We start from the raw sequence: 125,379 nt of genomic DNA, 5'->3' as shown, positions 1-125,379 counted from the left end.
CTTTCTTCAGGCATGTTCCAAGAACCTGCTCATCTCCTGCAGTAGGAGATCAGCTACAAAAATGTGTCCAAAGTCTCTTTTGATGCTGTACTTAGGGTTTATCTCCCCCCTCTCTCTTACAGCTGTCAGATATTTACCCTCTTTTCCACAATGTTCCCTTTGGTCCAGTTGTTTGTTTCAGCAGAGGGGGACACTAAACTGACTTCACCTGTACTGCCGTGTAAGTATAAGCACTGGAATGCTGTTACAAGGCTGGAGTTATTTTCAGTTTATCCGCTACCTAAATCCTAAACAGGTGCTCTGAATTTCTCAGGTTGTTCAGAAACCAGCGGCAGCTTCTTGTGTTGAGGCCAGAACTCGAAGCAGCAGCCTGAGTTCACGTGCTGAAACAAAGTGATCAGCAATTTCTGAGTTCTCACCTCTTTTTGTGATACAGTGTGGGCAGCCCATCACAGCTAAATTACATACAGGCAAAACTTTTGGAAGGAGTGAGTTTCTTCTGAATTTTTCTACCAACACAATGATGTTATTTCTGCTGCAAGGACGGAGTATTATATTCGAGTCTGAGTCACCCAATTTCACCACAGGCCACATGAGGCTTCAGCTTAATAAGTACAGCAGGTTCTGAGTCTTATTCTTAAATTGCTCTGATCATCTGGTTGGAAACAGCTGAATGTTGTGTCGTTCTGTGGCACAGTCTGCAGGTTTAGTTTTATACCAGTAGGTAACATTGGGATTCAATTTAGCCGTCACTGTTAGAAGTCTTTATAAAGCTGCTTCTCCATTTTCCTCTGGCTTCAGCTTTCATGGTACATGGCAGGAAGAAAGTGTGGTAACAAAGAACCTGAGAGGTCACAAAAAAATATCAAAAGCGTATTCTCTCTTCCAAATTTTGCTCGCTTGCTTGGCACCAAGGGAAATCCACTACCACAGCTGTTTCACGTGTCTGCCTGCCAAAAAGGTGGCTGAAAATAGAGTAAAATAGAACCTTCTGATTTCCTTGCTCTGATTTTTACAGTGGCAGTTCTCAAAACAGGGGTCACCAGCCCAAAAAGGCAGAACTGGGTGGACTGACAAATCCAGGGTGCAGGCAGAGAAGCCTGAGAATGGTTGGTTTAGGAGTGATACCTGTATTAGATTAGACAAAATAAATTGGCATACAATTCCCTGTCAGGCAAATGATGAGACTCTAAACTTATCCCAGACGTCAGCAAATAATCTTTTGAGGAGGATGAAATCCCTCTCCGGCAAAGCACCTAGAAATTGTGCTGGAATGGATGAAATTACCTGAGCATCTGAGGCAGAACTAACACATGCAGTTCTCAGAACAATTTTCCCTGTCATTTGAAATGAGACCTCTCAGTAGAAATGTTTCAGATGATGTAAGCCTTACAGTAACAGGGAAAACAAAGCTCCTGTGTTTGTCCTGCTTGAAATCATCTAATAAAATAATGCATCTGTCAAAGCAGCGTTTAAATGTCATTCCTGTGTGTCATCAGAAAGGAAATGTTGTTCTGAAATGCAGACTGGTTCCTATGCACAATTTTTTCAGACTTCCCAGACCCATAAAAGCAGTCAAAATGGATGATTAGCAGCTGTAGTAGAGTTACCTTATGCATCCCTGGAAACATCAGGAGCTGCCTTCTGTAAGTTGTTTTTACCGTCTCTGTTGTTCAAGCACAGTTGAAATTGCCCTCATAAATGGGTTCTGCTGGGAAAAACAACAACAAACAACACCATGATAAACTGCCTCGGTAGTCTGATTTTTTTTTTTAAGCCAAAAAAAAAAAAGATCTAATGCTGCGTGACTTCCCAGCAAGTTTAGTATTCTGTGGCGTGAATCTGTTTTCAAGCAAGTTTGTCCAATTAATTGCCTTGTGAATTACAATTTGATTCACCCAGAGTCAAATCCTGGATCGTTTTGGAGCAGGCAGCCTTTGCTGGGCTCTGCCTGGCATCCAGGCTGCCTGCTCAGCTGATGCTCCCGGGGAGAATGTGCTGGGCTGGGATGCCAAGGGCAGGATGCTTTCACAAAGTGATCCTTGATGATGGATTTTGTGTCTTGGGAGGACTCTACTGAGTTTAAACCTTTAGAATGAGAAGCAAAGCTGGTTGCTGAAGGCTCTCTAGGGATCCTGGCAAAAGAAACACAGGGCAGATGCACCTGGGGAGCAGCAGTGGCAGCACTGGGGAGAAACTGGACTCCAAAAGCATGAGGAGCAGTACTGTAGTGTTGGGATGTGCTAATCTTGTAGGATTTTTGAGCATCCTCATGGAGGACTCAGCGGAAATTCATAAAATTAATGTTCAGCAATGCAGAGACAGCAAGTAATGGTGGTGTTTGTTGCAATATGATGCTGTAGCACACCAGCAATATTTAATTCATGGAGCCACCACATGTCTCAGAGGGGGGTGTGTGTGTGTTTGGAGAGAGGGAGGGAAACATGTTCATAGTGCATGTCATGCCTTAAAGCTTTATAGAGCCTCTCACAGACACGGAATGTGCACACAGACGTGGACACACAAACCAGGCACCTGCTGAAGAGCAGCTCCTCTTCCTCAAACACAGCTCCAGTCTCAGTGGCTCGCTCTGGGAACGTGGAGTGTTTGGGTGGGAGGAGGGGAGAGGGGCATGCAGAAGGAAATCAGGCCAAAAGCACTGTTTTATTAAGTGAAACAAAGTGGTCTGTTGCCTTTGGCCCTCTCCCCCTGGCGCGAGGGTCAGGCTCCAAAGCAAGCAGGGCTCGGTGTGTCTGCAGGGATCCTGCTTTGTTGGTGAGTGATTCCAGCTCCGTGGCTCTGCTGCCGTGCCTTGGGCAGGAGGATGTACTGCTGGCTGGGGGGCTGGATGGCAAATTGCAGGGAGGTGTCACCCTGTGGATGAAGTGGGGCTGGGGGAAGAACGTGGAGCCCCTTCAGCCGTGGCAGGTGAAGGCACTGAGGCAGAGAGTGGGGAACAGAGGAGGTGGTGGTGATGTAAGAGCAGCAGGAGGGAAACAAAGAGTCACAGTGCAGGGAAAAGGTGTGGGGTTGGAGAGACAAGCTGCACACAACGCTGTGCCCTTTTTAGTGGAGGGCTCCTGGTTTTTTACTTTATTTCTCTGTGTTTATTTCTGTATGTTCTTGATCACAGTTTCTTGTCTGAAAACTTGTTTGCTGCAGACAGGAAGCTTTTAGGCAGGGGCTGGGAGCCAACAGTTCATTTTCTTCAAACACTTGGACAGAGGGAGAGATCCAAGGAGGGGGGGAAACCTTCACATCCAGTGTCCAGGTTGTGTGGAAGCAGCTGAAGGTGGCAGGATAGGATTTAAAAAAATCCGGGTGAATCCATTCAAAGAAGAAGGAAAAAGAAAGAAGAAAGGAAGAAAGAAGGAAGGGAGGAAGAAGGACTAGGAAGGAGACATGGCTTCAGCTGTGTTGGAGTGTGACCAGAGAGGATCCAACCACTAACAAAGCCCCTGTGGGAGAAGCTTCTCACTAAAAGGTTTGCCTGGGGGCACCTCTAAGAAAAGGAGGGTGCAGGAGAGGAGGGGAGATAAGGGTTGAGACCCAGCACTGTGGTGAAAACTTGGGCCATGTTCAATCAAATGGAGGCTGGAGAAATCATAGTGAAAAGTGTTTAAAAAGAAAAAAAGTTAAATTCAGGTTTTGTACAAGGCTCTCCCTCCCCCCATAAGCTGTTTCCATTTTATTTGCTATGTTACTTCAGCGCTGCCCTCTCTCCTGACCATACCATTAATTCATGATGTTCTCTGTTTCCTCAGGAAATTGGATTGTCTTATTGCACGAAAATCTCGGTTCAATTTTCCTCAGTGAGAGTTTCTGGCTTTCAGAGTTCCAGAGGAAAGCTTATGTACCTGACATGGATGAACAGTCAGGCTCAGGAAATAGGAGACAAGCAAAAAGAAGAGCCACAAATGTGTTACCTGAAAGAAGGCACTAATGATTTCTCATCCAATCTGTTGAGTTTCTTTGGTTGTGACTTGTGATTTTTGGAGATGATGAGAATGCTCTGGAGAGGCCTGTGATGGGTGATTGTCTGGGTAGTGCTCCCAGGGAAAGAAATACTCAACGTAGTTTTGGGAATGGCAAGAATAGTTAAAAATTTGCCCATTTCATGCTGCCTTCAGTGTTCTGGTGGAGCAGATCAGACACTTTCAGTGCTACAGGAGGCTTTTGACATTTTTTTCACACAGAGTCTGTGGGGGTTTTTTTGGCCTCCCCCCCCAAAAGCGACTTTTATTGAGAAAATGTGCTTCTGCCTGTAAATGGAAACACCACTGTGCAAACAGAACAAATACAAGAAAATACATACATTATGTAAAAATGTTACGTATTTGAGATATTATCAAGCTATTCATGAAGACTGGTATTTTAAAAATAATGTTAACATAGAAGGTCCAATTTTTAATGTACTGCAGAGAACCGTTCAAAGTTCCTCTCTGCTGACCCCCCCCCCCCAGGAATTCACATGGCTCTGCTCTGATGTTTATGGGATGTGGGTGTGATGCAGTTGAGGTGCAATTTCCCAACCCCGAGTAGTGAAACATTTCACAGACGTTCCTGCTGATGTGATGGTGGTTCCTGTTGTGGGAGGGGGTGATCGTCAGCGTGCAGACAAGGAGGCACCCGGGGATGAGTCAGGGATGCAGCAATGATTCCCTCCTGCTCTGCCCGTGTCAGAAGGCACGAGAGGGACACCCCTGTCCCCCAGGCCCCACATCTGTGGACTGTGAGACAGATTACATCAGGCTGGAACCGGTATTAGCAACCCTTAATCTTCAGCTTGCCAAGACTTCAGGGTGTCTGAGGTCTGCTTGTCAGAGAGATGGAATAGCTGATTTACAGTGAGTCACTGCACAGCCCTGAGCTGCTCAGATGGCAGTCTCCCAAAACAGGCATCTGAAGGAACTTCACTTTCCTGCACCACATAAAATGCCAGGCAGTTTTCTTCAAGTCGAGCCACATATCCCTTCCCTCCCGTTTGGGATCATGGGCTGCAGCCCCCGCTCAGGCTTTCCTGCCAAGAGCAAGAGCCAACCTTGCCCCGTAGGGGGAATTGATTTTTCCACTTCTTGGCTGTCATCCCTCTGCATGATCTAGTGGGTGACTCCAGGCACACTTAATTTCGTTTATTTTTTTTCCCCCATCAGGTCTTGAAAATTCCAGTTGGGTCTCCTAATTTCTTCCATAACCTTATGAAAACACAGCTTTCCCAGCTGGGCTTTCCCAGAAGCTCCACTCCAGGGATGCAGCGGGGTCGTTAGCAGTTAGTTAGGGCCCGTGTGTGTGTCTGTGTGTCTGTGTCTGTGTGTTTGTGTGTGTGTGTGTTTTGCCTTGGGAGCTCCACATCCTGCAGCAGTGCCTGGGGCGAGACTGAGAGGCACAAGGTACACTTGGCTCTCTTCAAACTTTAAATGAAGGCCTGGGAACAGAGGCTTGAGGAGATGGGAGTGGAGTGAGAAACAAAGGGAAGAGGTAGAAAATGGAAAGCAGAGAGGGAAGGGAGGCTGAAAATCAAGAAGAGAGGTGGCAATGGGACAGAGGGCAGCCAAAGCTCTCCATAGGCAGCTGGCAGCACACCACACCATGGCATGGGGCATGGAGATTCCTGAGGTCCTGTGTGCTCCTGGAAGGGGGAAAGGGGTCACCTGGGAGGTGATGCAAAGTGCTCTTAGTGAAATCAGGCTGTGCCAAGGACCTGGTGCTGCAGTGAAAGGGAACACTTGTGGAGGCTGAGCTGCTTCTGCAACCCAGCAGGGAAAGGCAGTGGCCTTGCACCACTGGGAGACCCTCAGGAAATCAACCTGGGACCTGCCAGGTATTGTAAGTGCTTCAGAAAACAGGTTTATTAATAAAGTTTCTAACATGCAGCAGGAGAAAGAAGGTTTTTTTCCTCAACAGAGAAAAGTCAAGAAATGTCTTGACATGTCAGATGCTGTATTGGACACGTGCTTTCCCAAAGTGAAATAAAGGATTGTCCGTGGCTTGAGTCTGCTCTTCTTCTCCAAGCCAGCACTGCACACGTGGACAGGTTTTTGTGAGTCAGCAGGGTTTGCTGCACTTTTCCAAGATCTGAGCCTATTAACTGGTACGTCTGAGCGTTGAGACATGAGAGAACTACTGGTACCCGAATTTTAACAACAATTGTAAAGAGAATAAAGGCAGCATTGTCACCGAGGTGGCCAACACTGCTGGATTAGAGAGCAAAGCTGCCTCCTGGGTGAGTAACACGACGTCTCCCGCCCACAGAGCTCCGGACCTGCACCCTGGTGCCCGGACCTGCCGCGTCAGGAGATGTCACAGCTCTCTTCTGACCCACGTTCCCGGGGCGTTGCCATGGAAACCAGGTGATTGCAGCTGTACTGTGTGGACTGGGAATGGGGCTGGGGCGAGCAACAAGTCCCAGAAATGGGGCTGGAGCCAAGAGTGATGTGGAGAGCTGAGGTGCTGCGTGGTGAAGGGCCAAACACGGGCTTCCAGGGGCAGATGATATAAAGGCCCACATGGACAAATCATACAAAGGTCTCGAGGTTAATAATCACTCGTTCTCTAATTAACATTCAATATGATCGTTTCCAGGGCTGGTCCTGTGGAAACCTGGCAGTGTACGAAAAAAATTGTGCAAAGAAGTGAGCTAAAATTTCCGTATGCAGCAAGGAATATTCTTTCCATAGGCTTATGGAAAGGAGTGAGAGCTGGGCTGGAAGGGTCAGCTGTGCTCTGCGTGGAGGAGCTCACACTGCCACAGCAAACCTTTAGCTGTTAACAGAGAAAACTCCAAGGGCAGTTAATTCCTGCAGAAAGTCTGCAGGACTTCAGGTGTGTGGGGGAGAAACATCCAGAAATAAAAATGGCAAAACACCAAAGATGGTAAAAGGAGGGAGATAAGACTGAGCAAAATAGGGAGAGGAAGAGGAGCTGTGGGAGTGAAGGGGAAACCTTCCCAGGTACAGGGGCAATCCAGTGTTTTGGCAGGTTTGAGGGAGGTAAAGCAGTAGGACAAGGCCCTGTGGGAACGTAGAGAGGGACAAACCTGCAGCTGAAGGAGGGGATGTGCAAGAGAAGGGATTAGTGGGCAGAGGAAGCACCTGGAAGGCTGAGATATGGAGCAGGTAAGGAAAAAAGTTAATTTTAAAAATTCTCTGTTTTTAATTCTAGGCAGTCTTCGTTGAAAATATATCACTGTCCTTAAAATACCTGGCCTGAGTCACACTCCAGCTGCCCATCACCTCCTGGGACCAGGCTGCATCTTGCCGGTCACAGTGGCCCAGGAGGCATTTCCAAACACAACCTTAGACCCTAATCAACCCCCTCCAAGGGCACCTAGGTACTTTCATTGCTTTGCACAAACCCCAGGGTTTTCTCTCCCTGCCCTTCTAGGTGGGGTGAGCTGTTGGGTGCTGTGTCCAGCCCTGCAGCCTCCCAGGGCACAGGGCAGGGGCAGGAAGGGCACCCAGATGCCTCACTTCATCCCGGAGGGCGAGTCACAGCTCAGCAGGGACTGAGAGAAGAGGGTTCAGCAATGACATGTGGGAATGCATTTCTCTGAGAAAAACTGAACAGGAGATCTTTCACTGAAAGGTTTAAATTATCTTGCTGTTTTTCCCCTATCTCAATCCCTTTGAAGATCACTGCCCTGCACTTCCCAGGTTTGGATGTGCTCACAGCAGGCTGCAAGGGGAAACTAATTTCTTGAGTGCTGCAGGAAAAACAGGTTTTAGAGAGGCTGGGGGAGCCACCATGTGAGCACAGCGGCTTCAGGACTGGAGAAGCAAGTCTGGGAAACCCCATGCCATGGCTGTAAATAGGTGAGTGGGATTGATAGGAATGCTTTGGGGAAAGGAAAGATTTGGGGAGACTATTGCATAAGGATGTTGCTACCTTGAGACATGTCTGATGAGGGCAGATCCTTGGAGGGACTATGAAGGCTGGCAGTCTGTGGTGCTGCCCCACCTCGTCCTCCATGGCTCATTGCCTCTGTCTCTTCTGCATCGTTGCAGCTGCAGGCAGGGATGGGAGGGGACAGGAATGGTGCTGTCCCATCCCAGACCCACATGGAGAGTGGCTTGGCCAGCCCTTTTGATCCCTGAAGCTTTTCCCTCTCCCTTTGAGCAGGGTTTGCAGCACGGGGAGATCTCAACCCACACAAAGCCAGCGTGGGTGCTTTGTGCCTCGACAGCAGCGAGTCTGAGGGCAAACCATGTGTAGTCTGAATATCCTCTGGTTACACCTTGGAAACCCTAATAAAGCTGCCTCTGAACCACAGACATGGAGCAGGCGCCAGGACCGGGAGACAGAGGCGCCTTTTTCAGTCTTTGGGAGTGACATCTGGCTGGGGCACTGCCAGGTCGCTGGGCCAAAGGCTCAAGCCCCACAGCTCTCCAAAAGGCACACCTACTTTCAAGGTTTGAGTGTACAGAGAGGTGTGTGTTGGCCTCAGTAAACAGCTTAGCAGGGAAGGCAAAGCAGAGCTGTGCAACCCTTGATGTGCCGCCCGTGGTCGGGGGGAAAACAACCTGGTGCTGCCCTGAGCTGGGCAAAACACTCCTGTAAAAGGCAAATGCTGGATAATCGTTGTCTGGCGCTGTGTTGCCTGGATTTGGCCCAGCTGATGAACTGTTCAAGGATTTGATGAGATAGGACAGTGCTTCCCAGTCGTTTCTGCCCCACATTGCACAGTGTATAAAGGAAATAAGGAGATTTGGGAAGGTTAAACCAACTACAGGCAGGCAGTTATCTCAGGGAACTGCACATCCTCTTTGATGAATACTGTCTTTCAGGCATGGACTTGAACTGTGCCTTCAATTGCATCAGGCTTTTGTTGTAATTTCTGGGAGCTCAGCTTTGGTAGATTCCCTTCTACGTGAAAAGTTCTTGAAAAGCACAATAGTCAGCAATTTTACAGCAAAGCAATTTTTTCAACAAATATTAATGTAATTAAGGGGAGGGGTGTGTGTGTGCTGGAGATTAAGGAACACTATTTTAAATACACAGGGAGAGTAGATAGGACAAGAAGGATGGAGAGGCAGGACCGGGGTCATCACTTGGATTTTAGAGCCTGTCTTTTTTGCTGGCTGGAGAAGCTGGTTGCTTTTTAAAATAGAAATCAAAAGGTAGATGCTCAGCAGTGTGGGACTGATCATTAGATGTCCCAGTGGTGTGTGGTCAAATCCTTCAGTGCACCAGTGACCTTGTCTGACCACTCCAGGAGTGGATCATCGCAGGGGGAGATCTCAGCCCCCTCCTCTGCAAGACCAAAAGCCCCATGTGCATCTCCCAGTGTGAGTGCTCTGGATGCCTCTTTCTAAATGGCTGCATTTTTGTCCTCCTGGCCATCTCCCCCGGGTATCTGCTGCTTAGCAAGGTCAACCAAGTCACTCAGGTAAAACAGGATTAAGGCAGAGCAGGGTATGAAGGGATGGGTCACCAAAGTCGTGACTGATGTACAGAAGCAGTGGGGTTGACGTGGAAGGGCTGTTGCAGTGGGAGAAGCTGTGCCCATGTCAGAATAGCCATGGGGACAGCCTATGGAATAATCCAAGGGATTAACCTCTGGGATTATCCAGTTTGCAGGACAGTTTGTGGGATAGGCTGCAAAATAGCCTAGAGGGTAACTTCCAGGACAGCTTATGGCGTGATTCTGTCATGTGCAGGGTCAGGAGTGGGATTTCGATGATCCATGTATGTCCCTTCCAACTCAGAATATTCTATGATTCTATGGAATAGAATGTAACACCACCCAGGGGACAGCCCAGCAGGGGCAAAGGCTCTCCTGGAAGACTTCCAGTGCCACCTCCAAGCTGGCAGAGGAAGGATGTGAAGCAGAGGCTTGCACTTCCCAAAGGTGTCACCTTGCCGCTGGCTCCGAGGGCTTTAGGAGTTCTGCTGGCTTCAGTCTGAAAGGCCAACCTGGCTCTGACTCCCAAACGGGCTCTGAGACCCACTCAGCCCCCCAGCCCTTGGGAATCCCTTTCACACAGAGCCAGAGCAAGTTCCAGGGCAGCTGAGGCTGCTCCTGGTGCCTGAGCCTGTGGGTCGGGAGTGTCTCACTCCTGCTACAACAAGGCCTAGGGGTGGGCAGGGTGGACAGCACCGACCCCACTGTCCCAAGCCCGGCTCTCCCAACCTGCAGCACAGAGGGAGGTGGTCGGGAAATATTCTTGCAGCCCCTCCATCAGAAAACACAGCGAGCTGGCGCTGTTTCCAGGCTTGCAGCCCATCGGGCGCCTCTCGCCCTGCGAGGGCGGAGGAGCCGCTGCCTCCAAACCTCTCTCCCGTCCGTGACCGAGCATCACCCGCCGCTCAGGCTCCCCCGGGCTCTGCAGCACAGCACAGCAGATGGCATTCGGCATCCGCTCCGAGAACACACCGTCGGATGCTCTGCTCCCTCCTGCTTCTCGGCTGCGCTTTCTCCCAGGAGATGCCTTTGCCAGGATATTTCACATTCCCTTAAAATAACAGATTCCTTCTCTCCGGGGGTGGTTCGGATGGCGGTGGGCGAGAGCATGGGCTTTACACTTTCTTCATGCTTCTGCAGCTTACAGGGGAAAAGAAAAAAAAAAAAGCTGCTCCTTTTTCTTTTTGTCCTTGTAATGATGACAGGAGGGATGTGGGAATGGAGCTGCTGGGTTTGGGCTGAGATGGTCCGAGCCCCAGCTGCTGTGCGTGTCTGAAAGCACTTCCAGCACAGGGCACTTCCAGGTGGGAGCCTGTCACACTGCTTGCAGGGTGCGAGCAGCTCACCAGGAGAGGCACTAATTAATAATTATGGTCCTATTTCATCACAAAATCAAATTACGTCTCTCACCACCCTGATGCAGGAGGGTTTTCCCCCCTCCCAGCCCCCCCCCCCCCCCCCCCGAGGGATAAGTGCCACATGGTCTTGTGCATAACAGGTGCTGGTCAGTCCCAGGGGCAGAGCCACAATGCCGATGCCCAGCAGCTCTCAGCCCTAAAGCCAGGAGGGGTTGTTGCTATGGGAATGGAGCGGGGACTCGCAGAGAGCATCTGGAGCCTGTGTCTTTCCCTGTCCGAAGCAGCTGGATGTGGAGGGAAGCAAAACTAAAAGGAGGTGGCAGAGAGAGACAGAGGCACAGCAAAATGCATGCATGTTAGAGGAGGGACCTTCCCAGAATGAGACTACAGTGGGATACAGAAGAGCGGGGACACCAAACTGCCAGGCAGCGGTGGCTCGGCTTGGTAGGATAAACCTGATTTTCTGCTCCGTTTGACACTGGAAACAAGTCCGGTGAAAGCCCAACAGTAGCAAGATGGGATCTGCCTCCTCAACTTACCGGCCCAAGTGTATTTATTTGGATATTGATGGAAGAATTCAAAAGGTACTTTTGCTGTTTTTCACGAAGTAGCGTCTCCGGACGGCGGCTGCGGGGCTGTGTTCGCTGCACGACTCATTTCTGTGCCGCGACTCAGACGCGCGTTTGCATTGAGCGCCGGTGCGGGCTCCAAATCCCTTTCTAAGGGGAAAAGGGGGGGGGGGGAGAATCTTGAGTGCCTTCTGCTTTGTACACGGATGTTTATTTAAAGGGGAAGGGGAGGCTGGCAGCAGGGGAGGGCTGGGCGCTGCCAGCACTAACTCCCTGCCAGCTCTCCCTGCCGGCGTTGGGGATCCCGGGTTTCGCATCCCCGCTTCCTCTCCCGGAGCCGCGTCGCGACGTGTTTACAAAGTTTCGCCTGCGGCGAGGCTTTCCCCGCAGGCAGCGGGAGCCGGGAAAGCTCCGATTCCTTTGGAGACTGCCTTCCCGGAGGGTTTTGGCGGTGGGCATTTTCCCAGGGCCACGCCGAAGGGCAGGCGGTGCCCGGCGGTGGTGCCGCCGCGTCGCCGGGGGCTGCGGGGTCCCCGCCGCCTCTGCCGAGTTGTTCGTGAAATGCCGATAAAGCGCTAATTAAAACTTTCCCCTGCCATTCGCCTGCCTTGTTTGGTTAACCACGCTTCACAGCGCAGGGGGAACTGCGGGAGAAAATGTGTTCTGGCTAAAAAGGGAGAGCTCGCACGCTGCCGGGCTGACGGCCCACTGCTTTTAAAGAGAAACAATCCGCCGCGTTTGTGCCAGTCTTTTTTTCCTTTTTTTTCCTTTTTTTTTGTCAGCAATTCTTTGGCCACAAACCAAGTGCCTTTTCTGTAGCAGAGAGCTTCTGCGAGGCTCCCAGAGCAAGTAAACTCTGACTTGCAAAATGCGAATCTCTCGTCTTCCTGCTCTAAATTTTCATTTCATCCATCCTCGCCCTTAGTTTCTCCTTTAAAAAGAAACAGCAAAGATACCCTCTCTCTTCCCTCCCCTTTGCTGTGCGAGTGACCACAGAAGTGACTAAATAGCTGATACTCACAATCCCATCCCACCACGCACGTCTCCGTTGCCTACAGTCACTGCCCTGGAGACCCACCGCGACCGCCTAAGTCGTGTCCTCAGGAACAAGACCTTGGAGAATCCAAATCTGTGCCAGATTTCCCAGAGAACGCAGCTCCTCTTCGTCTGTTTTAGACGTGCCCCTCTTCCTCTGTCTTCTTGTGCCACCGGGGGCTCATCGGTGCCGGCTCTGCTGAGCTGAGGGCACTGATTCTCTTTTGCCGGGGCTTAATGTATTGGTTGCCTGACAGCCCCCCGAAGCAAGGGTTGTATGGAGTTCCCTGGTACCTGTGCAGTTCAGTACAAAAATGTTTCCGCATTTTGAAAGAGTGGTGAGTGTTTCCATAGATATCAGTAAAGCACATTGTCATCTATACTGGTTTTAAAAAGAACCCAACAGTGCAGCATTTCTCAAAGCAGCCTCTGGAGAGTACTTTTGACACTAAAAACACAGAAGAGGCACAGTCACATGAGCAAGCAAATGCAAACTCAGGCGGTATTAAGGGGGTTTAAGCTCGATAAATGTTATCTGTTTCTTTTGTCAGATGTAAAATTCCATCTGTGCAGTGTTTGGAAGGAATCCTGAAGTAAAAGTGCTGTGTAAATGGGGTTCACCCAGCGGTAAGCAGGGCATATCTCAGATTCTCCTGCCTCCTCAGTAGCAACATCATTAGAAAGAAGCAGAAGGGGAAAAAAAAAAAAACAACAGCCCTTAATCTTCCAAGGAATGCAGCATTGGAGGCTTCTAAAGGGAACTCATTAAATCAATGCTAAGCTACTTGTCAACCAGTAACGGAGGTATGAGCTTCATTATAACAGCACTTGTTGAGTTTGAAAGGGCTCAGCTCCAACTTGCAACCGGCCTGCTGGGCTCACAGTCGTGCAATAGAGGTGGGCATCCTACCACGGCACTCGTTGTGGTGGCAATTACTCACAGGCAGTGTTGTGTTTATATGGCCTCATTCTGAATTTCTACCTGTGCTGCTGACTTTGGGAGGAGCTGTTTCACCTCGGCACGGGGGTAAATGAAGGGACAAACCCGTCTCAGAGAGCCACACGCTGCCTCCCCCCGGGGACCTGAGCGTTGCAGAGGAGCCCTTTGAAAGTGCTCTGCAGCGGGAGTGTGGAATTGAGCTAAGTGGGTTTGTGTGTTGGCAGGTCCACAGGGGTACAGCAGGGAGGGCAGAGGGACGCAGGGATTACGAAAGAAGAGCTTGCTGGCTTTGAAATCCTTCCCAGGAGTTAGGAGTGCCAGGAGGCACCATCAGCAGGGGTTGAAGGCAGGACCACACCAAGGCCAGCATGTCCCAGAGGAAGAGCTGAGGTCCATATCTGCAAGGCCTGTGCCATGAACACCCGGGAGTCCAGTAGCCTCCTGCGGGAGGATGGTGGGAGGCTGGGAGGAGAAGGAATTCCAGCCCAGTGGTGCTGTTGCATCACTCCTACATCATGCTGGGGAATCCTAGCCCTTACCTCCACAATTTCCTCAGCCAGCTTCCCTTGTCCCCATCCTTCCTGTGCCTGCAAGGGCTCCCGGTTGTTTTTCACAGTTTGGTAAACTAACCTTTCAGAGGCATGACCAAAAATGGCCTTCACCAAAGCTGACCACAGGGGTGGGCTCTCCAGGGGGCAGAGCTGGCTGAACATCTCCCCATGCTGGGACAGCAAGGGCTCTGCACTGGGAGGGACCTGAGGTGACCCATCCCAGCCCAGCTGACACCACCCATGGTACCCCCACAGGCACCTGAGCTCGAGATCCCCAAAAGGGTGTCTTTGAGCTCTGTCCTGGTCAAGGGGCAGGGCATGAGGGTCTCCTATGGGAGAAGTAGAGCCAAATCTAATAGGAAGTGGAGGGGATGGCCATGCCAGGGCTGTGGGAGAGGGAAGATCAAAGACTTGGTGGTATTATAACCGCACACCAAACCAGGGCTCTGCACAGTCAGGCTTCAAAGAGGTCACTCGTTCTCAGAGCTGATTGAAAAATGAAATTACAGCGTAATTCATTTCCCATCCAGCACCTATATAAGGGGGTGCACACCTGGGGGAAACAAGTGCCGCTCAGGTTATTTATTTTTAAAGGATCCTCTCTCCCAGAGACAGGTAGCAGTTCATTACCCACCTGCCTGGACACACACGTGCCCCCGGGGTTGAGCACACAGGGAAACACATCCATGTCCCAGCCCTGCCACATCCTGGCCTGCTGCCAGGTGAAGGAGAAGACAACAGGACAAGGGGAAGCCATGGCTGTATTTCATATAGGATGAGGTGATCTCAACACACCACCATGGGCTGGGATTTCTTGTGGTTCCTGGAGTGCCACCAGATGGGGTCAAGCATCCAAACCCCCAACCTCAGCTGAGAGGTGAGGTTTGCTCTGCCAAACTTAAGCTGGATCTGGAGTTTTATTTTCCTTCATAGTGTTATTATTAACCCTTTGGCTGCGTTTTTTAAGAAAAATTCCTACTGATTCTGTTTTGAATTAAAAATCCACCATCAAGGAAACGTTCCCCAGCTCATGCCCAATCTTTTTTTCATGAAGAAACTACTGGGAGCATTTTCTCTTGACCTTTGAGATTTAAATGGTAGCAGAGCTGAACCAGCCAGTGGCCTTATTCTCAGCTGGGTGGCTTCCTGGATCTCCTTTTCAAATGTCACAGGGTAGTGGCTTTGGTTACAGAGTTGCAAGGAGTTCCTCTGAGAAAAATGCTTAATTCAAGAGGATTTCTGTTCCCAGTGACTTAATCAACATCATATTTGTAACAAGCATGGAAAATCAGAGGGGTACAGAGCCTGAACTAACCGGAAAAAAAGAAAAGGACCGCCGCCTTTGTCAAGGATTCCATGAAATCACTCAGTGTGGTATTTTCCGCTTCTTCAGAAAGCAAGTGAAGAATTCTGGAGTCATTTTTCTGGTTTACTGAGTCATTCTGGATGTTTAACAGAGAAATTACCTTCTTTTTCTTTCTCAAAGGAATTTATTGAGTTCAGGCTTTTTGGGTGTCTACTGAACTGAGCCACCCACATCCACTGTTCCTCTCGGAACACAAGGAACAGAACAAGGCTCAGGCAGCATTTTGGTGCCGTGGCCGTCGTATCGAAACGTCAGCGCGTCCCTGTCGTGTGAGCTTCTCTTTTGAGTTAGAGCAGCAGCATCTGTGGTATAAAAGCCCAGACTCCAGCAAACCCAACAGATTTTTCCAAAGCTCACCATGCTATTTTTAACATGCCAAACTGGATTCAGATTGAAAAACAAAACGCAGAAGAAAAATAATAATGTGACGGCCCCTTCAAGGCAATGAAATAGTTTTGCATCCTGATGACTCTCTCAGCACATGGACCCCACCCCTGGTCTTTTTGGAGTGATGATTTGGGGGAACACCCTTTCATCTGCCAGCCATCCAAGGGGTGCACAGGGGGATGTTCATGGGCAGTCAGGACTTGGACACACTTCTGGGTTCTGCTCTGTCCAGCTGGTTTTCACAAGTTTGTCCCATGCAGTGACAAGTTGGTCCCAAATCCTACTTTAGCACAGTGAGACATAAGTATGTTTTTGTGTGATCAAAGCCACTTTCTTGCTGCTGGAAGGTCTCTGTGGGTGCATGAGGGTACCAGGCAGTACAGACTGAGTCTGGCCACTGGTCTTGGCTAACCTTGGCTTTCTGATTTTAGCAGGCCCTGGTGAATTCAAGGGGCCTGCTGGATGTTCTTGTTGTAAAAGAGCAGGAAATGAACAGCGGGTTCCTAAAACTCCAGCACATTACAGCACACAAAGATTTTAAGGAGTAAAAATGGCTTAAAACTTTTTAAAAAGTGAAAGATAACGTCATACTTGGGGCCTGTCTCTCCCTTACTCCCCCTTCTTCTTCCTCCCCAGTGAGGGCTTCTCAAAGCATTTGGGGGAACAAAATATAATCCTAATACAGCTGCATAATTGAAGGGTAGGTCCATAATTCTTCCATATCCATCACCCAGAAAGGCTTGTTTGCTGCTGTTTATCTCTCTGAAGTCACACTCAGTCTAACATAATTATTGCAGTTTATGTTCACACTGGTCAAGACAAAGGGTAAGTTTAACACTTGACTTGTAGGTGGCTCTACCCACGAGCTTGTACAAGCCAAGCATAGCAACTTATGCTCCTCATATACAACTCTTCTGGCTCAGTACAAACAAGACAAAACCATTCTGTTTCTCTCACCTTTCTCATGAACTTAATTCTACAGCTGAAAGTTGGCCTTTCATTGGTCTCTCTCCATACCTGCTTTTCCTTACTCTGTAAACTAACATTACCATTCTAACAGTCCTACGTTATCAAGCACATTGCAATGTCAGACTTTAATTATGAGAGTAGTTTTGAGACAAACAGCCTAGCCTCACTCACATTTAGCGAGAACATTTGGTGCTAAAGCGCCTTTATTATCCAGTTTACACAACATTTCAAGCCTAATGCATTCATGTGCTGCAGGGTTAATTGCACTTAGTATTCCATTAGCAGCAAATGTGTGCCCTTTTTATGTTGAGAAAAAAAACAGAGTATAGACATTTGTGTTATTTGTCAAAGTTTGAAATACTTTTATTAAATATTTTTGTTTCTGCTTTAGAAAATATGAAACTTTCAGCTCGGCCCCTCACAACCAGCGTTGCTGGTTCCTGTTTATATTCTGCCGTTAGTTATTAGTACTGAATATTAGCAATATGTCCCTTAGTATAGTCAGCAGGTTGCACAAATCTCTGTTAAATGTAACCTTAATGAGCCATGAGCCCCAATGACTCTAAAAAGTAATGAGATGCTTCATTGCCCATAGCGAAAAAGCCAACCTCTGCCATGCTGTCCCTTTCAATGGACGTCCAAAATTGTCCTGGGGTCACACATATATGAGTGTATCGTAGACAATTTTCCTTTCCTAGAAAGAGAAAAGCCTCTTTTCCCATATCTCTCTGTTCAGGGATGCTACAGGGAAGGAAATTGTGACTTACCACCTGCCACATGCCTCGGGATCCTGGTACGTCAGCTCTGTCTGGCAGCTCCTGTTTCTTATTTTAGGGTGATGTGTATAATTAGGAAACTAGTGGGATTCACCCCAGTTATCCATGAGCCACAGCCATCTCAAAGTTAGTGCTGACTGCTCCAAACAAGTCACGCAGGGTGCCCTGCAGTCACAGGGGAGGTGGGCGGTGTCCCCAGGGGATGATACATCCTGTCTTAAAAGTGGGATTTGGAGACATGTGGGCTAATGTATCGTTTGGAAGTCATCCTCTTTCTCTGCTGGCAAGAGAGGGAGTCTAGCAGAGAGACACACACACGAGATGCTGCACTTGTAGACGGGTAAAGTTACGTCACACGAATCCTCCCCGAACATTCCACTTGGGTGTCGTGCTGAAATGAACGTTGTCGAGCCGTGTCCCTGCCCAAAGGTAAGTGTGAATCAGCAGGATCACAGAGCTCCATCTGCTGAGAGCAGAACATCCACCACGTTTCTCATCCTCTGGCAGAAGCGGCGTCTGAGGCACCCGCGGGACTTCTCATTTTTGCTCACACTCCCAGCTGAGGGCTCTCATGTTTTCTCCCCCACACATGGACATGCACACATGCACCGATTTCTCTGTTCTTCTCTTGCAGAAGCTACCACTGCATCAAACAGATGGTGATCCTGGCAGACTATTTTAATACCGCCCAACATTCGAAGCTCGGATAAATGAGTGGTTTTCTGAGTGTCAGCTGTTAATTAGTGCAAGAAATAGAAGAGAGACTGATAATTTGGGTATAGTTGGGCTCATGTTATGTTTGTATCTGAATTCAAAGAATGAGAAACCTGGAAGATGTGTAAATATGGGATTTTAGGTAAGGGTTCTGTTGGATATTGGGGACTATAACTGATAAGTCATTTATCGATATTTTTTGAGGAAGACCTATTTGCTTACACGTCTAGAAGTATGAATTCCTTCCAGTGATTCTTACAGAGTGGTATCTAAAACTTCTGGATCTTGCTTCGTTTTGATGTGGGCAACAAAGACCACTGGAGAGACAGGGAAAAATCACAATGAAAAATTTCACATCAGCCTTTTGCCTTTGCAGTTCATAAATCCTGCATGAAAGCTGCTCTTAACAGAACCAGCAGCAATTTTCACAGTCCATCCAAGATACATAACTGAGTTTTGCCAGAATCTTTTCTGACACGCTATCCCCCAACCTCATTAGTGAAAGATTAAAATTTAGATTGTTTCAACTCTGCAGTTTCAGCCCTGACTCTGAACATTGCTCATTGAGCTGAATGAAAGACATCACCAAGTGCTCAAGTCTTGAACACAACAGGCTGAGACCAGAAAAAATAAGTAGAACTAGAAACTGAGGGCACTCTGACTTCAAAAATATTTCTGCATTATTTTTACTAGGGTAAAAAAAAATCAAACAGGAGTTAAATTTTTGGAACAAAACACAATTACTGACAAGAGATCAGAACAGGATAACATTGTGCACAGGGTTTACTGTTTACAGAGAGGATTAGCTGTTCTGAGGATCAAATATAGAACAGAAATTGGATTTGTAAGCTGTGTTTTTACCCATCCTATCTGAAAGCAAAATACGGTGTGATTAGTTGTAAACTGCAGAGTATGTGCACAGTGGTCCCTTAGTAATATCTCCATCACAGTCCTTAATCTGAACTGCCTCTTTGAGTGGGAAAGCCAGCCAGAGTACCAAGGCTCTTAATCCCTATTCTTCCCAAGAGGGGTTTCCAAATCCTCCTAGAGCAGAGGTGGATACTATGGATTAAGAGACAATGGCTCTTTATTTCAGAAGAAAAATGTTTCGAAAAATGTTTCAAAAAATGCAGAACTTTCTCCAGGGAGGAAACCAGTCCCACAGAAGTGAGCTCCAGGCCAGGGACCAGGCATCCCCATCGAGCCACGCTGTCCTACTTTGCAGTCACTGCATGCTTCATCAAAATATTATTTCCACTCCAAAAAGCCTCAGTTATTATTCATTCTACTTTTCCCCTATTTGCGTCATCTTACGTTCCAAGGCAGACAGGCAGCATTCCCCACTTAAATCAAAGGGCTGATCCTCGGTCTTGATGGAGACCTACTGAAAAAAAAACAAGTTAAACATTCAGAGAGGATTAGTTTTCCTGTTTTATTTTTCTACACGTGGTAGAATAATAGCACAGTTTGGGTTGGAAGGGACCTTTAAAAGTCATCTAGTTCAACCCCCTGCAACGAGCTGCATCAGGTTCCCCAGAGTCCCACCCAACCCGGCCTTGAATGTTTTCAGTGATGGGGCATCCACCATCTCAGGAGTTTTGCTAATGGTAACAAGGACTGAATTATGGTATCGTGGCAACTCTCAAACAGGGGAAACAAATTGTTTGCAGATGCTGCATCACTTTTGAGGAATACGTTCTTTTCCTCCTGGCACAAATCCAAGGGAAATGCAATTAACAGGGTTTATATGTGGCTGATTTTCTTCGTGGCATTTAGTCATCAGTCTGCAGGCTGAAGCAGAGGCCTCTGTTTCCCTTTCCCAGGCAGTGTATCACTGCTGTGACTCTGCTTAGACGTGATTTTGGCTCTGCCTCTGCTTTCAGAAATGACAGTGGCAGCTGAGTGTCTTGTGTTGACTGGTCTTGCAGCAGACTCTCATACCACCAGGCAATGTGGTCTGTGTCCACTCTTTTTCCTAGGAGGTGAGTCAGGAGGTTCATCCTGACTTCATCCTGACATCCTGGCTTTTTTAGGCTGTGCTGACCTGCACTTTTTTGATGTGTATTATGAGGAAACCTGGAATTTCCTTATAGGAAACCCTCTACATGCATGATCTTAGCTCACAGCCACAGCTGTAGAAACTGCTGTGGTCTCCTGCCTTTGGCCTCTGTTATGTTCCAGAGCAAGGTCTCAGTCCTGTCCTAAGCAGGGATACCTTCCAGCACCAGGCACTAATGCAGGGAATGAGGTGCTGTGAGACACATTTCAGCAGTGGCTTCTCATCCAGCATAGGAGCAGGGTCCTAAGCAAGACCATGACTATGGGTCAGAGACAGCTGACACAGATCTGAAGGTGGATGAAGTTCCTCAGTGCTGACTGTGGGTCTGGATCAGACCCACAAAGAGAAATGTGTCATCACAGAGACCCAGGCTGAACAGGAACGGATTTAGGACACCTGCCAGAGCAAGGACATCTTCACAGGACTGGGTGAGATGCCCTCCTCAGCAGCTTGTGCCAACAGGGCTGCCTGTCCTCAAAGCTGCAGGTCAACCATCTGCAGGTCACGGGAGAAACCACGTGTCCCAGATGGCTGAAATGTGGCCAAGTGTCCCCGTGTTGCCTTCGTGTTGCTGATGTCCCCACAATGATAATGGACTCCAGGCAAATAGGATTCCTATACTGTGCTGGAGCCATCAATAGTACACGGTCCTGCCCTCCCATCTCTCTAAAACACATCCCAATTGTATTCCATCAGCACAACTGGCATTGACTTTGTTGGGAACGCGAACCTGCGGACAATAACAGGGACAATTGCATATTGCTGGGAAACATCTGAGGCTGGCTGCTGTGTTTTAGAACAGAAGGGAGATGACCAGAAACGCTCAGCAGGCTGAAATAGAAGAAAACTTTAAATAGCATGTGCTTTTTGATTAAAAAACCAGCCAGCTGAGGACAACCATCCTGAGATGGGTATCAAAGTGCGGTGGGTGATTCACAAACCCACTTGTAGCAAACCTCAGTAAAAGTGCCAAGTATGGAAAGCTAAAAATCATGTATGGAGATAGCTCGTGATCTAGTATCACAGTCTTTGTTTTGCTTCCCACTCTTTCACTACCACATGGAGTAAAAGGAAACATCAAAATTCATCCTCAGTGCACTGAAAGCTCCTACTGCTTTCTATGCATCAGGTCAGGCCAGTTTTCTTACCTTTAATGTTTCATCTTCTCTTGTCTGTCCTGGTCAATAATAATTGATTTCCAGAATAAGGAACCTCAGTACCTGAAATAGCACTCCTGCCACATCACAAGCCTTTACCTTCTGTTCAGCTGCAATTACCATCATCTGCTCAGTTACTGCATGTACCAGTTGTTGTTCTCTCCAATATTCTGTCAGCCAGTTTTAGCAGCTATCAGTCTGGCAAGATGCTGTGTTCTGCTAGAGCTGGATTTCAGCCCTATTTGAGCTCGATTGGCAATGTTTTATTGCTTTGATTGCTGCTGTAGTTTAATAACCAAGGGTCAATCACTGGGTAACATAGACTTTTAAAACACACCCATTTCCCCAGCAGCAGTTACTACCTACCTCAGCAATCAAGTGCCTTCATGTTTTATAGAGATTCTGCCTGGAGAAACCTCATCTGGGTCAGAAAACAGGGAAGGTGGGTGTGAGCGTATGGATGGGTCACAGCAGCCTCTGGAAGTGACCTCTATCATCCTCTTCTCTACTACAAAACCCCTGATGCTTCACTCAAGAGTAGGAGGGCTCCTCACACCAGTGAAAACTGAGGGCTGAAGCTTTGCTGAAGTATCAGTGCATTTCCAGAACTAACCAGCCTGGCCAAATCCTGCCATGTTGTCCCAGCTCTCCTGGTACTTCAGGCTTGTGATGCCCCAAGCTCTGAGCAGGCATTAGCAGCCCCTCACTGGCAGAGCATCCTGTGGACTCTCCCATGGCTTTCCCATTGCCAGTGGCAGAGGTCTGGCCCTCACCGTGTGACCCCTCCAGGTGAGGGATTTCCCCTGGTGTCCGAAAGGCACCTCAGAGAAGGCACATTCCTACAATTTAGGAATTAAAGCGCTCGAAGGCCAAGGCTGCTGGAGTGAGGCTGCAGGCTTAATTACCTCCTGGCACCTACACCTTTTGGGAGAGTCTTTAATTAGATGGTGACATGTTATTTTTCCAGCATGATCCTGAATTTACAGGGCCTGCCCAATCCAGGGAGAGCAGCCACAGCCCCCCACTGCAGGCAGCCCCCCTTCCCACAGACCCTGCCTCCTCCTCCCAGCAGTCATCCCAGGTGACACATCCCTCCTTTTCTGGGTCACCAGCCTCGAGGCTGATCTGTGGGCATGCATGTCCCTCGTATCTGTGTTGGTTGGCAATAGAAGCTGTGAGAATATGGGATACTATGGGTGGTTCTGAGGGGTGGAAAATCGCATTTCCAGCAAGGCACTTGCAAGGAGAGGAGATTTTTGATCTTGATCTACCTGTGCCTCAGATCTCATCTGCAAAATACCACTTTTTTGCTCCTTCTAAGTTCTGCCATTAGGCCTCCACAGGTCCCTTTGAGCTGCTGCATCCTGAACCCTGAACAGTTCCTGACCCATGAACTGTGTCACTCTTTCTTCCTGTGGGATGTGAGAGGGAAGCTGCCCCTCCCCACACAATTGCTGCCCCACTGCAAGCCCCTGCAGCCATCCCATTACCTCCAGCAGCCCCCAGGCAAACCATCCCCCTTGCTCTCTGCTGTTCCTGGCTCTAGGAAGGTGGGCTGGACCCAGCTGCAATGAGGCACTTCATTTCCACCGCAGGTTCAAAGCCTCCACTTTAGTCACCCACACAGTGAGTTTTCTCTGAGAGAAGAGACCCAACACTGGCAGAAGCATTCAAACTCAGTCCTATTTTCTTATGTCTGCAGTTTCTTTTTATTCCACCCACACTTGTTTTTTCCACTGCTGGTACTTTCTGATGGCTACTTTCCCCCCAGTATTTCCACTAAGAACAAGGCTTTTGATTTAGAGCACTGAAAGATTTGATAGTGCAATGTGTACCCACAGAGGGCACATGAGTTTGGAGTGAAAGCAACCTCAGGGACCTCGGTCAGTGGAGCTCAGACATCCTATAGCCATGTATTTATTGGAACAGGAGACTCCTCATGCAGAGTGCTGCTGTTGAGTTCTTGAGAGTTTTCTTTCAGAGGCAGCATGCTGTCTCTGAATCCAAAGAGAAATCAAATCAGGACTCCTAGGTTCCATTTCTGGCCTACCACTTAGCCATGGTAAGGTACTGGGCAAGTCATTTAACATAAATAAGCTTCAGATTACAGAGCTGAAACATTGCACGTGGGTGTAGTGAGGCCGATGAAAAGTACTACAATGGTATTATTAAGGTGCTTTCTGCACCCCAGGTGCAGAAGAATTTCTCAAACAGGGAGGACCATCACCCAGATGTCCTGATGGACACAGGAATCCTGGGAAAAATGGTAGCATTGGAATGGGTCGCTGAAGGCCGTGTCGCAGTGGGGTCAGGGGGGTGTCATACTCCTTAGATGCACTGCTCAAACAGTCTTCTCTGCATAGGGGCTGCCTGATGTGTGTGGAAGGGTGGGGCTACGAAAAGGTGTTTGGGGAGGTGGGAAGGTAAGAGTGGCAAATTTTGTAATTTCAGATCTGAGCTCTGACCTAGGAACAACAAAACCTGACAGTCAGCAAGAAATTTGGCACAGGCTGAGGGGAAAAACCCCTCTGCTCAGTTTACAGCTAGCATATGCTGGTACAGTCCAAAGCAGTGCCCTTTTCTAACATCCAAGGCCCTCCCCAAATCTGGGCTCTTTTATTCCCAAATCTGGGCTCTTCCATCCTAAAATTTACAGTTATTATCACCCTGCAGCAGTACTGTGCTATCAGAAACCTTTTGCTCTCAGTTCACTACTCATTATTCATTCAATAGTTCATTATTGCTCTACTTTTGAACAGCAATTAGGTCTCCAGGGCTTTGCTTGCTTTATCAAAATAGACACAGGTATTAAACAGGAGTAGAGAAATATTCCAGCTCACAGGCCAAATCAGATAATTGAAATTACAGAATGTGCCTTAAAATTAGCCAAGTTCACGCCTGAATAGAGTTCATATCTCACTGGGAACTAATCGTCCTTTCTCTTCATCTTCCTTTTTCCCCCTGCTGCTGTCCCGTTTGGAAGGTGATCTTTAGTAAATACTGCAACTCCAAAGATATCATGGACCTCTTCTGCATCGCAACAGGGTTACCAAGGTAGGTCTGACTTTTCGTTTGTGACATTTGTTTCACTTCTGTTCCTTTACTTCTGGGAACAATTTAAAGATAGGCTCCAAATGATTTATTTAGCTGCTATTCAGGCTTCTCTCTCCTTCCAATCTACTGCAAGAAGAAATTGGGACAATCCAGAGCTGGAAGAGTGTGGAAGCTCTGGCGGGGCATTGAGCCACTTCAGTGCTGGCTGTGCCTGAGGAACAGAATGGAACAGAGTAGAACAGAGGAGATGTAATCTAAAATAATAAAACCAAGTGCAGAAGCCCAGCCCTGAGTACACACAGGCTGTGTTCACCTCTGCCAGTTATACCTCAGCATTACATTTTTGCCCATATTGAGTGAAATGCAGCCGTATGTTTAGAACCTGTTTTTTAGGGCAAAATTTGGGGCCAATGAGAATCATTGCCACCAGGTGACAAGCTTTATATTTAGATGTAGTACTATCTAATCACAGGTATGGGGTAGTCAAAGGCAAAGTACCCCAGCAGAACCATTTTATTGAACATAAATATCCCCATAACCATTGCCCAGGCCAAGTATTTCCTAATTTATGTTGTCCTGCAAAGTCCATGTATCCCTCCCTCCTGCTGTAATTTCCTGTAGGGTTTGTTTCTCTTACCTTCAACCTAGAGACCAGCATCCAGCTGAGACCTCTGTGTTGAGAGGGATCCAGGATCATGTGTGGTTGTGTGGCAGTGGGAGAGGTTGGTTTGTGGTGGAGGGTGGCACAGTGTAATATTCATCCCTTTCTGCACCACCTGTCCAGGGCAGTCACCTCTAGAATCATGGGTTTATTGCATGACTCCATCTCTGAGGATTTAAAGATAAAATTGTCTGTATTGACTCACAATTTGCATAAGTTGCTGAACAGAATTAATGCCCTTTGCTGATTATTCTGACTGTTTCCTCCCATTTGACATTAAAGAGGTTAATAACTCTCATTTACCTATCATGTCAAATATTTCCACTCCATCACCCAGGAATCTTTGTTTAGCAGTTTTAGTTATTCATGATCAGGGTGTTCACTGCATATTTGGCATTTTATTTTCACTAGAAGGTTTCCAAAGGGCTGTGCATTTTCAATCAGGCTCCTGGAGCCAAAGTAAACCTGCAAGGTTCACATCTGAGCCTATGAGATCACACTTAGCACAGTACTGAAAAAAAAAACAAACAAGACCCCATATTCAACAAAACATTTGTTTTGTTTGTTTTGGTAAAAGAGTAACTAAATAATTTGAAGACATTCGTAGCACCAATAGTCATTTGTACAATGTGAGTCAATACAGAGCTGCTGAGTCAATGTATCAGAAAGCTCAGCTTTTTCACAGAAATTATTAGTCAGTGAGTCAACAGAATAAATGAGTTAGCAGGGAGAGAAGTCTGCTCTGAGATAAAGATGATCACGCTTTACATTTTACCAGAAGCATCAAGCCTGCCCTGTCCTGTGCTTTGACCCTTTCTGCTCTGAGGTAACACAGGTCCCAGATAATTCCAGGCCAGGGAGAGGATTTCATCAGGCATTTCTAGGTCAAATAATCCTCTTTGGAACATGCTTTTCAGGAACACGACCATCTCCCTTTTGACGGCGGACAACTGCATGGTGTCCATCGATCCGACCATGCCTGCAAACACAGAGAGGTAAATCCTGCTGCCACCTGCTCTACAAAACCAGGGTCAAGCCCAAGGGAAAGGGGATGGTTGCCTGCCTTTTGTGTGCAGTGGGAAGTGAGCAACTCTGTGGAGAGAGGGGGATGACAGAAAGAAATGCGTGCTGGCCTGTAACCCCAATGCCTGCTGGTTTTGAAGGGTTTTACTTGTTTTTAAAGCAGGAGTATTTGAGGACAAAATACCGCTTTCAAGTAATTAATGTTGAACATCTGTTGCCATCCCTCCCTGTTTGCTGTCAAGGCTCTGAGCTCCTTTGTTCCCCCCACTCCTTATTGCTCTGCTAGGACACAACCAGGAGGTTACTTGAAAAGCGAAGTCCAAGTCTTTGATGAGTTTAGGTCTCTCCCATGCTGGTTTTGGCCCTTCCCGTCTCCAAATCCCCTTCTCTTTTTTCTCTTCGGTTTCCTGTTGCTTGTCCAGCCTGGCACTTTCAGTTTCACACTGACTGCTGGCAGTTACTCCTTCATTACTTATTTCATTATTGTTTATCACTGCCACTACTCTCACTGATACCCTGTGGTGGAGCCCCAGCAGTTGGGAGGGAGCTGCATCACAGGACAATGTGAGAACACAGAGCAAAAAGATGATCCCCACCACTGGGGCTCCCTTCTGACCTACCAAATTTCCTCGCCATCTCAGTCCACAAGCTGTCAAGGCTTGCCAAAGAGGAGGGATTTTTGCCATGTTCATTGTGTGGCTGTACAGCACAATAAAGTTCTCTCTGTCTCTAGTAAATCAGAGGGTCGTGTGTCCAGAAAAAGTGCCTGAAACACAAACTACATTTTGAGTGTTGCTAACATCAACCCTCTCTGACTCTTCCAGGTCTCCATACAAAGTGATACCTGTTGGCACTGAGCAGCTCTCAGGTAAAACAACCCTTTTGTACTTAATTCACTACCACCGAATTTGTGAACATTTGTATGTGGAAATTACGTGGCTATGATGGAAGAAAGAAAGGTAATGTTGTCGTGGTTGTGCCTACAGCAGAATAAAGGCTGTTTGATCACAGTGTTCTGGAGGGAAGCTTTAAAAATGTCCCAAGATTTCAAAGAATTTGAGGGTGAGGTGAACAGCTGAGGTCCAGAGGACTTTCCCCATGCCTAGCCCCGGTCTGACTCAGCACTCCTGATGCCCTTGGAAAAGTCTTGCATGGAGCAGTGGGGTTTTTTTAGGCAACACAGGCAATATGTGAAAGCCTGTCCTGCAGTGTTTTGTGAAACTTATTCATCTCTCAGCAAAGCTCTGCTGGAAAGCTGAGCACAACATTAGAGCCCCATGTTATTTCCAAATGGCTGAGGAGAGAACATAATTTCTGCTGTGGGCATGGTAGCTCTAACTGTGATAAATATTTAAACACACCTGACAAGATTAAAGAAGGCCTGGGTGAAAGAACACATCTGGAACACATTCTTCAGCCACAGCACTGTTGTACTCCACAGGCAGGACTGAAATGGTGCTTTTACCATTCCTCTTTGCCTGCCAGTGTCATGCTCAGCCCTGTAGCTCTCAGACACTGGAGCAGAACATTTGCTTGGGGCAATTCCTGTCGAGCATCTGGCTCGTGGTTCTGCTCATCTGTGCAGATGCAGTGTCTTCTGACACTCACATCAGTGCAGCCTGAGCAGGAGCCTGAGCCTGTGCACTGTGGAGCTACAGGGAATAGCTGCTGAGGCAGGGACTGCAGGAGGGTAGGAGATGTCAGCTGGGGACACTGTTTGGAGCACTAAAATGGGAAGATAGGAGAGACAAAGGGCAAGAGGTTAAGATTATCTTGGAAACACAGAGTGCACAGAAAGACCAAGAGTGAGACAGAAAGCCTGGGGCTGGAAAAAGTAGCTTGCAGGAACGGGTGAGTCTGTTGGGACAGGAGTGATGTAGTTTTGCTGGTCCCAACTCATCATCCTCCTTGCTCTCTTTGCAAGTCCCATCTCTTCTTCTTGCTTAGGCTCCTGTATCATGTAAGAAAACGTCTCACAGTGCTATCTCCTTTTAGATGGGGAGGCACAGGGAACCAAAGCCACTCCATGAGGCATCCACTGTGGCAGAAACATCTGTAGGGAAAAGGGCAGAGCAAGGCGGTGCGGGAGGATGTGGGGGAGACAGGGAGGCAACAGCAGGGAGCCTGTGCATGCAGAGAACAAAGGCAAATGGAGAGCAAAAAGAACAAAAGGGCTATGAAACAGGGAAGAACTTAACCACTGAAAAATTTGTAACAAGCTATAAGCAGGTCCCCTGTCAGTGATTGCTGCTCTTGCCAGAAGGAGGTAGTCAAAGCCAAGGGACACATGTGGCTGCCCAGGGAAAAGAAGCTGTTTCCTGAGCTATTTCCTTATTGTGACAAACTCTGCTGGAACAGCATCACTCTTCTGGTCCAGGAGTGCAGTGTTTGCATTATCAGGTCAGAAAAGGTGGGGTGGAGCATGTGCACACCCTGTGTGCCAGCTGGTGTGGGTAACCAGTAGCCATTTGCCCCAAGACAGAGACCAGCAAATGGGGCCAGCATGGCTCTACCAGGGAATGCTACTGTGTCATACCAGCTGGGAAGCTGATTGAAGGGCTTTCTAGAAAATCTACTTCTTTTTTTTATTCCCCAAACACGAAGCTAACCATATATTTTTATAAGACCGTGTATAACTTTGCGCACTCTCCCAAGGCCCTCATTCTTCATCCCCAGCTGACAGCACATGGCTCTGCTTTGTGCAGAACATAGCTCACTGTGTCAGCGAGATCTCTCTTCCCTTCCTGCCTTTTATAAAACAAGGATTTCCGAAGATCTAAGCTGAAAAGGGCAAGAAAAATTTTGGCCACGGATTGCCAAAGCATAAGACAGAATCTGCTGTGGAAAGGGGACGAAAGTTGAACCGAGTGTGATGGAACTAATGTTCCTTGGTATCTGCTTCTCTTTCACATGGGTTGTCATTAATCTTAAGCATTCCTGACATTTTGCTGAGAGTAGGAAGAATAAAAAAACCCAGCTCTGTTCTAGTCTTCACTTCTTAAACAACTCTGCCTGTGTGATTCTGCTTCCCAAAGCAACTCATCCAAACACATGCCAAAAAGGGGGTCACCCCAATTTTCACAGCGGTGGGAGGCAATGCACCTCTTTTCATCAGTCTCCCAGGCAGCTGGAGAAGAACGGCACACACTTCAACAGAACAAAGGCTGTAAAAGGTGGGACTGGAAAATATGATCCTTCGGGAAGAAAATATAAGCAGTGGCTTTTATCCAGCAGAGGAGATATCCATCAGAGTCCTGCTAAGAAACCATTCTTCATTTCCTGGCCACAGTCATGGGAGACCTTTGGAAATAAAGAAATTATTATTCCAGTGAGGGTTGGATGCAGTGGTTGTATCAGGGGTCAGCTGTCTGCAAGGCAAAGGCAAAGGCTGAGCTGCTCTAAGCCTGTGGGACTGTTGCATCACGTGTTGTCTCTCCTTTTGTGGCCCTGGACTAAGCAGAACATCAAACCCCTGGTGCCAAACCTTTCCTTCCCTCTGGGGTGTTAAAACTCCCAAGCCCATTGAGCTGGCATCCTCTCCCTCTCGACAGCAGAAGGGCTCTGATCTGTGTCCTCGTGGTGGAACTGGCTCAAAACTCACAAACAAATGGCTGTGTTGTCACTCTAATTAGCAGGGTTCAGGCACTCTGCAATATTGAGGGAGATGACAATTAAATGAACAAATCCTACTAGCAGTACGCTCTTGAGAAACAAAATTGGACTCTGCCATGTTTCTGATAGTGCAGAGAAAGGAGCTATTGTGGAAGATCAAGTGAGTCTGATCCACTGCAGGAAAACCTGCACCGGGACTTTCCTACTGCTCCAAAGTTAGGGCAGCAAAGCACTCGGGCAGCTGAATAAATCATTAAAGATCTCACCCAGGGATGTGACCTGAAAGAGCGCAAGATGTGCTGAGTTATCCCAAGTTCTCTCTGCACCTCTGCCTCCAGCTTGTTCTGGTGGATCCTTCAAAACAAGCATCCCCCCATCCCTGGGGAAATGAGTGAGCAAACCCAAGAGGGTCTCTTCCCAGGAATACTGGCTTGCAGTGGGAGAAATAGCACAACACAATAGCAGGTGTGTAGCTGCCTGCTAGAGAGCCCAGGTCTGAACTGGTGCCAACCCTTCCTTGCCCACCACTACTGAGCCCACCAGTGACTGCACCAGAGATCTGCAGGGGCTGCTTTTCCCCCCTGAATGATTAAATACACAAGATCTTGTGCAGATTGCTGCTGGTGAAGAGACAGAAGCTTGTCACTGTGTCTAAACCTTCTTATTCTGGAACATCTCTGTTCTCCTTTTGGAGGCTTGTTCACGCTTGCAGCTCAGGCAAAACCAAAGAGGCAGAGTATGTGAGAGCAAAATCCTCCTCCTGTCTGCTGCTCCTTGCATGCATCCCCCACATGGATGCTTGCATTGGGACAGAGCCAGCTGCTTCAGGATTACTCACCTGATTGGGAACTTTTGTGCAAGAACCCAAATTAACCTGGGCTGCCAAGTGAATTTGGGGCTCCATATGATGTGATTCATGGACGTGGGCTTGAAGCCCACACCCCTTCCTGAGGCTTCTGTCCACCTGTGTTTTTTTTAATTACCCTGACTGTCTAGATCCAAACAAACCAAGGAAAGCAAAATTCAGATAGAAGCCCAAACCAGAGGCAGAATCGTTTCTGAGAAATGTGGCAGGTCCAGAGAAGAGCAACAAGGCTGGGGAAGGGACTTGAGCACGAGTCCTATGAGGAGAGGCTGAGGGAGCTGGGGCTGTTCAGCCTGGAGAAGAGGAGGCTCAGGGGAGACCTCCTCACTCTCTACAACTCCCTGACAGGAGTGGGGAGCCAGGTGGGGGTCGATCTCGTCTCTCAGGCAGCTATCAGTTAGAAAAGAGAGCTTGGTCTTAAGCTGTGCCAGGGGAGGTTTAGGTTAGATATTAGAAAGAAATTCTTTACAGAGAGGGTAATCAGGTGTTGGAATGGGCTGCCCTGGGAAGTGGTGGATTCTCCGTCCCTGGAGGTTTTTAAGATGAGACTGGATGTGGCATCAGTGCCATGGTCTAGTAACCATGGTGGTAGTGGATCAGGGGTTGGACTTGATGATCTCAGAGATCCCTTCCAACCCAGCTGATTCTATGAATTCACCAGCCTGGTGCTGGCAGGGAGAGGGAGATGCCCATGCCCTCCCACCCTTTCTTGGCCACAGCAGAAAAGATGGAGGGAAACCAAGCCACCTCAACAAAACCCATGCAGTCCCTGCCTGCAGCCTGTTGGGGCTGGCAGGATGGCAAGGGGAGACAGGGAGAGTGGGAGGATGGAGGTGGCTCCCTGGCCTTGATCCCAGCTGGTAAGAGAGTAGAGGAAGAGTCACTGCTGAGCAGGGCGGTGCAAAGCAGAGGGCACTTGGCAGTGGGTAATAAACCATCTGTGTCAGTGCAGGGTAACCTGAGCTGCCTCAGCATGTCCCTGGTCCCCGCCCGGCAGGGAAGGTGTGCGCTCCCTGCCAGCCCTCCGATCCGGCCACGGTGGGAGTCACAGGAAAAAATGCTCCTGCCATATTCCCCCGCACCTGCTTTCTTCCCAGACCTGCTGGAGACAAGGCAAAATGGCTCCTTCCTCTGTGGTGTCCCAGCCAAGCTCCCTGCTGAGATTGGCAGAGGACAACGGGCAAGGAGCCGAAGTCCCTGTGCCCTCAGCGAGCACAGGAATGAGCCACGGGAAGCCCGGGGAAGCCTGAGCTGGCCATCCCCTGCCCCGAATTACACAATTGCAGCATCTTCTGGAGGGGTGGATTCCGGTTTTCTTTTGTCAGCTGTAAAACACCCTGTGAGTCGTGCAGAAATCTGACTTGATGAGCACCTGAATTTGAAAACGTTGCACGTTCACGGTGCTGCTGTGGGGGGGGGGTGAGGTGAGAAGAGAGTTGCTGTTGGGTTTTGGGGTGCTGCAGCAGGAAACCCTGGGCAAGGTGCCCAAGCTACGTGCAGTAGGATTTCCTTTTCACAGAGGGAATCACAGCAAAAGAAATGAAGAAGCTGAGGGAAAAGGTATCTGCGTGCACCTGGGCTATCAGCCCTGCCCAGAGGTATAAAAAAAAGAAGACAGACAGTACTAAAGAGCATAAAAGCACACCTAACCCTCCTGTTCTGCAAAGGAGGGGACAAGTGAGACTACACGATCTTAGAACAGTGTCTCATTTTCTTCAGAAACAAGGGTTACCAGAGGTCTTCCCCTCAGAAGGGAACAGGGCAGAGAAATGGATCTTTGTCTCTTTAAGATGAGACGAACTGCCACTCTTAGTCATATATCTTTACTGCACCCTAGGGTTATAAAAACATACATCTTCGTTTTGAAAGTCTTTTATTACATCCATAAACATCAGATTGCAGCTGACTGTTCCCTGGATGAGAATTTCCTAGTACTCCAAGTGAGTTTTGACAGGGGGAGGGAGTGAAAGTAAGATTGTTGGGTGTTTTTTTTTTACTGGAACGGTGTTTATAGGGAACTTGTCAGTCTCTGGCACGCTACAGCCACTGTCAGAGGGCTGAGCAGCATCGGAGTGAGAGGACACGGGTTTCTCCGCTTATTTTCACTGTCTGACTCGGGTGCCATCCCAGGTGCAGCACACGGTAAGTTTTCCTCCTGCCTTAAATAGGACATGGCATTTGCTTTGTTTTAGCGCTTGGGTTTTGTGGGAAAACTGAAAAATGGGTCTCTGTGAAGAGAACTAATCTCTTCCTTTGCTGTGCTAGCCACTCCACTGGGAGCTGGATCATAGCAAAAGGGAAAAAAAAAAGAGGGAATTAGATCTGAGACTTGCAGAGCGCAGATTGCTTGCTCCAGTTTAGAGGCACAGGGGTAACAGCCAAATTGTTTTGACCAGCAGTATGAATGCTCTTGACAAGTGTTTCTGACATCTCTAATACCTGCAGAATTGCAAATGCTTTCAACAGGTACAAGAGCTATTATTTAGAAATACATTGTAAATGCTGGGCTGTATTTCTGTCTGATGTGTTTTGCCTGGGTGATTGCACTTGTGAGGCATCGTGTTCCCTCGGGGAAGGGCATGAAGTAGCTGCAGAAATGCCATCAGGGTATTTCTAAGTGGGGTATAAATGGGTGTTCTGTAATCTGCGAGCTGATTATGAGTGCACTGAACATTTCCTCTCCTTGGCCACGAGAAACTAAGAGTACAGCCCCAGTGCAGGAACAGGAACGACTGCAGCACAGTGCAGTTTGCATTAGCTGGTGGGGGAAAGAGGGAGCAATCCCAAAACAGCAGCTCACAGTTCAGCAAAGGTGATTTATGCTTCCCCCCTGTCCCTGTGAACACAGTGTGGACACACTGAAAGGTGGGAAAACATCTCTATCTTGCTTCTTCCTTCCTAAAGTGTACTGTCCCTCGAAATCTAGAGTCCTGTTTTAAGGGCTTGTTTGATTTTCCCTGTGTTAGTGATTGCAGTCCTGTGATTGTCTTGGGAAGAGGTTGGGGCTTCCCCTGAGCCAGCTGAAGAGCCTGAGAGCTGGATTTGGCAGTGGGAGGTGGGGAGCTGCTGGCACGAGTGTTCCAGTGTGGCCACTGCTGCAGTAGCTCAGGAAGCAATGAGATCCTGACAGGATCCCTGTGGCAGCTCTGTTCCAGTTATGTTCTCAAGAGAAAGGGGTTGAGAAGCTTGTACCCTGCTGTGTCCATCCCACAAGCCAGGAAGGGTGGACCTCCTTCTTAAAGGACAGTCACTTTGTCATCTCGCATTTGTCTGAAGTTAACGCATAGCAGCTTGATCCTTATGAATTTGCACCAAAATAATGTCCCAGCGTGAAACTAAAAGGCAATTTGGAATTTTTTTTGTGTGTTCATGAACTGTAGCGTTGTTGGTGGGCACTCTGTCACAGTGTGCTGATGGTGCAGGGGCAGCAATTGTGAGCCAGACCTTCCAAACCTGGACAGCGATTCTGGGTGTCCCCCCCAAGAAGTGTGAAAGGTGTCTCCTATCCAAAGAGTGCTGCCCTAAAGAAAGCCAGCTCTCAGGGACCCAGCATCCCAAAAATTAAACTTCTGAGAAACCTTGACTGTAATCTGCAGGCAGAGGAAGGCAGGTGAGACCAGGAGTCACTCCCAAACTCCGTCACTGTTCAAAGGACCAGAGCAATTTTTTGGCGAAATGCCTCACCAACAGAGCTGGAAGTCTGGGGACATCACACTGCAGGGGAGCTGAGGGCATCCTTTCTCCTCTGTTTTTCTGTTATGCCTCCCTCTGATTTTTTTTTCAGAGAAAGAAGAATTGTTCCAGAATTTATTGGGACAGATTGCAGAGCAGTTCTCGAGGTAAGAAGTTCAACATCATTATTAATTTAAAATGCTATTTCTTTTATCAGCCTGAAGTGAAATTTTCACAGGAGGCAGAGGGGCATTTAAGACCTCTTTCAAATCCCACTCTGCCTGCCAAATTTAGGTCTGGGACACGTGTTATTTCCTGCTGACAGCAATACAGTAGCTTAAACCAAAAGCGATTTTGGTGATTATCTTTGATCTGAAAAGGAGATGAAGTAGGAAACATAAATACTCCTCTTGCTCCTTCCCTCTTAGGAAGCAAAAGAAATGCTTCTTCATTGAACGGTCGAATTATCTGATTTGTTTCATTTTCCCCTTTATCACCCCAAAATGCCTCTCCTCCGAGAGGATTTCTCAACATCTGTACAGCTGCTTATTTCATTCCAGCTGGTTTCAATAAGACAGATCAATCCCACCACAGCTCAGCAAATCACCAGTGTAACTCAAAAGGAGGAGAGGAGGAGGGCTTCAGAGCGTGCAGACACCAAGACGCTGCTGTTAGACGAAGCATTATCAATTTAACTTTGCTTCCCTGGGGGGTTACAATGGCAACTCACTGCTGAGAGAGGGGGTGATGAAGTGTTGCAGAGCCACAGTACATTCCCAGGGCCATAAAAAGATCATTGGCTGTTAATTTTTCTGCAAATTAAACCCGGGTGTATTTTCTGCCCAAATGTTAGCATTTCCGTGGAAAATTTGCTGTTCCTTGTGGCAGCCGCGGTTGGGAAGACCCATCCTCTGAAAAAATATAGGCATTTCTAGCAGAAGTCCTTTAGTACTTAGGGTAGGTGCAGCACTAAATGTATAACATTAATACATGAGGGTTTTCTTTTCAGGGTTTTTAAAATCAATGAGCTGAAAACGGAAGTAGCTAATCACTTGGCAATGCTGGAGAAAAAGGTTGAATGTGAGTGTCCCTTTATTCCTATTGCAGTGGGAACCGGTGCCTCAGAATCCCCCCTGCTGTAATCACAGCCCCCTCTGTTTTCCTAATCCCTCATAATTTGGCCCAATTGAGCCCAGAAGTCTGCAGGCCAGCGTGGGATGAGGCGTGGGGATGGTGGGAGCCTGCGGTGGCACAGTGAGGCCAGGGTGGGATGGCTGGTGTCCAGCGTCCAGATCACCTCCCAGCCTCCCCTTTGAGGGGCTCCCGAGCCCTCTGCTGATGTCTGGGCCCAGGGCCATGTGTTCCCATGTCCCTGTGGCAGAAGGTCTCCATTGTCTCTCCCCGTCTTCCACATCCCAGCCCCCTGGTCTGTCCTCCCACGTCCCTCCTGACCCAGCTTCCTGTCACCTCCCTGCACCCAGCAGTGACCCCCCCCATCCCTCTACACACACACTTCTTGGTCCCTAAAAGCACTCACTGGGGCAATTGGTCTGCAATTCCAGGGGGTAACACCACTGCCCTCCTTCCCTGTCAGTCGGATACTTGCACCGTAACACGACCATGTTGTTACTGTGCAACAACCAAGTTAAATTCACCCGGTCAAAGAGCTCCTATTCTGGTTTTTCATTTGTTTCCCCCCACCCCTGTGCATCATCTGAGCTCTTTTCAGTATATTATGCAGAACACAGGCCCCAGAGAGGCGGGGAAGGGGTGTGAATAAGGCGCTGTCACCCAGCACCGTTTCGATTCCAAAGGCCACATCCTTGCGGATGCACAGCATTGGAGTCAGGAGTGGGCAGAGCCTTTCCCAGCACTGCAGCTGCAGATAGAACTTTCCCACTAGAGCTGACTGGGGAAAAAAAAAAAGAAAAAGAAAGAAAAAGTTTCTGGTTCATGGAAGAAGTTGTTTTCCTGAAACTTCCCCTGACCAGAAGGTACCTTGACCCTGCAGCTGCTCAGTGAGACTGATGCCTTTGTCAGCAGGGAGAGGAAAAAATGTCCTTCTTCCAAGAGCAGCTGCAGGGGAACCTCTCCCTGTAGCCAGCCCAGCCTCAGGCTCCTGGTGCTGTGGGATGTCCATGGAGGGGGTAGCCTGCAGTGTGCCTACACCCAGCAGAAAGCCTGATTAGGAATTCCTCCTGTCTGTTTGGCTGCTGTTTTTCCCAGGGCTCCACTGATTTATTCTTTTATCCAAAAGAGAGTGGGGAGGGGGGGAGGGAAATTAGCTCAGTCACTCTGCATTTTCAGTGAAACTTCTGACCAGCTCCAGTCCTCAGAGCTAAATGCCTTGGATTGTAGCAAATGAGGCAAACTTTCCTGTGGGTATTTCTATCCCCTTGGCAGTGCAGGGAAGCAACTATCCCAGCCAGATAAGGGCTGCTTTTGACCCCTGGTGATCCCCTGGGATCCCTGGTACACATGCTGCCCTTCAGCATTGGCAGCCCAAGGCCTTGGAGGGAGATAAGGAAGGACTTCGTGACGCTGCCAGCAGGGAAAAGTTGTGCACGTGCACACTCCAGCAATTTATTGCTGGTTTAGGGAAGGCAGCCTACCTGGAGCTGCTGTGCCATGCAGGGGAACTGAATTCTCTGGTCCCCAAATGAGGGCTCTCTCTGCTGATGGAATTACCATCTGATGTACCAGTCTGCTGCCAGTCTCCCTGAGCACTCCCAGTCCCAGCTCCAGCAGCCTCAGCCTGTGGGAAGGAAGGAGCTCCCCAGGTTGCAAGTCTACAAGTGCACCCATCTGCTCGAAATTGGACTTCTGGAGTTTGCAACAGGGCTAAATCTGCAGCATTCTGAAAGAATCCCTGGCTGTCACGTCTAAAAAGCAAAACTGTGGGAGAAAGGGAGTGTCCAACCTCCCTGCTCGAGCTGGGCTCCCAGAGGTTGCTTTAAGAGCCATGTTTCATTGCTGGATTCAGCCCAAGGATTTATTTAGACAGCACAGGGTCTTTTCAGAAGGTATTTCTCGCTGCAGAATAATATAATGGCCCCTTAATCAGTGCACATGACAAGGCCATTTATCATTTGCAAGCCAAATGCGAAAAGAATCGTGCTTTTATTTTGCCTTTACTCCTGTCTCCTTCAGAGATCCCTTTTCCACCACTTTCACATGTGATCTCCAGGATTTCTTCCCCAGAGGGGACGTGTGTGTGGGGATAAGTGCTCATGACAGCGCTACATCTGCACCTCACATGGAATGTTCTCAGCTTCCTTCCCATTCCTGCCTAGAGACCACGTCAGAGATGTGTTTTCAAGGAGCCAAATTCTTTAACTGATTTTTAAATCCCAGCTAAAGCTTGTCACTTCCCCTTGGAAAGTGAGTCCACGCCGAGCAAGCACTGGGAATGCTTTGTCCCGTGGCTTCACTTGCTCTGCTCCAGTGTTTGCACAGCAGCCCACACATGAATAAGGAAGCTGGCAAAAGCCCTTTGCAATTTGTAAGCATCTCACATCTACCTTAAGAAAATAATTATGTAAATTCTCTGCTCCCCTGGAGAGGCTCGGGATGAAAACCAAGGAGATGCAATACGAAAAAATGCTCAGGGCTGCCATTTTGCACCAGGACTCCTCCCTGCAGTTGCCTGCCCCAATTTCCTGTCACTCTGACAACTCTGCTTTGCTCCCACTGCTTCAAACAGGCACCAGACACCATTTAGACAGTTTGGCAAATGGGATACCCATGAATTTCTCCTGGATCAATGAACCAAGGTGGCACACAGCAGCAAGGGCCCTGTGGCTCAGCTGCAGCTGATCATCAGCAGTTGAACAAAGTACCCCAAAAAAGTGCAGCCAGATATCCAGAATGAAGATCTTGAATAAGCAGGACAGCAACTTACCTTCTCATCACATTGTGATCACCCAAAGAAATAGCTTGTAACAATGATAGACAAAAAAATATAAATTTTTACATGGGATTTTTAAACAGAGTGTATTCCTGTAAACAAGCATAAATCAAACCCCTTTCCCTTTCCTCTCCTAATATTTTGGGCTTGGTTCATACACATCTCTTTCCCCTTTCCCAGTTCCAACAGCAACCTTTGTTGTTATTGGCAAAACATAAACAAAACTGAGGTCTCTGCTTATCTACAGAGTTGTGCCCTTCAAGGCAGGTTTTTATCACTTACATGCTGCTCTCCAGATAAGTGTGATTCATACTGTGATTTTCCAAGAAGGTTACTGAATACTGATTGTCCGATTGCACATTCCCTGGAGTTCCCTGAACCACAGCTTGTCCATGCAAACAGTGAGTCCAGTAAACAAATGAGCTGTGAAATGAGTGCATATGAATGACATATACGTAATAAATGGTGCAGTGTTATGTCCTTGAGCACAGTGATACTCCAACTGAGGGGGAAAGAAAAGGGAGAATATTCTCATACTCACACTGAGTTGGGTTCTCATGGCTACGTGGAATAAAGTGTGTGCTGCATAAACAGGAAATCAAACTTTTTGCCTTGTGGCTCTCACAGTTACATACAGAAGGGAAATATAGGATTTTTGAGCCGCATGCAGAAACAACTTTTGATTACAAAATTGATTGGCAAAACAAAGTGACAGGTTTTCAATACCTAAAAAAAAAAAAAAAGGAGAGAGAAATCAACCATTAGAGCAAAACTTTTCGACGTTTTTCTCTCCCTCCTGCATTCTGGCTTTGTTTTTTTCTGTATCTAGCAATGCAACCCAGAGCTCCTTAATGCTCTGCATGAACTTTCAAATTAAAACCTTTTATCTTAATGGGAATTCTAATCCTACCGGGACGTGTTTGCCTGCGCTTATCATCCCATCGCGGGAGGGGTTTTTTTGCTCAGGATTTCCTTTGATTCGTGTTCTACAGCAGAGAAGTGAAGGCACCAGAACAGCCGACTGCTGCTAACAAACCTGGAAAAGCCGAGACGTTGTAGCCATTCTGTGAATTAAAATACTGTGGCTATTAACTAAATTGGCAGCAGAGAATTCCTGTGGGTTTCCAAGATATATCGCTTTGGCAGCACCTGCATGTGTGAGAACCGAGGCAGTCTGTAAGGGGTTGCTGGCTCACTGGATAACCCCACTGTTTAAAGCTCTTTGAAACGGGATCCCGCGACTTTTGCCATGGTAACACCCCTGTTGTTTTCCTTTGTTGACAGTGGAAGGCCTGAAAGTGGTGGAGATTGAGAAATGCAAGCGCGACATTAAAAAGATGAGGGAGGAAATGGCAGCAAGAAGCAGCAGGTAAGTTCTGCTTCGGACCTGACCACAGAAATAAGGATCTGGTTTCAAACCCTAATGCAACATTTCCGCAGAATTGAGTTACCTTCTGGGCTTAGAAGTAAAAGAGCAAGGAAACTGATAACCATTAAGGACAGTGGCTTTAATTTAACATTTGAAGATCTATAGCCATTCATCAGTTAAATTAGCTTGGGCCATGGGAATAGAGAGAAAGGTTTTGCAACAGTTATTTTTCACCATACAGAGTGGGAATTCTTCATCCAGATTTACTGGGAGGGAATGGGAAAAGAACTTCTGTGCAGTGCAGCGTTTGGTTGGAAACTAGCTAACACTCGAATCAGCTCCAATATGTTCTGGGAAAATAACAAATAAATATGTAGCAGCTCTTCTAATTATGACCTCATGCTATTATAAATCATCCATTTCAAATTCAACAAGAAATTGGGAATTTGCTTTCTAATTCAAGGGCTCACTGTGACTGTGAAGCTTGGTTTTGCTGTAATTAAAACACAAGCAGAAAAAAATTGCATTTGGTACAGTACGTGTTCTCGGCTGGAAAGTGTCCCCCTGTGTCACTGAAATATCCCATTAGGACAAACAAATCGTCACTGTGAGATTAGGAATACTTCTGGGAAGGTTGCTGAGGAGGGATACACCATGTTCCTCAAAATGTGGCTGAGGAGGATTTTTCTCAGCAAATGTAAATATGCTGTCTTGACAGCCTCTCTCGTTTTCTTCATCTGGGATCAAACTCTCTGACCTTTAATCAAAACTGTTTCCTATTGAGGGCAGTGGGAGATTCGCTAAAAGATTCAGACTTTATAATCACTCGCTTTTATAAATGTTGTTATCCAGACATGTCAGGAGGCACAACAATAATACATTCCCATTAAGTCTGAGGCCAAATTCAGCTGTCATATCAGCATGAACACAGAGTAACATTATTAACCTCAGGTCTGCCCCAGATTTATACCAGTAGGGCGGATTGCAGCTTGCCCTGTGACTTGCACCATCTCTTGTTGAGGTGTGTGAGGAAATCTCATCAGAAAACTCAGAGCTCGGGTTGGCAGGAGACACAAAACACATGCACTGATTTGTGCTGGCAGTGATGGGAATAATGCTTGTGTCCATTTGTCTTTCCCTCAGCTGTTGTAGGGAGCTGGGAGAGCTGCACTTAGGAGCACAGTGATGCACAGGTGGATAGAAAATTAAGACCAAAACCAGAAGTGATGGCAACTTTGTGTTCGCTGAGTTGCCACCACCCACTGCGGGAAGTACGAGACTGTCTCAGCAGCCATGACTCATTCTTATTTCAGGTCTTGTCACCTTGCAGTCTATGTTTTGTAGTATAAACAGTAATCTGTTAACAAGAAAAGGCAGAATGGGCAGTGCTACGTGTGCCCAGTGCAGCTGGCTCCAGCTGGGGTGTGGTCTTCACCGAGGGCTTGTAATGAGATATGACAAAAGCCAGAGACCAGCATGGGGTGTGAGGCTGGAAAACTGTGATAAAAATGGGTGTGGAGCTCATCAGCAGGTATTTCTGGGCACAGACACCCACACTGGCTTGCTCTGAGCTCACACTGCACAGCTGGTTTCGCTGAAGCAGGAGCCCAACTCGCTCTGCTCTGCATCACTTTGTGTCACAGCAGCTGCCTGTCACAGCTCCTCTTGGTTTCCTGGAGCTGGGTCTTCCTCCTCCCAGCTGCACAGAAGCTTCTCCTCCTTGCCCAGAGTTCTGTCCATGATTATCTGTACCCTAAGTTTTTGGGTCTCCAAGCAGCAGCAGGATGGGAATGAGCCGTGGATCCCTATTCCCAAGCTCCCTTAACTCCACAGGAGCCATGCCACCAGCCTAAAGTGATGCCAGCCTAGGGATGCTTCACATCAGAGAAAGCTGAGCAAGCTCTCTCCCCTTGGCATGAGATAAGTGGGGGAACAGAGGCATCCCAGGGCAAGTGGAAATGTATTTGCTCCTATTTAGACTTGTCATCCCCTGTGCAGTGTCATTTGCTAGATAACGCACTGCAGCTGCAATCAGGGATCACGTCTGAATTTAATTAATGTTCATGAGTATGTGTGAGTGCATCTATTCCTTCAGTAACATCAGAGTGGACACAGCTGTACTCCTGTATGTTTACCTATTCTTATATTTGCTGTTACCAAATGACAGAGTAAGGTTGAACAGCCAGGTTTATAAAAGTCATCGTGCACATCTGCTCTTCGGAAGAGCAGAGCAGCCCCGTTTGCATCCCCTCAAATTGCTTTCTTTCTGCTTGTCTGCCTTTTGCACTCTCCACTGGCAGATGCTGATAGCATTATAGTGTCATTTAAAATCATGATCATTTGCAGATACAGTTTTACATTTGTAAAGGTCTGATGCATCCTGGCTCTGGTGCGTTCCCCAGCGTGCTGGGATGAAGGCTTCAATATCTCACTACAGCTGGGAATTAGAGATATTTGGCTGACCCTCAGCTAACCCTGGTAGTCAGCTCCAATTAGGGCAAGGAATGCCCCAATTTCACTATTTTTATCCAACTAATACCCCACACAGTGGAGTTTTGAGGAAACAGCTTTAGAAACGATTAAGACAGCTTTTCACCAACTGAGAATCTCCTTAAACAGGGCAGGAAAAGGCAGCTGGTTGAGGTCAGCTGACCACCATGAACTGTAAGATGACATAACTTTCACAGAATTCAGACACTGCCACCAGAAATTACAGCAGACATCAATGTTAAGAGGAGAAAAGACACATGGACCAATTCCCAACAGAGGAGAGAAGCACTAAAAAGAGGTGCAATACAGAATATATGAAATAGTCATAAAAGGGACAATTAAAGTTAGAGGAATGCTTTGCTTGGCTTCTTTTGGGGGGTTTCTTTTTGCTTCCTTTGGCAGGAGGCTTGAAAAATGAGAAAGGATAATCCAAATGTTAGAACTACAGGGACAGAACTCTGGAACTGCCTGAGGCCAGGTTGGATGTGGCCCTGAGCAACCTGATCTAGTAAATGGCATCCCTGCCCATGGCAGGGGATTTGGAAGTAGATGATCTTCAAGGTCCCTTCCAACCCAAACCATTCCATGATCCTATAAATGCAAAAGGCAAGCAGATTGGCCTCACAGGAGAGTTAATAAAGCCCATGTGAATAAATACCTGGGAAACACATGTTGTGTTAAAGTATTGTGGCTGTAAGGAGAGAAACTGCTCTCCTACTGCAGTGCAGCACCTCGATGTTCTCAAAGGCTCTAAGGCTGTTGGCCATCTCCCACCACCAGTTAGAGAATCACAGAATCATTTAGGTTGGAAAAGACCCCCAAGATCATCAAGTCCAACCTTTGACCAATCACCACCCTGTCAACTAGACCAGAGCACTGAGTGCCACACCCAGTCATTCCTTGAACACCTCCAGGGATGGGGACTCCACCACCTCCCTGGGCAGCCCCTTCCAATGCTTGACAACCCTTTCAGTGAAAAAATTCTTCCTGATGCCCAACCTGAACCACCCCTGGTGCAGCTTGAGGCCATTTCCACCTGTCAGTTGTTACCTGTGAGAAGAGCCCGACTCCCACCTGGCTACAACTTCCTTTAAGGGAGTTGTAGAGAGTGATGAGGTCTCCCCTGGTCCTCTGCTCAGCTTGGCTTTTCAATATGCAGAGGAAGGAAGAATAGCTAACTGACAGTGGGTGCTGGTGTTAATAACCAGGCAAGTGTTAATTACCTGTAATTTCTGGCAGTGACTCCTTTCCTCCAGGACTGGGGAGCCAGCAGACGTGTCTGCCAAGTCTGTGCCTCGTTGCTGTTGTTCCACATGAAGGGCAGCAGGCAAGACAGTCATTCCATCAAAATGGATGGTGTTACCCAAGCTACAAGTCCTGGAGCTGGGTTGCAAAATAAGGCTCAGTGGGTGCCTGCACTAGTAAATAAGCACAAGTGAGCCAGTGTCCATACCCAGTGTGGTCCCTGGCAGGGCTCTGCCAGCCTTGGAGAAGGATGCCTGCCATGGACAGCACTGAAAGGAAAGTTACTTGGTTTAAATTGAAGTGATTGAGTATCCATGGATACACAGATCCTCCTCCCTTGAATGCAAATAGATGGAGAGGGGACAACAGAGGTGTTGCACAAGGGGAGAAAATCCTAAAGAGGATCACACTTTTAAAGCATTTGAGCAGCACCACATTAGAAAGGGAGAGGTTGGGGAGTGGGGTAATTCTCCAAGATGCCCACTGAGAGACTAGAGTACTTCCAGCATTTTTCAAGGCACTGTGTTTCTGTTCCCAAAATGTGAAGAGATGAATATTTTGTTTCAGGACTAACTGTCCCTGCAAGTACAGCTTTTTGGATGAAAACAAGAGACCGGCTCCCCGGCGGGATGTACCATCCTACCCAAAGGTACCACTCACTGCTTCCTCTTCCCAAAATCCTACTACATGGTTGCCATCCTGACAAGCTCTGCTTTACAATGCATGACTCCCTAGCCATTATCTCCTAGTTACTCTAAATCCAAAGCCTGATCCAAAACCCCTGCAAGCCAATGGAAAGAGCTGTCGTTGCCTGCAGTGACTTAAAGTTCAATCCTCAGTAGTCTTTAATAGTTGAAGGCTCATTAGTGTTTGAAATGTTAATGAACATTTTGCATTCGTCAACATTTAACGCTCCTTTGTCTGGTTATATTTGTTTATTCTCCACGCTCATAGCGACAATCAAAAATACTCTATGATGTTGTACTCTAATTGAAAGTAGTGCTCCTTCCTGTTCTCTCCTAATGGATTATTTTTTAATTTAAAAAGTAATTTATGGGGATGCTTCACCCAGGGAAACAAAGAGAAAATGCGACATTGGATTCTCTCCGGAATGATTCATTGTCCCTGTGAAAATGAGTTAGTGTATTTGCTAGAGAAAACAGTAACACTGGAAGAAAAACGTCTCCTGGGCAAGTACAAGTACAAATCCACAGTGATGAATGAGGCTGAAACCATGAAGAGCACAGGATTTTTGGTCCTAGCACTGGCAGCCTTTGGCCCCAGGAGTTATCAAAAGCTGCCAGGTTGTGTCTGCTCAGTGCCCAGGTCACAGCTTGACAAAACACCAGCTCACACATGTGCAAATCATAGTTGAACCACGGGCTTGCACACATCAAAGCTGGCTCAGCCACTCTGAAATCCTCGTGTGATGCAGCTGTGTGACATGGACATGAATCCTTGCATATTTGCCTTCAGAGCCTTATAGAGCAACGAGCTGTAAATTCTGCTGTTTATTCTGCTCTGCCTGGCAAAAGTGACCTCCAGGTCTCTGGAGCAAAGACCATGGGACTTATATTTCTTTTAATTAACTTTTGCCCGAGAAGCTTGTGCTCCTGACACTAACACACGATTTCACAAAACATATAAGTTCTAAACCAGATTTTTTTTCCCCTGGATAAGTATATATATCAGATCAAACCTTGATGTACTGCTCTGATATTAGGATCTTGAACTAACAACAGGTGCTACGAAGAGTTGCACTATTGGCTGCAGAGAAAGCTGTTAGTTTGTATTTCTGTATTACCCCCAGACCAAAGCTCACGGGAAATTTGGGTTTAGAAGTTTGGGTTCTGTTTGGAGAGATTTGCAAAATTTGTCATCAGTTGTCAGGTGCTGGATTTGTCCCCGTGCCAGTGAGGCTGGGGAGCAGTGAGTACACTAAAAGATGTCACTATGACACTGTTACATCTTGTACACAGCAACAAATCTGTGCTGCTAATTTGCAGTTTTCTTGCAGAACATCCCACTGAATGTACATTATATAGGCAAATGCAAGACTTGCCTTCTCAAGGAGGAAAACTGATCTTCAGAGTTGTTCCTCCTGGAATTAAGCATCAAAATGTTTATTGGCTCAGAAAATGTCGTTCACCCACTCAGGACAGTAATCCCAAACTAGGGACAGCCATGGTAAATGGCACAATCAAAGCCACAAGGTTTTTGAGTCCCAGAACGACTCTGATAAATGGAGTCTTGGAAAGATGGATTGTAGAACCCTGATCTCCCCATGTCTTTTAACCCTCCATGCTCCTTGTTTTCATTTTGTATGCAATTGTAACTGGTGAATGAGCTTGATTTTGTTTTAAGCTTCTGAGCATAATGATAAAAAATCACTCGAATCTTTCAGGCTGACAACCAATTTGAAACTGTGGGCGTTCTCGAAAAAACACTCAAAATGAGAGCATAAATCATCTGAAAATAAATATATCATACCCACCAGCTAATTTAACACTGTAAGCAGAGACACTTCACACCATCCAGCCATAACTGGATGCAGGCAGCAGAACCAGACATGCTCTGCAGGCAGCAGAACCAGCACAGACAGGGATGGATCTGTGTCTCTTATATTACCATGCTGGATTTACTCACTTCCCTGTCCGTAACACCTTTGCTCTCCTCCCTTTTTTCCCAAACCCTGCACCTCTCTGCTCCAGAAGGATCTCCATCCGTCAGGCATGGACATCCTGGTGTGACCATGAGCAGCTGGTGGGAAGGGTGGGGAGGGTTGGGTGGGAAGGCAGAGAGATCAGTTGGGAGAGATCTTTGGGAAATATGGGCTAAACCCCTCATAAATGGAACCCCATGAGTCCCAGAGACATTCCAAGAGCAGGTCCCATGCCAGGGACACCCCTACTTATGCCAAGTGCCTTTTTGTCCACAGTACATGCTGTCCCAGGAGACCATCGAAGCACTTCGGAAACCAACCTTTGATGTCTGGCTGTGGGAGCCCAATGAGGTAGGGATGCCATGTTAGCTGGCTTAGCACTTTCTGAGAATCAACAAGGCCAGAAGAGAGACAGTCTGCAGTGCTTTCCCCCTTTTCTGCTTCCTACTCTCTACACTTCTTTTATTTTCATGTCTACATGAAAACTACATACAATAGTTTTTCCTAACAGATGCCAGGTAGATTATACTGATTATCATATCCTGATTCTTCTTTATTTTCAATTTAGTCCCTTCCTAGTGATGTCCCACAACTGGTGCACTATTATTACTGCCACATGAGTTCTCTCATACCATTTTATCTGAACAAATCAATCCCTAGCGAAGTGTGTGCTTAAGCACATCATCAATAACTCCACTCAAATCAATAAGGCAGCAGGCAGAGGTTCACGCATTGATTCACACCCCTTCAGCCAAGGGGTGTGAATCACACTGAAGTGTGTTCTGGAGAGGTTGCAAAGCTGTCTGCAGAGCCAATTAGTGTTTTCTTTTTGCTTCATTTTCTTCTTTTTGTTACTGCTACTGGTGTTTTTCATGGTCCATCACTTGTGTTGCAGAAGGTTCTGTGCAAACCTCTGTAGACACATGAAGGAGAAGGATACTAAGAAGGGACAGCTTATGTAAATTCAGGTTCAGCAAATACAACCAAATCTCCCTCAGGAAAAACTCAGTGCTGGGTTTTTCCCAAGGAAAGGCTTGGGTAGTTCCAGCAGCACTCCCAGCAGCAATCTCCTTAATTACCTTCTCAATCAGATGTTCTGCATACAAGAGTCACTCTGGCTCAGCACCTGTAGTCCAACATGACAAGGAAAAAACACCCCATACTGCATCCACAGGAATATCCTATTCCCTTCAGGATATTTCCTCTGTCTGGTAGAACTAGAGAAGGACTCTCTGGTGGCTTGAGGTCCATCTCCCATTTGCAGAGGCTGACAGAGCTTCCCTCATGTGGTCAGAGGTGCTCTGCAGCCACTGCTCCCTCTCCAGCCCCTTTTCTCTCTACCATGGCCATACATCTGCCTTGCCCCCAGCTTTTAAACTCCTGTCAGGTTTTGCAGCAAGAAGGAATTACACTCTGACAGGTGGACCATTACACTGTTGGCTCATTGTCCTTGCTGTTAAGAAAGAATAAGGAGAAACAAAAACCATTATCCACGGATTCTTGTGTGCTGAGGGATAATATTTTAGCACAGTAACTCGTTCAGAGTACTAGGAAACACTATATGGAGGCATGAAGGAGGCTAACAAGAGGGCATGGGGATTAGGCATGCCCTGCAAGGAGGAGTGCTGCTCAAAAATAACACTCCACACAAGCTCTGCTGAGCTGAGCACCATATGGGTTTATCTCACCCTTTTAGCTCTGGTTTGTGTTTACAGAGAATATTTCAATTCTTGTTCAATGCTTGTTTAGCAATGAGCATTTGCCCACGTGTGGGACAGGCAGGTCATAAACCATAATCATCTGTAAGGAAATGAATAATGTGCTCTGCAGCATCTCAGTAAACAGAGCTATGCAGCAAACCCCTGCGTTCTCTTTCTCAAATGCCCTCTCACTTTCAAGCCTTAAAAAAGTCCCATATTCAAGCTTTTGCTGCTGATCAAGAAAGCCAAAAATGAAAACTGAGATTCTCATGTGTTCAGGAGCAAGAGCTTTGGGACTGAGAGTCACCTTGTCACTCACCCAAAGCTCTCTTGGCAACAGGATGTAGGCATTTCTGAGGATAATTCAGCCCTTCTGGATCAAGCTTATTGTCTCGGAAAGTCTTTCATGAAACTATTGCAAAACATATCTAGGAAAAGGACAAGGGGGTCTTCAGCAAAACTCTGTCCATGTGATCTGAGCAAAATTCAGCTTGTGACAGTGTCCCTCAGGTCTTGCAGGAAAGTCTCTTTCCTGTTTGGATGACTCAAAGTTAGCCCACTTGTTACCCCATGAATTATGTTTATTCCCCGGATAAATATAAAGTTTCATCAGATTAAATCATTTTTCTGGTGAGTTCTTAAGAGCCCAAATAATGGAAAACTAACTCAAAAAATATCTCCAAGGCTGTATTTGTGACATTATATTAATCATGTTGGAAACTCCTGGATGGCTTTACAGCCTAAGAACCTCATTCTCAAATACAATGGCTACATTTCAACCCCTGCAGATTTAGCCTTTAGAAATGGAAATACAGATACATAAAGTCCTGAATTCCTGGAAGCCTGTTCATTTCTGACTGGTGGCTGCTGTTAAACGCCCAAACACTTGAGATTATCAATATCTTTTTTTCCTATACATTCAAGCCCAGGTGATTAAATGGGAATGGTGGTGCTAAATTGCCTGCATCCCCCCTTTTTTCCTGCAGAGAAGATGTTGTCTCAAAAGAGCTGCCTGCCTTTGCATTTCAACTATTGGGATTCATAGTTACAGTCTCAGGGATGTGGTCACAAAACTGCTGCAGTTTTGTAGGGTTATAACAGGAGATCTTTCATTAAATAAGAGATCTGAGCTAAGATAGTGGAATTAGGACAAGAAGTCATAAAGAAAGATGGTATTGTCACATGCCTAGAATAAATGTTTCTTTAAGGATCTCATTTTCTGCTGTCACTTTTCTACCCAGCTAGGGCTTGATCCATTTCTGTACAGCCAAAGCCTTTGGAGTCAGAGGAAAAGCTCCCATTGATTTCACTGAGCGTTAGAACATGTCCCAGCTGAGTTAGAAAAATGGCAATGCTTTTTCCTGAGCGGGAATTGCTAAATTACTGAAGAGTGCTGGTGTGATTCAAAGCCCTGCACAAAATCTGTGAAGTCAACAGCAATATGCCTGCTTCAAAAAGCTTTCAGACCCTCCCTGTCTCCCCTCTTGAGCTGTCTTTCATCATGAAACCTTTGAACATCCTTCTTTCATCGTAACAAGAGGGCTCTGCAATTATTCGATGCTGGCAAGGAGGAAATTCACTTTGCAGTGGATCATAAAGGGATATTTACCAAGCCCATAACCTGTCTGTTCCTGGCTGCAGATGCTGAGCTGTTTGGAACACATGTACCACGACCTCGGGCTGGTAAAAGACTTCAACATCAATCCTATCACGTTAAAGAGGTGGTTGGTAAGTCTTTCAAATTATACATGCATTTTTTCACATTCAAAAATCAATAAATGAGACATTTGGCCATGGAATTACCTTGACTCACATGAGTAATCCTACAGACAGCAGTCAGTCTATACAAATTCTTAACACTTAAGTACTTCAGAAAATGTTTACGTTCTTGTGGTCACAGATGACTTTTTTTAAAATTGTTTTCCATTTGTTTGCTGAGTTTTCATTTACTGACAGCAACTAATTTCTGCTGAATGCTCTTGGTACCTCCTGTAAATGGAGGCAAGACAAGTGTCATCAGATACGGGCAAAAAAAGCCAATAATCATTAGATGTACTAAATCACAGGGAGTAAAAGAGCAGGCCAGGAAGGAAAGGAATTGCTGAGAAGCTAAACAACTTCCTTTGCTTCAGGCTTTAATGTTGAGAATATTGCAGAGATGCAAAATGTGATAAAGATGAGATCATACCAAAAGTGAGATGTCTAGGGAAGAAACACTGGAATATTTAAAAATCACGAAGTTTTCAGGTACAAGGAAGAGCATAAGAAAGCATTTGCTAAAAAGATGAGGAATATATTGTCTTTCTTGGAAAAAAATCATGTTCCTATAGAACTGTAGAACACAAAATATTTTATCCATTAATCCATTGTTTAAAAAGGATCCAGGGATAGCCTGCAGAATTATAACTACTGAAACTTATCTCTCTGTCTGACAAATTGATTGAGATAACAATTAAAAACATCACGGTGGGAAGTTTGTTACACAGACGTTTCAAACCAGTCCTGTAGTGAAGACCTACATCTCGTTAATCTCTTCTAATTACCCGGAGAGTTTGCACAGAATAGAGGGCACTGTTTTACATGATGGATGTAGACTCCCAGAAAGGCCTGAAGAAATTCCACAAATCCAGAGGGCAGCTAGAAAACACAAAGGAAACATTGGGTTCATCGTATGTTGAAGCACAGCAAGAGCAGGAAGCACCAGTGGCTCTCACTGCTTGGTGTCCTGCTGCAGGATGAAGCCAACCAGGCACAAGGCTGAGCAGGGTCTGGAATAAGGGATAAAATGTCACCATAGAAGGCATAAGGCTCATCTACATTTATGCCTAGCACTGGTGAAGCCTTTTTAGAGAAATAGTATGACTACCTCAGAGGAGACACAAAAAAATGATCAAGACGTAGGAAATCTCTCCCCAGAGAAGGACAAACGGAAAGCTCGGTGTTGTTGGTCTTAGAAAGCAGCTGAACAGAAGGGGTGGGATGAAACCAAACACAAACAAGGCTGGCACAGAGTAGATAAAACAGAAAATCTCCTCCTCCTGTTTCACAGCCTGAAAACATGGGAAACAAGGTGATATGTCAACACGCATCAACATGCCACCCACACGCATTACTGCAGGCAGCTCCCTTTAGCTTGTGTCTCCAAGTAATTTGTTGCCACCAGCACTTAAGACAGCTTCTTTCTGAGCAACGAGGGGGCTTTATTGTGTATTTTCTACAGAGGTAGGACAGGATGAGGTTTCCTTTCCTAAACAGTAGCTTTGCAGAAAGAAAGATGATTTAAAAAAGCCCCAAGGACTCTTCTTCCAACTATGATACTTCCCCAGGCACACTATGGGCACTGATGCCCTGATTTTAGGCAACAGCATCAGTCTGAACTTCAGTGGGTGGGAAAAAGCCACCTCATGCCTACACTTGCTTTCTTGCTCCCACATCCACTGGCTACAGAAATGTGCCAGAAAGAGGAGGAAAGGATGACTAATACAGCCCAGTCACTCCATCCCTTCAGTGCTCTGAGTCAGGAGTCCCCTGGGATGCCCTGGGCTCCAGTGCTGGATGTGTGCATTACACCCATGCAGTGTTGTGCAGTGCCTGGGCACGGCCAGGGTGTCCATATGGAGGCTGTGAGACACTGCCCACCACCTGTGAGCCTGGCTGGCAACCATCCTGTGCCATTAGTTATTCATTTTAAAATAAATTTCTAAAAAACTTGCTGCAGGCTAATCTGAACAGCATTCACAATGAAGCCCCCAAATATTAAATAAGCAGTGAAAACCCACAGTTCTCTTGATCTAATCCAGAGCTTTGAGGCTTCCTAGAAGGCAGATCCCAGGTTAAAGGGTTTGATGCTGGTGGGGTGTGAGGACTCTTGAAGTAAATTCAGTATTAACTGGAGAAGGGTCAGGAATTCTGTCCATGACATTAATTCAGGTTCAGTACCTGAAGCATGTGCATAGGGGTTCTCTAGGGTCCAGGCTACAGAGGATTCAGCAGAAGGGTCCAGCAGTGCTGCCAGTGCTTGTCTTTTTTGTGCAGAACAGGATACCAAAGCAGGATATCCAGAGCATTGGAATAGTGACTGTGCCATGTGTTAACCCAGCTGTGCCAGCTTCACTCAGCCAGTCTGGCTGACAGTAGCAAGCACACAGGGAAAGACAGGCTTTAGCTTGCCTGTGGCACAGAGCCAGGATCTGTAGAAAGTTAAACCACACAACAACCAGCCCTATGAGCCCATAAAAGCTAAATCTCTCCTGTGCTGCCTGGCTTAGGAAATCCACACAGGTGTAGGTGTGCTGCAGCGAGCGCATTCACATCTTCGCTTTGCCAAGCAACACGTCCCCAAAGTGCCACCTCTGAGCATTTGCAGATGAAGTAACAACCACATTTCAGCCTTCAGGATTTCAGAGCTACAATTTGCACTCAGCAAAAGAGGGGCATGGGGATGTGCTCTGAGCTCTTCATGCTCCCCAACGTCGCCGTTTAGCTACTGCATGGTTTGAAATACAAATTCAGCACGAGAGCACAGAGTCCTGTCTGAGAACTGAGATGCCATTACAGCTGTGCTGGGATGTTTACCCATTGCTGGGTGGTATGAGAGAGAATTTGCTGTGAGCTTTACCTGCTGAATAATTCTTGAAACACAGAAATCTCTCCCCCTCCCCTAGAGGAAGTCAGAGTGTGTCAGAGGGCCTTGTGCTGTCACTCTGTCCTAGCAGAAAAGACTACTGGGCTCCACAGGGCTCCTCTAGGGATATACAGTGATTCCAGTGTGGTTGGGAAACAGCTCTCCTGTCCCTGACTGCTTCGTTCCCTCTCTCTGCAGCTGTGTATTCATGACAATTACAGAAACAACCCCTTCCACAATTTCCGGCACTGCTTCTGCGTGACCCAGATGATGTACAGCATGATCTCACTCTGCAACCTCCAGGTATGACCCCACCTCAACAGCATCACCCCATTTCCATTGTGGGGCCCGCTCAGCCATCCCATTCCAGACCCCAAGCACCTACACAGCTTTCTGAGACTGCTGGGAAGCTAAATTCACCTCTTGGATATCCCCAGTTTGTACACTGAAGCTCTTTTGACTCTCTGATAGCATGAAACATCCAGGAATCAGATCCCAAAGCCTAATGAATTATGGCCTGTGGGTATGGTCTTCATTTGGGACACAGAATGTTCTCCACACGTGTGTTTGCACCTGGATGAGCTCCTGCAAATAATCCCTGGCATGTACTGTATGCAGGATTCACATTCAGCCTGTACTTTGTCCCAAACCATAGGCATCAATTAATTTCATTGTCTGGATAACCTACATTCATATGTTAATTTAATAAAATAATAAAATTTTAAAATTAAAAAAATAAAATTTAATATCATAAAAGCAGTACAAAACTGCTTTTATTCAGTTATATTCCCCCCTTTCTTCTCCGTAGTTAAACACCTCAGTTACTGGGTTAAATATATTTTCTTGCCAGTAGGAATATGAAGAAAATCTTGCTTTAATGAAAGTTCATCCTATTCAGAAGCTGTAGGAACACAACATTTAATTTTTTTCACTCTTTTCCTGACTTTAATTAATGCAGAACACAATGGCAACTGAGCCATCCTCCAGCCCTCCCTTAACTAATCAGGGTGCTCAAATAACTTGTAAGAGACTGTTCTAATATCTCAGTGCTTTCATATGATCTCTGCAGTAATAGCAAGTTTCAAGAAAATTGCCTCCTCTGAGCTGCTGTTATTTAATGCAACAAAGGCAAATCTGAGTCATTTTTACTGGAAGGGAAGACAGAATTCTCTTTCTTGGCTGAAGTAAATTCATCTATGGAAAAATACTTCTCTTTGCTCAGATTTGCATTTCTCTAAAGAGTAAATAAAGGGGATTTTATACTTCTTTTCATTTATTATGATGGGGGAAGTAGAAATCATAGTATTACATTAATGTTTTGTATTTCACAGGAGAAATTTTCCCAGATTGACATTCTGATTCTCATGACTGCAGCAGTGTGCCATGACTTGGACCATCCAGGCTATAACAACACGTAAGTCTGTCTCTCTTGCTTTCTCTTCCCTTAAAATCTATTGGGAAGGTAATGCCGGTTGGCATTTTTTGGCAGATCAGGTTTTCCTTCTCACAGCTTGAGCTGGCCATGACCTTTCCCCAAGGCCCTTCTGTTCACTCACACGTGGGCCAAGCAGAGCTCAATGCAGCAAGCTCAGGTCTGGGTTGGGGTTACCAGCTGTCCTTGGCTCTGTAAGGAAAATGGTTTTTCAGATTTCTTCCAGCGCTTTCCCCCTTGTTTTCCTGAGAAAACAAATGAAAAAAAAATACTTTACAGATGTTAAGAGAGATATAAATTATTATAACAGAATAATGACACTAAAACGCAAAGGGGAATTTAACTTACACATTATTTTATGATTATAAATCATGAAGTCATATTATTCTATTTATTATCACGTGAGGAAATTACTGTTGTTGCCCCACACACATTTTTGTGTGCATGCATGTGTGTGTGAAAAAGAGAGGGAGAATCTAATTTATTTGTAACCATTTATTAAATAAAGGCAGAACCCAATTCTGACTGGGATCAGTGGGAATCTCTCAATTTGATATTAGTGGGGGTTGAATGGAGCCCAGACAGCTCCTTCTGGATTTTTTTCCATGTCATTTTAAACTACAGAGACTTGGTAAAATTTAAAGAATTAAAAAAAAACCCTGTGGGGGAATTAGTGCCTGAGATGATATTAAAGTAATATCTATTTTCTCTAAAAATCTGATTTAGTACCAACAGTCAAAAAACCAAACTGCAGCTAGTTGAATAAGCATTGAAAAGGCTGTAAATAAAAGAAAGCAGCGTGGTTTAGAGCAGCTGGTGTGTGTCTGCAGGAGCCCTCACTGTTTCTCTCCACGTCAGCTACCAGATAAACGCACGGACCGAGCTCGCTGTGCGCTACAACGACATCTCCCCCCTGGAGAACCACCACTGTGCTGTGGCTTTCCAGATCTTTTCCCAGCCAGAATACAACATTTTCTCCAATGTCGACCAGGACCAATTCAAACAGATAAGACAGGTAGGAATTCTGCTCCCGTCTGCGCTGTGCAAACTGTCCCCGAAGGTGCAAACACGCACGGACTTCCCCGCGAGTAAATCGCTCTCCCTACGGGGTAGGACTGAAAAAAGCCTCTCACACTGGAAGGATCCAAGAGGGGTTCTTGGAAAATTTCCTCAGCAGCGCTCCCTGGGATGTCTTGCTGAGAAATCATGACTACATCCTGACTATTAAAGCCTATGACATTTTGGGGGGAGATATTTATATTATTGAAGGAGCCAATTAGCTCTGGCTGGGGAACGATTAAGCTGTCGTGGTAGAAGTTTATGCTTCAAGGGAACATTTTATTAATGGCTTCAAAGTGGGCAAAGCAGAGCACTTGTACTGTTGGAAGAGGCTCTGGTGGACTGGGAGTCATCACAGTTAGCTCTGAGACAGTGAACAATGCTACAATTCCCATTATGACTTGAAGGGCCAAAATTCGATCTTGATTTCCACATTACACCTTCCTTACACACCAAATGGAAAAGCAGACTAATAAAAGGGCTTGGATACTGGTCTGGTTGGAGTTACTGATTCTGCCAGGGCATGGGAAGCAGGCATGGGCCCAGAACTGATCAATCTGTACGAAACTCCACAGCTTTAAATTAACCACATGTTTTCACATCATAAACTCTGCCTAGCAGGGGGATGCAGAGCTCCTAACACATTGACTGCATCTGAGTATTTCAAAGCCCATAATTCAAAGAGGATGAGCACAGGCAACATCCACATCTCGTGATTTTTGTCTCTTATTCGGGCCACTAAGAGTCAGCAGCAAAACCCACAGTGCTTTCCAAGGAGCCAAAAGTGGATCTTGGCAATCAGAGTGTGGCTTTTAACATCCTGTTGTACAGTTTGCTTTTCTACAATTAGTCAATCAGAAAGGAAAAACCTCAATGTGTCTCTGGCAGTGTTACAGATCAATCCAACCATCATTTTCATACACCATGAACTCTTTATAACCCTCTTCTAAGTTTTCTTGATGGTTTCAAGTCAGAAATTTCCCCTTTCATTATGAACAATGTAATGTATCTGAGGCATTCTGTGTGTAAGACCCTGCTTAGCTCTGCAATAGCAGACTTTGTAAAGAATGTCAAGTTAATATGTGAACATGTTTTCTTTGCTAGGGGATAATTACATTAATCCTGGCTACAGACATGGCGAGACACGCAGAAATACTGGACTCTTTCAAGGAAAAAATGGAAAATTTTGATTACTCAAATGAAGAACACATGACCTGTGTAAGGAGGTTTCGTGGATTGTTATTTTTCTGTGCATAAGTGTGAAAGCTTTTAGATTAATATTTGTTTGTTTAAAAACCGAGATTCAATATATAATATCAAAAAAAGAATCCTTCCTACATTCTCTGCCCCACCAGAAATAATTACGATTTGGAAGTGCTCTATATAAAACAGATTATTCTGGCTTTAGAAATCCTGGAGTCCCATCAGGTCCATTACTGTGGGACAAAAAATATACACAAGAGCACAAATTCTAGACTCCTTTACTTGCCAATCCCGTTGTCTTTGACTTCTAGGGAAATCTTTCCCCAGCTGCCTCTGAGTGCTACACAAAAAGCTTAATGGTCATTTGTGCCTGAATATCTTCAGGCAGCAGATAAGTGCACATCCCCCTGTGACACATCCCAGTGCTACAGGCAGGGAAACCAAGCCAGAGGGGGAAAAAGTGATTTACACAGAGTACCTGAGAGAGGGGAGAAGAGCCCAGATCATTTAAGACCTCTGCTTTAATCCTAAAACTGTCCTTTCTGGTTGAAAGCATTGCCTCCCACTGCCTTGTAAGCTGTGGATAGGGGGAAAAGGGCTGGCATCAAGACTGCAGTATTAAAGTATTATCCTCTTCCAGCTGAAGATGGTGCTGATAAAATGCTGTGATATCTCCAACGAAGTCCGCCCGATGGAAGTAGCAGAGCCCTGGGTGGATTGTTTACTAGAAGAGTATTTTATGCAGGTAAGAAGGAGGGAGAGATGCAATTGCACAGCTTTCTGCTTTTCCTGAAGCCCAACCTCAGCTACAGGTGCTCCTTTGTCTGACAGCCCAGTCCAGCTCTAGCTCTGAACAACCTGGACTAGTGGAAGGTGTCCCTGCCCACAGCAGGGGGTTGGAACGAGATGATCCTTAAGGTCCTTTACAACCCAAACCATCCTATGGTTCCATGGAAGGGCTTCTATTATAGAAAGTCAGAGAAGGAAGCCAGAAAGAGAACCTGCTCAGAGGGCAAGTGGATGCAATTGATTGCAAATTTCAGAAGAAAGACAAAAGCAACCCAGAAATCCTAATGCCAGCAGGCTGAAGCTTGTCCTCTGTAAAGCAGCTGCCTCTCGTGGTTTTTTAGCAAATATATTATTTTTGAGCCAAAAGGACAAGAGCAGTGGCAAGACAAAGTTGTCAAGTAAATTATATCAAATATCACACAGGAACTAGTTTATTTTCACTGCATGTGAACATCCCCCTAAAGACGAGGCAGAAGACTTGCTGGGGCGTGCAGAGTCAGACTTAAAGCTTCACAAACATCTCTCCTCGCTGGATTCCCAGCTGAACACAGCTTCTGGTGTCTTACAAAAGGATCCCTGGGCGAGCAGCCCTTTGCTGCCTCTGGCAGATGGGCTCCTGAGCAGCGTGTCCGAGCTGCAGTGGGATCCCAGCCCACACACAGCTGCAGTGCTCTGGGGAGCAGATGCCACAGCTTTCCTGGGTGTTTTGTCTGTACTTTGGTCGGCTGTGTGACAAGGAGGGCTTCTCACAAGAGACAGACATTTCAAGTGATGTGTCAGAAACATTTCTAGCTCACTGCATGTCCAGTTTTTCACTCAAAATTACAGTATTTCTGTGCCTTACTGTTTTGGCCACCCAGCAAAGGCAACATGTGCTGAATGATCCAATAACTGGGAGATAAAATCTGCTACAGAGTGTCCGTTTTGCACACACAGTCCATGACCTCCTTGCACATGAACCCACCTAGACATAATGAGTTATGTGGTTAAGTAGGTAGCTTGGCAAACCCTTTGCACTCAGTGGAACTACTCTGCATTGACCTGGCTAGCCAGAACTACTTCTAAACATTAGTAAAGAAGGAGATGTAATTTCTGGTTGAATAGCTGAAAATAATCACCCTCTGGAGAATTTTGAGGAAATTACAGACCTATTTCTTCTCTTTCAGAGCAGCAAGAGCCATTACCACCTTTCTGGGTGCTCTGAAATATTTTATCTCACAAATTCAGTGGGCTTGCAAAGGGAATTAGATGCCCTGTAAGCCTGGAGGTGAACATTTTCATGCTAGTGCTGAGCAGAAGTAACTGAGCAGAGTTGTCTTTATCCAGATGTTGCTCTCAACAAAGGGGATACATTGGCCCGAGGGAAGCACATTGCTATTCTGTGCTACCTTCAAACACCTCTGTGATCTGTGTCTGAAGGCTACTGCTCTTTAGCTTGTGATCAGCAGTACTTTATTCTCCTCATTTATTCTTCTAGCCAAGATTTATATTTTTAATTTTGGATTCGTTCCAGAGCGACCGAGAAAAATCCGAGGGGCTTCCAGTGGCGCCGTTCATGGACCGCGACAAAGTGACCAAACCCACGGCACAGATCGGCTTCCTGAAGTTCGTCCTCATCCCCATGTTTGAAACAGTAACAAAGGTAAGACACCCAAGGCCAGAAGCAGAAGGGGGGAATGCAGAACTCCAGCGTTTGCTCCATCGGGTGTTCACATAGCCAGGGAAATGGGGATGCACCATTCACACCCTGCCTTCCTCCCTGTTTTTAGTGTGTACAGTGAAAGCATGTAGGAAGTTCACGAATACGACAGGAAATGTTGATGTTCTTTCTCTTGTTTTCACCCAGCTATTCCCAGAAGTGGAGGAGGTGATGCTCCAGCCCCTGTGGGAGTCCAGGGACCACTACGAGGGATTAAAACAGATAGATGATGCTATGAAAGAGGTAAACTCTAAATATCTCTTTGATATAGTAAATATTATGACTGAATATGCCAAACATTGTAATTAAACAGCAGCTTGATTCCCAAACAGCAGGAATGCTTAGGGCATAATCATTATCATGAGAATCACATCCAGTACACCTGGCTGGGGAGAGGTGTGTGCTACAAACAGTAAGAACATGTCCTTGCAGAGTCCACCAGGTACCACACAAGTGTGGCCTTGGGAAGGGAGCCGCTTGAAGGAGACAAAACCCAGGGATAACTGCCTGAGGGGAGCACGTTAGCAGACACCTCCTCCTGGAGGGATCTGCCTTCCACTGGGAAGGAGTCAGGCTGGCCTAGACCACAGCAAAATGTCCTGGGGCTGGGCAGTTCAAGGCATTGCACCATCAGTGCGTGAGTTTATTTTCTGGCAAGGAACTTCCAGTCACGTGTCTGCCATCAAGGGTGTGCTTGAAATTTCATGAGGAATTACTCTGTCATGCACAGCACCCAGGAGGATTAAACACACAACCAGTGGGGCCATTTTATGGCTCAGTGGGGACCTCCATTTACAGAGCATTTCTCATTTTGACACGTAGGGCTCAGGGGAGGGCCACTTTTCCCTGCTGAGGTCTACGACAAAACCTGCCCAAGTGGAATCACAGAGTAGGGGTTTTATGGCATGAAAACATTTATGTAGACAGGATGATATCAGCCACTCTGTCATTAAAATAAATTGGGAAGTGCCCTGGAGCACAAGTTGTGCTGATATTGTTTGTTATGTGGGAAATTAAGGTTCATTCACTTGATCATCCATGGGTGGAACAGCAGCTTTCTGGTGTAGCTCCCACCCCCTCCCAAGTGCTTTGGAGGAAAAGCCCCTCAGGAGCACAGATACTAAGGCTGGTTAATCAAAGAGCACATGCTTTGAGGGCACTAAGTTTTAAAGGAGAACAAAGTCTTTCAGGCATTCTTCAGTTTGGAGAGGAGCATTTCTCAAATGAGGGAAAAAGAACTCAAATATGACTGTCAGACGGTCTGAGTCTTATTCATCTTTCAATTTGAGCTGAGATTTTACTTCTGGTTTACAGAAGCCGTCAAAACAGCATTTTTACACAAACTGATGGAGCTTTAATTGGAGTGTATTGGCACAAAAGGTCTTAGGAAAATAGGAGCTGCTTGAATTCAGAAATACCCCGAAACAAGAGGATTTAATGAATAATCTGCGAGCCTAGTGCAGTAGATGATGAGAAAGACTGAGTTCTGTTTACTCAGGACATGCATCCAAGAGCTGTTTGGATGAAACAGTGCCTGTGATGTTCCAAGCTGCCGGCTATTACTTCCCAAGAAACGTTGCACATGCCTTGTGGGGAGCTGGGCCTGTGACTCACAGCAGCAGCGGAAAGCGGCACCGTGTGAGTCAGGGGCACTAATCCTGCTCTGCTCTTCATTTTCAGCTGCAGAAACAGAAAAGTGAAAGTTTGACAGCCGGCAGCACCGAAAAGTGAGACGAGAAAAGCCCTTGAACAAGCCCCGAGGTTGCTCCGGTTTTGAGAAATGCTGTATTTGCCAAACAGACGTGGCGGCTGCGTCAAAATCCAGCTGGGACCGTGCATGAGGAGAAGTGGCAGGGATGGATGTCCTGCCTGCCTGGGCACCTCATCTAGAGCCTGCAGCCTCCTTACACAGGCGCTGCCGCCGTCGGACGCCGAGGGTTCCCCACGCTCCAACATTCCCAGCAGGATTCCCCCTGCGGACAGTGCACGGCTCAAACCTCCAGCAGAGCTGCCTTTCTGGTGACCAAACTGTCACCCACAGTGTGTAGAGACAAATCAGAGCTTAGCTAAAGGAGCCTTTCCTGGAAAGTGTTCCACTGGCATCCAAAAACACCAGAAGAAGTTGTTTTAGTGAAGATACTCTCTCCATGTGTACAGCAGTATGCTAATTACAGCACAGCTTAACAGATGCTTATATACTGACAAGGGTCCTGGCATACATTTTTGTTTGCCCAGTAGGCCCTAAATTACACATTTCTCTGTGTTATTCCCTGAATTTTATAGTGTTCACAGTACATTCAGAAGCCCAGCATAGTGGATGCAACTTTCTTTTTTTTTTTTCTACACTAGAAGAAATCAGAAGAAACCTTAGTGAGTTTGCAGGGTTGCTTTGTGGCCTGGTACAGCTGGACATCATGGGATCCTTCAGCATGAGCAAAGAAGGAGCACAAAGCTGAAACCACGGTGCAAACACATTTTTATCCTTGTTGATGCAAAAAAGCAACAAAAAGCCCCTTCAAAGATGTACAGTTTTTTTTTTTTTTTTACTTTTAAACTGATCTGCTAAATAATATATTCTTCTACAGAAATGGGTGTTGTACTTGTTTTCTTTTGCATATGCATGCACGTGAGAGCTGTTTGTGTTTCCTAGAGACAAATGCTTTCGTAATGAATACGAGGTAATGGGCTGTACGGGAGAGGGGAGGGACGGTTCTCCTTCGGAGGAGAGGCTTTAGAATTATTTTTGAGGTACATATGCATCATAAGTGCAACACCAAAAGACCTCCAGTTCCACTGATGGCTTTGTAAATGTTGGGAGCCAAGCTCTGCCCGGTGTTGCAGTTGTGTGAGTGGACAGCCAGAAACACTGTGATTGACAGCTGTGCACCGCAGGTTTCCCATGTTTGGTCTCTTTTGTTTTGCAAAAATCTGTATTATTTCAGCAGCTCTTCAATCTCTCAGGGAGATACAGATAACTGTGAAACTTCCATCTCTCTACCCTGGTTCTACCTGCAAGTTTCCAGAGACCCAGGAGAGACTCTCAGCTAGTTCTCTCTGCTGATGCCTTCTCATTTAAACAGCTTTTTCTCTGTGGTTTTGGGGTTTCTGCTACAAACTGGGAAAGGGTCTGGTCTCTGGGTTTGAACAGATCCCAAAGGAAATGGAAAGATCTAAGCACAGGGTCAGCTCCAACTTACACAGATATCTTCATGAATGGATGAACTAAACCCTAGTTTTGATTAACCTCAAACTTTTGATGCTTGAAAGTTGAATCAGAATTATGTGGTTTGGGCCCTTTGTCTTTACTAAATCTTTTAATCCAAAGTACATTGTGACCCAGATTGTTCTGCTGTGGAATTTTTCACTTCTTTTTGACAAGTAAATTGAATTTACCATCTCCATTCAAGCGGATTTCTGTCACAAATCAGCTCCCAGAGCAGATGAGCTGTGCAGGAGCTACAAACAATTGCTTAGGCTGTGCCAAGTCCTGCACTGAGCTACTCACATTAGATGAGAAAACCTGCTGTAGGAATTTCACCAAAACTTCTTAAGAGTTAGATCCTTATAGGAAGTTTTGCTTCAGTTGGAAGGATTTTCTCTAACCACAAGCCCTAATCCAGCAAGTATTTATCCATGTACTTAACTCCCACCAGCCTAGTCATGGACCCTGGCATACAGGAGGTACTTGCACAGTCCAGACTCCTCAGTTTTCTCTAAATGAAGTGTGTGGATCTCTGGGGATTTATGGCCCCTGGGGCCTGTTTTGGCTCCATCACTTCTAGAAGCAACCTGAAAACTGTTTACTTGAGACAGATGATCAGAGGACGTTGATGAAATCCTGCTGACTTTTCTTGGAGCTGCGTCAGAAGTGTGGGAGAAGGGAATGCAACCCATCCTCATGATGCTGCAATGTGCTGCGAGGCTTATTCAAAGAACAGGCAACACCCAGGCTGCTATTAGGCAGCTGCAAGAAAAACCCACACGCAATCACAACCAGCTAATGGTATAAATGAGAATACCACAGCATTTTTTAATCTCGTTTGCCTATGTAATATTAGATTTCTAGGAGACAGTCCTCCCAACACATGTTTAACCAAGGGTAATGTGAGGCATTCTGTCATAATTCTAGGTTTTTATTCTTTTCCCATAATATTTAACGTTGTAATTCATATGCAAATTAAAGGATTTGAGCATCTTGGCAATCAGCCCATTAAAATGTCACACATTTTCAAGGTGACATTTTAAAATTAGACTTAGCATGAAAATGAAGTTTTCTGAGGCAGGCAGACAGATGTCTCAAGTGTGATTTAATCCTTTTCTCTCCCTAATGCAATGAATAAGAGCGAATATTATATCCCAGTGTTGTTTCAGCTTACAGTAGGTGTCTTACAGGGAACCTTCTGTGACCTGTTGCATGCAACCCTCAGCACCATGACAGTGGCACGTGCACCCCAGCTTTACATTGCTACTCCTCGACTTGTGATTCACACTATTTAGCTTGGAAAACAAGGGATTTTATCTTTTTTTTCCCTTTTTTTTCTTTTTTTTTTTTCCTTTTAAACTGTGAGATTCCCCAGCCCTGTGACTCCCTTCACTTTTTAGTATGGCTTTGATAATCAGATCAAGCTGAGGGTATAGTGTAACTGCATGTCTTGGGAAGGGGAACAGCTCTTTTAAAATCATGAATAAACCCCCCCCAGCAGCCAACGTGGAATGAAAATTTAGTGTGTGTTAATACACGGGTTGTGTAATGCCACAGAAGGATCTGTACATGGAAATAGTTCCTCTCAGTGCTGCCTCTGAGCAGCAGCAACAACAGAATCTGCTCCATATGGGAGCGAAGCAGAGAGCTGGTGAGGAGTATGAGCCCCTCAGGAGAAGCACTGTCAAGCACTGTTCAATTTTCCTGTTTGGACAGTGGCTTTTACAGCAAAATGCCCCTTCTCCCTGAAAACATCTGAAGGACAAGCCTTACCTTTCGTGCCTGGCCTGTGCTATCAAGACCACACACATTGCTTTTTATTCTCCTGTCACACTGTGAAGGTTTCTGTGAGAGGGCAGACACAGTGGGCCAAATCACCTACCCCACTAATGCAGAATCTCCCCAGATTTACCTATTTCCCACACTATCATCTCCTGGATTTACCTGTGGCTGTAAAATACAGCAACGTGCCTGTTAGTGACAAGCAGCACTCGAGCTCCAGCCTGCAGGAAGGATTTATGTGAAAGCACAGCCTCGTGCAGGGCCATCCAGCTGCTGCTCTGACTCCCAGTGCAAAAAAAAGAAAAAAATATATATCCAAGAGATTGTTCTGGAATCAGGCACATCCCAGCTCCAGGCTGTGGTCCAAAGGACACCAGGCAGGTCCTGCCCTCCTGAGCCACCCTTCTGTATGTGCAATCCTCTGCCACGCACACCCTCATGAATGAGATTGTTCAGCACCAGCAAAGCGAAGCAAAGACTTTCTGAAGTGTGTTTAAAACAGCTTGGATGCCCATTTTCTAGGTGACATGGCAGAGCAGCAGGTAATCTTTCCTTTTTGTCAGCTCTCCAGGGCAGTGCCGAGGCAGAGGTGTCCCTTGTACTCTGAAAAACTGGAGCGTTGGAGTCCTGGTCTGTGTGTGGGTGCTGTGATAGTGCAAGAAACCAGTAAGTCTTAATAATAAACCCGGATCTGCCACTGGCTTCAAATACCCTCACAAGCCAACACATCTTCCCTCTCTTTTCAAACAGAGATCCACATCTGTAAAGCACCTGTGGTTTTCAGATGCAAAAAACAAGCAGTTACCATTATCAGAAAATAGAAGCTTCTGGTCGAAACCACTTATTAGTCATCTTCATAAATGAAGAAGCTGTAATCATCAAGTCAGACATCGTGTTGTAGTCAATCCGACTCTTTGCTAGTGGGAAGTCAAACTCACATACACAAAAAAAAAGCTTTCTGACTCTTTTGGCTCATAATCAGGAGTTACAGGTGTACTCAGGCACAAGCACACACACAGAATTGCTATCTGTACACATTTTTGCAATACTCTTGGCTCTGTTGCAAGACAAACTTAGAACCAGGAGGGTTTGGAAAGTGTAAACCAGTCTCCTCACAGCCAACATTTGCTATAACATCTCTGAGGAAAAAAAATCTGTTTTCCAAACTGTGTGGAATCAGAGTTACTGCCTGGCTGAGAGACCCAGCAGATCCTCTGCCCTCAAGCTCCAAACTGACAGGGACTTGGAGCATCTCTGTGTCATTTTATACTGAGAGAGCTTGCTCTCAGCCCACTGATGGTGCTCTGGGCTCAGGACAGCTGGGACATGCTCCAGGCTGCAAAATGCCACAAGAAAATCAACACAAAAATGTATAAATCCTCCTCAGATTTGTGTGCCCAAGCCATGCTTTCTAGCTTTTTTTTTTAACAGCTCCCCTGTTTAACCCCTGGAAGCCAATTTGTCCCACAGTGCTTGTGGGACAGCCACTTCAGGGCTGACCAAAAGTTACAGCATGTTGGTAAGGGCATTGACCAACTGCATCTTACACAACAACAAGCTTGGGGAATCGACCACCTCTCTAGGAAGGTGGAAAGATTTCCTTTTTGATAAGCAAATTTCCCCATTAAAAAAAAAAAAAAAGAAGAAGAAGAAAAAAAATCGGTATAAACTCGAAAGCTTGACATTTTATTTTCTCTACTGAAAAAGCCTCAGCTAAATGAAATGAGCATTCAGAGCAACGTTTATGTATTTGAGCTATTATTTTCCTTCAAAAAAACCCCATTTTTAATTTCAGGCAGAATTATCCTTAAGACACCCCTACTAGAAGTGTTTTCTGCCACTTTTTCTTGTCTAGCTTTGAAACAACCTGCCCCATTTGGCTTCAGCCCACAGGAGACTTCTTGGCAGCTCATGGCCATGGCTGGGATCCCTCCTTAGCTGCCCTCGGACCCTGTGGAGGATGGTGGGCAGCAAACACATGGATGAGGGATGGGGAGCTGTGCAGGCACTGGGTGAGTGACTCGTGCCTGAGAGGAGGCCAGTGCACCCCAGAAAGTGAGGCAGAGCCTGGGGCAGGCACTGGAGTGGCCAAACCATGCTCACACCAGGAGTTTGTTGCCTCTTTTCCCGGTGGTAGATGTCCCACCACCACTTTCCAGTGACAGCCAGGGCAGCTGGGCTCACACGGTGCCTCCAGGCCTGGCCAGCAGGGTCTGGCTGCAGGGAGGCAATTTCTTATCTCAGGGAAGAGCTGATGAAATATGTTCCTAAAGGTTATAGGATAACAGGCCTAAAACACCGTGTACTTCAGGAAGTTCACCAGGGAGGTGTGTGTGTCATAAATGACAATTTCGTTCCTTCCAGGCTGGAATTTTTTTTCTTACCCTCACTCAAGACCTTGATCCTCCTGGTCATGCTGCCTGCTGAGTGTGTGTTGCCAAGGGCAGGTCTCCAGGAGCAGTGACTTGTCCCAGCTCCTTTGCTTGAAGAGGACACACCACCCATTTTAGGGGTGATGAGCCAACGCTGCATCATCCTGAGTCGGTGGAGGCTGGACATGCCCTGCCAGAGAGTTTCAGCAGCGAGTTTTGTGTCCATCTGGAAGGCCTCCTGCATCCAGGGAGATCTTAGTTTGCAGTGGACAAAAAAGTACAGGAACCTCCCCTTTATTTACAGCCTTTCATTTTATCCTACCAGGTGTTTCGTTTATTCACCCTGTCTGGTGGTTTATTCACTGACCTGTGCTTCAGGTTGCCATTTCCACCCATGCAGGAAGCCTCAGGTGCTGCCCTACTGCTGCACAGTGCTAAGCACCTTCATAAAAGGCATTCCTATGCCTACAACTTTATTTGTTTATTTATTTATTTAACTGTTTTGATTAAGGAGAGAATTGTAAACACCTGGTAGCACCCAAAGTTTTTCAGTTGCACTGGATTAGAGACATTCATATAGCCTCACTTATATGTTCTACAGATTCAAGGCTCAACAGCCATCTTTTGAATGAAAATGCATAAAATTAAATTGAAAAGGTTACAAGCTGTCTAATACTGAAAGCTCGTACCAATTAGTATGGTACAGCTCTTTTTTCCAAACATGAGCTATTCAGGCTGACTCAAGAGTGTTTATTTTTTTCAAAACTGAGATTAAGTCCATTATTTCCAGTGCAACAACCTTATAACACCTCTGAATTTATCTATAGGACAAAGGTCTTTTCTCATCCCAGTTGTTAACAATTAACTAGGGAGACAATAATCATCTTGAAAGACACATTGTACATGGAGGGGGATTCGATAGCGTGACTTACAAGAGGATCTCAAAGTTTGCAGAGTGAGAATGGTGTTTGCAGATTGTAAAACTGAGTAACAACCCCTGGGACATTCTTTCAAACAAGAACTGAATCCTGGGCTGTGCTGCATGGAAGGATTTGCTCTCCATACAGTGGGGTCAAAATCAAAGCCTGTTCCCCAGATAAGGTTTGCCTGGGTTTTTTTGAGCCCTGGCTTCTTCAGAGCTCAGCAAAAGTTAGTCTCACCACCACAGGTTATATCAGAATTCGCCCTCTGAACGTGCATTTACACAGTCCAAGTCTTTCTGAAGCTGCAGGCTGGTGCCTCCAACTAGTTCCTTGGAAAATCTGCTTCTCTGTAAACATACCAAGTAATCCAGAGCAGATAAAAGTGTCTGGATTAGCCCTGGGTGTGTGTGGACATGCTGCCCTTGCTCCATCATCCCAACTGGTGCTGCACCTTTACTGCCAGGTGACTGGCAGCATAGCCATGGATTAGCTCCTGCAGCTGTAGCAAAAGGAAGAGCAAGCCTGGCACCCCAAAATTCCCATCCCATGGGTCCAGCTCCACCTTCAGCCTTCCTAGAGGGGAAGGGGTCCCAGGTTGGAGGCTGCACATCTGCTCTGCCAGTGCTGCTAAGACCAGGCAAGAAGTGACAGGACAAGGGGGAATGGCTTAAAACTGGAAGAGAGTAGGTTTAGATTAGATATTGTGAAGAAATTCTTTGCTGTGAGGGTGATGAGGCACTGGAACAGGTTTCCCATAGAAGTTGTGGCTGTCCCATCCCTGGAAGTGTTCAAGGCCAGGTTTCATGGGTCTTTGAGCAACCTGGTCTAGTGGAAGGTGTCCCTGCCCATGGCAGGAGGGTTGGAACGGGATGATCTTTAATGTCACTTCCAACCCAAACCATTCTGTGGTTCTGTAACAGGCTCAGGAAGGGCAGTGGAGTCCCTGCTGAGGATCTCATGGAGTCCAAGCAAGGTGCACTTCCCAGGGCAGCAGAGGTAGGAGCTGGCACTGCAGAGCCAGAGGGAGACAGGACACCAACACCCCTTACCTGTGCTCTGCGTGTAAAGAATAAAACTGAGGACTCTGCTGGTCCTAACTGAGGAATAAAGTTCCATGCACTACTACCAAGTACCAAAATAAGAAGCACTGTTCACCTGGACATGAGTTAAATGTCTCCATGCTGTTGGTGTCTCTCAGGTTGCAGTACAGCATCAACAAAGGAGGCCTGGCAGTTACATTTTCACACAAATTTGCATGCTGGGCTCATTAGACAAAATTCCAGTTACGCATTCCTGGATGCAGGAGCAGCAGGCTCAGGCCTAGCAGGGTATGTACCATTTCATGCTCTGTGATGGCTGCAGTGTTTGCATCAGGCATGATTATACCTTCTTCTGCCAAAATATGGGTTCATTAGCTTGCATCAGCTCCGTCCATTTCCCACATTGCCCAAAGCTGAAACCTTTTATCTTCTCCGGTTTCTTGGTTTTTTTCAGAGTAGTATTAGCTACTCTACTCCATTAAGAGCCCCTTTTTAGCCCACCTAAACGTATTCTTATATAGGGAAAAGCAGCATAATAACAGGGACACATATGGAGCCTGACATTTCTTTTCCTGCTGGTACTTACTGTACAAAAAGTCCTAGAAGAATATCAATGGTGTCTGTCTTTTCACAGGTGAAGGGGACTAATCATTTGAAAGGACTCTCCATCTTTCAACCAAAAAGGCAGTTTCATTATTCTTTTGCAAAACACACTGAAATCCCTCACATGACACCCACATCAGTCTCCTCACTCCCAGCTGCACAACCATTGTGCTGAAGAACTGCCAAGGGAGGATCAAAGAAGAAAATTATGCAAAATTTTCAGATTTTCTTTTTATCCGCAAGGAGTTAGCAGGGTGGGGAGGATAATAGCACTATTCTCAGTGATTGCATGGTGCTGGCAATAAACCTTGTAACTATCATATGTATGTAAAAGCTACTGATGACTTCTAATGCCTCTGCCAGGAATATGATTCCATAAGCAACGTGCATCAGCCTTCCAGCTCTGAGTGGTCCCACAGGCGTAGCCACCAGAAAGACAAGCAAGCCCCTAAAACCACAACAGTTGAAGATGGAGCCAACACTTACCCTCTCAATGCTAAGACTACCATGCTTTTTTTTTTTTTGGAGTATTCTCTCCCTCCATATCAAGGAGAGATTTACCAGCTGTCAATTTTGCAGTAATCACAATCCTAGCGAGGACGCGAATCATCCCAAATAGGTTTGGCTCGGTTGCAACCGTGCCCTCAAACCTCAGACTGCATCTTTCAAATCTAATCACTGCTCCTTCAGTCTAGCTCTAACCTTCTATAGTGGTTATCCACGTGGGTACATAAAACTGGGACATTTCACTGGAAGCCTCTCAGTTTAAAATTAACCCAGCTTTGTCCATGTTCCACCAGGAAACAGACATCTGTAAAAATTAAATGGAAATGTGTTAGAGCAATGTCATTAATGCTCTTTTTACTACTAATCCCACATATTACTTTTTGCTGGAAGAAGATTTCATACCATGGTAGCCCCAAATTGCTGGGCAGTCTGCAAATGTTAAGTGAAGCACAGTTTGTGCCTCAAGGAGTTGAGCACATAATCTGAAATGGGACATAAATGAATTCAAATGGTCACTGCACACCCTAAAATGGGCCAGTAGATGATGGAAGAACTCTGATGATGCTGAATGTTCTGCAGGGACAGCAAACTCCTCCTCCCACTCTCATTCCTCATGTAGGTCCTACTCATTAACCTCTGTGTGAATACAGAGCTGGTGCCACCTTTGGTCGCCAGGATGATCTGAGAGAGAAGCCAGGAAAATCACAGGGATGCAGAACCCAATCAGTAAAACACTAATTACATTTCTCCAAAATGAAGTTGCCACTGCAAACCCATTTGGATTTTTTTCTTTTTTTTAGCTGAAGTTTCTTGCTTGGCTTGTGGCAGTGATGGTCACAGCATGTGTATTCTGCTGCAGTTCAGGAAAGATTTGCTGATTGCACAAATCCTACCCATGGCAGTGTGTGCAGGGGCTGATGCAGCTCCTTTACACCCAGACAGAAACCTGATGAGTAATTCTACAGAGGTGATCTGTTTGCTTCTCAGAGGTGCACGACTGAAAATTCAAATCCAAACGGATTTTCCCTTCCACGCCTCGATCTTGCTGAGCTTCGTGCTACCCCTGCTTGTTCAGTTTATTTGATGAATTTCAATTAGGATAATTTAGATATGATTTCCTCATGAATTATGTCATTTTATTGAACGTGGATGAGCTGAGTTGGGAACACCATGCTCACCTTATCTAAGTGCAAAGAACCCATTAAAATGACAGGCACAAAGCAAAGCACACTGGGGCAAACCCAGGCTGCCTCTGCCCTCCCAGGAGAGGCTTTTCCTTTAAACGGAGCTGTTCCTGACTCACCATGGGCACGTGAGCTGGAAATCAGTGTCTGCTGCCTGGGGAATAGGGCAGACATGTCACTGCAGGGTCACACACACACTTTGCCACCTCTCAGGTGAGTAAGAGCTGAGTAAAGTAGTGGTGGTGCAGCCATGACTATTCCGAGAAGAGCTGGTTTTCCTCCTGCCAGGGATAAAAATGAGTAGTCAGTGCTCACTAGGACTGAATTCCCTTTGGTTTGAGGCCTTGAAGGACCTCACTGAGCCAGAGCAGCCTGGCTGGGTCTATGGGTTACACTGTGTGTGGAGAGGAACTTGTTCTGTCCCGACAGGGAGCCCACCCAGAGTAAACTGGGTGTGGGCAGTGGCTGTGCAGGTTCTGGTAGCCAGGTGCTGTGAACTGGGTGGACCAGCCTGGGTTGGCACTGCCAGTAAAGCCTGAGTGCAGGCTGGCTTTCCTGGCATCTACTTCTGCAAATTCTTCCATGGTTTAGAGGTGGCCAGGGTGGGATCAGCTCCCAGCCTCAGTGACATGATCTACCTGCCTGCCTCCTGCTCAGGAGCAGGAAAAGATCATAGAACAGTTTGAGTTGGAAGGGACCTTAAAAATCACTTAAAAAAAACCCTGCCATGGGCAGGGACACCTTCCACTAGACCAGGTCCCTCCAAGCCCCGTCCAACCTGGCCTTGGACACTTCCAGGGATGGGGCAGCCACAGCTTCTCTGGGCAACTTGTGCCAGGGCCTCACCACCCTCACAGGGAAGAATTCCTTCCTAATACCTAATCCAACCCTACCCTCTTTCACTTCAAACCCACTACCCCTTGCCCTATCACTACGTGCCCTTGTAAAAAGTCTTGTAAAAATATGGCAAAAGTGAGCTGGAGACACAGCCACACCTCCTTCTGTCTGTGCCCTCGTGGTGGCCAGGCACAGCCAGCTCCCCCAGCCTGTCAGCACGGCTCTGTGTGTTTGCCCCTGCCAGGCTCACTCCCACAGACCTGCTGTTTCACAGGGAAGCTGATCAGCAAGGGCAGTGGGTGGGCAGCCCTCTCACTGCCACCACATTCCCCAGGGAGGCAGCAAGGACTGGATATCCGAGTGGTGAAACACCTTCTCATCCCCAGCTTCTCCACTCTCAGGAATAAAGTGCCAGCCACACTTGCAATGCTACTCACTGCTTACCAGGGAGTGAAATTCCCCAATATTTTCTTCGTCTCTTACAACTTTGATGTAATTTTTATGTAAAAAAAGGGTTATTTTTGTTGAAAAATATGCTGGTTTTGACTAGGCTGATAGCAACAGGCTTTGCACGTTAATTGTCTTCAGGCCAGTAAGATGAGCTGGGTTCTTGATGAGAACTACAAAAAGAGCCAAGACCATAGAATGGTTTGGGTTGAAAGGAACCTTAAAGGTCATGTCATTCCAGCCCCTCTGCCATGGGCAGGGACACCTTCCACTAGGCCAGATTGCTCAGAGCTCCTTCCAGCCTGGCCTTGAGCACTTCCAGAGATGGGGCAGCCACAGCTTCTCCGGGCAACCTGTTCCCATGCCTCACCACCCCCACAGTAAAGAATTTCTTCCAAATATCTAACCATGCATACAGGGCCTGGCTGTGCCTGTGGGAGAAAGAGGTGGCAGCTCTCACAAAGAGATGAAGGATGAGTGTGGGAACTGGGGAAGCAACTGCACCTCCCAGAGAGCCCTAACAGGAGAGTGACTTCTCTGGTTCTTGTTGCTGAAGGTTGGGTGCAGTTATGCCAGTGATATGTGCAGAGAGAGCCTGACACTTGTCACTTCTGCCAGCACAGTGACACAAGATGTCAGAAGCCAGACCACAGCAGGAGCACTGTGTCAAAGCACGACTGACATGCACTGAGGGGAATCAGGCAGGGAAGACACATCAGTCCAGAGGGAGAGCTGGAAATGGCTGTGATGGCTCACACACCTGATGGATCAGCCCTGCATCCCTCAGCAGGCACACGAGCCTCCCTCCCACACCCAGCAGGTGAGGAGAGCAGCTCTCCCTGGGCCATGTCTTCCCAGAAAGGGATGCAGCAAGAGGCCCAGACACAGACTGCACCCCCAAACCTTGTCATCTCTGTGGGGAGAGCTGGGTGCCAGGGCAGGGTGGCACCAGGTAGGCAAAGAGCGGGACAGGGCATCGCCTACGTGGTGCCAGCGAAGCCCCACGTGAGGCCACAGGGCAAGAATTGAACTGGGAACCTCCTAAGAATTACAGCTGTTGTTGATTCATACATGGACTTCCCCTTTGCTGTCTAGATAAGGCTGCTGGGTTTCCCAGCGAGCATAAATAAAAGCAGATAGAGCCAAAAAACTCTTGCTTTTTGATTTATTCAACCCATTTCCAGTGTCTTGCTAACAACACCCACTGCTTTTTTAGAGTAAATGAAAATGCAGCAGCAGCTTTTCCATGCTGGTGCCTGACACATCCAAATGGAGCTGCTACACCTGACCACCTGAGTGCTGTGACTGTTCAGGGACTCTAAAGCTGCCAAGGTGAAACAAAAGGATTTTCCTCTATTTTTTTTTGTCTTTTTAGTGTAGATTGTGCCTGCTTGTTTTGGGTTACAAAACCAAATCAAAACAAAGAGTGGCTGAAACTTCCTCCTGGCTGCACCATGGAGAGCAAAGAAGGGACAGAACCTGATTTGATATGACTACTTCTGACAAAAAATTTGAAATCTTACATAGATGGCTTTATGCTGAGCAGAGGATCACTGGGGTTTTTTGTTCTAAGTTGGCCGTGGGGTTTTTGTTTGGTTGCTTTTGGCTTTTGGAGAGATTTTTCTTTTGTTTTTAATAAAGGCAGTGGCAAGGGAGGGAAAAGGCTTAAAATTCAATCTTATGACATAATGACCAAAGTCCCTTTGTCACTGCTTGAAAACAAGCAGATAGAAACTGCTTTCCTCTCTGAAGAGACTCTCATAAGAGATTTCAGGAAAACTGAGTAGTACTGGTTGATTAATATTGTTCTTCCTAGAAGTTGCATGACACAAAACAGTTCTGCCTTGTTTACAGAACAGAATTCCCTGGTAAAGTATTCCAGGAATCTTAAAGACAGTGACTAATTAATACAATCATTATTTCCTTGAAGATGAAGCTTTCGCTTTCTGGTGGCTGGTTTATTTGCTGAATACTGTTTGCCTTAGATGAGATGATGAGTTATTGCTTTAGATAAACCAAAATGTGCATAGATAATAACGTGAATCCTTCCACAGACGAGGAAACAGGGAAAAACCCATCAGGGTAATGTTACTTTTACTTTAATATAACTGGTGTGTCACACCCTGCCTTTCTTGAGCTTTGAAATATTAGAAAGCAGTGAAATACTGCAGCTGTAAAGGGGAAAAGCCAATGGAGAAATCCAAGACAGCCAGCACTGCAGAAAACTAACTAGAATTTACATGGGATGCTGCCATCTTGACAACATGCTGATGAGAAAACACAGTAACAGAGTTCTTATTTAAAAGCACGAAGCCCTGGTGGGAGGCAGCACAGCTGTAAAGGCAGTGAATCAAGCTCCACGCCTCAAAACCTGCACAGATGGGATGCCAAAATGGATGGTTTAATTGTGTTTTCACACTGGATATTGTGTTTCATAACTGCCTTCCTCCAGCAGCCACTTCAGAGAGGATTAACAGCAACAGCTACTTGTATACACTGTACTCTCTTTAACACAAACCATGTTCTGCTCCCTGGCCACTGTGTAGGATTTAGGTTGTCCCCTTCTCCCACAGAGGTCAAGAGAGGTGAGGGCCAAGTGCAGTATTGTTCTCTTCCTATGAATAACTGAAGTTTAAGCCAAAGGATGACAGCAAGACACAACACAGGGCGAGGATCTCCTTATTTTGTGTTAGGAAGCAGTTTGGGTGTCCTACGAATGGTTGGGTTCTTTCTGTTTGGTGTGGGGTTTCTTACATATATACTTTTATATTTATATAAATACATATGATCAGGTCTGACAGCCCAAAAATCAAAATTTCCATTCCAGATAGGACTACTAAATTTTTATTATCCCTATGGGCAACAGGCAGAAGTACTATATGCTGCTTGAAGGTGTAAATGTGATAGATCTGAGACAGCTGAGCAAGTGTACAAACCTTTTCCCTTGAGAGCTTGAGTCTTGCTGTTTACAGAAGCAGGGGGGGCTCCTTGGCTGTGTTCATGTCCTATTTGCTTTTACCTGTATTTGCTTGGTGGTGATTCTCTGGAGCTAATAATAGTAGCTGTAATGTGCTGTTCAAATTAAGAGGTAAATCAAACAACCAACTGTACCTAACTCCCATATCCAATGGGCACTGACTTACCAAAAGCTGTTGAAACTCAAGGCTGTACTGATTAGGAAACGAGGGGCAGCCAATCCTGGATGTTCAGGTTGTGCACATCAGAACATCCACCTCATGCCCATGCAAATATCTCTACTAATAGTAAAGGAAAGGGGGGAATAAAAAGGACATTGCTGATGCTGTGAACTGTCTCAAACACAAAGCATCAGGTCACACAACACATTCTTCATCCATGTTCATGGTTACTCACAGCTGTGGTCCAGCCTCCGAGGCACCCGCAGCCAGGGTAGCTCAATTGGGAGATGAGCTCTGATGGATTTTAGCTGCTCATCCCCATGGGACATGGTGGCCTGGCATCACAGGCTTGCCAAATGTCGTGTATTACATGGGACTACATTGGTCCCTACCTGCAGGGACAGTTCATCTCCTTGCTGCCCCTGGCTTATCCCTCAGCAGTTCCTTTGACTTCCAGAGTCATGCTAGTCCACAAGAGATTTCTTTCCACACAATCCCTGCTCTGACCTTAACCTGCCTGAGGGAGGGAGATGTGTAGGTGACTGGGTAAAAAAAGTGCTCATGTGGGTTATCAAGCAATGACCACTTCAGGAGTGGAAGAGACTTTACTTCAAGTCCTTGCAGGATTTTCCAGAACCCTGGTATTCAGAAGTGGATGATAACCTGTGCAAATACATTGGAAATCAACGTTCAGTCCTCCAGCCCTTTTTCTTTCCAGCCTCTGCACCTACAACTATTGACAAATCATGTCCAACCTCTTTTTTCCCCATTTGTGAACCACCACACTCCAGGTCATCCTGCTCTCATTCACACCACATCTCCAGGACAGATGGCAGCAGGGACAACCAGCAAGACTTAAGACTGTAGGGCTTTTCCTTCTCAGATCAAAGCACTTAATACAAAACAGTTCAGCAAAGAAAGCTGAAGCAGATTTTGGAGTGTATTGAAATTGGCAGCAAGTTTTTATTAGCCTGAAGATAAAGAAATTACATTGTATTGGCTTTTTTTCTTTTCAAAGAAAGGAACATTTTTGTTTACAGATTTTTTTTGTTTATACAATAAATTGGCTTTCAAAGTTTTGTTAAAAATATAAGGAATGTTCTAAAGCATTACTACTGGGCTGCATTTGGCTAGAATTCCTTCCTGTTATGACAGATAAAAGGTCACACTGTTTAACAATATGTTCCTGAAGGGGTTTTGGTGAAATCCCAGCAATGGGAGTAGGAAGCTTATGTTTTGGTTTAAAATGCTGAGGCAAAGAAACACATTATTGTTTCAACTTTTTCCCTACCTGCATTTTTAAAAGCTCCTGGGATTGTCAGTGCTCAGGACAGAAGCAGGGGAGTTGCACAACCACCACAAAAAATTCTAGTGCAGTGTGGGGTGAACTCCCATGGCCTACAAATATCCCTTGCAATGGTTTGAGAGCTTCCAGTTCTGCTATAAAACTACACCCTCCTTGTCCTATCCCCTTTTTGCCAGGCACAGATACAGGCTTTGGTTCAAGTTCAGAAAATAAACACAAGCAAGTGACATCAGGTTTAACCACTAGAAAGAAATAGTTCAAATACCAGGGAGAGGAGTGTTGTCTCCCTCTGCAGCAGTGGTATTCACTCCCTTTTAATGATCTGTGGGTGTTTTCCAACCAAGGCACATTGGAAAACGTCTAAAAGAAGGATTTAGACCTTCCAGCAAGTTTCCTTTCTCTGATCACTTTTCATGGATCCCTTCAAAGCAATCCACAGACACACAGATGGTCTCACCACTGAAGCTCAGGACCTGTTGTGTGCAGAAAAGGAAACATGAAATGAAATAGGAAAGGCGAGGAAAACTTGCAGGAAAAAAGAACAAAAAGGCCTGAACCATCTGCCAGATATCACATCTCATGTCACTCCCACACACCACGATCTGTCATGAGTTCAAGCACTGGAAGAAATTTTGGGTTCCTTCCAGGACAGCAGGCAGGGTAAGGATCACCGTCAAGGTCTACCCTGTGCTGAGAAAGTGGCTGGGGAAAAACATTCCTCAGGGATAGGAATTGCCATGTCAGTCTCTGATCCTTTAGAAGTGTAACAATATTGATGTTCACGCTGAAACCCCACATAGGATCTGTCACCAACCCACTGAAAACAGTCACCTATGTTGTCCTCAGAAGATTTTCCTCCTCTATGAGTAAATGGTTTTGTTTATGTACATGGACTCCTAACACTCAGCATCAAAGCTGCTAAACATAAGGTAGGATTGGGCAAAAACCTCTGGTGAGCAGGAATGTCACAGAGAAGAGGTGACTTGCCGTGTCAGCCCTGCATGCTCACAGCTTCCAGCATCCCTGGAAGTGCATCCATGCCCTGGAAGTGTTCAAGGCCAGGTTGGACAGGGCTTTGAACAACTTGGTCTAGTGGGAGGTTCCCTGCCCAAGGCAGGGTGTTGGAACTGGATGATCTTTAAGGTCCCTTCCAACCCAAACCACTCTGTGATCCCTGCATCTATCCCGTGCTCAGGTTAGAGCAGCAGAGCAATTCTTGGGATCAGTCCACATGACCTCAGAAGACTTGGCAAAAATAATGGTTTGTTGACACAAAAAAGCCTTGCCTTTAGCTCACACCACCACCCCAAAAACAGCATACTTGGTGACATGCAGAAGTGATCCAAAACAGACTCCTGCTGCAGATTCAAATTTGTTCAAAAATGTTGCAGCTGGCATTGTATCAGCAGGCTCCATGAGGGGTAAAAATTCATTCCTTTATCACAGCTAGCAAAAAATCAAGTCAGAACCTTTTCCTCCTGTCCTGTCTGGTTCACTGGCAGTGTGAGTACTGGCCCATTTCTGGTATGATTGTACTGAACCTGCACAACAGCAAACTCTTCTCCCAAATAATCACCAAGTTTCCTCAATTGACTCCCCAGCTGCTTTCCCTAGAGCTGCTCTCAAATAAGATAGATAAATAAAAGAACTATAAAGCTTTAACAGCCACCATCATACAGCAGGTGTTTCATTCTCCAAGCCACCATTCCTACCCAGTATCAAGCACTTCAGATGGCAATTTCTCATCCCTTCTTGAGGACCAAGAAAAAAACTCGTCACCAGTGTTGTACCCCCATAGTTACTGTTCCAGATACAATCCTAAAGGTTTTCACCTCATACCATCCTGGAATTACAGGGTTTTTAATCCTAGCTTCTCATCAGCGTGGGATTTAGGCAAACTACCAGCATTATCCAGAGCACTCAATTGCTTTTGAGATTCCCAAACAAGATGCTTCAGATCCCTGACACGTGGATATTGGACAGAGGGGCTGAATTGCTACACTAAATCATGATCTTTATGGACATGCATTCTTATGTAACTGCATGTAATAGAAACTACTCCACATTTTACTCTTGCCAGGGCAGCTCCTGCCAGAATTGTGACTTTTAACCAGAACGGACAATACCGCTCTTGACATTGCAATTTCTGTCCAAAGAGACCTTTGCCAAGGCAGAATGTTCTTTTACTTAAAAGGAGTTACACAAAGAAATCACACCTCAGAGGTGAAGGACTGGCTCTGTACTAATGCACCTGACATGCTTTAAGGGGCACTTCCAAACAGAAAGAATAAGAAAATCCATGTGACATCCAACAGCACGGAAGACTTGTGGCCTCTGGGACACACAGTGAGCAGATTTGGATTTGAGCAGACATAAACAGCAAGTTCTGCTTCACACCTGACAACCTCAAAACAAGCTACATCTCAAAATGTCTCAAACATTAGCGTAGCTGGAATTTGAGTGCAAAAATTTTAAGTGTCCAGATACTCCAGAGGGGACAGTTACATAAAGAGACCTACAGAACTATTCATGGTTCATAGGTTCATTCTGAATGCTTTTAATGGATTGTACAGATTTCTACACCTGGTTTTGTGAAGTACATTTTATTCCATACAGGACATGATACCATCTGGTAGATGAACACATCTTCTGCCCCATGATGAAGCAACAAGTGATCCCCTAAGGCTCTGGCTGATAACTTTTCAAAAAGATGTATTTCTTGGCTAATTGCAACATGGAAGAGTTCTTGCTGAAGAAAGCAGGATGCACTCCAGGTTTTGCTCACAGGCCTCTCAAATGATTTTCACAGACACAGCAGGATCGTATTGCAATAGAAGGGTCTTCCAATAACACAAAAGTTGACTGACACATTTTACTTTTACTTTGTAGATAAAAAAAAATCAACTTTTGCACTTCTTCCTATAGAAATATTTCACAAGTAAGAAGCAATGGACTAGAAACTAGGCAGAATCCCAACCATATAAACTGAAGGGAAGATAAAGGGAAATTCTCAGCTAAAACTTCTCATATACAGCAAGAATTTTGCTACATTCCCTTTCCCATAGCCAGGTACACTAAGTTAGATACATTAACTAAGAGAACTTTTAGAAAGTTTAAAAAAAAACAAAACCAAACCAAAAGAAAATCACATCAGGTGCATTTCCACCTGAAGAAGAAAGCCTGAACACAGTAGGCAAAAAGAAGATCCTGTTTCAAGGAAAATACCATCTCCAATATTCATATATCATGCATCAGAGACTCCCAGGACTGAACCACTAACACTGTGTGCTGCTAAAGCTTAGGCATATTGTAAACGCATTATGTGCTGCAAGCAGGATGTTGTCACATCAGCCTACCTGAAAACCTGAATAAAAGTTTAAACCAGTCTTCTTCCAGAATTCATTTTACATATAAAAAGAGTCTGCAGTTGGATCACCTCCTTTCATCAAGGCAAAAGGTACAAGTTAACAACAGTCATAGCGACGACTCTTCAGCCTTCATCTTTTTTTTTGTCTGTCCATTGGAACCACATTGCAGATTCTGCCTTTTCTTTTTCTGCTGCTGTAACCTTTCCTCCTTCCTCTGTAGATATTTGTCCATGTTATCAAATGAGGCCTTGTAGAGGTGTCTGTAGTAGCTTCCTGCACCAACAAAACCTGCAATTGGGCAAAGCAAGAACACAAGTGTTAATTCCCTTAGCAGTCTCATCAATTACTTCCTGTACTGTAACTGGATAGTGGCATTTCAACTCATTTACTGTGGTCCTACCCACTTTATCAGCTTTCCAGTACCTACAGGGGGCTTACAAGAATGCTGGAGAAGGACTTTCCACAAGGGCATGTAGTAATAGGACAAGGGGGAATGGCCTTAAGCTGAAGGAGGGTAGATTTAGATTAGATGTTGGGAAGAAATTCCTCCCTGTGATGGTGGTGAGACACCAGAACAGGTTGCCCAGAGAAGCTGTGGCTGCCCCATCCCCAGAAGTGTTCAAGGCCAGGTTGGACAGGGGTTGGAGCAACCTGATCTAGTGGAAGGTGTCCCTGCCCATGGCAGGGGGTTAGAATGAGATCATCTTTAATGTCCCTTCCAACCCAAACCACTCTGTGATTAAATATTAATATTTACACTGTGTAAGCCTGATTTGTGTTGGCAAGCATCTGTCCAGCACTCACACAACCAGGCATAACCTCTATTTTTAGGCTAAAAAATTCATAGAGAGGAAAGCACCTGATGTGGAAGCAAAGAGAGGACACAGCTCTCCTCACATGCTGGACACTTGGAGACTTCAAGGCTTCTGGTTTTGAAATGACTGTTGTCCTGATGTCCCACTGGAGTTGTCCCCCAAGACCTAAGCACTAGAAAGGCTGTTGCTATCTAACTGTGCTCAGCTACTTTTCCCTAGAGTATTAACTTTAAAGAAGCCCAAAGGAATAGACTTCAAGCAGTTATGTCCCACAGCACATGCACATTTCTAAGCACTCACTCCAATGATTTTGTTACACCCTCTGTGAATTCAGTGTAATATTCCTCACACCGTCTCCAAGGCTGTAGATTTAGATGAATTTAACAGGGAACTAACTGCTATCCAAAAATCCCCAACCAGATTGCATTTGTAGAGAATACAGGACAAGACTATCTGGCTACATCCACATTTCTAAAAAAAGCCAGTTACCTCCTGTTCTCTTTGTATTTCTACCCTTTCCCACATACCAAAATTCATGATCTTAAAGGAGAAATGCAGGGAAACCGATGATTTGCTAGGGTTTGGCCCTGAAGCTACTGTAATCTACATACAGCACCCCCCTGTTTCTTGGTAGACAAACAAAGCAACTTTCCCTTGCTGGTTCTCAGACTTTCAGGGGTGTTGCACTCACATAGTAATGTCTTTTTTGGCCTTTTGCCCTGGGAGACATGGTGTGCTGTCAGCTTGAATATCCTTGCTACCCACCACTTGGTCAGTCTGCACTAAATCTCACTCTACCTTTTTCTGTTATAACACAATGTCACTGTTCAGTGTGAACTAAAGGGAAATGGCTTCAGACTGAGAGGAGGTTTAGATTAGACACTAGGAAACAAATTGTTTACTATGAGGGTGGGGAGGCCCTGGTACAGGTTGCCCAAAGAAGCTGTGGCTGCCCCATCCCTGGAAGTGTCCAAGGCCAGGTTGGACAGGGTTTGGAGGAACCTGGGCTAGTGGAAGGTGTCCCTGCCCATGGCAGGGGGTTGGAATGGGATGATCTTTAAGGTCCCTTCCAATCCAAACCATTCTATGATTCTGTGATACTTCCACACTGACTGATGTGTCTTAAATCCTACAAAATCCTCAGTCAGGTTAAATAAGGACAATATGCAGGCATTAAGACCGGATTTAAGCAATGTAAGACTAGATTTAAACAATGTAATGATCACTTTTTTTAGGAGATGTAACTACCTTTGAATCACTAATTATGCACTGGAATAAGTGCTCATCAAGTGAGCCTCCCCTTACTAATTATCAATAATGAACCCTGTCATCTGAGCCGTCCTCCCTCTCCTAGCTGCAGATGCAGCCGAGTACCTCCTATCAGAGTCATTTGTTCCACGGGCTAATTATGCTCAGAACCTCTTCCCCTGCCTGCTCTTTTTCCTTCTCCATGCTCATTTTCACTCAGACCTCATACTCCTAATTATCTGCCTGGCTGTGAACTATTAAGCCTGCACCATCTACATGCAAACACCTCCCTTCTAGAGGAGTACCTGACAAAGACTGTACCAACTTAATTACCACTTAATGACCAACTTAATGACAGCTACATGCTAAATCAACACTAGATATTAAGGAGACTTTACACCAGACTGCACATTCCTGCAACTCTTCCATCTTTACACATGGCCACCACGAACAGACCAAAAGACTGGGGGGAACTGTAACACTCTATTTAAGGAAGGTTCCCAGTCTCCCAGTGAAGTACAGGAGAGAAATTTCAATTAATAAAGTCTCAATACGTAATTGAGACTTTAGTATATACCACAACCCTTCTCCACCCTGCACCACCACTGCCATTATTTCAGCTTCTAAATAAAGCTGGGTGGTTTTTAAACACAAAAAAGTCCTGGAAACATTGGGTGTTTCTGAACTAGTAAACTGGGTATTATCTTTTTTCTGCCAGAGACTGGAAGTGGGGCAGAAATTAAGAACAAAATGAGCCAGCCCTGGTATCAATCAATGTCATCTGTGATATCATCCAGGGTCATACCTTCCAGACACAGCAGGCTCCACGTACTCTGCCTTGCCAAGGTGGATCTGAATGGCCCATTTTTACAGTAAAGCTTCTCCTCCCATGGTTATTCCATTCTAACTGGCTCCACTGTACCTCTGATAAAGTGTCACACCCAGGCAAGAGACAGGACAAACAACTGTACTTGACATCACAGCAGGAAGACAGACTCCAGTAGCTCTGTCACAGGGTGTTGAGACACATCCCTGTGATAAGGTGTCTATGGAAAACACTTATAATCCTGCAATTCAGCTCTAAATCCCTATATCATTTTGTGATAACAGTAAGCTGAACACACTTCATGATTCACTTCCCAGTGATGAAACTGAGAAAACATCTGAACTGACCTCAACTCTAATCTTGTTCCTAAATCTTGTTCTTTAGCTTCAAAAATTGCATTCCCTGGGCCTTCAGGCCAAATTTCTCACCTTCAAACACCGTCCAGTTGTCTTGAATATATTTCGACATCTTCTGCAATCCTTTGTCATCAGTTACAGCCTGGGAAAAGAAGGAATGCTGCATGATATTCTGGGATTATTAAACAATTTCCTGTTTCACAGCACAGTGAAAAATGCAACAGCTCTCAGAAGAGTATAGTGACACAGAGCAGGTGTAAGCCCTCCATGATCTCTTTGGGTCTCCTTTTTCCCCAGACTGGTATTGGAACCCAGAATGAAATCTCATGTTCTGCTGGGAAAGCTTTGGGGCTCAAATGAAAAGAAAGTGGATGCCCTCCTACTAATCTGTGAGGAAAAGGAGCATCACAAGAACACCTAAGGTCAAAGATCATATTGAAAAGTTTCATTTAAAACCACTTCACAATCAGACCATCATTAGCTGGGGACTCACAAGCATAACAAATGAGTTTCCAGTTGTTTAATAGGCTGTCACAGAGAACCTGATAGCACATCCCTCCAAATTTATTCCCTGTTCTCAGTGGAGAAACAAAAAAAATAATTCCCTTAATGCTCCCAGAATGCCTTGTCCTCCAAAGGATCCCTCAGAGGCAGGCACAAGGAAGGCTGTGTGAAAACCATTCCTGAGCAAACCAGAAGGGATTTGGTTGTTCCATTTTTTTTTTCTTATATAACACAGGAAACAGTTTAAAATACTGAGTGCAATGGTTGACAACCACTCTGCTTGATCCTGCTGTTCCAGATGTTAGCTTTGCTGGAGGATACACTGGTATTCATAACAAGCTCCTGACACCTTTGAGTCACACACAGGTGAGAAACAGAATGAGATGAGCATCTATGGCTTTTATCCTTCTCAAGACATAGGCAAAGGTGCCTTTCAGCTTTCATTAAACATAATTAACTCCATTTTCATTGTGGCCTCAAGACAACAGAAAACATTTAGGATGTTAGCATTAGCAAGGTACCTTCCACTGTCCATCACATGCTCTGTACAACTGAAGAGGACCTTCCTTGTCTTCCTGCAAAATCCACAGATCTCCTGTTTCCCCAAATGCAATGTCCCAACCTTTATGCTGCAAAGGGATTTGCTGCTTGTAAACGAGCTGCTGGGCAGTGGCATCAAGCTGAAAGATGTAGACTGTGGGAATACTTTTGAGAGGGAAAACTTAATTAGCATCACTGCAAAATCCACCTACATCCATCACTTGTACAGCAAACTACGGACACCCACTCTAATTCCAAGCAGAGCCAAAGCAAAGTCATTAGGAACTGCAAAAAAAAATACTCTAGCACTTCAAGTGCAGTTTGATTACATGATCTGAGTCAGAAGCTGTAAATAACCAAAATGTCAAATGGCTTTTCAAGTGTTACCTGGAAAAATAGCAGTCAGTGCTGCCTTCTCTTTAAAAGAAAAGGTAGTAAAGGGAATTTCATAAGGATTACTAAAGATTTATATAAGGAATGTTGCATCATGGCACACTGACCTACAGGGCTTGAAGGAATATGTAGCTGAATGCCAGTCAAAATAAACCAGGAAAGGAATTACATGACAGGGAGGGGAGGAAGGAATGAAAGGGACAGGACACCTTGACACAGCTGAAGAACAGGACTCTGCCATTGCTCTCTTTTCCACCTCTCCCATCAGCACTCTCTCCTCTAACCATCACAGTCTCCACATGCAGAGATTCCTGACCTCCCTTGGACAGGCAGGACACCTGAGCTCCCTCCTGAGTGGCCCACCAGGTCCCCATGACAGCCCTGTTTAAAACCACTGGGCTGTGGAGCTGAAAATAAAAGCCAGATGCAGAGCACAGTGTGGCCCTTGGGCTAAGGAACAGGGCTTCCCCTTCCAGGGCCAGTGTGGATGTCCATGCAGAAGGTGTAATGGGAAGCAGCTAAGGCTCCTGACTTTGGCAAAAGAGCAAGTCCACTGAGGGGACAAACTGCCTCTTTCACAGCACAGGCAGCTCTGGCAATCTCTCCCTTTCCTGTTGGCAAGCTTTTGTCAGGAAGAACAGCTTCCTTAGCAGACTTAAGGTGATGTGGAAAGAGGGCTTGTCCATCCCCACAGGACGTTGCCCCACCAGATGCATCTGTAAGGCTCCCCAGTGCTCAGGCCCACCAGCTCCTGAGCACCCTCTCCTCACACAGACACACACATCTGAACCCAAAAGTCAACGTGGCCTCTCCACAGTTTTAAACAGAATGGCTGAACCCATTTACAGGTAACAGAAGTTTGGCTGCTCCATTGCCACAGCACCCTGAACAAAACGGGACCCAAACCACAGGGTCAGGCACAGCAATTTGGGGAGAAAGGGGCTCTGGTGCATCCAAGCCTCGTGTTTCCTCCTGTGAGGGAAAAGCATCACAAAATCTGCCAGACTGAACCAAGCAGGGTAACCCTTTCACTCACCTCTGTGCTCAGACCAAGCACAGTAAGGACTCAGAGGCTCCCTGTGAGGCCACAGGCATGCCTGGGACATTTGGAGATCCACAGTACCAAGTACTGCAGGCTGGGGGAATGCTGGGAGACCCAGCAGGGAAAGCTGCTCTTGCCTTTGCAGGAGCTGTGAGGATTTTGGGCATTATTCCATTTATTCTTACCTGTCACACAGAATGGCAACATAACCACCTTGACAGCAGTAGGTTATTCTTGACACGGTGTATTTCTATTAGGAATAGAAAAAGAAACATCCTTGTAAGTTAAAAGCATTTATGGGCAGAAAATTCACATTCCATTTCACGCCTCAGCCTTTAAAATTTAGCAGATGTCTTAATTTACAGCAAGTTAAGCAACATAATTACCTTCAAACTGCAGTCCAGTTTATTTTTGTACCAGTGTTTGCTGGTTTATAAAGTTTTCCACACTTCTCCCTTCCACGCTCTCCAGAGATCCAATGTAAAGGTTTGAGTGAACTACTCTTAGCAGACAAACTAAGACATAAAGGAAAAGTACACCACCTTCAAATATTCTCTCCTGCAGTGCTGTCAAATGACAAATGCTGATGGCAAAAACACTGACATTGAGCCTGCTCAGCCAGAATATCACACCAGCAGCTTAGATATTACAAACACAGGCTATTAGCTGCTGTTATGTTTGTTAAAAAACAAAGACAGTGATGCATAGCTAATATCCCTAATATCCCTGCTGTGCTGTTTTCAACCTGTGCCTGGGTGAAGCCACACTGCTCCCCAGAAAATGTGTTCTGAAGAACAAGGAACGACTGCCTGAGGCCATTTTCCTCATTTAAAAAAACCCAAAACCAACACAACAACAACAACAAAAAACCCCACATCACACTCCTAATTTAGAAGCTATATAGTTTTGTCTGGGAGAGCAGCAGAGAAATACCTTTGCTGCACAAACCATACTACTTGAAACACATAACAACTGATTTGTGGCTCCTTGAAGGGGAAATAAGAACTTGAGAGGAGCAGAGAACCTGCAAGATGATGTCCTGGGGTGCCTTTTTTCAAAAGTATCTGTTATATAATGTGAAAGACAAAACTGCAACAGCAGAAGGCAGGTTCTCCAGAATATTTTATAAGCAGTGACAACACCAGCACTTCTGATGACTAAAACCTTACTCCTGGAGTAGCAGTGAGTTATTTCCTTCAGGGCAGGGAAAATACATCTTCTTGACACTCTGCTGGCAGGATTCTGATGCACCCTCAAGTCTTCTTTCATTTTACCCCCACCTCTTTCCTTAACACAACACTGGTCACTAGACAGAACCTCTGGTTCACTAAGTGAAGCTGAATTTGGGAATAACCACGGGATTTTAGCCCTGGAGCTACCAGCTGATGTATAGGTATTGTCAGTGTGCTTGCTTTGGAATTTTGCAATCAATGTAAGGAAGCACAGCAAGCTGTACAGCTTCCAAACATTCAAGTCTGGAGGTTTAACAGCAGAAGACAACTATTTTGTCAACACTACATGATGCAACTACTAAAAGATAAACCAACTGTGGGAAAGAAAGTTAATTAATGGTACAAATACAGCTGAAAACCAGGGTTCCACGGTGCATCTCCAGCAAATGAGAAGAAAAGATCCACTGTGTGATACAATCTCATGGGAAGGAAGCAAGAACAGCAGGCACACACTTTTCACTCACATGCTCAATTGCCTGCTAGTACAGAAGAGGAGCACTTTATAAAAACCATTATCAAAAGGACTGAGATGATTCAGGGCTCCTGGGAACAGATGGGAAGAATCTCTTGCTACATTTACCATCGGGACCCAGGACCCCTGTTTCACACAGTCATAAAAAATGCTTATGGTTCCCAATACCTGGTAGGATGAGTGGGCTGAATCAGAAAGGTTCTCTGTAGCTAATAAGTCTAAATGTACTTTCTGCAGTACAGAGCCATTTACACCACAGCTCTGGAGTAGAACTGACAGCTCCTATTTATTGTAAACCACCAGTGGGTTCTTTAGACACTTGAGGGAAGAAGCCAAGAGATATATATATTAAAAAAGCTGAAGCCTGTGATATTTATTTCTAATAATAAGGCTCTGCCTTTCTACCTGTTGCCTGACAAACATGCAGGAAAGTGCCCACCTACACAGCCAAGTGCTTTGTTAGAGAGACAAAGGGTTCTGTGAACCTCAATTAGGCAGCAGCTTTCCCCCACCCTCACTGGGGGAGGGAGGAGGAGGAGGGTTTTTGCTTTGAACCAAGTTTTATTCACAGCTGGAAAGAGACAAGAACATGTAACTTCTTTCCAAGCTCTTTCCTTCCCATGTGTGGGCAAGTTAACAATCAGCAAAGGAAATGCAAGACCTACAGTAGTATCGTGGTCAAGGACAAGCCTATGAAATCAGTGAAGGAAGAGCTAAAGGAACAGTCTGTGATAAACAGATGTTCACTTGATACTCTCTGAACTAATCAGGGTTTATACAACACTGCTATCAGCCTACCAACATGTTAAAATTATATTTTGATGTCATCTGGGAGAAGAGGTGACCCTATAAGAAATTACTGTACTGGTGCACTGGGGTAGAGTTGTGCAATTCACATTCCGGACTTTAAACAAGCTTCTGCTGTCAAGAGGATCAGATGAGGTGAAAGCTCTGAAGCAGGAAAAATATTTATATAGCACTATGGAATTAGAGAATTACTCCCATTCTAGTGGGAAAATGAACTGAGGATCTGCAACCCATCAGCTGAAACCAATGCTACACTGCTCAAAACACTCCTACATTCCCAAAACAGACACATATTCATCATCTGCCAAGCAAAATAAGCCCACATTTTTGTGCTCACATGACCCATCATTACTGATGATTCCATTCTCATTGTGCTTCAAGCTGTGTCTCAAGCTTCAGAGCATTCACAGTGTTTATTAACGGTAAAAATGAATTATAACACTTCATGGCTAGGCTTCGCGAACGAAGATTTGGGAATTATAACACTAAAGAAAAGAAAAAGCACTTCTATCCCCACCTGATCTTTGGCTGCAGACTCATTTGCAGACAATGTGCTAATTACAACCTGTAAAGTGCAGACTCAAGAGATTGTTTCCTTAAATTCAGACTGTTAAATGTCTCACTAGGTTGTGAAGATGATCTGTGATACACCTGGATGCACAGCACAACTAAATACTGTCACCAGACATCACCTCTGGCATTTCTAGCACTATGATGCCATCAAAACACAAGTCTCCTTTCCCTCTAAAACACCTGTAAGGGTGGGCAGTCAGCAGGATTTCACAGATTCAAGAAACAGGACAGCCTGAGGCTTCCAAAACCACCATCAGGAGACACATGGAAGTGCATGGAACTGCAAAACACCGCGGGAATGGGGTTTATTAATTGATTGCTGTGTTATATTTATTAGCTCACAGTTTGTGGGCTTTCCCTTTCTGTCTTTGCTTACTCACACTGAGGTAAAGAAGCTAAACGGAGACTCCTCAAACAAAGGGCACCTCAGATTTCTCCTGAGACATCAGCATAAAGTGTATCCTTTGGAAGGGACTTTATCAGGTGTGTTAGGAGACAAGGCAAGTATTACTAAACTGCATTCAAGAGCCTTCAAAAACATTCTGAAAGAGTCAAAAAATATTTTTAAATCAATTCCTGCCTGCAGCAACAAGTTTTTTGACATTTGTTAGTTTATCTGATGCTACATTTATAGTTCATTACATAGCTTAATATTATTTTGATAAAATTGTAAGCAGTGAAGTTAAGATTCAGTGTGAGATCAAGCACTGTTAATTTACATGTAAGCCATTTTACTAAATGCTAAGCCAGACTAAGCAACAAGCAGCAATTTTAAAATTAATCATTGGATTCCCCATTTCACAGCTGGTTGCTTACTAGTCCTCAGTGATCCTATAAACCTGGAAGGCAAAATATTTTAAAATAAAACCATTATTCCCTCCAAAAGAAGTGCCTTGCAACATTGCTGCAGACGTGGATTGCATGGCTACCAAACCACATTGTTTCAACAAAGCACTCTCATTAGCTACTCCCTGAGCCACTTATTTCCAGAAGGTTGTACATGGTAATTCTGTAGGTTTGCCTCAAACTCAGTTCTCCCTTCCTCACTCAAATCCAGCTGCACCCAGACTATCAGTGGGTACCAACTAGATGGGCTCGTCACCTCATTTTGTAACCCCTGTTTTTCACTTGTGAAAAAAACCAGCAATAGCTTCTTCAAATATTTCAAGCACCAACATCAAGCTGGAATGAGACAGAGACTGTGCATGACAGGTATCTGGCTCAGGTGTGCTTTAAAATGCACTTTCAAGCTGAGGAGCAAATTGAATTGCCCATATAGATACCACCCAGAATCCCTGCTAACAGGAACTCTGGGCCAAAACCAAAAGATTTCCAATATCTGAGCCTTGAAAGCTGTGATCCAAGTGGCTCCCAACTGTGTGGAGAGGCCAAGCACAACATACTTTGACTACTGAAACCACAACATAACACAAGGGAGGGAAGACAGAGCTTGTCAATTCAACTTCAGCTTGGATATGGATTCCACAGTGGATCTGTCTCAAAAGTCATGCATGGATAGAGGCTTCCCATTACCTAACACCTGGGAAACAGCTGTGGTCTTCAGAGAAAGAAGTGTTTTTAGACATTCCCATGACAAACACACCCAGCAGGATGGGTGGTAACTCTTAACCCAACAGGTTAGCAGCTGGTTTAACACCATCCACACAACAGGGACAGGGACTGGTGCTCTTTCACTGCTAACAGGTCTTATGACACACCACAGCACAAGAAAGAACAAAACCAGAGATCAAACACAACCAGAACGACTGCTCACATCAGAGTAACATCTCAGATCACAGCAGCACCCCAAATTGTTTGTGTGAGACCACTCAGGTACAGGCTGGAAGCTCAGGAGAGCTCCTGGGGTATTCAGTGTTCACATAAGACTCACAGATTTTAATTCTGGACACCATCCAGGTGCAGAACAACCTAAAAGAACAAGCCCAGTTTTGACTCCACAGGGCAGTACTGCAGGTCACTGGTTACAAAGATTACAAAGCTGCTTTTTTGCTCAGAAAAATTGCAACTTTAACACTTCACTTGAAATTTTAAGCATTTTTAAAAATGGGTGAATGTTTAGAGCTTTCCAAGACATTGCCTGGCTAACACAGCACCTGTGTTTTTGGAAAAAAATTCAAGTGAAGGCTTTGTCCACCGTGCAGAACTTGTATTTGGGAAGAATTACTTCTGGTCACTGCTCGGTACTTTTTATAAATACACACAAGACACAGGAATGGATTTCAGGGACTTTCTTCCTTTCCTGAAATCCCAGGCTACTGTAACAGTTTTTAGGTCTCACATAAGTTCTAAACTCACTGACTGAAGGGAGACACTTTCAACAAAATTACCTGGTCAGTTTTGGCTGCCTCAGGCCCACAGATGCTGCTCAGCTGACAGCAGTGCACTTCTTCTCCACTTTTATACTCCCAGAGTCTTAGAGTCGAGTCCTGGACAGATGGAAGTGGACACAAGTCTATTACTAACAGCACCTCAGGCAAAGAGAAGCCACTCATGGCCTTCAGCTAAACCTTATTTCCCTGAAGAGCTCCCCACAGAAGCTGCTAAATAGTCACTTAGTTAAGACCTCAAATTGCAGATAAAGCATTTTAATTAACATAATTTTCCCCTCCATTCTAAATTATTCAATCATGCTAATTTTAATTCCCCTTTTGAAGTGGAAATTGGGTAGCTGGAGGAGTGCATTTCAAGTCTGTCTCCAATAGCACAGTAACACATGTGCTCAGCATTTTAATGGCAATTCTTTCAGGCTGCCCTTCTCTGCCCCCTGCTCTTGTTATCATCCAAATTCTCATTTGATTTAGTAACCTCCTGGAGAGAAGCTAAACACCTCTCTGGAAAAACAGAGTCATCAAAGGGCATTTGCTAACAATGAAATACAGCACTAACACTAGAGCTGCTTAAATAATTAGAGGGACAAGAGCCTTAGGGAAGCAAATGCTAAGAATTATTATGATCTTCACATCTTCACAGAACACACTGTTTGTTTCCTATGCAGTTCTGGTAGTCTGGGAAACAAAGAATATTGTTTCCCTTCTTTTAGACCAACACCATCTACTTGCTCTGTGCAGGTCTGGCATAGCAGCAGGATGCCATCAATTTAGGAAAAGGGCTGGGGAGGGAAAGGAGGGAAAACTCCCTTTTTCAGTCCTTACCCAAGCACTGTGCAGCACTGCACTGCAACCTCTACAAAATATGCTCTGGATGAGGACATACTAACAAGAAAATAATTCAGAGCGAGTCTCACAGGAGAAAGCACACAGGAGGGTGTAGAGAGGACAATTTCCTCATTTTAAAACCTCTAAAAAACAACAATCTGTGATTCTAAGTTGTTCCTTCTCAAGACACTCATCATCATGGCAGGCTGGCACAAAACCCATTTGATTCAAAGTTGTTCAATGGCCCAATGACTGAAGTCTGTCTGTACTCCAAAGCACAGACATGTTGAAGAAATACTCAGGACATTGATTTTGCCATCCCAGAGATACTTTTACTATAAGCACAGTAAAAGGCTCTTATATGATCTACCAATAGAGTAGCTGAAGACTGAACAGAAAGCTAAGAAAAGGAGGGAAGGAGAGAAGAAGGCTGTGCTGTAAACTAGGAAAGATTATTCCAAATATCCCAAGGAACTTGGCCAAACCACTAGTCTAAAGTTTAAAAAAAAAGAAAACAAAACATTTTTTTGAAGAAATTGCAATACATACCCCAGAGGCTGACAACAGCAGATCAGGACAGTTGGGTATTACAAATATTTTGCTTACAAACCTAAAGGGAAAGCAGTCAAAAGTTGAACTGTCTTGCATGACACTCTGGTCTTTAAACACACACAGTAAGAAAAACCACCAATTTTAAAGAGAACCTTAAAATAAACAAACAGACTTTCCACATCAAGATAATGAGGAAGAAAAAAACAGGTCTACGGTACTTAGTATATATGCACTACACAAACTACTGACTTTCTACTTAATAAAGAAATATATTTCCCCATCTGTACTCAAGGAATTCTACTGATTTCCTCCCAGCTGAGAACACTGTCATTTAGATCAAAAAATGCCAGTGGAGACAGATGTACTCAGGTAGCACGTTCCCCTTTCTCAGTTCATGATGCACATTAAAAACATCAACCAACAGATTCTTTTAAAACACACCAGTGATGGTTTTAATACTGCTGTGTCTACCATGACTTGTCTTCAGTGAGTACTGAGGACCTGAACTTTTGGAGTTCATTATTATCTTAGAGCTCAGCAACCTAAAGCACAGCGACCTGAGCAGAACCTGACCTGAGTGGAACAGTCTTGCTTTTGAAAACAGGCACAATTTTGAGGCCATGGAGTAAAAAACAGAAGAGATTTGGTCACTGTAATACAAACTTTCATGTCAAAGCAGAAATGGCAGGTGCCTGCAGGCAAAACAGATCCAGCAAGAACCACCACATGGAGAGGAAAAAATTCAGGACTGTGAAACAAGACAATCACAGCTTATTCACCTTTAGAGTCATGGGCAGGGACCCCTTCCTCTAGACCAGGTTGTTCAGAGCCCCATCCAACTTAGCTTTGAACACTTCCAGGGATGGGGCATCCATAACCTCCCTGGGCAACCTGTACCAGGGCCTCACCACCCACTTTTTCCTAATATCTAAACTTACTCTTTCATTTTGAAGCCATTTCCCCTTGTCCTGTCACTCCAGGCTCTTATAAATAGTCCCTCTCCATCTTTCTTGTAGGTTCCCTTCCTTGAATATATTCAATGGGATCATATTTCAGTCTCCAGCACACTACAGTCTACTGTCCAGGCAGAACCTCCAAGTCTGAGCTCTGCATTGAGATGCCATTATATTAATTATCATATGCTTAGACCACAAAGACTTCCTAAGACTAAGGTAGGCTCCATCCTGAACTAACAATCTCCAGGCTCTGGAGCCTCCTGTGGCCAGCAGGATTCTGCTCCTCTACTCTATTTTGGTGAGATCCCAAAGGAGTGCTGTGTCCAGCTCTGGAATCCCCAGGTCCAAGAAAGATATGGACCTGTTGGAACAGGTCCAGAGGAGGCCACCAAAATGATCAACAGGCTGGAGCACCTCTGCTATGAAGACAGGCTGAGGGAATTGGGGGTTGTTCAGCCTGGAGAGGAGAAGGCTCTGGGGACACCTTACTCCAGCCTTCTAGCACCCAAATGGGGATTACAAAAAATATGGGGACAGAGTTTTTTAGAAGGGCCTTCTGCAATAGGACAAGGGGTACTGGCTTTAAACTAAGAGGCTACATTCAGAGTAGACACAAGAAAGAAATTTTTTTTACAATGAGGGTGGTGAAACTCTGGAACAGGCTGCCCAGAGAGACGGTGGGCGCCCCATCCCTGGAAACATTCCAAGCCAGGTTGGACAGGGCTCTGAGCAACCTGATCTAGTTGAAGATGTCCCTGCTTATTGCTGGGGGATTGGATTAGATCACTTTTAAAGATCCCTTCCAACCCAGACCATTCAATGACTGTATCTCAGACCAGGGTGTTGTTTAACATGATTTGAGGAGACAAGTTCATACACTGAGGGTGACTGAAGGTAGATATGCAGGGAAGGGTTGCACACAATGACTTTTGCCCACAATGAACTCACTCTCTGTGTCCCATACAGTAGGATACAATACTGTAAGGAGCCTTGGTCAAGCTGACTCTGATCTTCTCATCTCTGTCTGCAGAGAGGATGTACTGGTCATCAGGACTCAGAGCCTGTTGGTAAAGGGAGAGTTTTAGTGCCCAGTAGTTCAATGCTTGTAATTCTCCTTATCTAGGAAAACAGAAAAGCAGTAAACTATCTGTATCTTCTCACTCCAAAAGGCAGCTGAAAACACTAAGTCCCTCTTTTCCCCTGACAATTTAAGCATAAATCTTTATGACAGTAATTTTCTCCCTCACTAAGACAAGTGATGTTGACTTCCAAGTCCAGTGAAAGCCACTGTACAGGTGGAAGTCCCACTGATATTAAAAAGAAACTTGTCACATTGAAACAGCTCAACTGACATGACAGACTGGGTGAATTCCCATATATATTCCATCACCAAATCTTTTTCAACATTCCCAGAACAGATAACCCTTTTGATAACCTTCTTTCCTTGCCAAACTTTGATGACACGAATTCAAGTGAGAGGTAATCCAGTCCACATACATTATATTAAAAAAATCCCTCACAAATCTGGGACAAAAGCAACAATCCCTCATAAATCTGGGACAAACACAAGCAGGAATGCAGGTTTGTACAGTAGATACACAATGCACACACTCACCACATCCAACAGCAGAGACACATGACCCAGCTCAAGTTTTCCATCTGCCTGAGGTTCTGTTATTGAGTAAGAATAGACATCACCAGACTTGTCTGCAACAAAAATCTTATCCTCTGCAGCTGTAATAACCAGAGCTGTGCATCTCCTGTTCACAAACCTGAAAGAAAAATGGCACAGCTTGAACAGCTCTGGACGACAGATTCAGCAAGTCCGAAAGTAAAACACACCAAGAGACTGCACAAAAAAAACCCTCTCAAATGCAACATTCTCGAAATGGCAGCAATGAGAATAACATTATGGGGCTGAAATAGCTCTTTTGAGAACTAGTGAACGTCTGAACTATGTAATAGCAAACACCTGGGGGGGGAAGGAAAAAAAAAGGAGATCATTAAAAGCTGCATGACTGCATTTTGCTTTGGTACCTACTCAACTGAGCACTTGGCCTAGGCAGCATGCCAGGACTCTAAAGAAGGCCAATGATCTTTCTTGCACTCTCCATAACAAAAATACAAGTTAAACACGTAGAAAAGGCAAGGTAGGATTTGTCCTTTGGAGCAACACATTTAAAAACTGGGTAGAAACTACTTTTCCAGTCGCCACTGTGCTGTGAAAAGAAGCCCTTCCTCACAGCCTGAGTCAGAGAGTCACAGTCTCAGGGCACCTTGTCCAGGCAAAGCTCTGAACTTGAACTCTGACTTTCCCTCATCATCTGCCAGCATCTTACAGTTCCAGTTGCCAGTGTAGCAGGTAAGAGTTTCCTTACAACTACTCAGATAAAGTAAGGACCATATATGCCAGAAAACTTATGTTCTGTTTGTTAACACAGGCCTGTGGACCCCAAGGATCACGTGGAATGGGCATTTATATTCACCCACTCTGAAATTCAGTGGCCATCTGGAAGCAAAAAACCAATATACAACACTTCAGGTAGGAAGACAGAAATTCTAATTGTTTTTAGGGGCTGTTTAAATGGACACCACAACAACAGGAATCATATAGGACAAGAATGCCTACTAACACACTGCAGGCCAGGCAACACAGTTCCAAAACAGGTTACCTTGCCAACAAGAATAAGTCTTGCTCCAAATTCATTGTTCTACGTGGGATCTTAAGCACAAAGATTCAAAAGTTCCCCTTTGTCTGAAATGAGCTGACTACAAAAGGCAGCACCACACCAGACTTATACAGCTTGCCACAAAACACAGATGTAAGCTACAGAGCTCAATTTTGGCATTCCTTTATCCATGCAGACAGTCTTTAGTCTGTTTCCCAGTTTCCTAATAGGAGGTAATGAGGTCCCCAAAAAAATCCAGCTGTGGTCCCAAAAAAATCCAGCTGTGGTCCTAGTTGACCTTTTAGCAGAAACTAAAACACCAAACAATTATCCAAGGGCACGTTACAGGCAAGACACACAAGGCAGGGCAGCAGGGAAGGCAGAACACAGAATGAACAGAGTTTTGCCATTTCTGGCTTTGTCACAGAATCACAGAATATCCCGAACTGGATGGGACCCACAAGGATCATCGAAGTCCTACTCCTGACCCTGCACCTTGAGCTCTGTCGGCCTTGGTGCTGTGCCCACTGCCCTGGGGAGCCTGTTCCAGTGCCCGACCACCCTCTGGGGGAAGAACCTTTTCCTAAGATCCAACCTAAACCTCCCTGACACAGCTTCATGCCGTGATTACTTCCTCACTCTAACACTGTTTAACCCACCAAAGGTCCATCCTGTACCCTACACACACAGCCGAGCTACAGACATTTCATTTTCATTTGCAACCAGGGCCTCACGTTTGTCAGAGACCACCAAAAGCAGAGTTGTCACAAGCTCAGCTACTTTCTCAGAAAGCCCTTTCGTGGTCCTTTTTTTTTTTTGTACAGACAATTGTCACAAGCAGCAGCAGAAAACTTGTAACTGGAGGACCTCTGGTGGACAGCTGCAGGCTGTTTCCTCAAGAGGAATGTACAGAAGGAAAACAGCTGCAGCACCTCTAAAGATGTGCTTTAAAAAAAAGTCACAAACTCCCCAAAACATCTTCTCCTCCAAATCAAAGCAGACAATGCACTCACTGAACTGCTCAGTATCACTATTACAGACCCCAGTCTTAAGTGTTCACTAGGAGTGGGTAAAGTTTCAGTTCTTAGAGATGCAAATATTGTCTTTTGGAATAAGAAAAGAGATTATCCTTCCTCGGCCAATGATATAAATATCTGCAGTCCCACTCTTGGTGTGGGGCAGACCACGCATCATTTCTTAACAAATATCTCTGAAGTTCCAAAAACATTAAATTCTTTTGAGCAAGGGAAAACAAAAACAACAACAATAACATCAACAAAAAAAAGCTTAGTCATAACAAATATCAACATACCAAGTACTCCTACTTTAGAACTCTGAATCAATCAGCCATAACTCCATAACAAAGTGACATCCAAAATCCTACTGCCTTACCTGATGCTAACACATTCCCAGGAAGGCTTTGTCCGGAACAGGATCAGACGTTTGTTGTCATCTGTCAAGGCAAAATAATCCCCTGATGGGGAGAAGGCAAAAGCCAGGATGTCATCAGTTCCTTTATCTGTTGCTTTTCCATCCTGCCTAATAGAGAAAAGGGGAATAGTTCACAACAAGAGACACTAAAGACCTTGAGAAAGTTGTCCTTACACCACCACGAGGGCTCGTAAAGAACAAAGCAAAATCCCACTAAGTTTTATTTATGCTTAAAAGGTCTAGCCAATTTGAACATTAATACAAAGAAAAAAGCCAAGGAAAAGAAAACTGATATAAAGTCTAAGCCTTGCCTGAATACCTGCTTTAACAAACAAACAAACCACGCTAGAGTTTGTGCTTTCAGAGCTTGATTCAAAGTTAGGTGAAATCAGTAAAACTGGCTACAGGTAGAACAATGTCCACTGGTTGAATTTAAACTAAGAAAAATACTTTTTCAGTTTTGAACTCTCATGACTTAGAGAACGGACCCAAAGGAGAAGTTCTGTAACTTGTTTGTGGGGTCTTTCGTCTTAGATGGTATAATAAAAAAATGCAGCATTTTTACATAAATGTCTTGAATGAGAACAATCATTGAGATTCATTTACTACAGAATCACAGAATGGTTTGGGTTGGAAGGGACATTAAAGATTATCTCATTCCAACTCCCCTGCCATTTGGGCAGGGAAACTTTTCATTAGACCAGGTTGCTCAGAGCCCCATCCAGCCTGGCCTTGAACAGCTACAGGGATGGGGCATCCACAGCTTCCCTGTAGAACTGGTGTTCCTCTAAAAAAGAAAAAGGAGTACAGTGACGCCTCTGGAATGAAACAAAGAAAAACATACATACAAACCCATCAGGGTTAGCAAAAGCAACTCATCACCTGCTCAAGGAGTCATCCTGTGACTCTTTTACTGCCTCCACCTCAGGAGGAGATGCCCCCTCCAGGAATATAGAGACTGCCAGAGCAGATTTCCTCACCCTTTATCTCCCAAGGTCTTCTTCTCCGCGCTGACACAATTGTACACGAAGAGACTCTCACCACTGCAAAGAAAAAACAAGACTAAACCCACTGGGACTAAAACAACCATAAGCTTAACTACGAAAGGTGGCAACTCTTTTGGAATATGCTCTTATTTCATGGTTACTTGCACAGCTGACGCCCATCTTGAGGGACAACCTCTGCCCAAGGGGGCTCCCAGAGTGCTGCAGATGTGGCCAAAGCTTAAAACCTTGGATTGCACACAGATGCCAAAAAAGAAATTGTCATCTGCTGGCAAAGTAACCCTGTATTTTATATATATTTCACTTGTGTCAGACTTGATGTATCTGTCAGCAGCATTCACCCAGTCACAGAATATAGAACTGTCAGGTTTGGAAGGGACCTCTGGAGATCATCCAGTCCAAGGCAGGGTCACCTGGAGCAGGTGCCACAGGAACTCGTCCAGGTGGGTTTGGAATGTCTCCAGAGAGGGAGACTCCATGTCCTCCCTGGGTAGCTGTCCCAGTGCTCTGCCACCCTCAAGGTACAGAATTTCATCCTCATGTTGAGGCAGAACTTCTTGTGTTTTATTTTAGGGCCGTTGTTCCTTGTCCTGTTGCTGGGCACCACAGAAAAGAGCCTGGCACCATCCTCTGACACCCACCTTGGAGATATTTATGTGCATCTTACTCATAGACATGAAATACAGTTATTTTATATGTTACTCTTGTGGATGGTCCTGTGCAGGGCCAGGAGCTGGACTGGATGATCCTTGTGGGTGCCTTCCAACTCAGCATGTTCTGTAAGATATTTATATATGCACACACACGTATTGATATATTCTCTATATAATTCCATATTACCTATTATTATACATATTATATACATTTATAGTTTTAAATAAAAGCTATATGTTACATACATTATATGTGTGTGTATATATTATATAACTGCATATTATTATATGTTCTGCTACATATATTGTATACATTTATCACTATATACATAATCTATGTTATGTGCATACATGTACATGTTATATATATGTATATGTGTACACATAAACGTGCGCATTTATATGTGTACATATATATATGTATGTACGTAACACACATATAATCTATATGTTACGTACAGTCGTTCACACAGCAGTGACCCGCACCTGGTGGAGCAAAACCGTGACAGTATAAAAAGTTTAAAAGCCAGGTCTCTGTAGCAGAAAACGCCGACAAGGAGCGCGGAAAAGCTACAAAAAGCAGCGCGGGCAGGGGCTCCGGGGCTCTCCCCTCACCTCCCACCGCAGGGCACACGCACGGCCGGACAGGCCCCGCCGCAAACCCGCCTAGCACTGACCCAGGCTCCCCGCACCGCGCCGCCAGCAGCCGCCCCCCGCCGCTGGCCACCATCATGGCCCCGCGGAGCGCCAGGGCCGGGCGGGCCGCGGGGCTGCGACCTCCGCCGGTGCCTCCATCGATGCCTCCATCGCCGGTGGTTCCTTCTCCTTCTCCTCCCTCAGCGCCCGCCATGCGCCCGCGCCGCCGCGTGCGCCGTGACGTCACCGCGCCGCGCACAAACGTCACCCTGCGCCGGCCCCGCCCACCGCCGGGAGGGGGCGGAGCCACCTGAGGGCCCTGGGCAAGATGGCGGCGGCCGCGGCGCTGAGGGGCGGTGGGAGGGCGGCGACGCGCCAGGTACAGCGGGTCCTCAGCTCAGTTCCTTCCCCTCCCTCCCCTGTCCTCAAACCCTCTCAGTTCGGGGCATTTCCTCCTGCTTTCTTAATTCTTGTTGTATCGCGGCCTGCAGGTGTTGCAGCTGGAGGCGCGCGGGCTCTGCACGAAGGCAAATAAACAAAGCGGGACGCCGCCAAAAAAGAGTAAGAGGGTTCTTTTGATTCCGAGTGGTATCGGGGTGTCAGTGAAAGGCATAGGTGAGGAGAGGTTGAGGATGGTCGCGTCTTGGGAGAGGTGGGTAAGCTGGGAAGTCCAAGGAGTGGAAGGTCATCGCCATGTAAACAAGGGTTTCTGATAAAATGTACAATATAGTAAAAGTAAATGTAAAAGTACAGTACAGTAAAAAGTAAAAAGTACAGTAGAAGTAAACGTTTTGTAGGAACGTGGCTATGTGGGATGTATTTCCATTTATAGACCATATATATGTATTTTTTATAAATAATATAAATGCATATATATTTATATTTGTGTTTTTGACAACTTGTTCATGTTTGCCTTCACCGTAATACTCAAGGCCAGGCTGGGTGGGGCAATGTCAAACTGTGTAACATGTTCAAGGCGGAATGGCCTCAAACTGACAGAGAGGAGGTTTAGATTAGATATTTGGGAGAAATTATTTGCTGTGAGGGTGGTGAGGCCCTGGCACAGGTTGCCCAGAGAAGCTGTGGCTGCCCCTGCATCCCTGGAAGTGTCCAAGGCCAGGTTGGAGCAACCTGGGCTAGTGGAAGGTGTCCCTGCCCATGGCAGGGGGTTGGAACTGGATGATCTTTAAGGTCCTTTCCAACCCAAACCATTCTATAATTTTATAATACGTTAACTGCTGTGATGCCTGACCAGACCTAAGGAGAGATTTAATTACATTTGTCTTAATATAAAGAAGCTTTGCAAGCTGCCTGAGATTTGATGGAAAACAATGTACCAAGTCACTCTTTTTAATGAGGTGCAGAATTTGGTTCTCGACTTTAGATGTTTGCCCTTGTCCTTTGAAATGTTTGGATTATCAGGGTTAAAAGGCAGCGGGTTGAGAAGCTGCCACAGCCCTGATGTGTTAAATTTGGTTGTAATGCTTCCTGCCCCATAGGTTTTCCAAGCAGGCCAATGCCTGAACCTGGGTTTGAGTGCTGCACTGCATTCCAGATTCAGGAGTTTTTGAACCCCTTTTGTCCCTGACCAAAGTCAAAACAGGAATACAAATTTCAAACAAGGGTATCTTGTACAAAATGCTGTTTTTAAGTGGAGATGTACTGGTTCAGTGAGGATTCCTGTCTCAAATTAGAGATTCAGGGACTTAACAGCAAAGCTTCATGGAGCCACAGGTAGGAGTGGACAGGCTTGTTGGCTGCTGTTGAAAGGATCACTGAAAGAGTTGAATGCATCCTCTTCTGGCATCCTCTTAAAAGCAAATAAAAGCTTGGCTGTTCCATTAAGAAAGCCTTCACCGCATAGATTGATATAACCTTCATTGAACAGCAAATTGTTTTTTATTAGAATTTATTTTTTTGCATTAAGTGTGTTTAAGATGCACCTCAGGATCAGCTTCTGGATTCACTGTCCTGCAGCTCCGATTTGTGTCAGGAGACTTCTTAGGCCTCCTCTTCCAGCTGCCTCCCCTGTGATTACTTCATGTTAATTAAGATGGAAAGGGTTCAGCTGCCTTTTCCAGATTCTGGCTGGAACAGGATGTGCAAATTGTCCTTGCTTTGATAAAAGGGTCAGGTTTACATTTACATACAGAGTCAATGAAGGGAAACAGACCTGTCATTTCTGCCTGTCACCTCTCTGAGTGAGAACGTGCTTTAAACACATTCTGGTGACAATGGTGATTTTAGAGGCATCAGGAAGAATGCATCTGGGAATGACATTCCTGGTGCTGAGTTGGATGTGTTGTTCTTCTGGCAAAGTGATGCAAATACAGATCAGCTGGTGCAAAGTTTGGAATACCTAATTAAAGTATCTGTATCAGTTGTATTACATGTTTCAGCTTTTAATCATAAAGTCTGTCTTTTTCACATATCCAGGCTTAAGTGTTTAAAATGTTTTTACAGTAGCACCTGCTGTTAATAGGCAAGTTGAGTGTCACCTGCCTTCTTGGTTTCTTAGGATGTTTTAACATTAATAATTCTTCAGCTTTTGCTCAGCTTTCCCTTGTCTGCCCTCCCTTTGGCCAGTCTTGTGTTAGTTTGGTCTCCCTGTTTGCCTCCTTGAAGAACTCTTCAATCCTGAGTGATGTTTCCTCACATGTTAGTTCCTCCAGGCTGCTGTTTGGCTGGGTCAGGCTGTGCAGGGAGTCAGACCTCTTCCAAAGGTGGCTTCCCATCCTCCTGCTTCCCTCTGCTCTTCCTTCCTGCCCTGCACCTTCCAGCTGACAGAGAGAAGTATGTGCTTGAAATTATTCCAAATATTAACTGTAGAGTAAACTTGATGCTTTTCTTCATTTGTATTTCATTATGATAAAACCTCTTATTTCTTTCTTGAATACTTTGCTTGTAATTTCATGTGTTTGTCTTTTTTGTGGTGTTTTCATTTGGACATTGCTAAAGACTTGCTTCTATTCAGAACTATGTGGTAATAACTCCTTGAATCACACAAGGCATTGCTGTAAAATACTAGTGAGGGGAAAACTGCATGTATTTTATGGTCTTACAAAGTAGATCTGAGTTTCCAAACTGTGCAGATAAATCTGCATAACAGGCTGGAAATCTGTTGGATTAGTCTGCTGGTTGGAAGTGGTGCAGTTCATAATGGAGTTGGCTTCACTACAGCCAATCTCAGCCATAGTGAATCTTCTCAGTGTGTTCCTCTTTGTACTCCTGTTTTCTATAACCACAACAGTATTTGCTGTTGCTCAGCCTCTTGAGGATGATATTTGCACAAGCATCCAAGGGGGATTGGGTACTCTCTGAAAGGGCCCAAAAATTGCTGCTTTCTCTTCTCCTTGTCTGGAGAATTCAGCTTACTGCAAGTGTCCATGAGAGAGGAGAGAGAGAGAGGCAAACAGCCACAGCCAGGTGGGCATCAGTCTCTTCTCCCAGGAACCAGCAGTAGGATGAGAGGGCATGGTCTTTAGCTGTGCCAGGGGAGGTTTAGGTTGAATATTAGGAAGAAATTTTTTTCAGAGACAATAATCAGACATTGGAATGGGCTGCCCAGGGAGGGGGTGGTTTCACTGTCCCTGGAGGTTTTTGAGATGAGACTGGATGTGGCATCAGTGCCATGGTCTGGTAACCCTGGTGGTGTTGGATCAAGGGTTGGACTTGATAATCTCAGAGGTCTTTTCCAACCCGGTTGATTCTGTGATTCTATGAAACATGAAGCATCAGGAGATCTTCTAAGTCTTGTTTTACAAAGAGGTCTCAAACCAAAAATATGAAGTGAAGACTGGAGGAGATTAAAGTCTTGGGGAAATAATGTTAAACCATGGAGACACAATTCAGTTGGCAGGTCATGTGGGCAATGAACAATTAATATTGTCATGTATGTCCTCAGGTATCTCTTATTCCAGTATTTTGCCTTCTGGGAGTCCTCTCTCCCTTCTGCTTCCAGGGTAACTATTGCCAGCAGCTGTTGCTGTGTCTGTTTACTGTGGTTTCTGCTTTCCTGCCTTGTTCACGTACAAGTTTTGTCTCTGCAGCAGCATATTTGAAGAGCTTGGCTAACAAGCCGTCTTAACACTCACCTGAGGTAGGGAGGTGTCTGCAAACCGCTTCAGTGATGCAGAGCTGAAGCACAGGGAAAACCAGCTCTTGGAGGGGTCTGGCAAAGGAAGGAGCATAAGGATTTATCCCATGAGTTTCAGCATCGCAGCAGCAAAAACTGTTAAGTGCTACTAGAGCTCCAGCTTCTTTAACTTAGAATGTCTTAAACTTCCTGCTTCGCAGTGCCTGTATTTAGTATAACAATTCCTTTCAGTTTATTTTTGTGCCAGATTGTCTTGGAAAGTTTGAATTGTGTGACTGAGATCACTGAGTAACAGCGGTGTGGGATATAATGATGATAATCCTCTTTATGCCGTTTCCCAGATGTAGTGGCACCACAGGGAAGCACCAAGCTGCTTGCCACCAAGGCACCAGGTGAATTTCCTAAAATGTTGTCTTCTAGCTCTCTCCTACTGTCCACAGACAAAGATGAGAGCATATCTAGTACCAGCCTCGAGGAAGCTTCAAAACCCGCTGAAGACACGAGGAGGTTCACGTCAAGAAAAACTGTGGTTGCATTTCCTCAGCGAGGAGTTGTTTCCTCCCCTGAGGAGGAAAACCTCACTGCACCTGCAACAGGAGGCTTGAGGAAAGAGTTAATCGAGGAACAGACTTCGTCCTCATCCAGCTCAGAGTCAGATTCTAGCTCAGATTCTGAGGAAGAAAACGAGGATTCAGGAGTTGCTGTTAAAACTAAAGTTGAGTTTCCTAAGCGAGATCCCATCTTTTCTGAGAACATAGCAGTAAAGGCATCAATGCTAGCAAAAGAGAATTTGTTCCAGAAATCCCACAAAGAGTATGAACTTAAGAAGCTGTCACGCCAACCAGAAATAATTGTATCTCCTGTAAAGCAGGTCAAATTTTCTAAAAAATCAGTCAGCCAGGAAACATCAAAATCCAAAGCAAGAGACCCCAAAGTAAAATCTACTCCAAAAGCAGCAGATTGGCAGAAGTTGGTCTTAGAACCAGGTGTGGTGGGAAGCCAAGACCTGACCGGTGTCACTCATAAATCTGATTGTTTGGAGGAAAAGTCCATCGGAACCCAAGTAGCAGCAATTCAGCTGAAAACTTCAGCAGCTACACGGGAAGACAAAGAGCAAAAACTGGTATCCAGAGGAGAGAAGAAAAAGGTGAAGGAGGCACAGGAGTCAGAAGCAAAAGAAGTAACTGCTCCTGAAGTGAAAGAAACTTCTGGAAGCACAATGTTGGTGATGGGCACCACAGCAAAGGAGGAGAGCATTCAGGAAGCAGGAGTCCAGGCTGGAGAAAGCAGCACAACAGAGGGTACAACTTTAAATTGTTTGAACTGTATTGATTCATCTGGGCTAGGGTTTGACTTTTTTAAAGGGTTTCCACATCTTCTCTGGTCTTTATGCTGAAGCTGACAGTGTGGCAGTGACTTTCTGGAAGATAAATTGTTGTTCATTGCTAATTGTTATAAGCTGTCAGTAATGCTCAGTTTCCAGCTATGTTGTGAAAGGAAGTGGTTTCATTTCTCTGTATTTATAGTTTCATAAACCAGTTACTTATAAAATGAAAACAAGATTATTTCCACTGTGAGCAAAATCATGGGTTTTATATGACAAAATTTTTTTTCACTCTTATTTTTTCTCAGAAGTATTTGTCTCATGACCTGAATTTGAGGCCATCTGAGTGTTGCTTAAACTCTGCTGTCTTTCTGGTTTTGTTTTGTTTTTTTTTGCATTAGGCTTTGGGGGTTTTTTTTCAGTCTTTCAGTGTTTCAGATTCCAGCAGACTCCAGGAAATCATAGCATAATGCCAGAAACAGGTGTTGATTCTGAGACTGGAAGGTTGTAAGTAACTGGTGTGGAAGCAGTGAGTTAGCTTTTGTAGTGAGTCGGGAGGAGACAGCAGTATGTTTTTAGGAAAGACCATCATGCATCATATAATCATCTCCTTAGCTTTGCTTCCCTACCTAATTTACCCTTCTTATTTACTACCATCCTGTTAACCTACCTCATTTTGTGTTTTTCAGTAGCAGATACCCCTCTTTCCTGATCTGTCACAGTCACCATTCCTGCCCTTCAACTTAGGCAGTATATAAATACCATTCTTAAAACCCCCGTTCTCACTGCTACTTTGAATTGAAGAATTTGCCTACTTGGAATAAAAGCAGCATAATTGTAAAGCTGCAGTATATCATCCTTCAAGTGATATCCCTGAGGGAAAGGCCCTGGGGGACCAGGGGAACAGCAAGTTGAACGAGAGCCAGGAATGTGCCCTCTCAGCAAAGGCCACCAAGGGTGACCTGGGCTGTGTTGGGACTGTGGCTGAGGGAGCTGCAGCTCCTTCTTGGTGAGGGGCACCTGGGGTGCCGTGTCCAGTTTGGGGCTCCCCAGCACAAGGGAGATATGGAGCTGCTGGATGGAGTCCAGCAAAGTGCCACTAAAATGATGAAGGGACTGGAGTGTCTCTCCTGTGAGGAAAGGGGAGATCTGTAAGGTCTGGGACTGTTCAGTCCAGAAAAGAGAAGGTTCAGACAGAATATCATCAATGTGTAAATACCTGAAGGGAAAGTGCAAAGAAGGCAGAGGTAAAACTGTTCAGTTGTACACAGTGATGGGACAAGAGACAGGGGGTACAAACTGAAACAGGGTTTTGCCTGAACATCACTAAACACTTTCTTTTTGCTGTGAGAGTGGTAGGACTCTGGGCACAGGTTGCCCAGAGAGGTGAGGGACTCTCCATCCTTGGAGACACTCAAAAGCTGTCTGAATGTGGTCCTGGGCATCCTACTCTAGGCTAAGCCTGCCTGAGAATTTGAGGTTGGACCAGATGACCTCTAGAGGTGTCTTCCAGTTTCAACCATTCTGTGACTCTGAAGTGTCTAACCAGGTTACGGGACAAATAATTGCTTTTGTACATCAGTTTCCAGGAGATGGTGCTGAGTAAAAGACCTGCCTTCTGTTTTAAGATGTTAGTTGGCTTTTAATTTGATTTCTTTGCTTACCTTCTTCCCTGATGGCAGGGAACAACTGGATGTGGCACTCAGTGCTCTGGTCCTGTTGACAAGGTGGTGATCAGTATAAGGTTAGATGATCTCAGAGGTCTTTTCCAACCAAAATGATTCTGTGATTTAAATAATAAAATGCAGCGCTGTTTGCAAGTGATATTTTAATTTGCTTGTTCCTCCTTGCAGTCAGCAGCAGAAACTTTCTTTAAAAAAATAAAATAAAAAAAATGGGAAGGGCTATTTGGATTTATCTACATATGATGCTTTTCTCCCCGTTCATCCACAGTGGAATTCTAGATTCTCAAGCATCTTTTTTTTTCTTCCACGTTGAAAGAAATACAAAGACACAAAAAATGAGTTCAGTTAACTTCAAGTAAGGGAGGACTTTGGTCTTAAAATGTGCTACTGATTAGAAGTGCGGGTTATGACACATCGCAGATCTATGAAACAGCCTCCTCTACTCTGATGCTGCAAATCCAGAATAAGGTTAGGCCCACATGACAAACTTTTCCTGCAGATTTGTATCAACAGGGCAATAATCCCACTGTGCCTCAGACCTATCATCACCACTGCACCAGCAAAACCTTTTTGGGTAGGACTGGCTTTGCTAAAAAAGGCACTTTTGCTGTTGAGTTTCTCCTGCTTTGTGAAGGTGGTCAGGCTGTGGCAGCAGGGAAGTTTCTGCTGGGTAGTGCCAGAGGAGTGGCTGCCGTGGCTGTAGGAGAGCTGGAGGTTGGTACAGGCAAGGTCTGTACTGCTGGTGTGTCTGTGGGTGCCAGAGGGTCCCAGCTCAAATCCAGCTACACTGTGTTCAGAAACAGCACTGTTGTCTCCAGATATATCCAGTTCTCTTTTCCTTCTTTGAGAACAGCTTCTGCTTTTCCGTGTTTAATGTTCACGCTTCTGTCCCGTCCATGTGTTTGTTTGCTCATCTCCAAACTCTGCAGCAGGCACAGGGAAGACATACAAGGAATTTTTCTCATTACAAACCTGGATGCTCAGGTGATGTCATCCCTTTGTAGAGCAGTCAGCAAAAACTGCTGACTTGAACTGCTGAGTAAGTAGCAAAGTAGTAGCATGGTAACTCAGAAATGTGCCTGTGATTCATTTCGGAAGAACAGCCTGTGAAGTGCTTTGCTCTTTAAGAGACAAAGCAGAGATGAAGACTTGAAGTGTGGGGAGGATGAACTCGGGAATAAATTTTGCCTTTTAGGAGCTAAGTACAGTGTATTTGGGCAGGAAAAATGAGACTCCATCTGCTTTTCTTCCTGAGCATCTGCCTCTTGATTTGGAACAACTGTCTCTTGCAGGTTGAACGTACACTTGCCTACGCTTGCCTGTTCTTGGGGCTATCTGCAGCAAAGACTTCATCTGGCTTTTATCTCTGCAGTGCTGTCTCCTATGAGCTGGCTCAGTAGGAGCTGAGCAGTAGGCACAGGGATATTTCCTGTCACAGGCTTTGAAACCATGGCTTAGTACGTTGGGATTTATAAGCAAGTCTTGCTAAATGTTATGGATTCTGCTCTTAATCTGATCACTTTACACTGCAATAATTATGTCATAAGCAAAGGGAAACCCTGGTGTTCAGTTGCTCAAGTTCTTGTATTTTTATTGTAGATGGACACGTTACAAAAAGAGCTTTATGCAATCTAACCTAAGCCACCACATACAAATTTATGTGGTGAAGCTTTTCACTAGATTGTGTGTCTTGCCTACTGTTAAAACTCTGGGTATATGAGAATAAATTATTGTTGGGAAGTAAAGTTTTATTTCTTGCAATTTCCTTGGTTGTAAAATCAGCCTACACCAGGAACCTTTTATGTAGATGATTCTGTTCCCATTTGCACAATAGTCTAAGAGCATAAGAATTAATGTTGGCTTTAACATGAAGTAAGGAGTTCTAAATAACTTTATTGGGTTATTCTTTTATGAAGAAGAGCTGATACAAAGTTTAGGAGAAAGGAAATTCACATCAAAGGCTCTTGATATATTACTGTTTGGTATAACCACATTTGAAATTAAACTGTGGAGATCTTGCTAATTCCCTCGCTTCTCCCTATGGAAAAAATTCAATCTGTAAAGCAGCTCTAATGGCTTTATCTCGTGGTCTGGAGTGATGATAAATCATTTGTACTGCTCTTTGCCTCTCCTGGCTTGCTGAGAATGTCACCTACTGTTCTGGCTGGAGTGAAAACCAAGGCAACGATGGAAAAAGCCAGGAAATGCAGACATATGCCTTCAAAAGATAAATGAAATGTTCTGCCCTGTCCACCCCCAGCATTAGGTGGTAGTTTGGGTTTTAAGACCTTGCCGTATTAGGTGCCTTGTACTGATTCCTGTTCCCCACTGCACATTAATGTGCTGCTTTAGGACCAGACAAGGAACCAGCAGAACTCAGTAAATTCTCCTTTTTTGTTTTAAATGTTGACTGGCTGAGGGATCTGGCAGTGTAAGAAGGCTGACTCTGTGCTTAAGAACATTGTCCTCTGCTGTGGCATCCTTATAGTGACCAGTTACTGTTTGTTTTCACAGAGACCAGAGGACTTGGTGAGCCTGCTCCAGAGGAAATGGATAATTCCACCTACAAGAACCTTCAGCACCACGAGTATCACACTTACACCTTTGCTGATTATATTACTGTTCTCTCAAAGTACAGGCAGCCTCAGCCATCTTCTGGAAGACCATCACCAAGGCACTGAAAGAACCACATTTAAAGCAAATGCACAGGCAGAACGATGAATTGTTCTATTTAGCACTGTTGCTTCATCTGTATAATTTAAATCAGATAATAGATAATAAATAATAAATAAATGCATAATAGCTTGGGCTTTTGAGCAGTTCTTCCTGGTTCTTAGAGTCCCTGACTTCCTGACAGATGCTCAAGGGAACGTGCCATGGTTTCCTTTGGTATTGTTATCACTGGAGCGCAGTGGGCTGTTCTCCTTGCACACAAACATGTCCCCAGCTCTGAAGAGGTTATGTTTACTCTGGATTTGAAGTTAAAATCATTGGCTGGGAGCAGCACAAGAAGAATTTGTCTCCTGTAGCAAGAGTGAATGTTCTGTGTTAGTGGAGGAATGCAGGTTTTTGTAATGTGATTGAAACATCTCAAAAACCTCCGCTGTCGTAAAGGGAGAACAGAACGTACAACTTTATTTAATCTGTTGGGGGTTCCAGCATCCAGGTTCTGCAGTAATTGAAATAATTTAAAATGTAAGAGAATCTCAGTGGGCAGATTCTGATGAACTATACTGCATTGATTAAACTCTGAGGAAAAAAAATGTATTTCTGTGGATAAAAACGCTTGAACGTTATTTTTAAATGCGATGAAAATAGCATTACAGTAAAATTAGCTCCTGGTACTAATTGCTGGGACTGTGTTTCAGTTTCCACTTATTTTTTCCCACACTGAAAGTTAAAATTGTAGTTCAGCCTCACTCTTGCTCTGCAGAAAATGTGAGAAATGAGGCATTTCTCAATATATGTTATCAGCAGTTCCAGTTGGTCTCAGTAAATTCTGTATTTCCATCCTATTAGTAACAGTCTTCTGCCTTCTGGGAAAATCGCCTTGATGACCACCAGCTGTTGTGGGTTTTAGTTCCATTTTGGCTTCTTGTTCATTCTGGGTTTTTTGGAGTTAATTAGTGTTTAAGCAGTTCTTGCAATAGCTCCAGCATTTCCCATCACCTGTCTGTATTCTTTCAAGCAACAGACTGGGCAAGATCAAAGGGTAAACAGAGTCAGCTTTAGGAGTCTATCTGGATATTGGATGTGAATCCCTGGGTGCAATTAGTAGAACAGGTATTTTATACCCTAACATGGCAAAAATGTGGTAAGGAGGATCAAGAGGCCTACATCAATCTGCTGTGTAGAACTTTAAGTCAGAAACCCCTGGCAAGCAATTTTATTGTCCCGTAAAAACTCAAAAGCATGTTACTGACTCCAACTGAAATTTAAAAATCAGCCCATGTGTAAACCCACGTGCTGGGGAATAAAGAGCAGAAAGTCACTTGGAGACACCAGTGGTACCACGTACACTGTGCTTGTAAAAGGGAGAGAAATTTGCTCTTGACATTAAAAACATGAAAGAATCGGGGTCTTCCCTTGTCGAGGGCCCCAGTGAAGCCGCTGTGTTTTGTTATTACCTGAGACTCCACATTGTAACCTGAGCCCTGTAGGTTGGAGCTGTTTTGGTGCTGAGCTGTGTTCTGAACTGTTCTGTGATTATGGAAGGAGGCTGCAAATCGTCAGAACCTAAACAGTAAAAGTGAAATGTGTATTTACTCAGCCTGCCCCCAGTAGCTGTGACTCTTGGCAGTTTGGAGTCAGACTTGCTCACCTTGTGCCCTTTTTACTTCCAAGGAGGGTTGGTGTTGTAAACACTGACTGCACTCAGGAGTGAGTCGAAACAGCGTATCTTGCTTTCAGTCAACTCCTACTCTCTCCTCAGCTGTGTTTTTAACTAAGGAGATTCTAATCTGTTTCTGGGTTGGGTATTTTGCTGCCCTTGTTTCATGATCACAGCAGAAATTAACAGTGAATGCCTTTCCTATCCGTGCAATCCCATCTCTGTGTCTTCCAGTGATCTTTCTGCACCTCTAAAATGAAGCTGGAAGTCTGACAAACTTCACAACTCTTGTGGTGCCTATCTTAGGTTTGCTCAGTTCAGTGAACCCATCTGCTCTGGGAGGGACAGATAATGTGAGGAAGGGCACTAAGATTTTTTTCCCAATGTTGTGTTTCCCTGGGCTTCAATGAAAAAGGCTTCATTTTTTTTGTCCTTGGCCATTATCAGATGTTGCTGTGTTTGAGCCATAAGCTAACATTTCAAGCAGGGTGTGACACAAAATGCTCAAATTCTGTAACATTAGTAACTTTGTCTTGCTGTGCTGGGCACTTGTTAGATACAGTCAGGGACCTTGTTTGGAAGAATGTTGAATCCAGGATATTAACATAATGCCTGGAAAACCACAGCTGTGAAAGAAATTGTCTCAGCTTATTTATTGTGAAAAACAGCTTTTCAGAACCAACACAAATTTCGGAAGAGAGGTTTTCAATGTAAATATTGTTAATGGAGGAGTACATGAAAATCTGGAAAGTGGAATTCACTAACCCTAAAAAGATGAAACAGCCGCTTTCCTTTTCAAAGAGAATGATTTTTAAACTTTAGATCCTTCAATTTATTTTTTTTTTAAGTGTAGCAAAGTGCTAATAAAATTGCTTTTCATAATTCCCTTCCACTTAAATCTTTTGAAGTAACTTGGAGCCCAGAAGATTCTGGACACCTGTTGAAAACCCACTAATCCAAGGTCCAGAAGTTATAATGCAAACAGAGCTTGTGGTGATCAGTTTAGTTCAAGACTTTTTTGGTCCTTCTGGTGCTTGCTTTTGCCTCCAGTCATGATGAGAACTGAAATATATAAGGATCTCTTCAAGATTTCTTTTAAATTTGAGAAATTAGACTTTTAACTGGGTGCACTTACAGATCTTCCACAGTATGTCCCCAACGTTCAACAATCAAAACACATTCATTAAGCCCTAAAAACCTGCCCCATGTCTTTTCTCTCACCACATGAGATGCCATTACCTAAGCTGCTTGCACTGCTCGTCTGCTCCAAACAGATTTAATACCTGGTGAGTCTAATCAATGAGTGCAGTGAGCAGAAAGCATCCTGAGTATCCTGTAGCAGAATTCTGCAAATTGAGGTTGGAAGGGAAGTCCTGAGATGATCGGCTCTGCTCCGTAACAGGTGCAATTAGATCAGGTTGTCCTGCACCTTGACCAGCTGAGTTTTGAATATCTTCAAGGATGGAGATCATACAGTATCTCTGGTCACCTTCTCCAGCATTTGGACACTCTCGTAATTTAAAAGACAAAAAACCCAGAAGACAAAACCTTTACCTGTTGTCTAACTGGAATTTTTAGTTTTCTGATCCTTACTACACACCTCTTGACAAGCCCGGCTTTTTCTTTTCTAAACCATCCAAGGAGGTAGTTAAAGGTAGCAATAAGGTCTCCCTTACTCTCCTCTTCAGACCAGGTAATTCCTGTTCCTTCAGGCTCTTCTTGTGCAACAAATTCCAGGCCCATTTGTGTATTTGTGTGGTCACGGTGTACCTCCAGCACGTCCTACTCTGTTCTGTAGCAACACAGGTTGCCTAAGTGGTCTCCGATCTCCCTGGAGCTCCCCAGAGCTTATGCTTCAAGGTATAACATGCTAGAAGGGGACTTAGATTAATTTTCTTAATTTTTAGTGTGAAGTCTTCCACACTAAAGTGGTTGGGAGGAAACCTGGGAGACTCCTGCTCCTCAAGTTGCTCCGCAGCAACAGTATTGCAGGGGCAGGTTCAGGTCCCCTCTGCTGTAAAAACAAACGAAAAATCTTGGAATCGTTCTTGGCCCAAGTATTTGCCATCTGCCTGGGATTTACAGCCCTCCTGTGCTATTCCAGATTGGTTTCCTTGCTGCTGTTTGCACACAGAATTAGGCACGAGGAGCTAAAACAAGGATTAATACAGGTCCTTTGGACATCTGAGTGATCAACTTCACAACCAGGGTGTTCTCACACTGCAGCTTTGTTTGTTTATTTGTTTTAATGTTATCCTTTTAAGAGAAACTCCTCTAAACTCTGAGTAATATTAATTAAACTTAAGACCCTAAACAAAATATCCCGTCAGGTTTCCAGATCGTCTTTCTCCTCTCAAGTGGTTTTACTTCATTGAATTGTAAATACTTATTGTCTTTTCTATGATTCCATGGTCTCGGTGCTTATATATTATCCTTAGTGTTCAGCTCAGGATGGTACCACTCCTAATACAAACTACACATATTTTTGAGCTCCTTTTTCTCTTTGGTTTGCCTACACACATTCAATTACGCTTGGAAATTCACACCCACCTCTGGAAGTCTTAGGATATGTGGCAGCTTTGGGATAGAAAAGAAGAAAAGACTGCATTAATGCAAAGTTAGGGACATAAATATGTGTGTTTATAATAAAATATCCCCAAAACTTTGGCTCAGTGTATGGAGTCAGTGGGTCAACTCGCAAAATTTATTTTGATCTCTCTTGCGCTCTCAACAAACTTTTAACTGAGAAATAGGTGAGCAGGAGCATGGTTCAGTAAATCTGCAGCATCACAGAGTACAGCCTTTATGCAAGTTAAATTCTAATATTCACACAACCTGTGCCATGTATTTTAGTTAAAATTAACTCCTAAAATTCTTACTTGTCTTTGTTACTCCAGTCTGAAATGTGGTTAAATGGCAGTGCCCCTTTCCAAATCTGGGATATCAAGCCTGGATAGACAGTTCCTAACGCAGTTAACACACAGTAATGTAAAAAATGACCTAATTAAGATTATTTATGCTTTCTTTTTTTTGTTGGTTGAGTTTGTGATTGGTTTTCTGTTTCTGTCTCATCTCTCTCCATGGTTATGAGATGCTCTTGGCATTCCATTTGGCTGTTTGTGCAGTGGAGGGTACGCTTGGTTTCTAAAATCTGTGACAGCATCTGTCTAGCACAGGAGAGGGAATGTGCAAACCACAACACACCTTGTGCTTGGCAAATGCTCGTGTCTTGTCTCAAAGAAGGGGGCAGGAGTTATTTTTCCCTGGAGGCTTGGAAAGGGACTTGAGAGAGCCACCCCTTCGTGCATTCATTGCTCATTTCCATGCACTCCTTTACTGAAAAGCATCTCCTCTGCTTTTTTTTTAGTTTAAAATCATGCCAGGCAAGGCCATCCTGAACTGTATGGATGTTTCCCAAACTCTCCTGAGGTATTCCTGAAAGTGAGATGTATCCAATTGTTTGAGGGCTGGGAAAAACGTGAGGGGAGCTGGGAACAAATTCAGAATACAGAATACAGAAGGATAATGTGGGAACTGAGAGCAAGGATGGTCCTTATGACTCAGGTATTGGACTGGTCCTTATGACTCAGGTATTGGACTGGTTCTGGACCTCTGGTTGCCTGTGTTGGCAAGACACACAATTCCTTGGGTTCTCATCCTTGCTTTATATAGATGGGGAGAGTAGTCCCAGCTTTTTCTTCACACATCACATGTATTTAGCAAGCAGCTCAGATTAAAAACTAGTTTAAAATGGGGAAGCTTTTTTCCTCACATCTCCTGTCTCGAGCGCGCACGTCGTTCAGGAACTCGGAGCGAGCTGAGGTTCTCCCAGGAGACACAGCCCTTATTAACAGCGTGACAAAAATACACTTCAGATAGTCTGCACAGCAATGCCAGCAATTCTGAAACTGCGCTCAGGCAATGGCGAGGCCGCTGAGATACAAAAAAAGCTTTACAACTGTTCCAAATACTTACTAGTGGAAGACTGTTAACAGACAGGAAAAAATGGGGAGGTGTCCAAAACCAGCAATCCACCCTGGTGAGAAATCCAGCTGCTGGGAAGTGGAATGGTGCTGGAATTCATACCAGGTTGTTGTCTCTGGACACCAGTCAATGGACTCCATCTTTTATATTGCCCTCCCGTTAGCCATAAGAGATCGGTGTTTTTCAACTCCTTTTCTCTTGGCGGCTGGATATGGAGAAGGAGCTTTTTCTCTCAAGTCCTTGCTGAAGAACTGTTTCAAAGCTGTTGAACTTTGGAGTCCAGGGAAGGAACATCATTACTCTGCCCCACTCCTGCTTCTCGAAGGTCACTGTTGGACAGAGAAATATGGACCAGTTCTACCCTTCCTCCAGCTGCTCCTGCTGTTTGATTGTTTACTGCTGGGCCCTGAGCTGCTTATCTTCATAGCCTTCCTCCCCTTGAATTACCTCAGGATTTATCTCCAGAATCAATGACTGCTTTCTTCTGCCCAGTCTGGGAAAACCAGCATCTTTAAGAATCTCCAGAAAGACACCCCCATTCCTGCTCCCCCACCCCTGAAAATTTGAGATGACTATAAAAAAAGAGAACTGAAGGAAGAAGTACTTGGGGGCTTTTTTCCTTGATGTTAGTCGCGCTTTTACAGTTGTGTTTCCTGAGATTTTCCACACAGCCTCGAGGAATGGGGAGGCTATTTTTTTGGACGTTGGGATCCCAGGTAACAACTCCAGGATTCCAGCTGCTCGGGCCTCGGGCTCCGTGATACTCGCCGGTTTACGTGTGCTGATGTTAAGAGATTTGGCAGCACTTCAAGCGAGCGAGTGAAAACAACGTGTTTATTCTAAGCTTTGCTCTTGCCCTTTGACTCGACAGCGGCTGTGCAACTGGCCTGGCTGCTCAGCTCCGCTCCGCCGGAGCATGGGAAAAGCAGGAGCAGCAGCAAGGAGACAGCTGGCTGGCTGCTGACTTAGAAAGACATCATTGCGTCACGTCACGCTTGGTAAGTTATCTTTGTGATCAGAAGAGCCAGGACTTTCCCCCCCCCCTTTCTCTCTTTTTTTTTTTTGGTGGGAGGTAGGTGCTCCACAAATTGACCACAGGGATTTGGCCATGTCATGTAAAGTGTCCCATCCATTGGGGGCAAAGTGGTTTTTCAGCCCTGAAGTACAGTGCTTTTCTGACCCTCAGAAAGAAAGATCTCTGCTGGACTCCTTTCAAATCCCCTTTAAATGAACTGTTTGTAACCTTATTAGGATTTTAGGATGTTAGGATCCTTCTCATATTTAATGTGTGGATTGTCTGAATGGCAGTGTTAAAGCCAGCACAAGCAATAAAGATGGATTGCCAGTAAAATAAACAGTTTGGCCTCTGACTGCACAGAGGAAGCAGATCAAGTCAAGAAAACATTTCCTAAAAGTCACTTCTCTGACTGTAAGGCAATTCTAATGGCTGATTCTTACTAAAAACCTATACTATTCTGCAGTTTAGTAATCTACACATTTAACTCAGTGTGAAAGTGCAAGTTAATGGACATTGTGCTTCCAAAGCAATACTGGTGTTATGATCGGCACTAAACTGCTCTATGAAATACAGAGTAAAAGTGAGCGGGAAACAATAGGGATGTATTTCTGAAAATCCCAAGGAGTTTGCAAATGATACATAATAAACAAACATGAAATCACGTTGACATGCATATGGATTGGTAGTAAAATTCTGGCTCTGGATGAATATCACGGAAAATTTATGATAATTTCTGTCACGCCAGACTTTCGCCTTGTCTCTTTAAAACTCTTATGGTGAAACTCATAGGGAGGTATGTCTTGCCCAGTTCGCATTTACTGTTGTAAAAGTGTACATATGTAGAAGACTCACTGGTAGGGAATCACATATGGGACTCCATCCTTGAAGTCACTAAGCCGGTGAGTGTATTTTACACCTATTTATGTAGAGCGGGCTCAGCAGCTTCCACGAGGAATGTAATGTCCTGGAGGGCTGACTTCATAATTTGCGGCTCTGTATACATTTCCTTCATGAAACCACATTTATGCTTCTCTGTTCTCGTTATTATTTTAAAGGATTTTAACTCCTCACAATTCCAGTTTCTTTTTCCATAAGCCCTGCTGCCCCGCCGTCGGAATTCTGACTTTGTAGATTTCAAATCTTGGCTGTGCTGTTGAGGATCGTGTTGCTGGCTGGAGACATCTGGATGGGTCTGAGATCTGTGCATAGCATAATCAGATCTCTTAACTATACATTTTGAGTCCATGTTCTCTGCATTTCTCATTGTTTTGTGTCCTCTCTATTTTTGTGAGCGTATGCAGTCTCCTACAATTATATAAAAATGTTTTCCTTATGCATGGTATGAATTTTTATAGCTTTGCATTCACTTTCTTTCTTTCCTTCCATCATTTTGTGTTTAAATAGGTAGAAAAGTTAGGTAATAAGTACACAGGGACTGCTCCACCATGGACTGGAGCTCTGAGTCCCTCTGTTAACATGTGCTGCAGCCAAAGAAGTTTACAGCATGCAGAGGGAAAAGGTTATTGTTAGTGTAACTGAATAAGTATTAGGGTTAATATATAATGTATAGTTCTATGTAATGGATAGTTTTTATTCATCATAAAACGTTCAAATGACTTGCAGATGTATGACTGCTGCAGCTGTTGCAGACCTTGTAATGGCATTAGGCTCTGACTCAGAGAGCAGCTCGTTTGCCAAGAGATTCTGGCAGTGGCTGTGGCTCTGATATTCCCATTGAAAAAAGTATTGTCAGCAGTGGAGGTGGTGATACAAAACTGAACTGGAGTATGAGAAAGGGGCAAGGCTGGGTCTAGGTACGACAGGAAAATGGGGGTTCTGAAAGCTTCCTTTTTTTTTCCATGTTTAACTGTCTCAGTAGTGTCCTACCACTCTGGGGTCTGCTAGGGGAGCAGCTGGAATTTATAGTCACCACAGATTCTGGCTACATGCAATTTATGTTATACTAATTGGGGGGGGGGGAACACAAAACACCAAACCTTTGATAATGCAAAACTTTGCTCACAAGTTTTAAAGAGAAAAAGGCAGCCCCAGTCCCTCCAAGGAGACAGGATTGAATCTCACTGTGTGAACACGGTCTGTCACACAAACTATGCAACAAGGGAGCTGTACTGCTGCCTATGGAGGCTGTGAAGTCAGGGAATACACTTACTTAGCAGCCAAAGGAATGCCAGCATCCTTTGGATGCACACAGAGGAAGGGGAAAAAAAAAATCCCCTGAGTGTGTTGTGATTGTTTTCCTGGGTCTGATTGAAGTAGAGAAAATAATGAAGATTGACAGCCAAAATAGGCACACGTTTTGTACGTGGGATGTTGTAGTGAGATAAACACACTGGGTTTGACACAGCTTTTCAATTCCTGTGCGACTGGAAAAGCAGAAACATGACCATTTTTAGAAGAGAACTGGAGAAGGCAGTGCAAAACAAAAGCACAATTTTGACTGGGTTCGGGGATAATAGTCAGAAAGGAGAATTGAGGGAAACAAACCCTGGAGGCGGCTGAACTGTAAATCTCTGCAATGGTGAGGGAGCAGAGAAGGAGTCACCTCTCGATGAAGAGCATATTTCATCACTGCCTTTTCTGTTGCTTTAAACTACTTATGGAGTGTAGGGGTTAGTTATGAAATGGACTTCAGTGCTGATCCTGCTCTCTATGAACAGCTACAAAGCCATAAGCAGTATTGTTTCTGGCACTGTTTGAAAGGTCTCTGCTGATTTCACAGTGTTCTGTCTGACCCTGATCAATGCCATATTTATGAAAGTAAATCTATCAAAATATACAGATTATTAGAAAAGATATACAATCTACACGAACTTAACTTACTAGATTTAAGAAAAAAGAAAAGGAAATTCCAGTCCTTACTGATGTGACTTATGCCTTACATGAGTGAAAGGGAGTGAGTTGTTAATAAGTCTCTTCTCCAGGGCTCAGAATCACAGAATGGTTTGGGTTGGAAGGGACCTTAAAGATCATCCAGTTCCAACCCCCTGCCATGGGCAGGGACACCTTCCACTAGACCAGGTTGCTCAAAGTCCCAGGGATGGAGCATCCACAATTTCTCTGGGCAAAATTCCTTGGATAAAAGAGGAAAAAAGCCCCCCAGCATGACTGCACTGGCTGTTGACTGGGGAAGTGAGCTGGGGCCGAGCTGTCCCCTCTCCCTGGTAAATGCGCTGCTCACCAGACCAGAATTACTCGTTCAGTCTGGACAAGTCTTGACCAGCAGAGCAAGGTCTGCTGGAGAATCTCAGGAAGGTCCCATGGGTGGGAAGCAGTGTGTGCCAGCGGTGTTGGGCACACCAAGCAGTTCACCCTGCCTGTTAGATGGTCTGTGGGGGAGGTGGGTCTGTATCTCCGGGCGTTGCAGAGCTTTGGGAGAAAGCCCCTTGGGGTGTGCCACTGGGACACAAAGCATCTCTGTGCTGCTGATCCCCATTCCAGGGCTGAGTGGGCCAGTTTTCTCAGAGGAAGAAGCAGACCTTGGCAGGGATACAAGCCTGGATCCCAGAAGCAGCACTGCCTTGCTGGCAGAGTGTTCAGCCTCAAGCCAGTTTGCCTCCCAGCCCACCAACTAACCAGGGCACAGCATGAGGTTGGTATTTCTCCTACTGCTTCCAGATCCAAAGCTATTTCATGCAGAGCCAGAATGGGGATCTCTGTACCTTATTGCTCTGCAAGGTGTTGACAAAAGCCTTGCTTTCCTAAAATATTTTCTCAACAATGAATCTTAGAAAAATTGTCCAGAAAGACTCTTGTATCTCCTCTGTCTTGTGAAGAAAGGCTGACTTAAGTAATATAAGCCACTGGCCGGCAGAAGGGCATTATAGAACTGCAATCTGTAAGTGAGTTCAAAAAAAAAGAATAAAGGAATTAATGGAGGAGGAATCTGCCAGTGGCTATGGAATATGATGGTCTGATTGCAACTTCTGATTTAGAAAGGTGCAAGCTGCGCCAGGGGAGGTCCAGGTTGGACATCAGGAAGAATTTCTTCATGGAAAGGGTTGTTAAGCATTGGAAGGGGCTGCCCAGGGAGGTGGTGGAGTCACCATCCCTGGAGGTGTTCAATCAATGCCTGGATGTGGCACTAAGTGCTGAGGTCAAGTTCACAAGGTGGGGATGAGCCAAAGGTTGGACTCAATGATCTTGGAGGTCTTTTCCAACCTAAATGATTCTGTGACTTTGTAAACTATCAACCCCAGAAGCTCCTAAGATACACCAGAGGAAGGCTGAGGCAGGTGTGGTCACTCTTTCACAAAGCACTTAACTACTGGCTGCTGTTGGACTCAGGGCCGTGTGACCCACACGTACACGTGGAGGAAAGGATTGCCCTGCACTTGAGAGCCGGGTGCCAACTTTGTCCATCCAATCTGTCACGCATGGATGTGGTATCCTTGTACTCAGATGACAACAGCCATTCTGTTGTGGAAGAACCTGAAAGCATTAGTGGGAATGCTGCCCCAAGCATAAACCATCAGCTGATCCGTAGCCTGGTCCAGGTGCCTGGGTGCTCCAAAGAGGAAGGGCTTCGGCTAGATGTGGTGGTAGAAACGTGTGTCACCTGTGAAATGACAGTGTGGATGTGGGCCTGGAGGATATGGTGCAGTGAGGACCATCAGAGACAGGCTTGGCTACTTTCAGCCCAGGGGTGGGAGTGCATGGCAGTTACCACAAATCCCAGCTTGGCGGAGATGAGGAGGGGAATGTTTGTGGAATGCTCCTGCCCTTGGCATTTCCTATTTGTTTTTAGCTCTGCGCAGACATCTGTGTGGAGCTCAGCTTTTCTCTTGCTTTGTGCTGGAAGCTCAGGTGCCTGGCTAGACAGTTGCATTAGGCAGCAAAGCACCTAATCCTCACTGAAGGCCACCTAATCCTCTCAGCTTAATGGCCTTCTGCTCCTTCAGATAGTCCCTTCTTTATTTCTTCTCTATTTGCTCAGCAGTTTGAATCCTTTCCTCTTCCAACTGCAAAAGATCTGGCTCGGCTGGCCGGCCATTCTCATTCCCTGTTCCCAACACCTCTCGGTCCTTCTAGGCTCCAAAATGTAGAAACCCATAAAAGCAGCTGGAAGTAAATGAGTAATGGAGAGGAAAGTCAGGTCTCTATGGGCTGAAGAAAGTGCTCTGTAGACCAGTGTTTGAGAACCTCTCATTAATGCTTCCTGGTTATTTTTCTGCATTTCACTTTGCTGAATCCAAATCCTGCTCAAACCAGTGGGAATTGTTCCATTGACTTCTGCAAGAGCTGGATCTAACCCCTGGTCTGAAAAGTAAAACTAGTCTCACTGGTTTTCTTTTATTTCAGTTGGTTTCACTTTCTGCTTCTCAACTCCCAGAATAACATGAATGCATTCATAGTCCTCCATGGTGACATTCATTCAAAATATTCTCTTTTTATATTTTTCATAAAATAAGATGTGTATTAGCAATTCCACTTCTGTCCTTCTGGCTCTGCCTCTTGCCTCCCCTCTCCCCCAACGAGGTAAATAAATATTTCTTTTTACGCATTTTTTAAGAAACTTTCCAGTCAAACAATAGGATACTCTCAACTTTTGGCATCATTAAAAGCCGACAGTTTGCCCTCAGAAGGTAATCTGTTCATAGTGTCTCAAGTGGCAAAAAGATGCCTTGGGTGGCGAAAGATGTTTGTTCCAACACCATGGAACTCCTCGCATGGTTCCCAGGGCGAGGCATTGCACGTGGGGAGGTGACAGTGGATTTCTACATCACAGCTCGGTCTCCAGCCTTTAAGTGGAAGCTGTACTTTTACGATAAGCTCTTCCTCCTAAAATAGCAGTTTGTTCCAATTAACATCTCCGATAGCAGAAAGGGAGCAATGTAGAGTATGGTGCTACAGAACACCGAGAAGGGAACATTATCTTATTGAGCTCTGGGGGTTTATCCTCCAGATCACCGAAAATTCTTTCCAAGTAACGTGTTAAAATATTGGTAATGCAGTGACTCAACCATATAAACAGATGGAGTGAGTAGTGTGCAGCCAGTGATTCAGCTAATGTACAGCTCTGGAAAATTCAAATTTGATTTAACATGAGAAATATTGAATAAGACATTTATAATTTTTCCCTTTTTTTTGAAGGAGACTTTAAGTTTTTCTGCTGAATAGAGAGGGTGGAAAAAACATAAGACAATAAGAGCTCATCCAAAGGATGGCATCCTGATCCCTACACAGAAACTCCATGCAGTAGTGCTGCACTGCAGTGCCAGCTCTTGGTCTGAGCCCAAGTCCTGCTGTGGGACATGAGCTCTTAATTTCTCCAGAGGGAGTGTTCCCAGCTGAGTTACGCAGATCTCCATGATCTAGTTCAAGCAAAGCTTGACATTTATTTAGACTGAGTTAACTCATTAATTTTGGCTTTAAAATCTTAAAAGCTATATTCATTATAAAGTAAGTCACACATTTTTTTCCCAGGCTCCTCCTAGACCACGTAAAGTTGTGGCTGCAGATGTGAATGTGCTGTGCCTGCAAACAGGGCACACCAAGGCTGCTCTTTGGAATGCTCTCCAAACAGCCAGAGGACATCCGAGCTGTTGACATGTCTTACTACATCCTTTCTTCCCTTGGAGTGATGAAAGGAGAAACTGGTTTTCTGCAGAGGCCTCCCATTGTCAGGAGATCAACACTTAAAAACTCACCTGATTTTTATGGAAATTTGTGGAAAACCCTGCTCTGTTTAGATTATTCCAGTCTTATCACTGCAATTACAATCTCTGTTCCATGAGTTATGAGTACAGATTACTGCCACCTGCATGGAAGCTCATCCCTTCACCTCTATGCAAATATTTCCTTTGAAAACTTAATTATGAAAGAGTTGCAATTCACACAGTCAAGAGCCATAAGAAGTGATCTTTTTCTGAACAGGTTAAGTGCATATTAATGTTATATTATGCACGCAGTTGTAATATTCAGATCTTGAAAATGACTGAAGGATGTCAGAGTAAGCCTAATTCCTCTAGCAGCTCTATGTAGGATACAGTTTTGCCCTCCAATGCACTTACACAATCCTCCTGTCACTAAATTGCTACTTAAAATGTGTTTCAGTGAACAGATTTGGGAGAGTGCCTGTCTCGTTTGGTGAGCTTAGTGTGTGCAAATATTTGGGCCAACTGTGAGGAATGCTCTTATATATTAGGGGCTGTTCTCAGTAACCAAGTGAGGTCCTGACCCCACAAACATATCTGGGCATGCTTTAGGTAATGAGCTATATTTTATAAGTTTATTTAATATGTACAATGTAAAGAAGGTAACAGAAGTTGGAGTATCTGAGTGTTCTGTTATTTGCCTGAATGTTACCAAACCTCATTTTTACGTACTTGTAACTTGCTATTACAAAATATTAAAATGGCATTTTGTTCACCCTGGAATGTGGCTTTTGCTTTTTTAGAAAGAAAAGCAGCCCTCTCACCACTGCATTGAAGCGAGTGCACCCATACCAATGGGAGTTCAGAGCATAAAACTCATCAGTTGTGTAATAATCCTTACAAGATGTATAGTATGGAGAATTTCCTCACGAGTGCTGTCTTCCATCCTATGGGTTGGACTCTTGTTCTTTTGCAGAAGTGATGAGGGACAACACAGTCTGAACAATCAGAAACAGAGAAAGAAAAGGGCACCTGTCCTATCCCTTTCTGTTGGGAGTTTTTGTTGTTTGCCTTTGAACCACACATCAGTTACTTATCATCCTTTTCCACTGCTGCTCCTGTTTTCCAAGTTGCCAGCTTCTCTCAAAAGCCCTGTAATTTCTAGTGCCTTTCTTAAATCTTCATCTCCTGGAGCCATTTCAGCTGTGACATTTTAAAAATTTAAGCTTAGCTTTCATGCCTGCAGAGGCTGTGTCAGAGACAACTGAAGACAAATTGAAAAGCAAGGACTTCTTGACAGCGGGTGGGGTCACTTCTTTCAGCGAGCTGGAAGGCATGAGTTGGATCAAGAATGATTTTTAGATTACTTTCTTGTGGGAGTGAGGTTTATACAGTCGTGTCGTGTAGGTACAGGTATATTTGGGGTGTGTCCATCGGTTAATAACGTTTTAACCTAGTGTCTTACTCCAGACAGGATTAAAGCTGTCAGAATAGTTTAGTTTCATGAAAATAAATTGTGGAGCAGGGAGGATGTGTCATGTAGTCCCTGAATGATGGAAAGGCTGCAGCAGGAGCTTTTTAGCATCCACTGTCTAAAGAGACACCTTAAGTGCATCTCAACTTTGGAAGAGATTTAAGTTCAAGCTTGTACCTTAGACCCTAAAGTTAACAAACCACGAGGCACAGATGTGTGGGGAACCAGGCTTTTTTCATTCTGGTCACACGCTTTAAGATCAAGGGAGTTAAAACATCTATTGAGATCACAAAATGTGTAAGAGGCTGAGGAGAGTAAAGGATGGAGTAACTTGTAACTACAAAGGAGACCAGAAGATGGGATTACTGGGGTGAGGGGGAAACAGAGCAGATGAGGAATTCCTACACCTGTTGTGTGTGAGGGGGGAGCTGGGGAAGAGAAAGTGGCAGCAAGGGAAGGAAAAGCAATGGGAAGCAGGAGGAGAAAAGAAAATTCTAGTTAGGAAAGGCATAGAAAAAGGCTTTAAAGATCACTGGGAGAAGAGATGAAACAGAAACTAAATTAGTTTGAATTTAATTTGTACATTCTCAAAAGAAATCAGTGAACTCTTATCTAAAGAAGTGCAGGCAAAGCAGAAGAGAACAAAGGGGTTGCAGGGAGAATCAAATTTGAAGAAGAGGCAGGTCTGGGCATGGGAGCCAGTTAATTTTAAGCACTGTTTAGTGAATGTGTCACTCATGAATGTGTCAGGGATAATGGGAGCTGAAATTTGCGGCAGAAGATGCCAACCTGGCCACAGGAACTCTATTAGAGGTGTTGTTACACGGCACAAGAGCGGAAACAGAGAAAGAAAGAGGCTCTTGTGAATGAGACAAACTAAGAGTTGGTTGGTTTGGGTTTTTTTTAATCTTGTTTATATAAACCATTCCCATTAACTTTGAGCCCTGATTCAGCCATCTGAGCACTCTGGATTAGCACAGTTCATTTCCATTCCCACTCTCTCTGTACAGTTCCCTCTCTGTTGACAAGCCTGATGTCTGCGTGGTTCTGACTGTACGGGGGGGAAAATGGCTGGAAAAGGAACTCGTGTAAAGGCTCCAGTCGGTCTGAGGATGGAGCAACTGTTTTGTCAGTGGACAAATGGTGGCAGTGCGAACAGAGTGACCAGATTCCTGAAGCCAACTGTGTTGGCTTGAGCAGGGTCTTGACACAGCAGTAATGTGCACAGCACTGAGGGCAGACCTGGCTTACAGGAACATTTAAGTAACTGTTTCTATTGCCAAACTATTACCCAGATTTTTAAAAAGTGGTCTGGCCCAGGAAAGTGTTATATATTTTTAAAAAAACCCAAAACAGGTCACTTGCTACTGTAAAACCATCAGGAAGAGTGGCATTAACCATGAAAAAAGGTAGGGTACTCCCAGTTTACTGGCTACAGGATCAAGTAGATTCCCAGCTGCTGTTCTGCAGAAGGGCTACAAAACCTGAAACTAAGCCTGCTTTGGTTTTAAACTGAGCTTCCTAAGATGAGATTTGGTCTGTATGTGTCGGCTTCTTTGTCCCCTTGACAACCTCTGCCCTCAAGGACAGCAAGGGGTTGTGGAGATGATCTTTTAGAAGTCTTGGGAGTGAGGAACAAGGTGGAGACAACAGATCACCTATGACACCACTGAAAGGCATCCAAGCCCTTTTGCACAGCAGAGAAACTTTTTAAATATCCCAACAGCAGAATGGCCAAGCCACAGGGCACCTGTCTGAAACCACATTCCTGCTGCTCTTGCTGCCCCTTCCTTAGGAACAGCTTGGGGTAAAGGGGGAATGTTGAACAGTGGTAACTCATGAGGGATGGAGCTGTGACAGCGGTGGTTTCTTCCAAGTGGATTTTCGGTACAAGAAAAGTAATGTGTGCCCTGC

General features: G+C 45.2%; 3 protein-coding genes and 1 long non-coding RNA gene across 8 annotated transcripts; 2 read left to right on the top strand and 2 right to left on the bottom strand.

Moving 5' to 3' along the window:
* Window positions 1-5,394: 5,394 nt before the first annotated feature.
* LOC113970302 lies at window positions 5,395-12,369 on the bottom strand. Its single transcript, XR_003535112.1, has 3 exons — window positions 12,349-12,369; window positions 11,298-11,477; window positions 5,395-10,540 (listed from the first exon to the last, which is right to left on the bottom strand). It is a non-coding gene; the product is annotated as an uncharacterized LOC113970302 (long non-coding RNA).
* Window positions 11,274-60,905, top strand: PDE9A (phosphodiesterase 9A). 4 transcript variants are annotated; one of them, XM_027689102.1, is made up of 18 exons: window positions 11,274-11,342; window positions 24,265-24,335; window positions 25,914-25,991; window positions 26,844-26,887; window positions 34,281-34,335; window positions 35,178-35,248; window positions 39,360-39,444; window positions 43,747-43,828; window positions 46,118-46,192; window positions 49,183-49,269; window positions 52,364-52,468; window positions 53,497-53,579; window positions 54,456-54,612; window positions 55,761-55,874; window positions 56,500-56,604; window positions 58,162-58,290; window positions 58,495-58,590; window positions 60,028-60,905. In XM_027689102.1, exons 1-18 carry the CDS (start codon window positions 11,274-11,276, stop codon window positions 60,076-60,078), a joined length of 1,557 nt encoding a protein of 518 aa, XP_027544903.1. In that variant the 3' UTR covers window positions 60,079-60,905. The 4 variants fall into 4 exon arrangements, with proteins under 4 accessions (XP_027544903.1, XP_027544905.1, XP_027544904.1 ...); XM_027689104.1 differs by lacking the exons at window positions 11,274-11,342; window positions 24,265-24,335; window positions 25,914-25,991; window positions 26,844-26,887 and adding exons at window positions 32,159-32,436; window positions 32,511-32,638 and having other exon boundaries at window positions 60,028-60,901; XM_027689103.1 differs by lacking the exons at window positions 11,274-11,342; window positions 24,265-24,335; window positions 25,914-25,991; window positions 26,844-26,887 and adding an exon at window positions 32,159-32,638 and having other exon boundaries at window positions 60,028-60,901.
* Window positions 60,906-75,328: 14,423 nt separating this feature from the next.
* WDR4 (WD repeat domain 4) lies at window positions 75,329-99,162 on the bottom strand. Its single transcript, XM_027688874.1, has 11 exons — window positions 98,982-99,162; window positions 97,628-97,690; window positions 96,609-96,755; window positions 94,163-94,319; window positions 93,496-93,608; window positions 91,589-91,649; window positions 90,212-90,310; window positions 84,965-85,029; window positions 83,326-83,509; window positions 82,373-82,442; window positions 75,329-79,343 (listed from the first exon to the last, which is right to left on the bottom strand). The coding sequence occupies exons 1-11, from the start codon at window positions 99,152-99,154 to the stop codon at window positions 79,162-79,164; spliced, it is 1,314 nt and encodes a 437-aa protein (XP_027544675.1). The 5' UTR covers window positions 99,155-99,162; the 3' UTR covers window positions 75,329-79,161.
* Window positions 99,163-99,235: 73 nt separating this feature from the next.
* On the top strand, window positions 99,236-108,851 carry NDUFV3 (NADH:ubiquinone oxidoreductase subunit V3). 2 transcript variants are annotated; one of them, XM_027688875.1, is made up of 5 exons: window positions 99,236-99,319; window positions 99,432-99,501; window positions 101,604-101,733; window positions 103,457-104,337; window positions 108,560-108,851. In XM_027688875.1, the coding sequence occupies exons 1-5, from the start codon at window positions 99,269-99,271 to the stop codon at window positions 108,724-108,726; spliced, it is 1,299 nt and encodes a 432-aa protein (XP_027544676.1). In that variant the 5' UTR covers window positions 99,236-99,268; the 3' UTR covers window positions 108,727-108,851. The 2 variants fall into 2 exon arrangements, with proteins under 2 accessions (XP_027544676.1, XP_027544677.1); XM_027688876.1 differs by lacking the exon at window positions 101,604-101,733 and having other exon boundaries at window positions 103,378-104,337.
* The last annotated feature ends 16,528 nt before the right edge of the window (window positions 108,852-125,379 follow it).

Source organism: Neopelma chrysocephalum, unplaced genomic scaffold (assembly GCF_003984885.1).
Source record: "Neopelma chrysocephalum unplaced genomic scaffold, ASM398488v2 Primary Assembly neopelma1_76, whole genome shotgun sequence".
Lineage (NCBI taxonomy): Eukaryota > Metazoa > Chordata > Aves > Passeriformes > Pipridae > Neopelma > Neopelma chrysocephalum.
Note: the sequence above shows the minus strand (reverse complement) of the source record. Positions and strands in the feature narration are given on the sequence as shown.

What these genes read in the sequence shown, in the direction of transcription:
- WDR4 (XM_027688874.1), bottom strand. Translation starts at nt 99,154, where the DNA reads ATGGCGGGCGCTGAGGGAGGAGAAGGAGAAGGAACCACCGGCGATGGA. An exon ending in TGGGAATGTGTTAGCATCAG is followed by an intron (nt 94,320 to 96,608) that starts GTAAGGCAGTAG and finishes TTTTTCTTTCAG; the next exon opens with GTTTGTGAACAGGAGATGCA. An exon ending in TACTGTATGGGACACAGAGA is followed by an intron (nt 91,650 to 93,495) that starts GTGAGTTCATTG and finishes CTTTCCCTTTAG; the next exon opens with GTTTGTAAGCAAAATATTTG.
- NDUFV3 (XM_027688875.1), top strand. Translation starts at nt 99,269, where the DNA reads ATGGCGGCGGCCGCGGCGCTGAGGGGCGGTGGGAGGGCGGCGACGCGC. An exon ending in GGAGGGCGGCGACGCGCCAG is followed by an intron (nt 99,320 to 99,431) that starts GTACAGCGGGTC and finishes CGCGGCCTGCAG; the next exon opens with GTGTTGCAGCTGGAGGCGCG. An exon ending in AGAAAGCAGCACAACAGAGG is followed by an intron (nt 104,338 to 108,559) that starts GTACAACTTTAA and finishes TTGTTTTCACAG; the next exon opens with AGACCAGAGGACTTGGTGAG.
- PDE9A (XM_027689102.1), top strand. Translation starts at nt 11,274, where the DNA reads ATGGGATCTGCCTCCTCAACTTACCGGCCCAAGTGTATTTATTTGGAT. An exon ending in ATGTACCATCCTACCCAAAG is followed by an intron (nt 43,829 to 46,117) that starts GTACCACTCACT and finishes TTTTGTCCACAG; the next exon opens with TACATGCTGTCCCAGGAGAC. An exon ending in TCTCACTCTGCAACCTCCAG is followed by an intron (nt 52,469 to 53,496) that starts GTATGACCCCAC and finishes TGTATTTCACAG; the next exon opens with GAGAAATTTTCCCAGATTGA.